The following is a 142,433-nucleotide window of genomic DNA, read 5'->3' as shown; positions in this document are numbered from 1 at the left end:
ACAGAATTTCTTTTTTCTACTCTAGGAAATATACGCTTGTCTACTATAGAAAGAAAGAAAAATATCATTGATTTAGAAACATTTTTATTGAACATAATTACAATAATAATATTCACTGATGCATTTTGTTCTCATCAATATATTTCGATAGAACATCTAATGCTGACCGAAGTTTATTTATATAGAGAATATTTACTTTTCCAGCAAAACATAGTTGCTCCTTCTGCTTAAACTTGCGTAATGATATCGCAGAACTAGCATAAATAATGTCACATTCAAGGTATAGTCTATAACCAGCGGTTATTTCCATAGCCCCATTGGGTCCTCATATATCGCTGCTGGTGCTGCCGTTGTTTACATTAGTAATCTCCAATAGTGTAAAGGCACCACTCATTTTTTTTTTTCACTAATATCCTTGTAAATAAACTATTCTCTTTGAATTAAATTATCTTAATAATATGAATTGTAAAGAAAACTATTCCTTTTATTCAAATCCTAATGACCAATCAAGCTATACTCGTTCCTCTTTGAAAGGTGTAATGATCTGTAGAATAAGACTACCAGAAAATCCCGTTTACTAAGGGTGCGTAGTCACAGTTTATAGCATCAAACATAGTTTATCTGATAGTTCAAATTGCTAGAGCTTCTATATAAATGGTAATTCTTTGCAAATTACCATGCTAGCCCAATTAGTTTAAAATTTACACACTCATCCTTGCCACAGGCGTATGGTTTAAATATATAGATGCCTGACTACTGACTCTAACTACAACCACCAATTAGTTTTGTATAGTTCTCACTCAAAAAAGCCTCTGATACACTGGTCGGTGCTTTATTTAGTAGTTTTCTAATTCTAGTACCTTACTAAAATAAAAAAATAAAATGCACAATTCAATAGGGTCTCCCTGTATATAATTTAGTGGTTCGGTTATTGCTCATTTTAGGACCTGAAGTAGTTATCTAATTTCGGTATCGGAGAATAAATATGAATGACATGATTGTATTTTCCTACAAGAAGTGGTTAAGAAGTGGTTGGATTACAGATTGCAATTTTTTACAAGCTAGGATCAAAAAAGATAATAACCTTCTTTTCTTCCATGCGTATAAGTGTTAAGGTACCAGTCAGTTTAGATATTAAATTTTTAAATTGGCATTTGTATCAAACAGTGCGTGGTAATGAACTGTAAGTAAGGAGCAATTCGGCTCAGTAGTAACTGAAACTCTAAAAATTAGATTTTTGATATCAATAGATACACTTAAAGAATTGAATTTTTATCCTAATTCCAAATATACAAAATCCAATAAGTTTAGTGTTACCCATCGAAACCTACGAGCCTGAGAAAATTTGCCTGATTCTGAAAAAAGGGAAACATTCTAAAAAAAAATCAAGAATTCCTATTGAAAATCACACCATCAGATTCACTGTATCAGAGAAAACTACTGTAGAGCTTTTAAGTTCCTATCTACAAAAAGGTAGAATTTTGTATTTTTTGCCAGTAGAAACATTACGGATGCGTGTTTATTTTTATGTATATTTTGTTCTCCCTAGGGGGTGATAGTGTCAAACCAATGGTCTTAGAATATCAGTAGAGGGCTCATTCAATTGGAAATTCAAAGTTCTAGTGCCCTTTTTGATTGAGAAAAACTAGCTTTTTGAGGGAAACTAGCCCCCTCTCGATTCCCCCTTTTCCCATGATCATTTGATCAAAATTTTGAAATAACCATTTTATTCGGCATAGCTAATAGCTTCAATATCTGTGGCTTTGGGGATAACATGACCCCCCATAGCCCTTGGGGTAAGGGTTGTAATTTAGGAAATTTGCGAATTGTTTACGTATAGTATTTATTGCTGGGAAGTATACAGGTGTTTTTCGGGGGGGGGGGGGATTTTCTGCTGAGGTGTAGTTTATGGGGAGGATTTTCCGTGGCGAGGGAAGTTTCTGAGGATTAAATTTCCAGGGGAAACTTTACGCTGGAGGAATTTGGCAGAATTCCTATACAAATTATTTTAGATTGTCTTACTTTCTCTTTATTAACTCAATTTATACGTGGAAATTTTTTGATGGAAATTGTCCAGTGGGGTCGGAATTGCTTTGAAGATTTTTGTTGGGGAAATTTTCCGCGCAACTATCCATTAAATTTTTGGGACTAAATTTCCATAGAGGAGGAATATCCAGCATGATTAAAAAACGATCAGAAATTAAAGTATTTTTCGAATGAAAGTATTCTAAGAAGAATTTTCGCGCGGATTCGCGCACAAGAAATTTTCCAGAGGCCATTTTCAGCGAAGTAGGAATTGTCCCCGGGGAATTTTCCAGGGGGGAGGTATTGTAGGCATATGTAGAAGAGACTTTCCATCGATTAAATTTTCTGTGATTGGAAAGCCGAATTTCCAGGCATTATTAGAAGAACAATGAAAAATTAAATACAAAAATATTAGTTTTTTTCAACTAAGAGTTAGGAGAAACATTAAAACTTAAAATAGACAGAAATTATTCCGGATATGAGGGGGCTGCGTTCTCTTCAATACTTCGCTCTTTACGCTAAAGTTTGATTTTTTGTCATTGCGGAGAGGGCAGCCCCCTCATATGTGAATTTTGTTTTGCTCGTCTTAAGTTTTAAGTTTATATTTTAATTTCAGTTAAAAAAAACTTTTATATGTGCCGATTTCGTAGATTTTTACTTAAAATAATTAGAGAATAATGATAAAATAAAAGCCTTTATCTGTCCAACATCTCTCAATTCCCTTCCTATCATCTCCTTCTTTTTAAATTTTTCTTGCATATAACACAAAATATATATCACAGCACGTGAATCACTGTGTTGATTCTTGTGAGTGCTGATATTAGTAAGTGAACCTGCACATAGTGCCCGTATTCGACATTGGTTAAAAGCATGCCATCTAACTTACCTTATTGACTTTTCTAAGCACCAAAATTAGCAGTCCTCATCCCCGATTTTAGAAACTTGTAAATTTCTTAGATACCAAAATTAGCGAAGTTCCGGAAACTATACTCTAGAAGAAAACAGAACTGGACGGGGTGCCGAAGACCCGACTCTATGTATACCTTTTTAACATAATAGTATCGCCACATGTTTTTATTAAATAAAAAAAAAGTTTTTATTAATGAAAAGAAATTTTTTTCTAACTGAAAGTAAGGAGCAACACGAAAACTTAAGATAAACAAAAATTATTCTGCATATAAGGGGGGCTGTCCCCAATTCAGTCTCTTGCTCTTCACGTTAATGTGTTTAAGTACTTAAAAAAAGCTGCTATTTTAAAAGTAGGCTAATACTAGATGAGACCAAAATGTTACCTGATAAATCAAAAAATTGTTTTTTCATGGAGTTTAATGCCTTTGTAATAATTAGAATAAAGTTTTTTTTATGCCTAAGTTTTTGAGGCAATTTTAATTGTATATGTTCTAGTGGTAAGTCACGACTGGCACCCGAATATTGGAGCAAAAATGGTGTTTCACCACTTACTGGAGGGGCAGCCTCGCTGGTGCCAAATATTGTAATGGAATGCCCGTGCTTACCACTAACCTTCCGTAAATATAGATTATGTTAATACCCAATTTACGGTATACCCTGCTCCAGGGTATAATCACTTGATCGAACTGTAAATAGCCGAAATCTTGGCCAAGGGTGCTGAACCTGGGTTACGACAATTATTTTTAGCTATCTCCTTAGAAGGTAAACGGACCCCCTGTCGATATAATAAATGACGATATGTCTCGCCACTCTTTTTCTACTACCAATAATATAATCTCAGCCATTCTGTAGGCTGCCAGACTCCGCCTAGGCTATAAAGTCAAAGATTATATGGAAAAATTTCTTAATGTATTCACAATCACGAGTGTATCAGAACTGAAATATAAAATAATAATTTTCCCTCTTGACTGTTCAGCCGAGTCTATAGAGTGGGCGGCATACACATTTTTTCAACCAATCCAAATCCTTACCGGTTACCACCTTACTTCAAATGAATCAACTTTATGTCTCTTCTTCCTCCCCCCTCCCCTGATAATTCGGACCAAACTTGTTATTTGAAAGTAACTTTAGCTATGGTGAGTCACCCGTAAACTGCGCAATTAAAACCTTTTGGTTTGAACGGCCTTTTCTGTTAAAGAAAGAAAAATGGCGCAGCCAATATTAAGAGAAAATTAATAATTGCCACAAAGGGGAAAGGCGATAATTACAGAACCCAAAAGAAAAGAAACAAGGAAGGACATTTATCTGAGAAAGGAACCGAAGGTTTCAACACCTCCCTCCTAAGATAAATTACCGCTACTCCGGTGGATTGGCTGGAAACATGGACATAACAACAATGAAATTAACACATAAAGTTTTCTTTTCTGATTTCTTCTTTTTTCGCTCTCCACTGCAGCTACCCGTTGGCATATGGATCTGTGACTACCATCCGCTTGGGTTAGTTTCATTGCCATTCTGTATCTCTGTCCGAGCCAATCAAAGCTATTGTCGGTACAGCTCCCTTCATCAAACTTGGGATTTCGAAAATCAAAGAATCCACGCGATTTGTGGAGCTTAATCTTGCACAGAATGGTTAAATCGAAAATTTATCACTCTTACAAAATTTACAATTAGGAGATGCGTAGCATAAAATTCTGGCACATTCGATGATGCCCGCCATCATATAAAATTGGCTGCCCTAGCCTCTTAATTTCCATCGGTGGAAACAACACCACATCTCACTTAAAATATAAATTGCCCCTTGGCACAATTTGAAATAATCCAAGGCCGAAAATACACAGGCCTGTGAAAACGATAGGGTTACAGGGAAATCAGCTATGAGTTTCAGCGAATCACTAATCAGTTTTTTCTGTGTTCCCTCCCCTGAGATAATCAAATGAAGAATAGGCGTTGATAGAAACTGAAGATGAAATTTAGATACTAAATTAGATTGACCGGAAAAAATTATCGATTCCCACGAAAAGTAAAAACTATAGATAGGGTTACTGGACAAGGGTTTGGGTGGAATATGAAGTGACTGGCAGAGAGTATCCCTCAAGGACTCCAGATCAAAGAGGCAGAATTTTCGTAACAGGGTCACAACTGGCCAACCAGTTGTCCGTTGAGCGAATCGTCCATCACTCATGGCTCCCCCAAGGGACTCTTCCCCCACAAAAGAAAACAACTCTCCCTTAGAGTTAATAGGACTAATCTCAGATTCCTCCCAAGTTTTTTCAATCCCACCCAACACATAACATCTCCCAACTTTTCCCCACCCCGTTGCAGGTCGTTTAATTACATTTTGTGATCATCTTGTTTTATTCCCCATGGGTCTTGGACCTCTTTGTCTCCCCTAAAAATTAATTTATTTATGGTGGCTAGGCACAGCCCATCTAATTTTTATTTCTTGCCGCTGCCGGCCAAATCTGTAAAATTTGTCTCTTTTCTGCATTTCTTTTTCTTTTTTACTTTTTTCTACTTTTTCAATCGCGTAAAATGAATCATTATTAAATATGAATTGGACTCCAGTGTCCATTATCTTTGACTCCATTTCTTCATTGTAGCTCCGTTTAATATTTTTTTCCTATTTTTACTTTTTCTTTTGTTTTGTAGCAATATTAAATAAATCGTCGCTAAATGAAAATTGAATTTTTAAATTGTAGTTTCGCTTTGTATGTTTTTTCTCTCTCTTTGTTTTCCTTACTTTTACCACAGAAACAAATAACTCATCATTAAATTGGAATTGAATTCGGACATATGATTTTTCATATTGTACTAAAAGTTCTTGAACTTTACAAGGAAAAGCGCGTGCAATATTTTTCGTCTCATTTTTCTCTGGTAGAATCAGTGCTTCATTTTTACAAATATTTTTTGGCATCTCATATTCGTTAAGTGTTTTCAAGTTTTCTATTTTCTGAAAATTTCCCATAAAAGTCATTTTTGCGCTCTTATTTTCAGCATTATGTGGCTTAGGCACTTCTGAAACCCATTTTCCCGGGTTATCAAAATTTTGAACTGCTGTATTAAGCATTTCGTTTTTTTGACAGGGTGACTCGGCCTCCCATTTTGTTTTTTTGGGCCGGTCCACCTTCTCCCCTTGTCAATGTTGTATTTTTTTCCGTTATAGCGTAGTTTTGTAATTTTCCCACTGTTTTGCACTGTTAAAGAAGTCAATTTTAAGGATAGGAGATTTCCGATATCCCTAAAGTCTCCTCCTACTAAAACATCCACTGCTAGAGTAGGTACTAAGCCTACTTTTATCGTTATTCTTTGGACTCTACCGTCGTTCTTTGAAATGTCTATTCTAACCCAGGCAGAGGGGCATGGGTGCTTATTTCCATAATAACATAATGTTGTAATCTAATTTTTATGGTCTATCTCCGTTTTATTAATTAGCTCAGTTCGCATATAAGTTTGGTCACTGCAAGAATGAATTGCCATTTTAACTAATTCCTCATTCAATTTTCTGTATATTTTATGCGACTTTGCAAATGCGGAATTTTTCCCTTTACTATGGGTCATGGCCCAGGCTGTCGTTTTATGTGGTTTTTGGTAATATGTATTGGGGCAGTTTCTCGCAAAATGTCCCGTAGTACCACAGTTTCATTGTTTAAAAAAATAGAGTTGTGAAAAAGTTAAACTTTAGCGTAAAGAGCGAGGCGTTGAGGAGGGGACAGCCTCTTTCATATACGGAATAATTTCTGTTCTTTTTAAGTTTTAACGTCGTTCATTGCTTTCAGTTAAAAAAACTTGTTTTTTTTATTTAATTTTTGAACGTTTTTGAATTAATGCAGGTTTTGATTCTGGCTCACCGTACATGAATAAATTAAAAAAAAAAATTGAATATTAATTTTAGTTTTATTTGGTTAAATGGCTTTCTCGAAACCTGTTTAATTTTATTTAGGAACTTTTTTATTAGTAATAAATATACGTAACTTACGAATTAACTTACGTAACGAACCTCTATATTCTTATATTTTTAATCCGTATTTTAGAGGGTTCGCCCCCTAGTCAGTACCTTGCTCTTTAAGCTAAGGTTCGAATTTTGTTCCAATTCTTTAAAAATGACCTCTTAATCACAAATGCCGTTAATTATAATAAATAGCTCTTATGAAAGTACTAAATAATCTTTGGCTTAAAGAACGAGGTATTGAATAGGGGATGAACCCAATCATATACGTAATGTTTTCTGTCGTTTTAAGCTTTGATGTTGCTCCTTACTTTCAGTTAAAAAACTTGTTTTTTTATATATAATTTCTGATCTTTATTTAAAAAATGCTGGGAAATCCGGCGCCCGTTTCATAGCAATGTCTCTTCTCTCATGAAAACTTCCTTAATGGTAAGATCCTCCCACATAACCCCCGATCCACTCCCCTCCCACCCCCCATTACCAGAAAAAATCCCCTCTGAAAACGTATGTATACTTCCCAATAACCAATACTAGCCTATATGTTAACATTGGGTAAAGCTAATAACTTTCAGCCCTCCCCCTGGAAACTTCGGGGGATTAAGTCATCATAAAAGACATATTTATCATATTTTCAGCCATGCTGAATAAAATAGCTATCTCAAAATTTTGATTGGGTGACTTTAGGGAAAAAATGAGCGTGGGAGGGGCCTAGTTGCCCTCCATTTTTTTCGGTCACTTAAAAAGAGCACTAGAAGTTTTAATTTCCATTCGAATGAGACCTCCCACGATATTCTAGGACCACTGGGTCAATAAGATCACCCCTGGGAAAAAAACAAACAAACAAACAAATAAACGCCCACCCGTGATCTTTCTTCTGGCAAAAAAAGCAAAATTCCACATTTTTGTAGATAGGAGCTTGGAACCTCCGACGTAGGATTCTCTGATACGCTGAATATGATGGTGTGATTTTCATTAAGGTTCTATAATTTTAGGGTGTCTTTCTCCCTTTTTTGAAAATCAGCGAAATTTTCCCAGGCGCGTGACTTTTGATAGGTAGGACTAAATTTGATGAAACTTATATATTTGAAATCAGCATTAAAATTTGATTCTTTTGATGTATCTATTGGTATAAGAAGTTCATTTTCTGCAGTTTTGGTTACCATTGAGTTGGGTCGCTCCTTACTTACAGTTCATTACCACGAACTGTTTGATTCTTTGCGAGTTTCGTTGTCTCGCTTCCTTTCGCTTCAAAACTTTTTTTGGGAGTGCTCGGGAGATAGTTGAAACTTTTCAAAAATGGCTTGTTTTAACCTCTCAAAATCTTTTGAGTAGTGCATCGGTATATGCAATTTGTGTTTTGTGGTTAATAAAGGGATGTATTGCTGTCACCCAGTTTCCTCTTGACCATCCATTTAATTCCGCAGTTTTTTCAAAGCTGTAGAGGTACAAATGTACATCTTCAATCTCTTTCGTTGGTTGAAAGTTTACTGTATGCATTCAATATACTGTGGACGATCCTCGAGGCTCTTGGGAATTTCTCCCTGCTATCATTTCCATTATGTGTTTTCTTTCCTCTCTATCTGCCTCTTCCTTTTTTTCTTTGACATCTCTATCTCTTTCTCTTTTTCCCCATCTTCCTCATCTTTTCGTTCCCTGGCTATTCTATCTCTCTTTCTTTCTTTTCTATCTTCCTCCATTAACTTTAATATATATTGTGTCATACCTACATTGACTACTTTTTTGCGAACCCCAGCTGGAAATTGAGCTTCTACTACCTCTGCTACTCGGCCTACTCTGATTCTCTCTGTCGTTATATCCACTTAATTTGTTTTCTGAGTCTGTTCGTTCTATAATTATATTTTTTCTTTTCCGCAACTCCCCTACATTTTGCACAGCATCTGAAGGGTGAGTTGGTTTTGTTTTACTCGTATTTTCGTATACAAGTAACACTGGGTTTATTTAAAAAAAAAATATATATACATCATCGATTCCCTGAAGCAATGCTTGTGCGGGAGAAAACCCACCTAATAAATAAAAAAAAAAAAAAAAAAAAAAAAAAAAAAAAAAAAAAAACATAATTAGAGCTCAACTTACCGGACTCGAAAACCAACGAACCTCCAAACAACACCCAACAAAATTATAATTATTATAATCATATTCAGCTGCAACTAAACCCTCCTCAAAAACAAAACTTAAGTGGCGTGGAATAATCCATTCAAAATATACACATCAAAACAATGGTTCTTTAGCGACTTACGACAATCCTGCAAACCCCCAACATTCCTCAAATCCTCAGGCAAACTCTCCCAAACTAACGGAACATGGCGAATTGAAAACCTAGACCTAGACGTGACCATAGCTGGTCTTCGCACCAACTGAGAAGATCGTGTCAAATGATCGTGAATAGTAGACGCAAGACGAAATATTCCTGAAAAACATGAAGGTAACTCCGAAGCTAAATACTTAAACATAAACAAAGCATTATAGAATACGCATATTCCTGCTAACGGTAGAATTTTATACTCGCGGTAAAGATGCCTCACCGATACAGATATGTCAATTTGATTACCATAAAGAACTCTAATTGCCATATTCTGTGTTACGCAGAGCGGATGGAGGTGAGTTACGAATGTTTTCGACCAAACCATACAACAGTAAATGAGATATGGGTGAACCATAGAAAAATACAACATTCTCAGAATTTCACACGGAAAAACATACCTAAGTTTACGCATAATACCAATATTACGAGACAATTTGCTGCTAACAGATGCAATATGGTCTTTAAAACTAAGGCTTTCATCAATTATAACACCAAGGTATCTAGTACTAGTAGATCTTACAATAGTATGGTGCCCTACTTCTATCTTATTAATCCATGGATAATGTCCAGTAATTCTACCATAAATCAAAAAATTCGACTTATTATGATTCAGTTTCAATTTATTTACTCACATCCACTTTTCAATCGAAGAAATACCTTGTTTCAATATAGTCATCAACTCATTTTCAGTTCTAGCAGCTACGGTGAAATGGGCATCATCAGCAAAACATGGTAGAATTCCTTTAGTACCGTAAGTATCAAGGTCTAAAGAACAAGACACATTACTTGAAGCTCTACAAAGGTCATTAATATAAACCAAAAACAACAAAGGGCCCAAAACGGAACCCTGGGGTACTCCAATCGAAATATATTCAATTTTAGATGTAACTCCATCCATCACGACACACTGAGTCCTTCCACTAAGAAAACCAACTATCACATTTATTCGTGTATTATTGCCACTGTTTCTATTTCATGTTCTTTCATATTACCGGGTGTACTCCTTCCCGATTGTATTCTTTTTACTCCCATATTTATTTCTTTTATCTGGGCTTCTCTGTCTGGGAATAACTCCTTTTAAATCTGCCGTACATTCTTTTCTCCCTCTACGGTTCGTACCGGATATCGTTCTATTCTTGATCGTGTTTTGAAGTTTCCCCCTTCATCTGATGGTGGTTTTCCTAGGTTATTTCCTGCGGGAGTCACATACAATTGTCAGTCTGAATATGATTCTTGGTTTACCACGGTAGATTTTTCCAAATTCATATCTAATTCTTTGAGCTCTCGTCCTTTTCCTGACTTTCCGTGAATCCTCCGTTTTTCTACAATTATATCATGGTTAAATTAACGTCAATTGCTATTTCAATCTAACTGAATATCTTTTCTCAATGTCACTTCTGGTCTATTCGTGAAAAATTTCTGCGTCTAAATTTGCCAGTTTTCTAATATGCTATTTAGTCGCGGGATATATTGATTCATAAATTTTCTTATTATTGTCTTATTAGGAATGTCCCAACGACTTCTTCGTAATATTATTAATTGTTTCCGTTTTTTTATCCACGAATTTTTTTTATATGTAATCACAGTAGGCTACTCTATAGGCTAAATTAAATAGTCTCTTCGATAACATCGAAATCTTTTACTATCATTCTAACCGATAGGACCTTTGTTGCTGCCACAACTGTTATAGTGACAAGCTACGACTACCACCATATATTGGCGCAAAAATGGTGCTACACCACTTACTGGAGGGGAAGTCTCGCTGGCGCCATGTAATAGAATGCCCGCGCATACTACTACTGTTCCGTAAATATAGAGTATATTAGTACCCAATTTACGGTATACCCTGCTCCAGGGTACGATAGCGTGATCGAGCGGTCAAACGTCCAAACTCTCGGCCAAGAGTGCTAAGCTTGGGTAACCACTAATATTTCTAGCTCCTTGGAGGGTAAACGGAGCCCCTGTCAATATAATGAATGACGGTATGTCTAGCCACTCTTTTACTACTACAAATAATATAATCTCAGCCCTTCTGTAGGCTGCCGGACTCCACCTAGGCTAAAGAGTTAAAAATTATATAGAAAATCTCTTTCTGTATTTACAGTCACGGATGTATCAGAACTGAAATATAAAATAATAATTTTTACCCTCGACTGTTCAGCCGAGTCTGTACAGTGGGCAGCACACACATTTTTCCAACCAATCCGAATTCTTACCGGTTACCACCTTACTTCAAATGAATCAACTTTAAGCCTTTTCTTACACCCCCCCCTGACAATCCGGACCAAACTTGTTATCAGAAAGTAACTTTAGCTATGGTGAGTCACCCGTAAACTGTGCAATTAAAACCTCGTGGTTTTGACGGCCTACACAGTTGAGGAAAGAAAATGGCACAGCCAATATTAAGGGAAAAATAATAATTACCACAAAGGGGAAAGAGGATAATTACAGAACCTAAAAGAAAAGAAACAAGGAAGGACATTTATCTGAAAAAAGAACCGAAGGTTTTACTGATATCATACGAAAAGTTACTGGTATCGCAACTCGTATAATACTATAAAAAAAAACTTTGTAGATTAGTTTGTTGTTGCGAGGCTACGTGCTCAATTTTGAAACCTAAATAAAATTTCTTATTTATTTTACTTGGCTTTTGTGTTTTCTGGAAAGTGCTAGTTTTCTATAATCCTACAAACGTTGTGAAATATCACCAGTTATTTATTTGGACTAGTTTTATAAATATATGTTAGATAGGCTGCAAAGCAATAATTTTTGTTCGTTTTAAGTTTCAACTTCGCTCTTTACTTTCCTCAGAAATGTTTTTTTAAATTAATCTTTGCTCATTTTTAATTTAAAATCATATAGAAGGCATAAAACTATGATTGAAAAACACTCGATATCGATACACCCGATACCAATACACGTGATTCAATACACCCGATACCAATACGGGCGATACGGATACGCCCAACACCAATACGCCCAATACCGCGTACAACCCTTTCTCCACAAACTATGGAGGTTCATATCATCACCAAAAGCATATTTGTTTGACCTTCGAACTATGTTGAACAAAGTGGCAATCTTGTAGTTTTGGTCGGAAAACTTTTGGGGGAGGGTATGGAGAGGAATGAGGGCTAGATGCACTCCAATCTTTTTGGCCACTTAAAAAGGGCACTAGTAATTTGAATTCCCGCTCAAATGAGCTATTAAACATTTCTCTATGATGGTCTGGTAACCTGCTAGCCCTGCTGATTTTGCAACAGCCTGCTGCCGAGCAGACAATTTATAAAACTTAATAAGGGGCTGGAAGGGGTAGTATATCGGAGAGGTTCTTGTAAACCTCCAGTTTAGGGTTATGGATGATAATTACTGCAATGGTACCTTTTATTATTCTTAGCTTTTACACTTAAGAAGTGGCGCTAAAAGATCCGTTTTTAGTGCTATATGGCAGTTATGAATAGTAGAATTTATAAAAAGCACTTAGATATGAGCAATAGCTTTCAAATAAGCCATTAAATATCTCTCTAATAAGTTCTGGTAGCCCACTAGCACCACCTTTTCCACTTGAGACATGGCACCAAAAGGGCCAATTTAAAGTGCCATTTGGTACTTTCAGATGGTGATATTTATAGGAAGAACGTATATATGTGCAATATCTATTATATGAGCTATTAAACATATGTCTAAAACGTTCTGGTAGCCAGCTAGCTCCACCCCTTGAGAATTGGCATTAAAAGTGCCATTTTTAGTGTCGAATTGCACTTCCAGATGGTGGAAGTTATAAAAAGTAAGCAAGTATGATAAATAGCTTTTAAATGAGCCATTGAAAATCCGCTAGCCGTGGAAAAAAAGAAAAGAAAAAAACAACAGGAGACAGATTCGTGCTACCCATGCAAAAAAAAAAACGATTTTCCTTATTGTCCAATGTGGGGGGACTGTAATTTTTGTGAAGGTTTTCGATCATGCTGATTCCAATTCTAAACAAAACATATTATAAATGTTCTTACTTTTTTGACTTCAATAAATAAAAAACTATTAAAACTATAAGGAAAAATATCAGTATAGGAATATTAAACTGACAATCCAAGGTCATTTTTTTTCAATACTGTCTAAATTATGTTCTGGTCTTGGGAAGGCATGGGGGTTATTAGCCCTACTCATGTTAATTTTTGCTCGTTTTGAGTTTGAATTGATTATTTATTGTACTTTCTGTCCGTTTTGGGTTTTATTTATCTATTGATGTTAATTTGTGGTATTTTTGCGATTTGAAAATCATTTGACTTCATTTCTGCTCGTTTTGGGTTTAACTGAGCTCTTTACTTTTCTTTGAAAATCGTATTCTGCGAAATCTTAAATTAATCTCTGCTCGTTTTTTATTGACAAGTCTTGCTATATGTATGTCAGAGAAACGTTTTCTTGACACAAATAGTATTGTTTATTTTTAATTTTATATATCCTCAAGTTAATATGAAAAATGAAACTTAATACAATTCCCAAAAATTCAACCTATTATCTTTAACATCCTGGATACACTTACAGTCTTTTGATCTATTCAAATTGTAAGAGCAGAAGTAATAATAGTAGTAGCTCTATAAGTTTCAACTTAATACCCCCAGTCATACTCGATATATTGTAGAGGTGACTTATTGGCAACCATAGTAGTATATCATAGGCAGCGCGCTAGCGCTACCTAAGTCAAGAACGAAGTGGGCACAATGTGTTTTTTTTGTTTTTTTCTTCATACCTGGGCACTTTGTATCGAATGAATTGTCGTAAAAAGTTCAAAAAGGGCTTATTCGATTGGAAGTTGGAGTGGCTAGTGCCCTTTTTAATAGTCGAAAGTTATTGAAAGGCAACTAGCCCCCCCCCCCCCACGCCCATCATGCCCTCAAACACATCCAATCAAAATTTTGAGATAGCCATTTTGTTCGACGTAGTTGATTTCCAGATAGAAAAGATCTTTTTGAGGAGGAAACTCTCCCACAACCCTCGGGGCAAGGATTTCAAGTTATGCCCTGAGGGCTTATAAGAACAATGTTGGCACAATGTACCCTTTATTATTTTGTTCCTTTAAAGCAGGGCACTTCATATGGATGGGGTCGTCGTAGAGACTTCAAAAGGGCTCATTCGATTGGAAATCGACAGTTCTACGGCCCTTTCTAATAGTCGAAAGTGAGTATAGGGCAACTAGCCCCCCCCCACGCCCATCATTCCCCCAAATACATCCAATCAAAATTTTGAGATAGCCATTTTGTTCGACATAGTTGATTTCCAGATAGAAAAGATCTTTTTGAGGATGAAACTCTACCACAACCCTCGGGGCAAGGATTTCAAGTTATGCCCTGGGGGCATATAAGGTTTTTATAGAAGGCGTTGTCGTAGAAACTTCAAAACAGGCTCATTTGATTGGAAATTCGATGGGCTAGTGCCCTTTTTAATAGTCGAAAGTGATTGGAGGGCAACTAGCACCTCCCCACCCCCACGCCCAACATTCCCCCCAACACATCCAATCAAAATTTTGAGATAGCCATCTTGTTCAGCGAAGTTAATTTCCAGATATAAAATATGTTTTTTGAGATGGACACTCCCCCACAACCCTCAGGGGAAGGGTTTTAAGTTATGCCCTGGGGGTATATAAGGTTTTTATAGAAGGCATTGTCGTAGAAACTTCAAAAATGGCTCATTGGATTGGAAATTCAAAGGGCTGGTCCCCTTTTTAGTAGTCGAAAAAGATTGGAGGACAATTAGCCCCCCCCCCACGCCCATCATTCTCCCAAACACATCCAATCAAAATTCTGAGATAGTCAATTTGTTCAGCGTAGTTGATTTCCCGATGGAAAATATGTTTTTGAGGAGGACACTCTAACACTACCCTCAGGTTATGCCCTGGGGGCATATAAGAACAATGTTGGCACAGTGTACTATATATTGTTTTTCCTCTAGAGAAGGGCACTTCATATGGAAGGGGTCGTCGTAGAAACTTCAAAAGGGGCTCATTCGATTGAAAATCGAGAGTTCTATTGCCGTTTTTCATAGTCGAAAGTGATTGGAGGGCAACAAGCCTCCCCTCCCAACGCCCATCATTCCCCTAAACACATCCAATCAAAATTTTGAGATAGTCATTTTGTTCAGCGTAGTTGATTTCCAGATAGAAAATATGTTTTTGAGAAGGACACTCCCCCACAACCTCAGGGCAAGGGTTTTAATTTATGCCTTGGGGGCATATAAGGTTTTTATCGAAGGCCATGTCGTAGAAACTTTAAAACAGGCTCATTCGATTGGAAATTCGAAGGGCTAGTACCCCTTTTAATAGTCAAAAGTGACTGGAGGGCAACTAGCCCCCCCCCACGCCCATCATTCCCCCGAAACACATCCAATCAAAATTTTGAGATAGCCATTTTGTTCAGAGTATTTGATTTTCAGATAGAAAATATGTTTTTGAGGAGAACACTCCCCCACTACCCTCAGGGCAAGGGTTTTAAGTTATGCCCTGGGGGCATATAAGGTTTTTATAGAAGGCCTTGTCGTAGAAACTTCAAAAAGGATCATTCGATTGGAAATTCAAAGGGCTAGTGCCCTTTTTAATAGTCGAAAGTTATTGGAGGACAAAGAGCCCCCCCCCCCGCCCATCATTTCGCTAAACATATCCAACCAAAATTTTGAGATAGCCATTTTGTTCAGCGTAGTTGATTTCCAGATAGAAAATAATATTTTTGAGGAAGACACTCCCCCACAGCCCTAAGGGCAAGGGTTTTAAGTTATGCCCTGGGGGCATACAAGGCTTTTAAAGAAGGCGTTGTTGTAGAAACTTCTAAAAAAGCTCATTCGATTGGTAATATATTTTTGAGGAGGAAACTCCCCCACAACCTTCAGGGCAAGGATTATGAGTTATGACCCGGAGGCATATAAGGTTTTATTGAAATCTTTGTCGTCGAAACTTGAAAAAGGGCTCATTCAATTTGAAATTCTAAGGAATAGTACCCTTTTTAATAGTCGAAAGGGATTTGAGGGCAACTAGCCCCCCCATGCCCATCATTCCCCCAAACACATCCAGTCAAAATTTCGAGATAGCCATTTTGTTCAGCGTAGTTGATTTCCAGATAGAAAATGTGTTTTTGAGGAGGACACTCTCCCACTATCCACAGGGCAAGGGTTTTAAGTTATACCCTGGGGGCATATAAGATTTTTATAGAAAGATTTGTCATAGAAACTTCAAAAAAGGCTCATTCGATTGGAAATTCAAAGTGCTAGTGCCCTTTTTAATAGTTGAAATTGATTGGAGGGCAACTAGCCCCCCCCCCACACCCATCATTTCCCCAAACATATCCAATCAAAATTTTGATTTTTTTTCTTTTTTTTTCTCCTTTCAAAAGTTGTTGTCTTTGTTGCTATTTTCGAAGAAGTTGTTGCTTTTGTTTGTTATTATTTTTTTTTCTTTAGTATATATATATATATATATATATATATATATATATATATATATATTATATATATATATATATATATATATATATATATATATTCGTAGAAACGGCCATGTCGTAGAAACTTCAAAACTGACTCATTCGATGGGAAATTCGAAGGGCTAGTACAAAGGGCTAGTATCCAATCAAAATTTTTTAGATAGCCATTTTGTTCAGCGTAGTTGATTTCCACACAGAAAATATATTTTTGAGGAGGACACTCCCCCACAGCCCTCAGGGCAAGGGTTTTAAGTTATGCCCTGGGGGCATATTATATTTTTATAGAAGGCTTTTTCGTAAAAACTTCAAAAAAGGCTCATTCGATTGGAAATTCAAAGTGCTAGTGCCCTTTTTAATAGTCGAAAGTGATTGGAGGGTAACTAGCCCCCCCCCCCCTCCCATAATTTCCCCCACATCAAAATTTTTTAGATAGCCATTTTGTTCAGCGTAGTTGATTTCCAAGCAGAAAATATATTTTTGAGGAGGACACTCCACCACAGCCCTCAGGGCAAGGGTTTTAAGTTATGCCCTGGGGGCATATAATATTTTTATAGAAGGCTTTGTCATAGAAACTTCAAAAAAGGCTCATTCGGTTGGAAATTCAAAGTGCTAGTGCCCTTTTTAATAGTCGAAAGTTATTGGAGGGCAACTAGCCCTCCCCCCTTCCACGCCCATCATTCCCCCATAAATATCCATTCAAAGTTAAGAGATAGCCATTGAGCTCTGCTTAGTTAATTTCAAGATAAAAAGTAGATTTTTCAGGAGGACACTCCCCCACAGCCCTCATGGATAAGGGTTTAATCAATACTCTGGGGCATGTATGACTCATATAGAAGGCCATGTCGTAGAAACTTCAAAACTGGCTCATTCGATTTGAAATTCAAAGGGCTAGTGCCCTTTTTAATAGTCGAAAGTGATTGGAGGGCAACTAGCCCCCCCTCCTCAGCCCATCATTCCCCCAAACACATCCAATAAAAATTTTGAGATAGCCGGTTTGTTCAGTGTAGTTGATTTCCAGATAGAAAATATATTTTTGAGGAGGACACTCCCCAACAACCTTCAGGGCAAGGATTATGAGTTATGACCTGGAGGCATATAAGGTTTTTATTGAAATCTTTGTCGTAGAAACTTGAAAAAAGGCTTATTCAATTTGAAATTCTAAGGAATAGTACCCTTTTTAATAGTTGAAAGGGATTGGAGGGCAACTAGCCCCCCCACCCCACACGCCCAACATTCCCCCAAACACAACCAGTCAAAAATTTGAGATAGTCATTTTTTCAGCGTAGTTGATTTCCAGATAGAAAATGTGTTTTTGAGGAGGACACTCTCCCACTACCCTCAGGGCAAGGGTTTTAAGTTATGCCCTGGGGGCATATAAGGTTTTTATTCAAGTCTTTGTCGTAGAAACTTCAAAAAAGGCTCATTCGATTTGAAATTCAAATTGATAGTGCCCTTTTTAATATTCAAAAGTGATTGGAGGGCAACTATCCCCCTCCCCCCCCACGCCCATCATTTCCCCAAATATATCCAATCAAAATTTTTAAATAGCCATTTTGTTCAGCGTAGTTGATTTCCAGATAGAAAATATATTTTTGAGGAGGACACTCCCCACAATCCTCAGGGCAAAGGTTTTAAGTTATGCCCTGGGGGCATATAGGGTTTTTATCAAAGGTCATGTCGTAGAAACTTCAAAACTGACTCATTCGATTGGAAATTCGAAGGGCTAGTACCCTTTTTAATAGTCAAAAGTGACTGGAGAGCAACTAGCCCTCTCCCATGCCCATTATTCCCCCAAACACATCCAAGTAAAATTTTGAGATAGCCATTTTGTTCAGCTTTGTTGATTTCCAGATAGAAAATATGTTTTTGAGGAGGACAGTCTCCCAGTACCCTCAGGGAAAGGGTTTTAAGTTATGCCCTGGGGGCATATAAGGTTTTTATAGAAGGCGTTGTTGTAGAAACTTCAAAAAAGGCTCATTCAATTGGAAATTCAAAGGGCTAGTGCCCTTTTTAATAGTCGAAAGTGTTCGGAGGGAAAATAGCTCCCCCCCCCCCCCAATGCCCATCGTTTCCCCAAACATATCCAATCAAAATTTTGAAATAGCCATTTTGTTCAGCGTAGTTCGTTTCCAGATAGAAAATATATTTTTGGGGAGGACACTCCCCCACAGCCCTCAGGGCAAGGGTTTTCAGTTATGCCCTGGGGGCATACAAGGCTTTTAAAGAAGGCGTTGTCGTAGAAACTTCTAAAAAAGCTCATTCGATTCGAAATTCAAAGGGCTAGTGCCCTATTTAATAGTCGAAAGTGATTGGAGGGCAACTAGCCCCCCCTCCCATCATACCCCCCAACACACCCAGTCAAAATTTTGAGATAGCCGTTTTGTTCAGCGTAGTTGATTTCCAGGCAGAAAATATGTTTTTGAGGAGGACACTCCCCCACAACCCTCAGGGCAAGGATTATGAGTTATGCCCTGGAGGCATATAAGGTTCTTATGAAATCTTTGTCATAGAAACTTGAAAAAGGGCTCATTCTATTTGAAATTCCAAGGGATAGTACCCTTTTTAATAGCCGAAAGTGATTGGAGGGCAACTAGCCCCCCTCCACGCCCATCATTCCTCCAAACACATCCAGTCAAAATTTTTAGATAGCCATTTTGTTCAGTGTAGTTGATTTCAAGATAGAAAATGTGTTTTTGAGGAGGTCACTCTCCCACTACCCTCGAGGCAAGAGTTTTAAGTTATGCCGTGGGGGCATCTAAAGTTTTTATAGAAGGCTTTGTCGTAAAAACCTCAAAAAAGGCTCATTCGATTGGAAATTCAAAGTGCTAGTGCCCTTTTTGATAGTCGAAAGTGATTGGAGGGCAACTAGCCCCCCTTCCCCCCTCCCTTCCACGCCCATCATTTCTCCAAATATATCAAATCAAAATTTTGAGATAGCCCTTTTGTTCAAAGTAGTTGATTTCCAGATAGAAAATATATTTTTGAGGAGGACGCTCCCCCACAGCCCTCAGGGCAAGGGTTTTAAGTTATGCCCTGGGAGCATATAAGGTTTTTAAAGAAGGCGTTGTCGTAGAAACTTCAAAAATGGCTCATTCGATTTGAAATTCAAAGGGCTAGTGCCCTTTTTAACACTCCCCCACAACCGTTAGGGCAAGGATTATGAGTTATGACCTAGAGGCATATAAGGTTTTTATTGAAATCTTTATCGTAAAAATTTGAAAAAGGGCTCAATCAATTTTAAATTCTAAGGAATAGTACCCTTTTTAATAGTCGAAAGGGATTGGAGGGCAACTAGCCGCCCCCCCCCCCTCACGCCCATCAATCCCCCAAACACATCCAGTCAAAATTTTGAGATAGCCATTTTGTTCAGCGTAGTTGATTTCCACATAGAAAATGTTTTTTTGAGGAGGACACTCTCCCACTACCCTCAGGGCAAGGGATTTAAGTTATGCCCTGGGGGCATATAAGGTTTTTATTGAAGGCTTTGCCGTAGAAACTTCAAAAAAGGCTCATTCGATTTTAAATTCAAAGTGCTAGTGCCCTTTTTAGTAGTCGAAAGTGATTGGAGGGCAACTAGCCCCCCCCCCCACGAAAATCATTTCCCCAAACATATCCAATCAAAATTTTTAAATAGCCATTTTGTTCAGCGTAGTTGATTTCCAGATAGAAAATATATTTTTGAGGAGGACACTCCCCCACAATCCTCAGGGCTAGGGTTTGAAGTTATGCCCAGGTGGCAGAGTTCATGTTCAGCTCCCGTGCTGTGAACATCTAACCAAATAAATAGCATTCGTTATCGGATTATATTTGAAGTGTCAAAAAGGATAACTTATTGCACAACCCAAGTATATTTCGTGAGGAATGTAACTGATCGTAATTCCTGACCTAAATTCAGTGTGATGTTATCTTTTAAGATTTTGAAATCTCGTTAATTCAATGCCCTTGAAAACAATTCCTCGGATTAAAAAGCTATAACTCCACTGTGACATCATGGCCTGCTTGATTGGACTGAGTTTTCATTTGGATTGAATTATTTCATTTGGATAATTAGAAGGCGTTTATTGGAAAGTGGGGGGACTTAAAAAAGTCTCCTTGCGGGTAAGTCATTGTTTTGTGACTTTACATTGAGATTTAATTACGCTTGGAACTACGATGGCTGAAAGTGAAAAAATTATTTTGAATCCGTTACTGAATTGTGTAACGAGAGCACTTACAGATGGAATAAAATTGGAGTGTATCGTAAAAGCGTGTGTTGCTTTCTATATTCATGAAGATTTTATAAAGGCAAAGCGAATCCTTCATACTGAGTTGAATATTACGAATCGTCTTGTGACCTACTCTAAAGATGAAGACAATATCATTGAAATATGCAAAATTCTAGTTTCAGCTGCAAAAAATAATGTGAGCATGCCAAAATTTGTCATCTTTAACCCCTGCTCGGTTCCGGTCATCGGAGATGCGGTGAATGCAACAGTTACTGCCAAAATAAATGAGCTCTCTCGGAAGCTTGATAATTTCTTGGCTACCCAGTCCGCTGCAGCCGCCAGTATTTTCACAAGCAGTCGTAGTGCACCTGAAACGTCCAAGCAATGGAATGGGGTCAAATTAAACCAGGCATTATGAACTTGAGATTGGGCTGAAATAGTATTTAAAGGCACTATTGTTAACATAGACACTAGGGTTAGTTAATTGTGGTTATAGATAAGATAAGATATTTATTTTAAAAAATGACTGTCACAAGCCCCGAAGGGCCGAATTCGCATTTCGGGGTCGTATAATAAAAAAGACATAAAAATAGCACAACAAGTAAAAAACTGGCTAAACAATGCCAAAAACAACAATATCAGAAAGACAAAACTATTCATTAGTCTAAAAAAAAAAAAAAAAAAAATCAGGGTTAGGGTTAATGCGTTTAAGTTGCGCAGATTCGAGCTGCAAAAGAGCCGTTAAATTTTTAAAATTAAGAGCATTGGGTTTAGAACGGCACTAGTCCCTCTAATATATAGAGCCTTGCATTATATAGATTACCCTCATATTTCACAAGAACAAGCAGAATTAAAAGATAAAAGACTCTTCAAATTAAGCTTAATGTTGGTAACAGAAGCCCATTCGTAGGCAGCCCTATCTTTACATCACAGTTTGACTGGGTTTTTTTTCTCAGTGCTTCAAGAACGAGTATTTTCCCACAAAAAGAATGTGATAAAAATATTATAGAGCTATTAAAAATTCTTATCTCTAGGTCTATCTTATTAACAATAGCCTTTCAGACGTATAACAGTGTTACCAGCCTTCTTTACATCAGAAACCCAGTTGACTTTATTCTTCTAGACCTGGTTAAGGCTTCTACAAGGTTGCTCATAGACAGCTCAATTTGAAACTTTCAGCAATAGCTATCCACACAGATGTTGTCCAGTGGAGCATGGATTTTTTCTCAAACCACTCTCACCAAGTTCTACTTTTCTTCCTTAACGTTGAGAAACCCTTCTCAAGTCCACATGACGTGGTCAGTGGAGTGCCACAGAGCACATTACAGGTCCCTGATCTGTTTCTTATTTACACAAATCACATGACAAAAGAAACGGAAAATAATTTGACTCCTTAGGCTGTGGATTAAATTTTTTTTGGACATGCTAACAGATGTAGTATTCAATCAGATCTATCCATAATCCATAATCAGATGTAGTCCATACAGGCATGGACTACAGATTGTCTGCTGGAATCTAAGACATCAAAGTACTGTTTTCTCTATTTTGGCATCTCTAATTCCTGTCAATCACACACCATGTTTGACTTCAAATACTGCTGACGACCAGCTCAGATGGAAGGAGCTTAGTTGTTGACACATTATTGAAACTTCTTGAACACTGACAATGTGTGGCTACTTCAGAAAAATTATTCAGTATACCTTCATATTCTTTATATACCTTTATATAATACGTTTATCCGTTCCTAAGATATCGTAATATGCCTTTTTGAAAAACTTGGATGGACATAAAGTCTTTTGATTTAGTTCAACATCCCCAAAAATATGCTCTGAAAGTTCCAACGTACCCTCTTTTTTCCTTGGATATTGCACATACACCCTTTTCACAATCTGGATATGTATTGTACCTTTTGATTCATTTTTACTCCCTCTAGTTTCCCTGAAAGTTGAAACTTAATACCTATGCTGTTCCTGAGATTTTGTATCTATGGTTCTTTGACAACCTGGATGTGCTTAAATCCTTTCGAAAAATTAAATTACCCTCGATTTTGTAGATGGGTGTCATCTGGTATGTGCTGGGAAATGTGTACTATATTTTCCTGTCCCACTATATACCAGAAGACCACCATCTGCAATATCAAGGTTTTTTTCTTCTGAATATTTCACCACAAGATGGCCACATAACATAACCAGATAATTTGGTTTTCATTTGGTACTCCAGGCACTAAATTTTAGTGAACTGAAAAAAAAAAATAAACGAAGAAACTCTAAAGACAAAATATTTGTTGGGGTGTATTTCCCAAACTTTGAGATAGGTTTGCTCAAAAACAGAAATTGTATCATACCAAAATAATTGGTCTAGACAGTTGAACATCAAACTAACCATGCTAGATGAGGCTTACGATTTTTTTTTTTGAGAATGCTATATGGCAGAATGCTAGATGGCATCCCCTTTCACTTCGTTGTGTATTGGTACTATGGTCCGCCAGGTGCGTTGCAGCGAGGGTCATGCAGGCCGCACCAATACGCTTCACGTGCCGCATGCGTCCCGCAGGTTGCTGACCCATGGTACAGATTAAAAATATGATCTTATCTACTAAGTATTGCCAATTAATTAAGCTATAGCTAATTAAACGATAGAGTATTCACACAGGATTCTGATTAATGGATAATTCTTCTGGGCTTGGTCTGTTCTAGTGGGCGTTTATGGGCTGATTTACCTTTTGCTAGCGAATTTATAGACTATGAGTGGCCTCGTCGTAGTAGCATAATATTTGTAGGCATAAATATATAATGAGTCGGAGGTAATAGGCTTGAGACTGTCTGTGAAGGATTCCGACTCTTATTGATAGAAGAGCATCGACAAGTGCTGAAAACAATGTTTAGACCAAGATGGGCAAGGATTGCATAACTCATACTGGAGATCCCAGGGATTTCTTGCTGTTCGGTTATAAGCCAGCTTAAGCGCTTCAGTGTAGACTTGGAAAAATGTGTTGGTCCCCGTCCTGCACTGGTATCTGAGACCATTGCTTATTCTGAGGCCAAAATAATTTCAATGATTTAAAGAATATGAGAATTGGAACTTGGATTGTTACAACGTTAAAAAGTTAACTATTTTATCGAAATTTTGACTGACGAATCCAGACAATTTGAATTGGACTTTTTAGGAGTTCTAGAAACTCAAATCCAACAAAACATGAAGTTAGGTGATATAGAATTTATTTACTCAGCCAGTAAGGATGGGGTACATAGACAGGAACTAGGCAGGGGCGTAGACTAGGCAGGACATAGACTAGGCAGAGGCGTAGTTTGCTATGGGGCAGGGGGGGTCAATTCCCCTCCCAGGCCTTGCTTGCCAAATGGGGCCAAAATTAGTGATAAGGAAAGAGTTAAAGAGATATGGGCAGAACCTTTTGAGATCAAGCTAAACCGATACAGAAGTTGCAGGAAAAGATATAGAGGAAAATGAAAAAGGTTGTGATACCTTGGATGTGAGGGAAGATTTGTTTTGTGAGGAAGAATTAACGACAATACTAAAAGGATTAAAAAACAATAAAGCTCCAGGTGCTGATAGGGTAGTAAATGAGTTTCTTAAATATGGTGGCTTTGAGGTTAGAAACAAGTTACTGAAGATTATGAATATGATTTTTGAAAAAGGGGAATTACCTATCAACAATCGATAATGACATCATTTTTTAACATTCCTGAAAAAGGCTTATGCCAGCTGTGCCTCTCACTTAGACTATCAACTTTCGTGGTTTTTTCTCCAATTAGCCATGGATTGACGGCAGCTTGATTTTAATTCTAAATTTTTGATTTTAGGAAAACTTTAATTAAACCACTGTATGTAGAAGGTTATAAGTGTGAGTTTGTTAATTATCGAGGCATTGGTCTGGTCTCTGTAGGTAGCAAATTACCTAGTAATATGACACTATTTAGACGGAGAGATACTATAGACAGAGTTATAAGAGAAGAACAGTGTGGCTCTAGAGAAAGTGGAGGATGTGTCGACCAAACCTATACTTTTAGGTTAATAAATAAGAAGTGTTGGAGCTATCAAACAGCTTCACTTACCTTGGTAGTATTATTAGTAGAAACGATTGGAGCAGTGAAGATGTTAAAAATAGAATAGCCAAGGCTCAGGTTGTTTTTTCACAGTTAAAAAAAAGTTTGGAAGACTAAGAAGATTAGTCTGCAAGCCTAGATTAGAATTTTGGTAGCTACTGTGAGGACAGTGGTCAAATATGGCTTTGAAGCATGGGCGCTCCGAAAAGCAGATGAAGATTTGCTAGAGCTTTCCCTGAGAAACTGCCTACGGATTGTTCTGGTTACCCGGATGACTCACCGTATTTCAAACAGGCTGCACGAAAAGTGTGGCTCAATCCCGCGTTCTTGGGCTATAATAAAAGAAAGGTTGAGATGGCTAGGCCACGTTTTGCTGATGAAGGATGATAGATTGCCGAAGCTTTTCCTTTTCAGCTAATCATCTAGGACTACACAGAAAGCAGGTTGTCCATGGTTGGGATGGGAGGATATTATAAAGAAAGATTAAAGAAATTGGAACTTCCTGGGAGGGTGTAAAGAGGGAAGCTTTGGATAGATTGGGATGGAGGAAATTGAATTGATGATGAAACAAATTAATTAATTGAACGTTTTATCAGAATTTATGAAACGTATTTGAAGATCAGATTTTCTTGGAAAAAATTATCAATCTTTTCTTGTTTTATTGTGTTTTCTTTGTTCCTTCGGCAAGCATAATCAGGAGATTTTTTTTTATCAGAACAATGGCCTTGTCACTTAAAGGCTACTCCGCTGCAACAAACAAAGCTGTACTGGACAGATATTTGAACTTGTCTCAGCCAGATAACAAAATCTTAGCAACTTATGTTTGGATTGATGGTACCGGAGAATTCATCCGAAATAAGACCAGGACACTTGATTTCCATCCCAAACAAGCATCAGGTAATGTATTTGACAAAAGCATAAGGTAATGTAGTTGGGAGGTGTAAATGCAGAAACAGAAATCCTATTTTACAAATTTGCTATGGAAAGGGAGTTAAGCATCCTTAAGGTCTTCTTCCGAAAATACTTTTTTTCCCTTTTTTTTACTGGGGCTATTGTAGTTTTTATGTAAAATGCCAATAATCATCTGTTTTTATTAAAATGTGCCCTCCTCGTAAAATTAGCCTTCTGGAAAAAAGTCTACGCACTTATGCAAAGTATGTAACAAGAAACTGGGCTATGAATTCAAATAATAACTTTGAAGAAAATTCATATTTGAATATACTAAATACAGTCATTTACAAGATTAAACGAGGGGGGGGGCTGAAAAAAAATGAAAATACACCAAAATAAAGTAAGAGTTTCGTTGTTATTTTTGTTGTTATTTTAGTGTTATTACAGGAGAAAGAGTAAACTAAAATTTTGTTTTAGGCTACTTTAAAAGGGGAATCTTGTGCCAAGATTTTTGGTTTTCGTGCTTACTTTCAGTTAAACGTCATACAGTATTGCCCCGATATAGTCCCATATCAAATACTAAGTTTTTTTTTATTCTGCTGCCTATTATTCTTTTTCTCTACTGTATCGGTAATTGTGCAATGTATCCCCTCTTCTGAACAAAATATTATAATTACAAAATTCTTGCTTCGTTAAGACTATTACTTTCAGAAAATCTATGTTTCTAGCTTTAAAAGTCACTTCCAGTTTAAGTACATACCAGCTCTCTCACCTGTCCTGGGGCATGAATCACAGTATATAAATAATAGACAGTGTGATCGTTCCCTATCTTACCCATTATATAAACCCGGACCGAGGTGCGAGCCGGAGAACGTAAAAACATAAGCGACATTAGATCTTTTCACGGGTAGACGGGTCAGATTTCTCTTGAACGCGAAACCTAGGTTCAACCTTGGAAGACTAAAGTTTAAAGAAACCAATTTTGAATTAATATATTTCAATACATATATGGAAATCGGTAATTAGAAGTGCAATTATATTAATTGGTGTTTTTAGGAATTATAAGTAGATTTCGAAGTCTCAAATTGGTTTCAATGGCATTTTGAGAAAGTTTCTGCCAAAATACGTGGTCCAGGGTAATTGGACCACTGACATATACTAACATTAGTAACTCGCTAATGAAAGAGTGTGTGGAAGGAGCTGTTTGTACTACAGTTTATATAATTAGCAGTATGATCATTCTCTATCTCACTCATTATTAAAACCCGGACCGGGGTGCGAGTGCTCCGGAGAACGTTTTGGCATATATAAACATAAGCGAAGTCAGATCTTTTCACGGGTAGACAAGTCAGATTTCTCTTGGACGCGAAACTTGGCTTCAACGTTGGAACACTAATTTTGAAGAAACTAATTTTAAATTAATTTATTCCAATACATACCTGAAAACCGGTAGTTAGTAGTGTAATGTTATTATTAGATGTTTTTAGGAATTAAAAATAGGTTTCGAAGTCTTCAAGTTGGTTTCAAAGGCATTTTGAGGAAGTTTCTGCCAAAATACGTGTTCCAGGGTAATTGGACCGCTGATGGCAGATCAAATGAGAGGAGCTGTTTGTACGCGCCGATATAAATATAAATATATATATATATATATATATATATATATATATATATATATATATATATATATATATATATATATATATATATATATATATATATATATATATATATATATATATATATATATATATATATATATATATATATATATATATATATATATATATATATATATATGAGAAAGTCAAACTTTTTATTGTTTTAAAAAATAAAGTTGTGAGACAGAGTCAAACTTTAAGCGTAAAGAGCGAGGCGTTGAGGAGGGGACAGCCCCCTTTCATATACGGAATAATTTCTGTTCGTTTTAAGTTTTAATGTCGCTCCTTACTTTCAGTTTAAAAAACTTGTTTTTTTTTATTTAATACGCACCAAGAATGAAGAGCCAGAAATCGTCTGCGGTGAATTTACTGTTAATTGTCTTTATACAGTGGCATGAATATAGAGGATGGCAAGCATACTGGTTTAATTTTTTCTATTTTTGTAGTGTATATATATATATATATATATATATATATATATATATATATATATATATATATATATATATATATATATATATATATATATATATATATATATATATATATATATATATATATATATATATATATATATATATATATATATATATATATATATATATATATATATATATATATATATATATATATATATATATATATATATATATATATATATATATATATATATATATATATATATATATATATATATATATATATATATATATATATATATATATATATATATATATATATATATATATATATATATATATATATATGAAGATTATATTTCAGAACTGCCAATTTGGATATTTGACGGCAGCTCAACTTATCAAGCAGAAGGAAGTAATTCAGATGTATACTTATATCCATGTGCTATGTATAAGGACCCTTTTAATAATGGCGAAAATAAAATTGTCCTATGTGAGACGTATAAATACAACAAAACCCGTACAGGTAGGATATCCTCTGTTCATTTGTTCCCTTTAGTCTTTTTTGTAACTAATTTTGTCTATATATATATATATATATATATATATATATATATATATATATATATATATATATATATATATATATATATATATATATATATATATATTATTATTATTATTTATTTATTTATTTATTTATATATATATATATATATATATATATATATATATATATATATATATATATATATATATATATATATATATATATATATATATATATATATATATATATATATATATATATATAAACGAGTAAAAATTGTACATTTATGTATTTATGGATGTATTTTATCTCGAAAACGGCTCCGTATTGTTTTGTGAAAATTAGTATCTTGGGATATTCTCGCATAAAAAAAACTATCTAGATGGGTCAGAAGTCTTGAAAAATTCTTCAAGAGCCATAATTTGGGTTTTTTACAAATGACATTATGTACTATGTTAGTACATCATATAAACATTATACAGATATAAGCAGATAGACATCATATAAGATAGACATCATCTTATACAGATAGACATCATATAAGCATTTTCTTATACGATATCATGCATAGAATAAATAAGATTTTTAAGTTGTCAACGCATTAGTCATTTATATAATATAATGTCTGTTAAAAGGTCGAAAGAACGAAAATTTGCAGTTGCAGTTACTATAAGTGGTGATTCTTTGGAACCAACACCAGAACTATCAAACGTGATAAGATGTGAAAATCGACAGCCTAAACCGTTAATTGCGGCAATACCAACACGGGCAGCTAAGGCAAAGGCTATTGCTAAATTGTCTGAAGTAATCAAATCCAAAAACATGTCAAAAATGAAAATGAAATGCAAAGACACGGGAGGTTAGAAGATATGCAAAAACGACAATTAGAGCGTTTCAAAAATGAAAATGAAGAGAAAGACACATGCGGTCAGAAGAATTACGACACCGAGCTTGTGGATGAGTCAAAAATAAAAATGAAGAGCAAAAACACGCAGGGTTAGAAGAAAAGTGGTGGCGTATCAAAAATAGAAATGAAGAGAAAAGACATACTCGGTTAGAACACATGTGACACCGAGCATATGAGCCAGTCAAAAATGAAAATGAAGAGCAAATACACACAAGGTGAGAAGAACGGCTTCTAAATGTCAAAAAAGAAAATGAAGAGCAAAGACACACGCGATTAGATGACATACGACTCCGAGAATTTGAGCAAGTCAAAAAGGAAAATGAAGAGCAGACAAACGCGGTTAGAAAACGTGCGACACCGAACATGTGAGCAAGTCAATGAAAATCAACCTTGACAGCGAGAATTGAAGCGTGTCAAAATTGGAAATGATAGCGATGATGATTGGGTCTGGGATTTTGACCTGGTTCAGGTCATCAATGCCTCCTGGATAGCACTGTCGTCCTATCCAGGAGTTCAGATCGGACAGAATCTGTCACTGACTGACCTCGATTATGCGGATGATGTTGGCCTCCTGTCAGAACCCATAGAAGCTCAAAACATGCTTGACAACGTGGTGGCCTGGGCAGACCTGATTGGCTTGAAAGTCAGCACAGAGAAAACGAATTTCATGGCTATTAACCACGACACAGGACCATTCACACTAACTGTCAATCAAGTTCAGCTGGAAAAAGTCAACTGTTTTACATACTTAGGCTCCCAAATATGTATTGACGGATCCTCCGACGCTGATATCCAACAGAGAATACAGAAAGCGCAGACAGTCTTTGCCTCCCTTCGGAACCCCTTATGGAATCGCCGCGAAGTCAGTGTCCGAACGAAAGTTCGAATCTACATGGCACTAGTCCGCACCGTTCTCCTTTACGGATGCGAAACATGGTCGGTAAAAGTACAGCATGAGAATACGCTGAAGGTGTTTGAGCATACCTGTCTGCGAAGAATTCTCAGAATACAGCTGCGTGACCGTATCTCCAGCACGGATATACGTCGAATTTGCAATATTCAGAGAGATGTTGTGATCACTATTAAAGAACGCCGTTTGAAATGGTTGGGCCATGTGTTACGGATGCCGCCGGAATACTTGCCTTGCCAAATACATCTAGTCGAGCCTATTAGCTCCTGGAAGAGACGCCAAGGAGGACAGAGGAAAAACTGGTGGAACCTGGCCAAATCAGACCTTGAACCTATCGGGGGATTCAGAAAGTTCGGACACAGATGGTCAACTCAGTGGCTTACTTTTGCAGAGCAGCTGGCAGAAGATCGCTCAACATGGTCCAAGAAGGTCTCCAAGATCATCGATGCCGGGCGAGGTGGAAACGCCTGATTCCCGCCACAAGTACAAGTAAGTAGCCTACCATACCTGTGTAAAAAAAACAAAGGTTCGGCGATACGTATTTCATAATGACGAAAGACAAGCTGAGGTAAAACGAACCAAACAAATTGAAAACGATAGCCATGATGATTGGGTGTTGGATTTTGACATGGATAAGGCTATCAATTACTATACCTTTGAAAATAAAAAACCTGGACTAGATAAATCGTTAGACGAAAAACAAGTTTTTGTCCCACCACCTGAACAATTCAGTTGTAGTCAGAACCGCAGGAAAAACTTGTACATTATTAGCGTAATTTACGTCACATTCTAGTATTGTACCGCTGGTTAACGCTACGTTGACAAAGTGAATATAGAGGTTATCTAACTGCCTATAGCCAAATAGCTAACGCAATCAAAGCGCGCTACTGTTTTACTTCGAGTTCGTTATTAGACGATTTTTATGATGAGATGATTCGCTTTAAATTGGAATTGTTGGGGGATGATGGGTAACTTGACTAAACGATATATCGATGTCTTCACTGTCTATGTTTGCTATATCTCCGAAAATTTTTTTGCTAAAATTAACTAACTCTTCGCTTTGCCAAAGTTGGTTTTCAGAGTTCAAAGTGTCAACATCAAAATTAGATATTAATTTAATTAGGACATTAGATAATAATTAGATAATTATAAATTAGATAAAAATTAGATAATAATATTAATTAGGACATTAATAATTCAGTATGTTGTAGTGAAGAAAATAAAAATTTCGCAATAGGGAATAGTGACGTATAATCCTGACATATTTGTATTAACATTCATATGTGTCTACTGATCTACTAACCTAATTTCTGAGCAATTATATATATAGTGTGCCAAGCTGTTTTTATGTAACCCTAATTGACAAGCAGAAGAGGGGCAGTAAACCCGTGGCAAATGCCGTTGTACCTGCCGGGAGAGTCTCCCTTAAACTGCGGGGATCAGGTTGAACGGGGGTTGACACTTCCCTCGTTTATTGGGGTTAAACCGGTTTCAAGCACGGGAGAAACTATAATGCTAAATGCCATGTTGAACTATATATCGTGATCAATGGCTGTCGGAATAAAGAAGGAAGTGTTTTTTAAAATGAGCTGTGGAATCTTTTGATAGAGACTCGATTTTAAAGGTAAAAGAACTGTTAACTAAGGAGGCCAAAACTGGTGATCGATTTAAGAAATGTGTGCAAGATGAGGATAATTTAGTGGATATTGCTAAGCTGCTTGCACGATACGGTAAAAACGGATAGAACTCCCCTAGTGCGTTATATTTGATCCCCAAGAAGTACCGGCCAGTGGAGCAGAAGTAGGTGCATGTATTATATCGTCGGTGAATGAAATGCGACGGCAGTTCTCGGGTTTTCTCGAGCGTTACAACCAAGTTCGTCTCCCGTGGCCGCCCGGTAATTCTGTAAGTGACGGAAACCAACCTAATCCAACCCCACATAGACGTTCTCCACTACCCTATTCCGTAGTTCTGAAGAACCCGCCCCCCACTAACACGCCAAAAGAACGAAAACATTTCTTATGAGCATGGCCGGAGAAGACCTATCGGTCGATGAGGTTGAATTAAAAAGAAAGAGATCTGAATGGCGGATTGTTGTTAAAACGAAGGACAAGGCATACAGCATTGCTTATTCTATAATCCAGAAATCACAAAGTGTAGAAGCTAAAGTGAAATTCCCAGTTTTGATAGGCATGATAAAAAACATTCCAACCCCATATGAGGCTGACACGGTGAAAGCCTTCGTTTCAGGTTGCAAAAGGGCAAAGTGGTGTGGTGCTAGCGAACCTTTAAGTTGTACTTTTCTTCCCGTTATCAGCTAGATCTGGCTATGAAAAGCCCAACAAAACTAAATTTTGAAGGTTTTTCGATTGAAAGTTTGTGTGCCTCCCAAGACGGTGCTATAATTGCCAGAAATTTGGTCACGTTTCAGCGGCGTGCTCCACTCCCCAGATTTGTCCATGTTGCGGTGTGCAAGACCATACGTCAAATGCTAGAAACCCATGCACGGAGCCAATTGGATGTGCAACATTTAAGTCGACAAAACATATATGTCAGTCATTCTAATGCCCTGAGATGAAAAAGCAAATCGGAAAACAAAACCGCTTCGATAAACGAACAGAATACTAGGAATATGTCTTGGAATATGAATGGAGGTGTGTCTCACAGAATCCCTGTAATTGAAGAACTAAGTTGGCGTGGCGATATTCTGTGCACCCAAGAACATTTATTGACAAATGATAGCCTCAGCTTACTCAGCTTTTAGGACAATCATAAATTTTATTTTGTACCAGCCAAGTCTCGTCAACGCAGGAGGCCCTCTGGTGGACTAGCGATCATATGTAGTTCTGCCGTTGACTTCGAGAGACTTCATGCATCTGAAAACTTTATGGCTTTAAGTGTTGGAAAAACTGGTGATATTCAATGTCTCTCTTCCTACAAACTACAGCGACGAAGGATCGGATAACCAATTCTCGAAAGCAGTGCAAGCTCTTGCAAAGTGCCTCAAGACTACTATGTTGTCCAAACTGGAATGCGTTATAATCAGACACTACAACTGTAATGTAGTCGACGAATCGTCTGCTCGGTCCCAGCTGATCATAACTACACATGAAAGTCGGTATCGTGGGCTCCCAAAAGACAAAGATTTCACGTTTGTACATACTAGTGGTTCAGTCTCAAATATAGACCATGTCGCATGCACACCAAACGTGAGTGGCCCAGTGAGCGTGCTAATGGGAAGTTATTCCGCCGACCACATCCCAATTGAAGCATGTAATAATGTGCGTATCCCAAAGGTCAAAAGTACTTCACAGTGGTGTGAAATAAAAGATTGATCAAAGGCCGACTTCCCGCTTTATCGGACAGTGTTGGACACGACGCTTCAGAAGATCAGTGTGCTATTTAGTCTACTACAAGCCAACGTGGAAGGGAATATCCAGGAAACTAAAATACAGGTTAATGCCTTCTGTGCTGAAATCAATCACGCACTAGTAACCGTAGAAAATGCTGCTATTCATATTAGGAAAATTCGTAAAGGTACTGAAATCCCAGGGTTCTCAAAGAATCAAGAGCTAATGAAAGCATGTCAGGATGCTAAGTTCTGGTTCTCAATGAGGAGGGAAAGTGGCCGTCCTAAATTCGGTGTGTTGAATTGTCTTCGTGTACACGCAAAACGTAAATTTGAGAAAGCCCTCAAGCAGCACTGCACGAATGTGAAAAATGACTATACAGAGAGAGTAATTAATGATCCAAGTCGTTTATGGAAAGACCGCATTAAAGGTCACCCAAACACGCTTAAGTCCATGCCTAGTAATCCAAATGACTGGCGAGCATACTTTGCGAGCAAATTTAGTGCCCCGAACCCCAGTATAGCTAGACCATATACCGAACAACTTAGATCTGTGCTATCAAACTCGAATTTTCCGGACTTTACCGCATCTGTTTCGGATGCAACTGCAGATGCTTATAGGCTGAAAAAGAACAAATCGCGTGGAGTTGACGGTTTGTGTGCACTTCACCTCGTGAATGGTACTAATTTTTTGTATTAAATGTTAACACTATTGTACCAGATAATATTCGTAATCGGTTTTGTACTCGATATTTTCTGTTCAGGGCAACTTACGCCCATCCTGAAAAAAGGGAGGCCAGCTAACCTATGTTCCTCGTATCGCCCAATTACTGTATCGTCAATTTTATGCAAGCTTCTAGAAATACTTATATTGCCAAATGTTAGACACGGTTGCCAAATGTCGAACCACCAGTTTGGTTTAACGATAGGGCTCGGTTGCGCTGATGCTCTGTTCACCCTTGCTGCTATTTTGTCTGATTCTAAGGCAACGGATGATCCACTAGTTATTGGCTCTTTTGATGTGAGCCGGGCTTTTGACTCGTCGGTGCACGCGCAGATCCTCCTAGAAGCGTACAAACAAGAGCTAAATTTGTTATTTGTCAGAGTATTATATTATATGTACAATAACCTTAGAGCGCAAATAAAATACCCTCAAATCCTGTCGAATCCGCTGTTGTACCGGTCCGTAAAGGAGTCAGGCAAGGTTCAGTTGTGTCTCCGAGTTTGTACAACAATAATGTTCTGCGGGCGCAAGCTACTTATTGTGTTTTAAAAGGAATAGATGTTTCATCCATGACGTAAGTTGACGACTTGCTTAATTTGAACAGGTCCGCTGATCAACTATCGAAGAATTTTGGTGTGTTGAATAGGGAATACAATAACGTAGATTTGTCGTTTAATTTGTCAAAATGTGCCATCTTGTTTTTCAATGGGGAGCAGCGCGAAGAAGAAATCCATTTGGGCGATTCAGTTGTCAAGCCATCTGAGAGTATTACTTACCTTGGTTTAACAATTGGTCGAAGCCTCCCCTCCACCGGGACGCTGCTTATGCGCAACGTAGAAGTGAAAATCCGGATTGTGTACGGGTCAATTATTGGTAATAGACATCGGCTCTGCCGTAAATATCTTGCGTCACTGAATTATGCCATTATCCTTCCCCATGCACCTTTTTGGAAATGCCTGATATCTGCTCAGTGTGCAGAAGTAAGATTTTGTTCTTCCAATTCACAAAGTTCCTTTTGAAGCTTCCACCATGGGCGAGTAACTCCTATATCATGTGTAACTATGGTGTATCCGATCCAACAGTCAGTGTTAACCGTGTCGCCGATAATTTTTTTAAAAACGCTAAGGGAAGAGCCAACCCGTTGCTAGCCATCCTGTGTCAGTAGGTTTGCTAATGTACATCAAATATGTTTGGTGATGTTCCCTAGTGTGACTTTTCTTTTCTTTTTCCTTTGTTATACTCCGTTTTAGTTCAATATGAATTTTCGGGCAATAAATTTACTTACTTACTTAGCAACAAAAATTGTAATTAAAGAGCATTTTGCACAATTTTTTTTCCAAACATTGAATAATATCAAAAGAAGCTTCGATGACAAAAACGCTTACCAGAAATGTCTAGGTTTGAAAATAATCGGGCTCAGCCTCCGGATAAAGAAAAAAAAACTACTGGCTATTCTCAACTAAAAGTAAGGATCTGCATTCAAACCTGCAAACAGAAATTATTATGTGGATGAGGAGGATCACCCCTCCACAATACCTCACTCTTCACGCTAATGTTATTTAGAATGTTCAAAAAATTATCTTATTCTAAGTTAACGAACCTTGTGTTTTACTTGTGGTTCGTAAAGGATTGGGATACAAACTCATACTATAGCATAAAGAGCAAAGTATTTAAGAGAGGGTATCCCCCACACCCCATCACTGAAAATTTCCCAGAGGAAATTCGCCTCCCAAAAAATGTCTGTTTACCTCCCAATAACAAAAGCTACGTGTAAGCAATAGGCAAAAGGCTTTTCTTTTTTGAATTACACGAAAAAAAATTTTTTTTATTGAAAGTAAGGAACGGCATTAAAACTTAAAACGAAAAGAAGTTATTCCGTTCATGGAAGGGGCTGTCCCCTCCTCAACGCCCCGTTCTTTACGCTAAAGTTTGACTCTTTGTCACAACTCTACTTTTTAAAATATTTAATCAAAAAAAACTTTTTGCACAAAATATGTTTTTAAAAAAAAAGTAAAGAACTCCATTAAACCAAAAACGAACAAAAATAGAATCAAATAATCTACCAAGCATACAACTACCACAAATCAGTATTAATAAATAAATGAAACCCAAGACAAACAGAGATTAAAATAAGTCAAACTCAAAACGATCGGAAATTAATCTGAGTAGGGTTCTAAACCCTATGCTTTCTAAAAGCCAGAATATAAATTGTACTTCACTGAAAAAATTCAAATGAATTTACTGAGAAAAAAAATGTGCAGTGTCAGTTTAATATACATAATGCTGATATTTATGCCTTAAAATCTTAATTAATTTTTGATTTCTTAAAGTTATAAAAGTGAAAACATTTAAAATAATTTTTTCAGTAAAGCACAAATTGTATTCTGGCTTTTAGAAATCATAGGGTTTAGAACCCTGCTCAGATTAATTTCTGCTCGTTTTGAGTTTGACTTATTTTAATTCCTGTTTGTTTTGGGTTTCATTTATTTATTAATACTGATTTGTGCTAGTTGTATGCTTGGTGGATTATTTGATTCTATTTTGTTCATTTTTGGCTGAAAGGAGTTCTTTACTTAAAAAAAAAAAAACTTATTTTGTGGAAAAAGTTTTTTTTTAATAATTTCTGTTCTTTTTATATTGACATAGTCTTTTTCATGGATAAAGACTGAGCCTCTTCTTAAGTTAAACAACCATCCATTCCATAAAAACCTTTAATACCCCCTGGGCATAACTTACAACCCTTGCCCCTAGTCTCTGGGGTTTGTTTTCAACCCCCAAAGCCTTGTTATATGATATTTGGACTATTTAGAATAGAATGGCTATCTCAAAATTTCTATAAGAAGCATTTCGGGACAATTTGATGTGTGTGTAGGGGTGAGAGCGTAGCTGCCCTCTGACTACTTTGACTCTTGAAAAGAGCACTAGATCGTCTGATTACCAATTCAACGATCCCTCTTTGAAATTTATATGACTATACTTTCTATTTAACCCCAATATGTCCCAAGGGCAAAACTAACAACCCTTGCCCTGAGAGCTGGGCGGATCTGTTAGCCTCAAAGACATAATTTCCATACCTTTCTGATAGGCTTAACAAAATGGCTATATTGAAATTTTGATTGGAACTGTTTGAGGAAATGATAGGCGTGGAAGGAGACATTTGGCTTTTGATCACTTTCGACTAATAAAAAAGGCACTAGTTCTCTCAATTTCCAGTCAAATGAGCCCTTTTTAAAAATTCCTATAAAAACGTTAAACGCCCCAAAAGCATAACTTACGACCCTTGTCCTGAGGGCTATGGGGGGAGGGTTGTCATCCTCAAAGACATAATTGCTTGACCTTTCAACTACCTTGAACAAAATGGCCATTTCAAAATCTTGATCGGAAATGTTTGGGGAAATGATGGGCGTGGCAATAACCCTCTCAATTTCCAATCGAAAAAGCCCTTTTTTAAGTTTCTAGGACAACACTTTTATATGACATTATATGCCCCCAGGTTATAACTTACAACCTTAGCCCTGAGGGCTTTGGGGGGTTGTCATACTCAAAAACATAATTTCCGGACCATTCAACTACGTTAAACAAAATTGCTATATCAAAATTTTGATCGGAAGTGTTTGAGGTAATAATGGGTATGGGGGGCATTCACATTCCGGTCACTTTTGACTATTAATAAGGGCACTAGCCCTCTCAATCCCCAATAATAAAACCTTATATGCCCCCAGGGCATAACTTACAACCCTTGCCCCGAGGGTTGTGGAGGGGGGTTGGACATCCTCAAAGACCTAATTTCCAGAACTTGGAACTACGTTAAATAAAATGGCCCTCTCAAAATTTTGATTGAATATGTTTGGGGAAATGGTGGGTGTGAGAGGGGGGTTAGTGGCCCTTCAATCATTTTCGACTATTAAAAAGGGTACTAGCCCTTTCAGTTTCCCACCAAATGAACCCTTTCTGAAGTTGCTGCAACAACACTTTCTATAAAAACCTTATATGCCTCCAGGGCATAACTTACAACCCTTACCCTGAGGGCTGTGGGGGGGGGGGTGTAATGTTCATAGATCTAATTTCCAAAACTTTAAACTACGTTGAAAAAATGGCTATCTCAAAATTTTGATTGGATTTGTTTGGGGAAATGGTGGGCGTGAGAGGGAGGTTAGTTGCCCTCCAATTACTTTCAACCATTTAAAAGGGCACTAGCCCTTTGAATTTTCAATCAAATGAGCCCTTTCTTTCAAATTTCTATGACAAAGTCTTCAATAAAAACCTTATATACCCCCAGAGCATAACTTACAACCTTAGCTCTGAGGGCTCTGGAGGGAGTGTCATCCTCAAAGACCTGATTTCGAGAACTTTCAACTACGTTGAACAAAATGGCTATTTGAAAATTTTAATTGGATGTGTTTGGAGAAATGGTGAGCGTTAGAGGGGGTTAGTTATCCTCCAGTCCCTTTCGACTATTAAAAAGGGCACAAGCCCTCTCAATTTCCCATTAAATGAACCCCTTTTGAAGTATCTACCACAACGCTATCTATAAAGACCTTATACGCCCCCAGGGCATAACCTACAACCTCAGTCCTGGGGGTTCTGAGGGCTTTGTCATCCTCAAATACACAACTTCCAGAACTTAAACTACGTTGCCCAAAATAGCTATCTCAAAACATTGATTGAATGTTTTTTGGGGAAATGGTGGGCGTGAAAGACGGGCTAGTTGCTCTCCATCCACTTTTGGCTATTAAAAAGGGCACTAGCCCTTTCAATTTCCAATCAAATGAGCCCTTTTTGTATTTTTTACGACACAACTTTCTATAAAAACCATATATGCCCCCAGGGAATAACTTACAACCCCTACCCTGAAGACTCTGAGTGGAGTGTCATGCTCTTAGATATAATTTCCGAAACTTTCAACGAAATTGAACAAAATGACTATCTGAAAATTTTGATTGGATGTGTAAATAGTGGGCGTGGAAGGGGTGTTAGTTGCCCTCCAGTCACTTTCAACTATTAAAAAGGGCACTAGCCCTTTCGATTTCTAATCAAATGAGCCCTTTCTGAAGTTTCTACGACAACGCTTTCTATAAAAACCTTATATGCCCCCAGGGCATAACTTACAACCCTTGCCCTGAGGGATGTGGGGGGGGGGTTGTCATCCTCAAAGACATAATTTTCAGAACTTTCAATTACGTTGAACAAAATTGCTATCTCAAATTTTGATTGGATGTGTTTGGGGAAAAGGTGGGCGTGAAAGGGGGGTTAGTTGCCCTCCAATCACTTTCGACTATTAAAAAGGGCACTAGCCCTTTGAATTTCCAATCGAATAAGCTCTTTTTGAAGATCCTACAACAACGCTTTCTATCAAAATCTTATTGCTCCCAGGGCATAACTTACAACCCTTGCCCTGAGGGCTGTGGGAGAGTGTCCACCTCAAAAACATATTTTCTATCTGGAAAGCAACTACTCTGAACAAAATGGCTATCTGAAAATTTTGATTGGATGTGTTTTGGGGAAATTGGAAGGGGTGTTAGTAGCCTTCCAATCACTTTCGACTATTTAAAAGGGCACTAGCCACTCCAACTTCCAATTGAAAGAACGCTTTTTGAAGTTTCTACAACAACTTCTTCGATACGAAGTGTCATTGACTAAGACCAAGAAACCAAAAAAAAAAAAAAATACATCGTGCCAACATCGTTCTTTACTTAGGCAGCGCGATTGCACTGCCTATGATGAAAACTTTAGCGTGAGGAGCGAGGCCTTGAGGAGGGGGCAGCCCCTTTCATGTACGGATGAATTTACGTTCGTATTAGGTTTTAATGTCGCTCCTTACTTTCTGTTATAAAAAAAAAACTTGTTTTGTTTAATTTCTGAACGTTTTTCAATTATTGCAGGTTCAGTTTGGCCCACCGTACATAAAATATTAAAAGAAGATTTGCACATTAATTTTGGAAGAATTGTTACGTATATGAAGGGTTGCACCCTCCTCATTACCTTGTCATTTAAACTAAAGCTGTTAGCATTTTTAAAAAAGCTTCCTATTCTAATTAAATGCTCCAGTGTTTCAGCAAACGCAATTAAAAAATTGAGACAAACAGCCAAACCTCACCGTAAAGAGCAAGGTATTAAGGAGAGGGAGACCCTTCATATATTGATGGGAAACCCTCCCCCTTAGGGAAAAGTCATTCGCTAAAATTATATCCAACTTAAAGTCAACCTTCCCCCATCAAATTCCCTCCAGACAGTGCCATCCTTGCTGAGAATCCCCCCTTTCTGCAAAATTACTTACAGACGATTCATTCTGAAAAAGTCTCCTTGGCATTCTTTCATTTGAATAAGATTTTAATCTCTAATCGGTTTCTCGATCATTCCAGAAATGCCCCCTTCTGTGGAAATTATTTCCCAGAAATCAAAACACGCGGAAAATAGCCTCCGGATTATTCCGCCTGAACATCTTCACATGAAAAATTGGCAGAAACCGTATTTTTTTTGCAGATGATCTCGGTGATTTTTTTTTTTTTTTATTGCACTTTCATTTGAAATAGAAATTTAAGTTCTCATTGTTTTTAAAATCATTCCGGTAATCTCCCCCCCCTTGGTGGAAAAGTTTCCACCAGCAAAAAGGCAGCAAAAAGGTTTTTCCAGCAAATATATTTTTGGTTGGGGGAGGGGAGGGGTACAAAAGAAACTTTAAAAACGTATCAAAAATGTGAAAATGATTTCTACTCCCTTATGATTTCTGGGTATGTTTCTTGTCTACGTTGTTATTATGAAAGTAACGCATAACATTAAACTCCAAAATAAGCTGAATTTATTCCGTACAGGAGGCAGAGTGCCCCTTATTTATTCACACCTCCAACTCAAGGTCGCAGAAACTTCGGAGGGTGCTCATTAGATCAGAAACTCAGAGTTTTTTTTTTAATTCCAAAGGGATTGGAGACCAACTAGCTGCGTGGGGTGATATTTTTCAGGTGAGGGGTGGTATTTACCGTGTTTTTTCCGGGGAAGGGTATGTTTTGTGGGGGCTTTTTCTACGGGGTGCATTTTCCAGGGGTAAGGTAAACGCCGGCCACAGAAAAGGGCAAGGAAAGATAAAAGATAGACCGCCAAAATCTTGAGATGCTCAAAACGAGGCATGCTCAATGCTGATAAAAACCCGAAAAGAACAGAAAGGTCTAACTACAAGAAAAAAGGAATTGTAACTAATAAAGTGAAGAAGAGAAGGGAAAAATCAGAATTGCTCGGCAAATAAACTAAAAGTAAGTAAAATCTAACCTGCATTAGGCTGGACTCTTCTTACCTGGATGGGGTTGGAGTAGCTTAAATACAATTGGTTTGTTTTTTTCCTGTGCTGAAGGGGAAATGGGGGTAAATTTATTTTTGGTTTTCTTTAAAAAAATATAGTTTCTAGTTTTCTTATTTCTTCTTGCTCTGTTCTTATTGTTCCATTCTTCTGGTTTCGTATTGCTTTCGCCTTTATTCTTTAGTTGTACTAATATAAACGAATAAATAAATCTTAAAACCAGTTCAGCTGAAGTTGAATATGCAAATAAAACTTAAAGCGAACAAAAATATTTTACTATTGTAGCATAAATGAAACGAAAAACGAACAAAAATTAAATAAATATTCAAAGCAAACAAATATACAAAATGTACTAATATAAATGAATAAATAAATCTTGAAACGAATATGCGAATCAAGATTGAAACGAACAAAAATCACTTCAAACAAGAGGATGGGTACTGCCTTCTTCCCTCACTGTGCAAGTCTAAAACCGACTGCGTCATTGGCGCTTTACTGAAAATGAATTACATTACAAATGTTTTTTAAATGCTTATTACAACATTGAAAATAAAAAGGAAATTACAGTAATATTAAATTTTGAAATAATGGGCTTTTCAGCAGATGATATCACATATCAAATATTTAGTTTAATCATATTTCTTCCCAAAACCGTTCACGACTCACTTAGTTTCACTACAAACAAAAATTTAGCTATTACCTCCTTCCCTAATTGTATAAATCTAAAGCCTACTGCATCATTGGCGCTTCATTGAAAGCGAATTAGTTACATTCAGATGCCTAATGGTGCAGAAATTTTAGCCCACTTCACCACTGCAGGTTTGGGTGGTTCTCCTCCATAAACAATTCCTTTTTTACCCACGAAAAATTCCACCATGGAAAGTTGTTTTCACATAAAAATCATCCCCCCTCCTCTTCAGGGGAATTCTTTCAAGACCATTTCATTCTAGCTGAAAATTTTACCCAGCAAATTTCTTGCGGATGACCTCAGGTGAATTTTTTTTTTAGCGCACTTTCATTTGAAAAAGGAATTTAATTTCTCATTGGTTTAAAAATTATACCGGTAATACCCCCCCCCCTCCCCGCCCTTGGTGTAGAGTTTTCCATCAAAAAGGCAGCAAAAATGTTTTTCCAGCAAACGTATTTTATCGGGGGGAGGGGAGGGGTACAAAAGAAACTTTAAAAACACATCAAAAATGTGTAGTTGATGTCTACTCTCTTAAGATTTCTGGGTATATTTCTTGTCTACGCTGTTATTATGATAGTAAAGAATAACATTAAACTCCAAAATGAGCTGAATTTATTCCGTACAGGAAGGGGATTGCCCTTTCTTGATCCACACCTCCACCTCAAGGTCGCAGAAACTTTAGAGTGTGCTCATTAGATCTGAAATTGAGAGTTTTAGTCCTTTTTTTTAAGTCCAAAGGAATTGACGACCAACCAGCTGCGTGGGGGTGATATTTTCCGGGTGAGGGGTCGGGGTATTTGCCGTGTTTTTTCTGGGATGCGGGTATTTTCTGTGGGGGACTATTTTCGCGGGGTATATTTTCCGGTGGGAAGGTAAACGCCGGCCACAGAAAAAGGACAAGGAAAGATAAAAGATAGACCGCTAACATCTTTAGATGCTCCAAACGAGGCATGCTCAATGCCGATAAAAACCAGAAAAGAACAGAAACGTCTAACAACAAGAAAAAAGGAATTGCAACTAATCGAGTGAAAAAGAGAAGGGAAAAATCAGAATTGCTCGGCATATAAACTAAAATTAATGAAATGAGATATGAGATATACATTTATTAAAAAAGAAAACAAACACTATTCGCCTTTCGCCTGCCAAGAAAGGCAATAAGCTTGAAAGGGTAAGCGAGGTTATCACTCTCAGCTAATTAAAACAACATTCATACCGAGCTACTCAATACACAAGAAACTCATCTGATGAAGGAATAAAAGAAAAAAAGAGAGAAAGAGGAAAAGAGAAGAAGTAGATAGAAAAAAAACCACGGAAACACCTTAAATAGAATGACAACCTGGAGATGGCTTGACATCAAATTCACTCACGAGATAAAAGAAACTTCTTTGCCCGTGACTTGAAAGCCAGAAACTAGGCGCATTTTTCACACGTTTGGGCAATATCTTCCAAACATGGGGACCATAATGGCGAATCACAAAAGATGCCCGAGTGGTGCTCCTAAACTCATGAGTTAAGTTATCAGCTTTTCTTGTATTATGATCATGACGGTCTCTATTAAAAGTAAAAAGATTTTCAAAGACAGGGGTGAGCAGCTGATTCAAATATTTATCCGAGAAAATCGCGACTTGGTAATCTCGAATTTGGGATACATCCATTAAATTATTCTTTTTAAAATGTTCATGAGCAGGAAGCTCATCAGAATCATCAAATTGCGAAAATAATTTTACGGCTCTATTCTGAAGTTTTTGTACTCTTTTGAAACATGTTACAAAATTACTTGCCCATATAGAGCATCTGTAGCTAATATATGGATAAAACATAGAAAAATAAATCATTTTTAGGATCTTTTTTGGGACTAAATTTTTAATTCTTCGCTTCACCCCAAGGCCTCTGCTTAATTTTTCAAGTATTGCACTTGAATGGTTTTTCCACGACAGGTTTTCATCAATTAAAAACCCCAAATACTTCGTTGTTGCTGCTCTCTTTATCACATTTTCTTGAACCGTGATATGGTCATTTCCAGCACTAGACGAAAGTCTAGAAAATATCATGAAAAAAGTTTTAGAAAAGTCTAGGGTTAACATATTTTGCTGAGAAAAAGTTAGAAAACATAGAAACTGCATAATTAATTTTATTATACAAAACATCAAGTGAAGGCGCTCCCAGAAAGAGCAAAGTGTCATATGCAAACAGGATGACACCAGCCTCTGACAGGTAATGTATCACTCGATCAATGAAAATTATGAAAAGTAGGGGTCCCAGGATTGACCCTTGTGGGACCCCGCACTCTATTTTCTTTTTTGAAGATAAAAATGACCCATTCTGAACTACCTGATACCGATTGTGTAGATATGATGAAAACCACTCCAGGCTTCAACCCTTCACCCCATTCGAATCAAGAGCTCGAATAAGCTCTGAGTGATCCACAGTATCGAACGCTTTTTCCATATCCAAAAACACAGCTGCGGGTATGAGACCAGCTTCAAATGCATCACTACTCCAATCAACCAATTTCAAAACTGCTATATTCGTAGATAGCCCTTTTCTGAACCCAAATTGATTCTCCATTAGAATTTTATTATTTTCAATATAATAACTTAACTGGGCATGTACCACTTTCTCATATAACTTAGAGAAAAATGGGAGAATAGATATAGGTCTTCGATTCGATGGGTCATCTTTTTTCCCTCCTTTATGAAGAGGATCCACTCTTGCAATCTTTAGTGCTTCCGTAATTAAAATCTAACCTGCATTAGGCTGGACTGTTTTTACCTGGGTGAGGATGGAGTAGCTTAAATACATTCGTTTTGATTTTTTTTGTGCAGAAGTGGGAATGGGGGTCAATTATTTTTGCTTCTCTTTAAAAAAAAAATATTGTTTATAGTTTTCTTATCTCTTCCTGCACTGTTATTGTTGTTCCGTTCTTCCGGTTTCGTATTGCTTTCGTTTTTATTCTTTTGTTATACTAATATAAACGAATAAATAAATCTTAAAACGAGTTAAGCTGAAATCTAATATGCAAATCAAGCTTAAAACGAACAAAAAGATTTTTCTATTGAAGCATTAGTGAAACCCAAAACGAACAGATATTAAATAAGCAATCAAAACAAACAAACATACAACATGTACTAATATAAATGATTAAACAAATCTTAAAACGAATAAATCTTCAAATAAATATGCGAATCAAAATTGAAACGAACAAAATCAAGAGTATGGGTACTGCCTTCTTCTCTAACTGTATAAGTCTAAAACCTACTGCGTCATTGGTGCTTTGCTGAAAATGAATTAAAATTTTTGGGCCCATTCCCCCACTTTTTATACTTTTTTTGAAGTTTATTTTTAAACATGATAATTTTATTTCAACTCTTTTTACATGACTTAGAATGACATAAAACATACTTAAAGCATAAAAAATTCACATTTAAGCTAGATTTCGTAACGTATGTAGATGTGTGTTGTCTGAAACCTATGATTTGGGTGCTTGGTTTACTATTTTGCACTTTTCTGAGCTAGGTTTCATAGCCTTTCATAGGTGTATGTTGTATGAAACCGATGATTAACTTTAATATTTTTTTTGGGAGGTTCGGGATGATCCAACGCCTCATAGGGTACATTTTTGCATTTTTTTAAATAAGGTTGGGTGTTAGTTTCAAGAAATACAAAAATCCACGTTTCAAATACATATGATTTTATTAATAATATTTGATATTTTAATAGAGTTGGATTTTAGTTTCAAGAAATAAGAACACCCACGTTTAAAATACATGTGATTTTATTAATAATATTTGATTTCTCAATAAAGTTGGGTTTTAGTTTTCAGGAATAAGAACACCAACGTTTAAAATACATGTGATTTTATAAATAATCTTTGATTTTTCAATAAAGTTGGATTTTTAGTTTTCAGAAATAAGAACATCCACGTTTAAAATACATTTGGTTTTATCAATAATATTTTATTTTTAATAAAGTTGGGATTTAGTTTTCAGAAATAAGAACATCCATGTTTAAAATACATCTGATTTTATGAATAATATTTGATTTTTTTTAGTAATTGGGTATATTTTAGCATATTTAAGTTTAATAGAGTTGGGTTTTAATTTTCAGAAATATGAAAATCCCAGTTTAAAATAAATCTGGTTTTATTAATAATATTTGATTTTCTAATAAAGTTGGAACCTCAACCTCCAAGGGTCCAATCTCTCCAACCTCCGAGGGTTCCCCTCCCTCCAACATTTTGGGCCCCTCCCTCCATTTCTTTTTACTTTTTTTTAATTTTTTTTGTACTTTTTTTAAAATAAAAAATTCAAATTTAAGCTATTTATATTTTTTTAACATGATAATTTATTTAACTTTTTTTTACATGTCTTAGACTGACATAAAACATACTTAAAGCATATAAAATTCCCCTTTAAGCTATATTTCTTAACGTCTGTAGATGTATGTTGTCTGAAACCTATGATTTGGGGTGCTTGGTTTACTATTTCGCACTTTTCTGACCTAGGTTTCTTAGCCTGTCGTAGTTGTATGTTGTCTGAAATCTATGATTTGGGATGTTTGGTTTTCTATTTTAGACTTTTCTTAGCTAGGTTTCTTAACCTTTCGTAGGTGTGTGTTGCATGAAACTTATGATTTGGGATGTCTAGTGTGCTATTTTGGACCTTTTTGAGCTAGATTTCCTAGCCTTTCGTAGGTGTATGTTATTGGGATTATGTTGGGATTTTTGGTTTACTATTTCGCATTTTTCTGAGCTAGGTTTCATAGGTGTTCATAGGTGTATGTTGTATGAAACCCATGATTAACTTAAATATTTTTGTGGGGTGGGGGGTGATCCAAGGCCTCATTGGGTACATTTTTCATATTTTTTTATAAAGTTGGGTTTTAGTTTTCAGAAATATGAACATCCCAGTTTAAAATACATCTGATTTTATTAATAATACTTGATTTTTTTTTAATAAAGTTGGGTTTTAGTTTCAAGAAATACGAACATCCACGTGTAGCATACATCTGATTTTATTAATAATATTTGATATTTTAGTAAAGTTGGGTTTTAGTTTTCGGAAAAAAGAAAACCCACGTTTAAAATTCATGTGATTCTATTAATACTATTTGATTTTTTAATAAAGTTGGGTTTTAGTTTTCAGATGTCAGAACACCCACATTTAAAATACATGTGATTATATTAATAGCATTTGATTTCTTTAAGTAAACTTGGGTTTTAGTTTTCAGAAATAAGAACGTCCACGTTTAAAATACATCTGGTTTTATTAATAATATTTGATTTTCTAATAAAGTTGGGACCTCAACCTCCAAGGGTCCCTCTCCCCAACCTCAAAGGGGTCTCCCCTCCAACTTTTAGGGCCCATCCCCCATTTTCTTATACTTTTTTTAAGTTAATTTTTTTAACTTTTTTAATTTTTTTTAACATGATAATTTCATTTCAACTTTTTTTACATGTCTTAGAATGACATAAACATACGTAAAGCATGAAAAATTTACATTTCAGGTTTTTTTTTTAGAATAATAATTTTATTTCAACCTTTTTTTAACATGTCTTAGAATGTCATAAAACATACTTAAAGCATAAGAAATTCACATTCAATCTAGATTTCTTAACGTTTGTAGATGTGTGTTGTCTGAAACCTATGATTTGGGGTGCTTGGTTTACTATTTCGCAAATTTATGACTTAGGTTTCTTAGCCTGTCGTAGGTGTATGATGTCTGAAATCTATGATTTGGGATGTTTGGTTTACTATTTTAGACTTTTCTTACTTAGGCTTCTTAACCTTTCTTAGGCGTGTGATGCATGCAACTTAGGATTCGGGATGTCTAGTATTCTAGCTCAGACTTTTCTGAGCTAGATTTTCTAGCCTTTCGTAGGTGTATGTTTTCTGAAACTTATGATTTGGGATACGAAAATCCACGTTTCAAATACATATGATTTTATTAATAATATTTGATATTTTAATAGAGTTGGAATTTAGTTTCGAGAAATAAGAACACCCACGTTTAAAATAAATGTGATTCTATTAGTAATATTTGATTTTTTAATAAATTCGGGTTTTAGTTTTCAGAAATAAGAACACCCACGTTTAAAATACATGTGATTTTATTAATAATATTTGATTTTTTTAATAAATTTGGGTTTTGGTTCTCAGAAATAAGAACATCCACGTTTAAAACACATCTGGTTTTATTAATAATCCTTGATTTTTAATAAAGTTGGGATTTAGTTTTCAGAAATAAGAACATCCATTTTTAAAATACATCTGTTTTTATTAATAATATTTTATTTTTTTAGTAATTGGGTGTATTTTAGCATATTTATTTTTAATAAAGGTGGGTTTTAATTTTCAGAAATATGAAAATCCCAGTTTAAAATAAATCTGGTTTTATTAATAATATTTGATTTTCTAATAAAGTTGAGACCTCAACCTCCAAGGGTCCCCTCTCTCTAGCCTCCGAGGGGTCTCCCCTCCAACCCTTAAGGCCCATCCCCCCATTTTTGTATATTTTTTTAAGTTAATTTTTTGAACTTTTTAAAATTTTTCTTTAACAAGATAATTTCATTTCAACTTTTTTTACATGTCTTAGAATGACATAAACATACTTAAAGCATAAAAAATTTACATTTCAGCTTTTTATTTTTTTTAGAATGATAATTTTATTTCAACTTTTTTTTAGCATGTGTTAGAATGTCATAAAACATACTATAAGCATAAAAATTCACATTCAATCTATATTTCTTAACGTTTGTAGATGTGTGTTGTCTGAAACCTATGATTTGGGGTGCTTGGTTTACTATTTCGCAAATTTATGACTTAGGTTTCTTAGCCTGTCGTAGGTGTATGATGTCTGAAATCTATGAATTGGGATATTTGGTTTACTATTTTAGACTTTTCTTACCTAGGTTTCTTAACCTTTATTAGATGTGTGATGCATGAAACTTAGGATTTGGGATGTCTAGTTTTCTAGCTCAGACTTTTCTGAGCTAGATTTTCTAGCCTTTCGTAGGTGTATGTTGTCTGAAACTTATGATTTGGGATAATTGGTTTACTATTTAGCACTTTTCTGAGCTAGGTTTCATAGCCGTTCATAAGTGTATGTTGTATGAAACCCATGATTAGCTTTAATCAATTTTTGGGGGGGGGGGGATGATCAAAGACCTCATTAGGTACATTTTTACATATTCTTTAGTAAAGCTGGGTTTTAGTTTTCAGAAATAAGAACACCCCAGTTTAAAATACATCTGATTTTATTAATAACATTTGATTTTTTTTTAATAAAGTTGAGTTTTAGTTTCAAGAAATACAAACATCCACGTTTAAAATACATATGATTTTTTAAATAATATTTGATATTTTAATAAAGTTGGGTTTTAGTTTTCGAAAATAAGAACACCCACGTTTAAAATACAAGTGATTCTATTAATAATATTTTATTTTTGATAAAGTTGGGTTTTAGTTTTCGGAAATAAGAACACCCACGTTTAAAATACAAGTGATTTTAATAATAATATTCGATTTTTTTAAATAAAGTTGGGTTTTAGTTTTCAGAAAAAAGAACATCCATTTTTAAAATCCATGTGATTTTATTCATAATATTTGCTTTTCTAATAAAATTGGGTTTTAGTTTTTAGGAATAAGATTATCTATGTTTAAAATACATCTAGTTCTATTAATAATATTTGATTTATTTTAATAAGTGGGTGCATTTTTGCATATAAAGTTTTTAAAATAAAGTTGGGTCTCAGTTTTCAGAAATATGAACATCAAAGTTAAAAATACATCAGATTTTATTAATAACTATTTATTGTGATTTTTTAATACAGTTGGGTTTTAGTTTCAAGAAATACGAACATCTACGTTTAAAATACATATGATTTTATTAACAATATTGGATATTTTAATAAAGTTGGGTTTTAGTTTTGAGAAATAAGAACACCCACGTTTAAAATACATGTGATTTTATTAATAATATTTGATTTTTTTAAATGTAATTGAGTTTTAGTTTTCTGAAACTTTATTAAAATATAATATTATTAATAAAATTAGATGTATTTTAAACTTGGGTGTTCTTATTTCTGAAAACTAAGACCCAACTTTATTTTTTTTTAAATTCATATTATTAATAAAATCAGATGTATTTTAAACTGGGATGTTCATATTTCTGAAAACTAAAACCCAACTTTATTCAAAAATAGAATATTATTAATAAAATAAGATGTATTTTAAACGTGGGTGTTCTTATTTCTGAAAACTAAAACCCAACCTTATTATAAAATATCAAATATTATTAATAAAATCAGATGTATTTTAAACGTGGATGTTTGTATTTCTGAAAACTAAAACCCAACTTTATTAAAAAAATCAAATATTATTAATAAAATGAGATGTATTTTAAACATGCATGTTCTTATTTCTGAAAAATAAAACCCCACTTTATTAGAAAATCAAATATTATTAATAAAAACAGAGTATTTTGAACATGGATGTTCTTATTTCTGAAAACTAGAGCCCCACTTTATTAGGAAATTAAATATTATTTTTAAAATCACATGTATTTTAAACGTAGGTGTTCTTATTTCTGAAAACTAACACCCAACTTTATTAAAAAATCAAATATCATTCATAAAATCACATGTATTTTAAACGTGGGTGTTCTTATTTCTGAAAACTAAAACTCAACTTTATTAAAAAAAATCAGGTGTTCTTATTTCCGAAAACTAGAACCCAACTTTATTGAAAAATCAAATATTATTAATAAAACCATATTTATTTTAAACGTGGGTGTCCTTATTTCTGAAAACTAAAACCTAACTTTATTCAAAAATAATCAAATATTATTAATAGAATCATATGTATTTTAAACGTGGTTCTTCATATTACCGAAAACTAAAACCCAACTTTATTGTAAAATCAAATATTATTAATAAAATCAGATGTATTTTAAAACGGGGGTGTTCATATTTCTGAAAACTAAAACCCAACTTTATTTTAAATAATCAAGTTTTCTTCATAAAATCACATGTATTTTAAACGTGGGTGTTCTTATTTCTGAAAACTAAAACCCAACTTTATTAAAAAATCAAATAATATTAATAAAATCATATGTATTTTTAACGTGTGTGTTCTTATTTCTGAAAACTAAAACCCAACTTTACTCAAATATAAAATATTATTAATAAAATTATATGTATTTTGAATGTAGATATTCGTATTTCTTGAATCTAAAACCCAACTTTATTAAATAAAAATCAAATGTTATTAATAAAATCATATGTATTTTAAACTAAGAAGCTCATATTTCTGAAAAATAAAACCCAACTTTATTTTTTTAAAATGCAAAAATGTACCCAATTATTAAAAGAAATCAAATATTATAAACAAAATCAGATGTAGTTTGAACATGGATGTTCTTATTTCTGAAAATTTAAACCCAACTTTATTAGAAAATCAAATATTATTAATAAAACCATATGTATTTTAAACGTGGACTTTCTTCTTTCTGAAAACTAAAACCCAACTTTATTTTTTTTAAATCAAATATTATTAATAGAATCACATTTATTTTAAACGTGGGTGTTCTTATTTCTGAAAACTAAAAACCAACTTTATTAAAAAAATCAACTATTATTAATAAAATCATTTGTATTTTAAACGTGGTTGTTCTTATTTCCGAAAACTAAAACCCAACTTTATTAAAATGTCAAATATTATTAATAAAATCATATGTATTTTAAACGTGGATGTTCGTATTTCTTGAAACTAAAACCCAACTTTATTAAAAAAAAAATCAAAGGTTATTAATAAAATCAAATTTATTTTAAACTGGGATGCTCTTATTTCCGAAAACTAAAACCCAACTTTATTAAAAAAATATGCAAAAATGTACCCAATGAGGCCTTGGATCATCCCCCACCTCCCAAAAAAAATATTAAAGTTAATCATGGGTTTCATACAACATATACCTATAAACGGCTATGAAACCTAGCTCAGAAAAGTGCAAAATAGTAAATCAAGCACCCAAATCATAGATTTCAGACAAAATACACCTACGAAAGGCTAGGAAATCTAGCTCAGAAAAGTCCAAAATAGCAAACGAGACATCCCAAATCATAGATTTCAGACAACATACACCTACGAAAGGCTAGGAAATCTAGCTCAAAAAGTCCAAAATAGCAAACTAGACATCCCAAATCATAAATTGCATTTATCACACACCTGCGAAAGGTGAAGAAACCTAGCTAAGAAAAGTCTAAAATAGTAAACCAAACATCCCAAATCATAGATTTCAGACAACATACACCTACGACAGGCTTAAATTCCTAGGTCAGAAAAGAGTGAAATAGTAAACCAAGCACCCCAATTCTAAGGTTTCAGACAACGCACATCTACAAACGTTAAAAAATCTAGTTTAAATGTGAATTTGTTATGCTTTAAGTATGTTTTTTGACATTCTAAGACACGTAAGAAAAAAGTTGAAATAAAATTATCATGTTAAAAAAAATAAAAAGCTTAAATGTGAATTTTTTATGCTTTAAGTATGTTTATGTCATTCTATGAAAAAAAAGTTGAAAAAAAAAGTTGAAATAAAAAAAGTTGAAATAACGATAAATAAAAGTTCAAATAGGGATAAAATCCTTTTAATAGACAGTGATGATAGAAATTCACAAAAATACCAGATATTTCGGTCACATATACAGTGAACGTCATCAGTAGTAAAACTACTGATGTTTTACTACTGATGACGGTCACTGTATATGTGACCGAAATATCTGGTATTTTTGTGAATTTCTATCATCACTGTCTATTAAAAGGATTTTATCCCTATTTGAACTTTTATTTATCGTCATGGAAAGGCAGTGTGGTCTCCGAAATTATCTAAGTTGAAATAAAATTATCATGTTAAAAAATAAATAAAAAAAAGTTCAAAAAATAAACTTGGAAAAAAAAGTATAAGAAAATGGGGGTATGGGATCCAAAAATTGAAGGGGGGACCCCTTTGAGGTTGAGGAGAGGGGACCCTTGGAGGTTGAGATCTCAACTTTATTAGAAAATCAAATATTATTAATAAAACCAGATGTATTTTACACGTGGACGTTCTTATTTCTGAAAACTAAAACCCAACTTTATTTTTTTTTTTAATCAAAGATTATTAATAAAATTACATATATTTTAAACTTGGGTTTCCTTATTTCTGAAAACTAAAACCCAACTTTATTAAAAAATCAAATATCATTCATGAAATCACATCTATTTTAAACGTGGGTGTTCTTATTTCCGAAAACTAAAACTCAACTTTATTTAAAATATCAAATATTATTAATAGAATCACATGTATTTTAAACGTGGGTGTTCTTATTTCCGAATACTAAAACCCACTTTATTAAAAAATCAAACATTATTAGTAAAATCATATGTTTTTTAAACTATGTTGTTCATATGTCTTGAAAATAAACCCAAACTTTATTAAAAAAAAATCAAATATAATAAATTAGATAATATGCGTTTTAACCAGGGATGTTCTTATTTCTGAAAACTAAAACCCAGCTTTAATAAAAAATATGTAAAAATGTACCTAATGAGGTCTTTGATCATCCCCCACCCCCCGAAAATTATTAAAGCTAATCATGGGTTTTCCTACAACATACACCTAACAACGCCTATGAAACCTAGCTCAGAAAAGTGCGAAATAGTAAACGAAGCATCCCAAATCATAGGTTTCAGACAACATACACCTAAAAAAGACTAGGAAATCTGGATCAGAAAAGTCCAAAATAGCAAACTAGACATCCCAAATCATAAGTTTCCTGCAACACACACCTACGAAAGGTTAAGATACCTAGCTAAGAAAACTCTAAAACAATAAACCAAACATCCCAAATCATAGATTTCAGACAACACACACCTACGACAGGCTTATAAACCTAGGTCAGAAAAGTGCGAAATAGTAAACCAAGCACCCCAAATCATAGGTTTCAGACAACACACATCTACAAATGTTGAGAAATCTAGCTTAAATGTGAATTTTTTATGCTTTAAATATGTTTTATGTCATTCTAAGACATGTAAAAAAGTTGTATAAAAAAAAGTATTTCTGAAAACTAAAACCCAACTTTATTAAAAAATAAAATATTATTAACAGAATGACATGTATTTTAAACGTGGTTGTTGTTATTTCTTGAAACTAAAACCTAACTTTATTTTAAAAAAATATACAAAAATGTCCCCAATGAGGCCTTGGATCATATACCGCCTCCCAAAATTTTTTTAAAGTTAATCATGTGTGAAACAACAAACACCTACGAAAGGCTATGAAACTTAGCCCAGAAAAGTGCAAAATAGAAAACCAAGCACCCAAATCATAGGTTTCAGACAACACACATCTACATACGTTAAGAAATCTAGCTTAAATGTGAATTTTTTATGCTTTAAGTATGTTTTATGTCATTCTAAGACCTGTAAAAAAAAGTTGAAATAAAATTATCATGTTAAAAAACTAAACATCAAAAAAAGTATAAAGAATGGGGGATGGGTCCAAAAAGTTGGAGGGAGGGGGACCCTCAGAGGTTGGGGAGAGGGGATTTGGATGTTGAGGTCCTTGGTGGCTATGGTCATTGTTGGTTGTGGTCCTTTATGGTTCAAATCCATGCCCATTTCACTAATCCCATATTGTTTACTTGTCTATTATAGCGACCACAGCTGAGATGTAAAGCTAGGTCAAGTCACATGTCTCAAACTGTTCCACCCCAAATAATCCCCTAAAATGTCAATTAATCTCTGACGTTTCCTTTGTTCTGGCCACTCTTCACAGATACATTTTAAATTCCCATGAAGCCTATTGATTTTTCTGTCATTAATTCTTACACAATCGTAGCTCTATAAGTTCAACATAATTCATGTCTGTATCAATTACACATCATCCTGTCTGGAAATTAAGGATAATATGTTACCAAGGAATGATCACGGGGTGAAATTGTGTCATGCTGAAATTCCAGGGAGTCTGTTGATGTCACTTAGTCCCGTATTTCTAGCTCCCTGATTGGTCTAGAAAGAGGCATGTGATCTTGTACCGGTCGTATTCAATGAGCGTGTGGCTGTGATGTCACTTCGCCCTTGATTGGATACACACCCTCTACTTACTTCTAATTTAAGGTCAATTTGGACGAATTCTTCCTACGTCATCACAAATCTAGATCGTTTTTTACACTGGAAAATTTTATTGTGCTGATTTTAAGAGGAAAACTTGGTGCTGTTTTTTAAAACTCGTATATATATATATATATAGGTTACACTTTGTACGAGATTAAGTGTGCTTCCGTTAAGGTAGGAAGGATAGGTCAGTGGTTGATTCAGTGCGGGGTCATGAGTTAAACAGGGTTGTATCTTGTCTTAGCTTAAATGGATAATTCTGATGAGCTATGACCTAAGGAACACAGCAAAGATTGTGTAAGAACATGGTACCAAATGAAAAAACTCTTCTAGTATTATATTATAAACTTGATTCCAGTATCCTAGATAAAAATACTGGTGAAATGAATGGATTTTTGAGGTTCCTTATTTTCAAATACTTTTACTAATGCGAACTGTTTCGAACTGGTTTTTGCAAGTTAATAGTTTATTGTGTGTCTGGATTCAGCAACAAAAATCTTAATTTATAAGGCTGTTCTAGAATATTTTCTGCTAAACAACAAAAAAAAATTCCCAATTTATTTTTTTTTTACTCTAAAGAAAGAGAATGTAATACCAACATTTTTTGAGAGAAAAATATATTTCAGGGATATTTCAGAAGCGACATTCTATAGTTTATTTTTTTACTTTTGAAATAGTTCCAGACATTTATACCAAGCACATCAAGCAAAAAAAAATACAGGCCAAACCAAACAAAAAAACGTTTCGGTGATTTCCCCTTTTCAAAGCCATTTTCTAATGTAACTTATTTTCTGCAAATTAATTGCTTATTGTATATCTGAATTTAGCATCAAAACTCTTAATTTACAAGCCTGCTCTAGAAAATTTCCTACTATGCCCAAAAAAATTCAAATTTTGCCTGTTTTTTCCTTTTTTTTTGCCTTAAAAATAGAGAATGTGATACCCAAACTTTATAAAACAAAAAGATATTTTGGCTATTCATGCTCAATGCTAAGAAGGTTAGAAGTTACATTTATATTTCTTATTTTACTTCTGAGTGGCTTCATATATGAAATTTATCAAATTTGTTTCAGAAACAAACCATAGGCAATCCTGCCTTGAAGCAATGCAGAAAGCAGCAGATCAACATCCATGGTTTGGCATTGAACAAGAATATGTTATTTTAGATCAAGACAACTATCCATTCGGCTGGCCCAAAAATGGATTCCCTGCTCCACAAGTAAATGTTGCTTTTTAGTCTATACCTGTGTTCACTCACAATCTAGGTCCCAATCTATTTGTAAAATGTTTTCTTTTTTTCCGCATTAGCGGCGCTTTGAATATATCATCTTGAAGCCGCACATGAAGCTGAATTTGTCATTTACTTGGGGAGGGAGAGAGGAACTTTTGATCTAAAATTCTGATATCAAAATGGCTAATACTCCCCTTTTACAACCAGCATTCACATAGTGTGTTTTCATTTTGTTCAATATCCTCTCAATGTTTCTTGAAAGTTGTGACTTGTATGACTAGTGGCACTCTTAAGTGGTTGTAGTCATAAGTAGTCAAAGTCGCATGAAGTCATAGCCACTGTCAGAATTAGTGTCAATCACAGTCGCAATCATAGGTAGTCTTAGCAGACGTCGCAAGTAGTCACAGTACTTGCAAGTAGTCGTAAGAAGTCGCAGTCGTAGTTTCAAACAGTCATATTTGCATGTAGTTATAGATGCAATCATAGTAGTAGTAGCAAAAGTGGTCCTGAAAGGCTTAAGGTAATTGAACCTTTTGACCAGTTTTGACAAACAATTTTTTTTTGTTTCAAGGGCAAGTGGAGAAGGGACTACCTGCCCACCGATTAAATATAGACATCCCGCTGACAATGCCCTGAAAGTATCAAAGTATTATCCTTAGACGTCCCTGGGAAACTACTGACACGCCTTTTTGACTTCTAGCGTGCACAAAGCATGTTCTGGTTCTGTTCAATACGCCTTCGGCATTTTCTGAAAGTAGTCACAAGTACGATTAGTTGCAGGCGCTAGTGGCTGCAGACATTGAAATGAGTATTCCGTGTCTCAGTTGTAAGTAGTTGTAGTCAAAGTCACAAGTAGTGAGAGTTCCTAGTAGTCGCCGTCACAAGTAATTTTAACTGCAGTCTCAAGCAGTCAAAGTTGTAGTCACAGAAGCAGTAGCAGCAGTAGTAAACATTTCAAGTTACCCATTCTTAAGATATTGCTTGTACGCCTTTTTGATAAACTGGAATGTATATAGTATATTTTTATTTAGTTAAATATACTCCTGAACGTTCCTTGAAATTTCACATCAGTACCCATTGTCTTTTCGGACACCCACGATTATATAATCTCCATTCTTCCACTGATAAAACACACGTGTAAAAAATGGGCAAATTGAATAGTTTATGTTCCTAACCACGGAGACTGTGGGGGCTCGACATGCCCAGAGGTATAATTTATAGATATTTTTGACTATTTTGACAAAATCGCCTCTTAAAATTTCCTTGAGTTTGGTGAAAGGGCATCTAAAAAGGACAAGAGGAGGGGGCTGACTTTCCTCCGATCACTCCTTATAAACCACTTCAACATGCCCTGAGCGTTTCAAGTTAAAGTTCTCAGCCACTCCTTAGACATTGCTGTTATGCCCCCTTGACCCCCATCTTGCATAAAGTGTGTTTTGACTTTTTTCAACATCTCCTGAAGGTTTTACCTTAATTCCCTAAGTTTTTTGGACACCCAGGATCAAACATATTCCCTCTTTCCAATAGCAAACCTTATAAATAAATAATGGGTGACTTGCATTAGTTACAGCTTAGAGTATAAGGTTCCTTGTTCCTGTGGCTCTAGGGCATAGTTATTTGACCTTTAGACTATTTTGAGCAAGATGGATAATTCAAAATTTAGATTGAATGTCTTTGGGAAAAGGTAGCTAAAAAGGGCAAGGAAGAGGGACTAGCTGCCCTTCGATTAATTTTCACCATTCTCCTCAACATGCCCTGAAAGTTTCAATTTAACACCCTCCGTTATTCCTTAGATATTGCTGGTATGCCCTTTGAAGACCAAGAGGTACATATCTAATTTCGTTTGACAATCTCCTGAACATTTCTTTAAAATTTGACTTTAATACCCTAAGTCTTTGTGGAGGATATACAATGCACTCTGAAAAAATTACGAAATTAAACAGTTTACCAGAAGAACACTGGGTAACTAAGGCTCAACCCTGCCCGAGTCACGAGGAACAAACTACCTTTGCGGCCTTGTCGATGCATTACGAGGAGATTATTTTCGTGCGGTTTGAGGAATCTCCGGAACACTTCTGTCAAAAAATCAAAAATGAAACAAACGTAATTCAGAGTCTCGGGAGGAGTCCCAATGCAAATTGGAGGAGCTTGGCCATAAATGATAGAAACAGGTAAATATACCGTGAATGAATAAAATGAAGAACTAAAACCAAAAGCTAAAAAATGTTAGAAGAATAGTGAAGGAACTAATTTTGGAAAATACTACTGGGACTTATGAATGTATTTAAAAGAAAAGAAGCAAAGAAATGGGAAGGCTAGCAGAGGATTATGTCAATATTAGTAAATATGCATCAAATACAACACTTACAAAACTGGAGTGGTCGTTCACCCAAAGAAGAAAGTAGATTCTGACAAAAACAAATGGAAGCTGCTTGTTACCAATGTATATCCGCGGGGCATTTTGCCAAAAAGTGCTCCAATAGAGGTGATCAGACAGCCCATCAAACAGCAGCTTTAGTTATGGCCCATAATAACAAAATAATTCATCCGTTTGAGAATCATACAAAGTTCACAGAAAATTAAATGGATAGTTATTAGAAATTGCCATTGATTCTTGTAGCTATCAAGCTTGGTTGTGGACTAGAACAGAGATTTACCATATCGATACAGGTGCAAAAGTATATTATTATGAAGATAAGCCCCTTTGCCTAACAGCTCTTTAAAAAATAGAAATTGCAAAGAAAAATGGTAAAGTTAAAATAAGCCTTGTGCCTACTCTTGCAGTAGGCGTTCTTGTGTGCGACGGGAAAGAACTTTGAAAATTATGAATGTCTCAGTTCTACAAGTGATTTCTATAACAGCGGTGAAGGGTCTGGTATCCTGTAGGTGAGTTTCGGAGACGCAAATGGCTAAGCCATCCTATCTTGATAATGAGACACGTAATATTCAAGTCCAAATTAGAATGGTAAGGAAAATCGTCGTTTTCTATGTAACCTCTTCAGGACTGACAAAGTTCAGACCTTATATTACAAAGTTGATCCACTGAGTATGCCAGACAAGGCTGAACAAAATTTAGGGTGCATACTTTTCCTCAAAAAATCGGAGAAATTAGAGTTCAACTTAAAAACCCAATGTGACGATTTATTTATTTCTTTGACAAAATTAAAGAGAACTAAAAGAGACAAAAGAAGTGGACAACTAAGCTACGATCAAAAATTTCGTATGAGGTTGAAGGTAGTTTTATTAGAGATATATGTAAAGCAAAGCATATATTAAATACGTAATCTAACCTTACCTAGGTACCTGTCTTTGCCCCTTCAACCCCAAAAAACTAAAGTTTAAATATTTTTCACGAAGTGAGCAATACAGTAGGCAGAAGAAACCCGTTTTTCATTAGGATCTTTGAGATTCTATATCTCATTCCATCTTCTTGTGCATTCCCATTTGAATATAGTTTGATTAGATTTAGTGAGAAAGTGGAGAAAAGAGTAGGTGAAAAAGAATTGCAGGAAAGCGAGATAGTTCAAAGAATCTGTTTGCGTTGGTAGACAATAAAATTTCAGGCAAATTTAACTTTTTAGCTCAAAATTGCAAGAGGAGAAAAGAGCTAAAGGAGAAGAAGGAGACCTTTGTATTCTTTAAAAAAAAACCAGAAATGATCGGGAGGTAGACTCGGAAGGACTACTATTTGTCTTAGAAAAATTGGGTTGCGAGAGAAGGGTAGAGAGAGAAGCAAGGATAGGATTTTCTTATATATGCTTGTGAATGCTGCTTATTAAGGAAGGTTTCTTTTGTTGTATAAGAAAACAAGGACGTCATGAAACAGAACATTCTGATTTGTGTTGTGGATTTTTATCTTAATGGAAATTTCATTATTTATGGAGCTTTAGTTGAGGCTTATACGCAGAGGTGCCATGTCGTGACATGAAATTCTCAAGCAGGTTGGCAAAAAAACGAAAAAAAACCCACTAAGAATCCATGTAACAATATTTCTTTCTAAATTTATACCTCTGAAGTTGTTTATAGTCTAATCAAATTACCTTGAATGTTTCACACTTATCAGAGAAAACAATGTTTGGACTATCATTGCGGCTTAGAAGTCGATGCAAACCATTTTTTTAAAATTTTTTTCATTTGACTCTCATATCCATGGCTTGTAGGTCGCAATCTGATCAGAGACAGAATAAATTTGGGCCTATTTTGGGCGTCACAAATCAGTAAAACCTTTTCCCCATAGTTTTTTTCCTTATCCTCTGTCAATATGCCCTGTTAGTCCCAGCCAATCTGGAAAAACAAACTCTATTGGTTTGTTTCGGAACGACAACCAATCCAGCCAAACTAAACCAGCCAATCCAGAACATTTTTGTTTTCATGAATGTCAGTAGGGAGACCATAATGAATATGAAGGGGACTCCATATATGGGCATAGAATACTGACGGAAGCTTACAACATTGCCGGATAAGAAAGGAACTATTTGGTACTTTAAAGCACCTTTTTTAAGGTCGATTTATTTGTTGTTTCTAGGTGTAATGACTCCGGGGCGAAGTTTGCACATGCTTATTAACGGGAACAATGTATTGATCGACTCGAGGGGAAGTGGATTTCTGAGAAATTGATTACATAATCGACTTGGGCGAAAGGAGAAGTAGATCTCTGAGAAATTGATTACATAATCGTCTAGGACAAGAGGGGAAGTGGATTTCTGATAAATTGATTTGCATAATCGACGGTGAATTATTGATTCATGAAAGGTGAATTAAGAAACATTATGGCTTCTTTGATCTTTAGGTCTGAGGGATAAATGGTCTTTAGTGACAGAGATAAATTGATATTCTATTTTTAAATATGGCTTCTTTGATCGTTAGGTCTGAGGGATAAATGGTCTTTAGTGACCGAGATAAATTAATATTCTATCGAAGCCATAATAGTGTAGCTAGGAACACCTATGAGATGAGGAGATTAACGTGGGAAATGGTTTCATGGGAATTTCAAATGTGACAGCACAGGAATGCCAAAACAAAAGAAAAACGCAGAAATTATGTTTAGGGATTATTTTGGTGAAACCGTTTGAGAAATTTTAGGGGATTATTTCGGCGAAACCGTTTTAGACATTTTAGAAGATGATTTAGGCGAAACAGTTTGAGACATTTTAGAAGATGATTTAGAAGATTATTTGGGGTGAAACTCTGTGGTCGTTTCAATACACAAGTTCCATTTGAAATATGTTGTGAGGTCCCCTTCCCCAGACCCAAAGGCCTCCCACCCCAGCCCCAAAGGGCTCTCCAGGCCCCAAAGGCAACCCCGGTGCTCCCAAAGACCCCCGGCACCCCAAAGGGCCCCCAGACACCCCCTGGGCCCCCCCAGGCCCTCCGGGCCCCAAAACACCCCCAAACGCCCCGAACCCCTAAAGGCCCCGAAATTCACCTGAGCCCCCCGGACCCCAAAAGAACCCCGGGCCCCCAAAGGCCCCCCGAGCCCCCAAAGGCCCCCGAGCCCCCAAAGGCCCCCCGAGCCCTGAAAGGCCCCCCTGCGCCCCTAAAGGCCCCCTGGGTTCCCCTAAGAGCCTCCCTCCCAATTTTTTTAATACTTTTTTTGTGCACTTGAGACACAGAAGGGCCCCCAAATTTAAAAAGGCCTTATTATATCTTTTCAGAACAAGTTCCTTTCTTACCGTCCGTCCTAAACCAATTTTACATGTTGAAGTACTCATCTTTTTCACTCCCAACTTTACTTTAAAACTCTTTGAATACCCCAACACCAAGCAATACTTTTCAAAAGGGTTTATTATATCTCTTCAGAACAAGTTCTTTACGTAATGTCATTCCTAAACCCATTTTACAAGTTGAAGTACTTATCTTTTTCACCCACAACTTTACTTTACAACTTTTTGCACACCCCAAAATAAAGCAATACTTTTTAAAAAGCTTTATTATATCTTTTCAGAACAAGTTCTTTATGTAATGTCCTTTCCTAAACCAATTTTACAACTTGAAGTACTCATCCTTTTCGCCACAGCTTTACTTTACGAATTAATGCATACCCCAACATCAAGAATTACTTTTCAAAAAGGCTCTATTATATCTTTTCAGAACAAGTTCTTTACGTAATGTCCTTCCTAAACCAATTTTACAACTTGAAGCACTCATCTTTTTCACCAAAACTTTACTTTACGGCTTTTAGCATACCCCAACGGCTTTTAGCAACATCTTTTTCACCCACAACTTTACTTTACAACTTTTTGCACACCCCAACATCAAGCAATACTTTTCAAAAGGCTTTATTATATCTTTTCAGAACAAGTTCTTTACGTAATGTCCTTTCCTAAACCAATTTTACAACTTGAAGTACTCATCCTTTTCGCCACAACTTTACTTTACGACTTAATGCATACCCCAACATCAAGCAATACTTTTCAAAGGCATTATTATATCTTTTCAGAACAAGTTCTGTACGTAATGTTATTCCTAAACCAATTTTGCAACTTGAAGTACTCATCCTTTTCACCCACAACTTTACTTTACGGCTCTTTGCATACCCCAACACCAAGCAATACTTTCAAAAGGCTTTATTATATCTTTTCAAAACATGTTCTTTACGTAATATCCTCCCTAAACCAATTTTACAACTTGAAGTACTCATCCTTTTCACCCACAACTTCACTTTATGGCTTTGTGAATAAACCAACACCAAGAAATACTTTCAAAGACTTTATTATATCTTTTCGGAACAAGTTCTTTTCTTAATGTCCCTCCTAAACCAATTTTAAAAGTTGAAGTACTCATCCTTTTCACCCATAACTTTACTTTATGGCCTTTTGCACACCCAGACACTAAGCAATACTTTTCAAAAGGCTTTTTTATATCTTTTCAGAACAACTTCTTTACGTAATGTCCCTTCTAAACCAATTTTACAAGTTGAAGTACTCATCCTTTTCACCACAACTTTACCTTACGTCTTTTTTACATACCCCAACATCAAGCAATACTTTTCAAAAGGCTTTATTATATCTTTTCAGAACAAGTTCTTTTCTTAATATCCTTCATAAACCAATTTTACAACTTGAAGTACTCATCTTCTTCACCCACAACTTTACTTGACGGCTTTTTGCATACCCCTACATCAAGCAATACTTTTCCAAATGCTTTATTATATCTTTCCAGGACAAGTGCTTTGCTTAATATTCTTCCTAAACCCATTTTACATGTTGAAGTACTCATCTTTTTCACCCACAACTTTACTTTTCAGTTCCGATTTTTATCAAAGAGATGAAAAAATCAAAAGTTCTGCTCCAGATTTTTCCGTAGAAGATAGGAAAAGTTATACTTTGATCATGAATATTCGTCATGAAGATAAGGAACTCCACTTTAATTCTGAGTTTCCTCGAAGAAGTGCAAAATATTCAAGTGCTCTTCTGAATTTTATTAAAGAAGAGAAAAAAAGTTAGCTCAATTCTGAATTTTACCAATGAAAATGAAAAAGCTTCCATTTCAGTTCTTAATTTCTCAAAGACAAAAAAAATTTAAAGTTCAGTTCTAAATATTTCCGTAGAAGATAGGAAAAGTTATACTATGATTGTGATTTGAAAGTTATACTATGATTTTGATTATTTTCCATGAAGATAAAAGGTGTGACTTTAATTATAAATTTTCTTAAATTCAGTTTCGATTTTTCTCAAAGAGATGAAAAAATTTAAAGTTATGTTCCAAATTTTTCATAGAAGATAGAAAAAGTTATGCTTTGATCATGAATTTTCACCATGAAGATAAGTAGCTCTACTTTAATTCTGTGTTTTCTAAATGAAGTGCAAAATGTTCAACTTCTCTTCTGAATTTTCTTAAAGTAGAGAAAAAAAGTAAGCTCAATTCTGAAATATACCAATGAAAATGAAAAAAGCTTCCATTTCAGTTCTTAATTTCTCAGAGACATAAAAAATTTATAGTTAAGTTCAAAATTTTTCCGTAGAAGATATGAAAAGTTATACTATGATTGTGATTATTTTCCATGAAGATAAAAAGTTTCACTTTAATTCTAAATTAAAAAATTTAAAACCAGCTGTCCTATAAAAACCACAAGAAATTTAAAACCAGCTGTCCTATAAATAGGACAGTGGGCCGTAACGGGTTAAAGAAGAGAAAAAAAGTTAGCTCAATTCTGAAATTTACCAATGAAAATGAAAAAAGCTTCCATTTCAGTTCTTAATTTCTCAGAGACATAAAAAATTTAAAGTTCAGTTCTAAATTTTTCCGTAGAAGATAGGAAAAGTTATACTATGATTGTGATTATTTTCCATGCAGATAAAAAGTTTCACTTTAATTCTAAATTTTCTTAAATTCAGATCCGATTTTTCTCAAAGAGATGAAAAAATTTAAAGTTCTGTTCCAAATTTTTCATAGAAGATAGAAAAAGTTATACTTTGATCGTGAATATTCGGCATGAAGATAAGGAGCTCCACTTTAATTCTGAGTTTTCTCGAAGAAGTGCAAAATGTTCAAGATCTCTTCCGAATTTTCTTAAAGAAGAGGAAACAAGTTAGCTCAATTCTGAATTTTACCAATGAAAATGAAAAAAGCTTCCATTTCAGTTCTTAATTTCTCAAAGACATAAAAAATTTAAAGTTCAGTTCTAAATTTGTCCGTAGAAGATAGGGAAAGTTATACTATGATTGTGATTATTTTCCATGAAGATGAAAAGTTTCACTTTATTTCTAATTTTTCTTAAATTCAGTTCCGATTTGCCTCAAAGAGATAAAAAAATTTAAAGTTCTGTTCCAAATTTTTAATAGAAGATAGAAAAAGTTATACTTTGATCATGAATATTCACCTTGAAGATAAGGAGCTTCACTTTAATTCTGAGTTTTCTCGAAGAATTGCAAAATGTTCAAGTTCTCTTCTGAATTTTCTCAAAGAAGGAAAAAATTTAGCTAAGTTCTAAATTTTACCAATGAAAATGAAAAAAAGCTTCCACTTCAGTTCTTAATTTCTCAAAGACATAAATAATTTAAATTTCAGTTCTAAATTTTTCCGTAGAATATAGGAAAAGTTATACTATGATTGTGATTATTTTCCATGAAGATAAAAAGTTTCACTTTAATTCTAAATTTTCTGAAATTCAGTTCCAATTTTTCTCAATGAGATGAAATAATTTTAATTTCTGTTCCATATTTTTCATAGAAAATATAAAAAGTTATTCTTTGTTTATGAATATTCGCCATGAAGATAAGGAGCTCCATTTTAATTCTGAGTTTTCTCAAAGAAGTGCAAAATGTTCAAGTTTTCTTCTGAATTTTCGTAAAGAAGAGAAAAAGAGTTAGCTCAATTCTGAAATTTACTAATGAAATGGAAAAAAGCTTCCATTTCAGTTCTTAATTTCTCAGAGACATAAAAAATTTAAAGTTCTGTTTTAAATTTTTCCGTAGAAGATAGGAAAAGTTATACTATGATTGTGATTATTTTCCATGAAGATGAAAAGTTTCACTTGAATTCTAAATTTTCTTAAATTGAGTTCCGAATTTTCTCAAAGAGAGGAAAAAATTTAAAGTTCTGTTCCAAATTTTTCATAGAAGATAGGAAAATTTATACTTTGATCGTGAATATTCGTCTTGAAAATAAGGAGCTCCACTTTAATTCTGAGTTTTCTCAAAGAAGTGCAAAATGTTCAAGTTCTCTTCTGAATTTCCTTAAAGAAGAGAAAAAGTTAGCTCAATTCTGAATTTTACCAATGAAAATGAAAAAAAGCTTCCATTTCAATTCTTAATTTCTTAAAGACATAAAAAATTTAAAGTTCTGTTCCATATTTTTAGTAAAAGATAGAAAAAAGTTATACTTTGATCGTGAATATTCACCATGAAGATAAGGAGCTCCACTTTAATTCTGAGTTTTCTCGAAGAAGTGCAAACTGTTCAAGTTCTCTTCTGAATTTCCTTAAAGAAGAGAAAAAAGTTAGCTCAATTCTGAAATTACCAATGAAAACAAAAAAAGCTTAAAAAATTTAAAGTTCTGTTCCAAATGTTTCATAGAAGATAGAAAAAAGTTATACTTTGACCGTGAATATTCACCATGAAGATCAAGAAGTGCAAAATGTTCAAGTGCCATGAAGATAAAAATTTCTACTTTAATTCTAAATTTTCTCAATGAAGTGCAAAGTGTTCAAGTTCTCTTCTAATTTTTCCAAGAAAATAAAAAGGTTCCACTTCAGTTCTGTTTTTTTCATATAAATAAATAAATATTAATAAATAAATCGAAACATTTCTCCATGTTTAAGTTATGTTAGGTTAGCTTATCATGAGCGCTCGTGATAAGCTAACATAACCTAACCTAACTTAAACATGGAGAAATGTTTCTATTTATTTATTAATATTTATTTATACCTAACCTAACCTATAGTTTTGGGGGTTAGATGAACGAGCTTGAAAGATTGTCTTTAATAATAGAACGACGCACTCAAATTCTAATTTAAAAATTTGAGGGGTAAATCCATAAGACAAAGGAGCTAAAATTTAATATAAAATTAGAACAGAACTTTAAATTTTTCATCTCTTTGAGAAAAAACCAGAACTGAAGTGGAACCTTTTTATTTTCTTGGAAAAATTAGAAGAGAACTTGAACATTTTGCAATTCATTGAAAAAATTTAGAATTGAAGTGGAACTTCTTATCTTCATGGTGAATATTCACGATCAAAGTATAACTTTTTTTTATCTTCTATGAAAAATTTGGAACAAAACTTTAAATTTTTTCATCTCTTTGAGAAAAATCGGAACTGAATTTAAGAAAATTTAGAATTAAAGTAAAACTTTTTATCTTCATGGAAAATAATCACAATCATAGCGTAACTTCTCCTATCTTCTACGGAAAAATTTAGAACTGAACTTTAAATTTTTTATGTCTTTGAGAAATTATGAACTGAAGTGGAACCTTTTTTCATTTTCATCGGTAAAATTTCGAATTGAGCTATCTTTTTTCTCTTCTTTAAGAAAATTAAGAAGAGAACTTGAACATTTTGTACTTCTTTGAGACAACTCAGAATTAAAGTGTAGCTCCTTATCTTCATGGCGAATATTCACGATCAAAGTTTAACTTTTTCTATCTTCTATGAAAAATTTAGAACAGAACTATAAATTTTTGTCATCTCTTTGAGAAAAATTGGAACTGAATTTAAGAAAAATTAGAAATAAAGTGAAACTTTTTATCTTCATGGAAAATAATCACAATCAAAGTATAACTTTTCCTATCTTCTACGGAAAAATTTAGAACTGAACTTTAAATTTTTTATGTCCTTGAGAAATTAAGAACTGAAATGGAAGCTGTTTCATTTTCATTGGTAAATTTCAGAATTGAGCTAACTTTTTTTTCTTCTTTAAGAAAATTCAGAAGAGAACTTGAACATTTTGCACTTCTTCGAGAAAACTCAGAATTAAAGTTGACCTCCTTATCTTCATGACGAATATTCACGATCAAAGTATAACTTTTCCTATCTTCTATGAAAAATTTGGAACAGAATTTTAAATTTTTTCATCTCCCTGAGAAAAGTCGGAACTGAATTTAAGAAAATTTAGAATTAAAGTGAAACTTTTTACCTGCATTGAAAATAATCACAATCATAGTATAACTTTTCCTATCTTCTACGGAAAAATTTAGAACTGAACTTTAAATTTTTTATGTCTCTGAGAAATTAAGAACTGAAATGGAAGATTTTTATTTTCATTAGTAAATTTCAGATTTGAGCTAACTTTTTTTCTCTTCTTTAAGAAAATTCAGAAGAGCACTTGAACATTTTGCACTTCTTCGAGAAAACTCAGAATTAAAGTGGAGCTCCCTATCTTCATGGCAAATATTCACGATCAAAGTACAACTTTTTCTATCTTCTATGAAAAATTTGGAACAGAACTTAAAATTTTTCATCTATTTGAGAAAAATTGGAACTGAATTTAAGAATATTTAGAATTAAAGTGAAACTTTTTACCTTCATGGAAAATATTCAGAATCATAGTATGACTTTTCCTATCTTCTATGGAAGAATTTAGAACTGAACTTTAAATTTTTTATGTCTTTGAGAAATTAAGAACTGAAATGGAAGCTTTTTTCATTTTCATTGATAAAATTCAGAATTGAGCTAACTTTTTTTCTCTTCTTTAAGAAAATTCAGAAGAGAACTTGAACATTTTGCACTTCTTCGAGAAGACTCAGAGATAAAGTGAAACTTTTTATCTTCATGGAAAATAATCACAATCATAGCATAATTTTTTCTATCTTCTACGGAAAAATTTGGAACAGAAATTTAAATTTTTTATGTCTTTTAGAAATTAAGAACTGAAATGGAAGCTTTTTCATTTTCATTGGTAAAATTCAGAATTGAGCTAACTTTTTTCTCTTCTTTAATAAAATTCAGAAGAGCACTTGAACATTTTGCACTTCTCCGAGAAAACTCAGAATTAAAGTGGAGTTCCTTATCTTCATGACGAATATTCATGATCAAAGTATAACTTATCCTATTATTTACGGAAAAATTTGGAACAGAACTTTAAATTTTTTCATCTCTTTGAGAAAAATCAGAACTGAAAAGTAAAGTTGTGGGTGAAAAAGATGAGTACTTCAACTTGTAAAACGGGTTTAGGATGGATATTAAGAAAAGAACTTGTTCTGAAAAGATATAATAAAGCCTTTTGAAAAGTATTGCTTGATGTAGGGGTATGCAAGAAGCCGTCAAGTAAAGTTGTGGGTGAAAAAGATGAGTACTTCAAGTTGTAAAATTGGTTTATGAAGGATATTAAGAAAAGAACTTGTTCTGAAAAGATATAATAAAGCCTTTTGAAAAGTATTGTTTGATGTTGGGGTATGTAAAAAGGTCGTAAGGTAAAGTTGTGGTAAAAAGGATGAGTACTTCAACTTGTAAAATTGATTTAGAAGGGACATTACTTCAAGAAGTTGTTCTCAAAAGATATAATAAAGCCTTTTGAAAAATATTGCTTAGTGTTGGGGTGTGCAAAAGGCCATAAAGTAAAGTTGGGGGTGAAAAGGATAAGTACTTCAAGTTGTAAAATTGGTTTAGGAGGGACATTAAGAAAGGAATTTGTTCTGAAAAGATATGAAAAAGGCTTTGAAAGTATTGCTTGGTGTTGTGGTATTCAAAAAGCCATAAAGTAAAGTTTTGGGTGAAAAGGATGAGTACTTCAAGTTGTAAATTTGGTTTAGGGAGGACATTAAGTAAAGAACTTGTTCTGAAAAGATATAATAAATCCTTTTGAAAGTATTGCTTGGTTTTTGGGTATGCAAAAAGCCGTAAAGTAAAGTTGTGGGTGAAAAGAATGAGTACTTCAACTTGTAAAATTGGTTTAGGAGTGACAATACGTAAAGAAATTGTTCTGAAAAGATATAATAAAGCCTTTGAAAAGTATTGCTTGGTGTTGGGGCATACGAAAAGCCGTAAAGTAAAGTAGTGGTGAAAAAGATGAGTGCTTCAAGTTGTAAAATTGGCTTAGGAAGGAAATTACGTAAAGAACTTGTTCTGAAAAGATATAATAGAGCCTATTTGAAAAGTAATGCTTGATGTTGCGGTATGCAAAAAGTCGTAAAGTAAAGTTGTGGCGAAAAGGATGAGTACTTCAAGTTGTAAAATTAGTTTAGGAAAGGACATTACATAAAGAGCTTGTTCTGAAAAGATATAATAAAGCCTTTTGAAAAGTATTGCTTGATGTTGGGGTGTACAAAAAGTCGTAAAGTAAAGTTGTGGGTGAAAAAGATGAGTACTTCAACTTGTAAAATGGGTTTAACAGGGACATTACGTAAAGAACTTGTTCTGAAAAGATATAATAAACCCTTTTGAAAAGTATTGTTTGGTGTTGGGATGGTCAGAAAGTTGTAAAGTAAAGTTGTGTGTGAAAAGGATGAGTACTTCAACTTGTAAAATGGGTTTAAGAGGGATATTAAGAAAGGGATTTGTTCTGAAAAGATATAATAAAGCTTTTTGAAATGTGGGGACCCTTCTGTGTCTCAAGTGTACAAAAAAAGTATTAAGAAATGGGGAGGGGGTTCTTTGGGGGCCCCGGGGGGCATTTAGGGGCACTGGGGGGGTCTTTTGGGGGCTCGGGGGGCCTTTGGGGGCCCGGGGGCTCGGGGGGCTTTGGGGGCCTTTGGGGTTGGGGTAGGGGACCTAACAACATTGTTCAAATGGAACTTGTGTATTATAAAGACCACAGAGTTTCACCCCAAATCATCTTCTAAATCCTCTTCTAAAAGCATCTTGTAAAATGTCTCAAACTGTTTCACATAAATCATCTTCTAAAATGTCTCAAACGGTTTCTCCCAAATAATCCCCTAAAATGTCTCAAACAGTTTCGCCCAAATAATCCCTAAACGAAATTTCTGCGTGTTCCTTTTTTTGGCATCCCTGCGCTGTCACATTTGAAATTCCCATGAAACCATTTCCCACGTTAATCTCCTTGTCTCATAGGTGTTCCTAGCTACACTATTATGGCTTCGACAGAATATTAATTTATCTCGGTCACTAAAGACCATTTATCCCTCAGACCTAAAGATCAAAGAAGCCATAATGTTTCTTAATTCCCCTTTCATGAATCAATAATTCACCGTCGATTATGCAAATCAATTTCTAAGAAATTTAGTTCCCCTCTTGTCCTAGTCAATTATGTAATCAATTTCTCAGAAATCCACTTCCACTCGAGTCGATCAATACATTGTTCCCGTTAATGCGCATGTTCAAACTTCGCCCCGGAGTCATTACACCTATAAACAACAAATAAATCGACCTTGAAAAAGGTACTTTAAAGTACCAAATAGTACCTTTTTTTCGGCAATGGTGTAAGCTTCTGTCAGTATTCTATGCCCATATATGGAGTCCCCTTCATATTCATTATGGCCTCCCTACTAATGTCATACCAGTTTTTATTTACATTCTTCGTAAGTTACAAGCCTTTCAGAGACATAAAAAATTGAGCACACTACAAACGAAGCCAATGTAAGACCAACTTAATGAAAAAGTGGATGTTTCCTCTTCCATGAGGAATTTGTGCAACAGCCACTACTTGCATTAAAATAGTTGCATTTTTTAAGGGTTCATACTATTGTGGTATTGGTGCCAATAAGATATTTGGCAGAGACATTGTTGAAGCGCATTATCGTGCGTGCCTATTCGCTGGCATTAAAATTTGTGGGACCAACGCTGAAGTTATGCCAAGTCAATGGGAATATCAGGTATTTGAAACTAAATTTTTTTTTCCGCCCCTCTCTTTCTTTTGCTGAGCACTTGGGACGGCTTGGTGGAGATCGATGTCAAAGTATTTGTTTTTCTTCTGTTCAATTTTCTTATATTTTTCCTATTTTTTTTTAGTATTTCTTTTCTATTTTTGAAACGTCATGTCTAATTAGAACGTATTTACGTATGCTTAATTTTCGAAAGGTCTTTCATTTGTTTTACCTTGGTTTGGTTCAGTCTTATCTCTTTTTCATTACAGCTTACTTCATAAAGATTTTTTCTTGTTCTATGCTACAAATAAAATAAACTAATTACTTAAAAGAATGTTAAATTATAGTAAATAAAAACCTATTCTTATCTACACTTGTTATAACCAGCAGAAATGGCCGAAAAAATTTCGAGTGCGATTTTTTTCCCCGATCACATGTACAGTGAGTGTCATCAGCAGAAATACTCGGATCAAATCCACAATGACGGTCACTTTACATGTGATCGAAATATCCAGTATATTTTGTAAATGTTATTATCACTGTCTGATAAAAGGATTTATCCCTATTTAAACTTTTATTTATCATCATGGAAAGGCAGTGGGGTCTTCGAAATTACCTACTTAGATAAAAATTTGATCTTACTTTCTTCCTCCTTTCTCCAGTTACTAAATACCAAAGAAGTTACTAAATAGTTACAAATAGTTACTAAAGAAGTTACAAAGAAGTTACTAAATACCAAAATACCAAAGAAGATAATAATAATACACGGTCAACATCTAATAGTACTTTAACTTGGCCGTGAATAATAATTTAAACACTAGAGCCTTTATTCTCAGCATCTCTTCAAATAGTAGATGATGCCTGGCTCCATGGCCGTATCCAGGGGGGCTATGATGCTTGCAACCCCAGCCAGGTTGTCCCTTTTGTAAGTCCCTCCTGAGCATAAATCTTGGATATGGCCCTGTTTGGCTCATTATGCTCTGCTATATTTTACAATAGAAAAGAGCATGTGCAACTCTTAAGAGTGAAAACTGGCTCTAGTGCCCACAAAAACTATCAACGCCATCTAGCGTTTGGTTATACTTGGCTTTTTTTCAAACTGCTTAGCGTGGACTGAGACCAGCAATTATTAATGCCCTAATTTTACCAATTATACTACTTAAATTAATTATTCTTACTTTTACAATGGAAGAAATGCCAAGTGTAGCCAAACGCTCAATGGCGTAGATATTTTTTATAATTTTCTTAGTTCTTCCCTGTTTTCGAGTTGTTTAGTTTAGGTGAAATGGGACCCAAAATAAAGGAGAAGAATCCTGAGCTCAGCTTGGATTTCGTGAAAATAGAAACGAGATGCTCGATGAGAAACTTGCATGATCTTGAAGCTGATAATAATATGTAGCAAATCTTGATACTTATTATAGAAAGTGAGACGTATTTCAGAGTAAATTTTTTGAGCAGCAGAAGGTTTGCGTCACCCACCACCGTCATCGTTGCTATATTTGATACTTTTTAACGTACACAGCTGTTTAGCTTATAGAAATCTATGTCCTATTAAGGTTGGTCCGTGCGAAGGAATCACCGCCGCTGACGATCTTTGGGTATCGAGGTATATTTTACATCGTGTTGCTGAAGATTTTGGAGTAAACATATCTCTCGACTGTAAGCCAATGGCTGGTCCATGGAATGGATCAGCAATGACACCTAATTTTTCAACAAAAGCTATGAGAGACGATAATGGTATTTTGTGAGTATTTTTTTCTTTTGAGCTCTTGCTCTAAGGTCTAAGATATTGGGATTTGTGTTTCCATTATTGACGTTTTGTTTTTGTTTCAATTCATGTTCTTTGTTTTAGTATTTCCATTATTATTGCATTGACTCAAGTCATTTTCCATCTGCACATTTAGCTGATAAATGTTAAACTTGTCAAGAAAAATTTTATAAGAAAACCCTCTTGACAACCTATTTGGACATACTGCGTTTCGATTTATTTCAATACAGTTACAATATTGCCCAACATTTTCGCCTTAATACCCATAGGTTTATTAGTTGTAGTAGTAGCACCAGTAAGTATAGCAGTAGCAGTAGGAGCACAGTTAATAGTAGTAGTCTAAGCTTTAATAGCAGTAGTTGTAGGAGTATAATCGTTAGTATTATGATGCAAATATTGTCATTTGGTTAGTTCAACATCCTCCACAACAAGCGTGGTAAGTTTTAATTTCACGCATAAAACTGTTCCAAGATATTGCTTTTATGCCCTTTTGACAACCTGCATACGGATGGCAGGTTGTCATCCGTACAACAGAATTATTCTATGAAAATTTCACCTTCATACCTTCTTTGGTTGTGGATTTTGAGCTAAACAGAAGACACTGTGTGTATTCATTTAATGCTGCTTCTACTGTTACTGTAACTAACGACACTAATGGCATTAAGTTGAAACTTCTAGTGAACGTTTAGGAGGCATTTCAATTAAATGAAAAATATTTATGCATGTAGGTATTAAAAGGGTATATACTACCACTAGAAAGTCATTCAATCGAGGAAAGTCAACTTAAATGTTGAGAAACTGCTTCTAGGTATAGCCACGACCTCTGAACATGAAAAAGAGTAGTGCATGAAAGCCGCATGTCTTAGTCGTTAAATCCTGTACTCTTCGTTGATTTTGAATAATACTTTTCCCACTGCTCTCAATAAAGTTGCTGATGCATGGAGTGTAGCATTTATATGATAGGCCAAGAGGATAAAAAAATTCAATATTCTTCGCTGTTTGAAAGATGCATAGCCAATGGCCTGTCTTCAAAGTCGATGGACTGCTATTAACAATGATTAGGGTATTGTTAACACTTGGAATTTTTCAATGAAGTCCGATGGTATGCAATAGGACTTGTACTGGGACATGTATGGATCCATACTAAATACGCTGATTATTTGGTTTGTGTTCATGGTGCTAGGTCTAGTAGAACACTGCCGTCGGATGTGATTTCCCAATAGGTTTCAAATTGACTCAATGATATTAGCGTGATACTCTCAGTCAAAGCATCGGCTTATTTGAACTCTAAACGTACATTCTCTGTTCGTATTAGATTCTTATCCTAGGCCTCAAACATGTTCCAAATGATAACACTATGATTTTTTGAAATCATTGAATCGGCTTTTCCATTTTCGAACAACTGGGAATCGTAATATAGGGATTGCATGGTCAACTCATACCGAGTTCTATAGGATTTTTTGTTAAATGATAGAGTGTACAGCGGAATACCATTCACTTTGCACACAAGGCTAGATAGACCGAAAAAATTAAAATCATGGGGGATGCAGTCCAGGATCCAACGGAACTGCCACTCTTCACAAAGGTCAAAGCGAGTTTTGATGGGATTTCTCCATTGATAAATAATGAATCGGTATAACTACGAGACCCGGTGGCAATATGACGTTGATTGGTGATCGTATTGGGGACAAGAAGTTTAATGTTGTTGCCATGGCTCTTAGCTTTTTCACTGCCAATGCAACAGAGCTCATAACCTGTTGTTTTCGGACATGAAGAATTGCCGATGTGATAATGACATTTGCATCGGGTGCTGCAGGAAGTGTTTTTATCAAAATGAAATTCGATGGGGCTAGTTGCAACTTTATGTCAATCTTGACATTGGGGGGTATCCATTGGGATATTTTGAATATCTTAGGATTTAATTTTCCAACTAAATGATACTCCTGGGTCACTGCAGTAGTCAACTCACCGTCAAGTATCAACACCTGATCTGATCGATATTCATAGCTCAATGACTGTCCTCTCAACTCCTTATATGCCTTTGGTGTCATCATCATAAATTGTATGTAGCTTGCATAGTTGGATAAATTATTGCTAGTGCTCACCAATGTTCCATTAATAAATATATTAATTTGTTTGAACAGGTTGTGTAGAATACAGTTTTCGTAGGATAGACCATCGGCAGCAGCTGGAGTTGTATTATCTGACTTTTTATTCACCGCAACATTTAAATCAATAAATGATGATGACAAATCAATGAAATAGTTTTCATCGGAAAATATCTGAAAGTGTATATTTTCCGAGAGGGGTTGCTGGGGGTGAAATTGTTCATAGTATTCATACTTGACACTGACATTTACATTTTCAGCATTGAACAGATTCAATGAGGAACTGATTAATGGATGTGATTCCTTGTGGGGGAGATAGGTAGTCATAAGAGAAAAAATCTTTCTTTGGTCTAACCATATTTTCCTTCTACATCTTTTCTGCGTCATCTTATTCATCGAAGTCCTTATTGATGTCTTTCACTTCCCACCTGGGTAGAGACTGATGAGCTAATGATACCTAAACATCCTTTTCAATCCCTTATCATTTTTTTGAGATTTTAATTTCTCAACAACGGCTGTTAGTGAAGATATAATATTTTCCTTAACACTATCGATGAAATTGTTACCCGACCCCCAGTCCTGTAGTGTTGAGGCAGCAAAATATGATGCAGCAGGTACAAGATATTTTCTGGCAAGGGGTAGTGCAGAGCAGAATAGCCTAGCAAACCAGCTACCAAGACCAAAGCCAGACATTGTAGCGCGCCCATTGTAGTAGGCCAATCCATGATCTATTTGACGTGGACTCAGAGCACCAACATAGCAATTGATATCAGGACAGACAAATGGAATTCTTCTATTGTTCATTTTAGGTTGTGCTGGTGGTGTCGCCGACGATGGGTCGAAAATGACATGTAATCACTTCTAAACCTTTTGTTATTGCTAGAAGATCACCCAATTCACTTTTTAGTGTTAACTGACAGAGTTCCAAATATGAAGTGTTTACAGGAACATACTGAAGATGCTTTATATTATAGTGATGAACAAGTTCATTGGTTGTTTTTCGTTCACAAACACGTAGGAGGGGGACAGTTGAATTACCAACTCTCGATGTTTTCACAAAGCATACATACATAAATATGCAAGACTCCAAGGTAAAACCAGGTGGATAATCAGTAAAAATGACATGATCGATCCCTCGAACAGTGCCAGAATTTTTCCCATTGATCATTTTATGTTTAAAGCCAAGAACATCTCTCAAATTATCATTGAGATGAATTATTTCAGCGTCAACAGATGAGGTAATGTAAATCTTATCTTATTCCATTGAATAATTAAAATGGAATGTACTATTCCTACGATATGAGATTTTTCTATTGATTGTACGACACAAATCGGTCATACTATCATATTCTATATATTTCAATTTAACATGCGGATATCACTAGATTTAAGTGCTTCAACCCATTCGTACTCGACAAAGAGTGACCAATCAAATGGTATAACTTTTATATCGTACACACGATCCTTTCTCAGAATTTCATAGGTATTTTTGAAAATACAGTCGACAAGAGCCACTTCATACTTTTCGTCATCAAATTCAATGGCGGGGGAGAGTTTCGTCCAAAAATTACTTGTTTTATTCAAGTCATTGTAGAGGGGATCGGAAACGTTGGACATAAATGTTACATAGAAATCATTGGGCATTGTCAATATCTTCAATACCGATCCAAGAATCAAAATCAGAGTTATATCCTAGCCACCGAACAAGTAGCTGTTTCTTACCCCTGCGAATACGAGTCTTTAATATCTTTTCAATTTGATAAATTTCACTATTATTTTTAACTTTTTGTAGTTCATGGTCATAAAAGCCGCCGACAATCTCTTTATCTTTGGTATCGCGCAATCGATAAGTTATGGGTTTAGTGTCTAGGTTTTTGTCCACTTTAAAAAAATCTGTGGACCACAAGTAATTGCCCTCTTCAAAAACATTAGTTGTTCTATTAATTCGAACAGTATCACCAACATTGAATTTATTTTTCTTCTTGACAATTGTTTCATTGGAATACTGTTTAAGAAAAGTGTCAATTGTATCATGATCAGAATGATGAACTTCCGTTGGTGTTGAGTTGGACAATGATCGATGAGGTCGTTGATTATAAATCAACATGATTTTATCTAAATCATGAATAAAGGCAGATGTATTTTTCAATGTACAATATCTTGAAATTAATAGTCAAATATTTCTTATCAATCGTTCGGCCAGTGCAGCCTCTATAGGACTATGACGATGATAGAGCAGTTTATTATATTTCATTAGTACTTTTGCAACATGGGGATTAACAAATTCACTAACGCGATTTGTTTGAATTTTTTTATACGAATCCTGTTCGAGAATACCTTCAATGGCCTGAGCTACTTAAACGCCTCTCTTTGACTGAAATGAAATGGTATATGCATAACGACTGTAAAAACTGATTTCAAGTATATTGAGCTTTACCGTATGTTCTGACGTCTCTGAAACTCATCTATAGTTTTAAGTGATATGCTTGCATTATATGCAGGGGGAAAAAGGCTTTAGTTTTTCGATAATGATTAGCACGAAGCCTCTGATTTCTATGCAGAGTGTAACTTGTTTCATTTTGTAGATAGTCTTGTACAGTTTTAGTATGAACACGAGTGACTTTGGAAAGAGTGGTGGGGAACTTAAACTTCCCGCTTCACCAATATTTTCATAAACACGTTTCAGAACTTCAACCATTTTGAACGTAATCACGTAGCATAATGTCCGCTGCCCTTTGGTATACTAGTGCCTGATGGGGGTGGTGACGTTGACTTTATACGTCTTCGCTATTGTCTGGCTATCAGCGGTATGCTCCTCCTCATTGTCAAATCAATTTTTTTACTAGGTGTGCTAGTTTTTTCCAAGATTGATTTAAAATATTTTTCTTCTTCTTGTTCATATTTTAATGGTGTTGACGATGAGTGTGCATGTTCATTTAATTTTTTTAGAATTTGCCTATTGCTAATAAGGGTTTTGGGAAAGTTTAATGTATTTAGAAAGTTGTATAAATGACCGTCAAATGATAATAGTCCTTCACGATTTGTAACCATGTCGTATATTTAATCACGTAGATTATAGCTCTTGCCCTGAATTATAATCCCTTTCCCATTGCTCTCAACTTGAATATGATCTTGACCACTTTCCATGAGATATGCTATAAGTCGTTTACTTTGTTCACGATATGAGTGCGGCATTAGATTTCCAATGCTCGACACTATTGAATCCAAGTCCTCCTTCTTTAATTGTGTTCCACCAGCGATAGCAGAAGAAGAATCTTGAGGAGATGATTCTTTTTTGTGATCAATACAACTGACCTTCGCACGATAAGGCTTATGCTTGTCCACTCGGAAAAGTGCATCTTGAAGTGAAAGCAGTTTTTTATCATCCTCAATATTCTCGTTGTCAATGAATTTACTCAGATTGTCCTCAAAGTGTTCCACGGGTGAGAGAGCGAGTTCTATTGGAGTCAATTTATAGGGTTTAGCCATCTAGAGAAAACTGTTTACAAGTCCTGCAATTATTGGCAGTAAAAGTGTGAAAAAGCTACCTCCCGCTTGAAGAAGACGTTTCCTTTTAAAATTCTTTCCTTTCTTTTTAGAGGAGAATGTACGTACAATGGAACGATGTTGCTTCACCTGTTGCTTAACTACTTCTGGCAATTGAACATTACCCTCGGTCAAATTTAAACAAAGTTCAGATATTAGATTAATGAAATCATTGTCAATACCATATTTGAGTATTGCTTTTCTAAGCTGAGGTTTTGAAGTGCTTAGAACTGAAAACAAGTGCCTATTTTCATGTAGTTTCTTCAGTTTCATGATGGCAACTAATAGCATTTCTTACTGCTCACGGGGAGATATACTGTAATTTCATTGTCAAAAATATCTGTGACAACACGCAGATCCTCGGGTGTATTTTGATTTACATCCAATAGGACGTAGCCGTAGGGTTTATTAGTTGCCTGATTGTACATTGAAAGTAGAAAAGTAGAAAGTAGGCAGTTGAACATTGCCCTCGCTCAAATTTAAGCAAATTTCAGATATTAGATTAATGAAATCAATGTCAATACCATGTTTGAGTATGGTTTTTCTAAGTGGGGGTTTTGAAGTGCTTAGAACGGAAAAAAATGTCTATTTTCATGTAGTTTCTTCAGTTTCATGATGGCAACTAATAGCATTTCTTACTGCTCACGGGGAGATATACTGTAATTTCAGTGTCAAAAATATCTGTGACTACACGCAGATCCTCGGGTGTATTTTGATTTACATCCAATAGGACGTAGCCGTAGGGTTTATTAGTTGCCTGATTGTACATTGAAAGTAGAAATTTAGGTGCACCGGGGTATATTTGTTTATTGAGGGTTATTAGTGAGCTAGAATGACGAACAACTCTGTGGATGATATAGTAGGTGCAGTTCAATGCAATTGTTCACATACATTTGCTCTGATGAAAGAGGTTGTGTAGAACTAGAGTAACAGAAATCTGTTCATGATGAAAGCGAAGAGTGAACAGTTGTAGCATTTCCTTGGACCGTTGTTCAGTGGATTCATCTAAATCGTCAATAATCAGCCAAGAGTTTGGTTCAATAATTTTGAAAATATCAAGTCCCTGAATGAATTGTATCTGCACCAACCCTGATATGGGAATTGCTTTTATTTTATCGTATGACTCCTTCCAAATACTTTAACAATAGTAGATTTTTTTCGGCTTTTCCACAAACATTTTATCGCAATTTTTAATTATTTTAGTTAAGAGTGTTGTTTTGCCTGACATTGATGGACTGCAGAGAAACGATCTGAATGGTGTTTTAAATTGATACATGTTCCATTCAACAGTTCACCTATAACTAACTGTAGACTATAGATGTATAATGACTAAATAATTTCCCTATTAATACTAGTCCGTTCAAGAATAATGAGAAGAACAAAATCAATAAAGAATCATATTTTCTTTCATTATACATAAAAGTAATAACACCTTATGAATAATACATTGAACATCATAATAGCACATTAAACAAGAAAAATACACTTTTTTTTAATTTATTTATAATAAAAAATACAACATTTATTTTACATAATTACTAGAAAAAACACTTTAATAAATACACTTTTTTTTAAATTTATTTATAAAAAATACAACATTCATTAAAATATACACACTGCAAATAATATCACATTTTTTTATTTACAACATTTTTATTTTGAAATGGGGTTCCCCCTGGGGGGACGGCCCTTGCTGTGGCCAAAGGCCGAGGTCGGCCACTGCGGTGGCCAGGAAGCGCCACGGGGCGGCCGAGAACTGCCGCGGGGCCCGTTGTGGCAGGCCGGGGTGGGGGGAGGCATTAAATAATTTTAAAGAGTGGAATTTATGAAGAAGAAGAAACTGCTCTGCCTTGCACACATACACACACACATATTGAAAATTGTTTGTGATAAAAAGAGAAAAAAAAATTTAAAACACCCAACACCTACCACCCAAATACCCACCTTGTAATATTAACGAATTTAAGTTAATTTTTGTAGACCGAGTTGTTTTCTGTACTCTACACATTCAACTCGGTCTGAGATTAAAAAATGACCGTGTGGTAGTACCTTCAAACCATCCTCAAGTACATAGACTTTGTCCGATATGGCCGACATGGCGGTTTTCTCAACTCTAACTGTGTAGTTTTTAAATTGTAAAGAGCGAATCGCTATGATTTTCGCTCTTGGGACTAAACTACTTTCCATACAGTTTCAATAAACACTCATATCGAAATTATTTTTTACAAAGTGTGTAGGTACCCCCTTGAAAATTTGTTTTATATCCTTGTTGTGCGTTTCCACACAGTATACCTTCGGCCCAGGAAACACACCACTGGATATCAGATCGCAACCCGTTTCAGATTTTAATACTTGATTTGGGGCCTGGCCTTTCACTAGCTCTGGATATAGGGATTCATTCCAATAGATGTAGTCCATTCACGAGCTAGTGCAATCGCTCTGCTCATAATTATTCGACAAATATTACCATTAGGCTGCTGCCAGGTGGACGTTAGCTTTCTTAATATTCACCTTAGCTTTTCCCTCCATTGTTCATTTTACCTCGCTGTCATTATAATATGATTACAGCATGAGTTTTTTAGATAAAGCCGTAATTACAGACTCATTTCCAATATTTTTATTTAAAATAATGTTTTTTTTCTTACGATGTAGGAGCACCATATCAGAGTCTATGATTGTGAACAATGTGAAGTTTTGGATCCGCAATGATTCGAGCACAATCTTTGGGATTGATTACAATGTCACATCGAGTTCTGTTTCGTACGCTTTCGCAATTTTTACCGAAGGCTGAGTTCAAAATGAGTTTATAGACTTCTTTTTCAACCTTCGTTTTCGCTTGTGAACGCTTACTGACAAAGGTGTCAATAAACGTTTTCATGTAAGGCTTTTGATCAAATTGGAGGGCTCTATGAATCTTTGTGACCTTGAAACCATTGGATACCATCCATTTCAATAATACGTGATGAACAACGATATTCTGTTTCGGGTTGAGGTCGGCAATTAGTTTTTGCTTTGAAGGTACCCAGTGCATACTCTTATCCTCTACTAAAGATAAATTGTAGGGGCTCAGAGAGTCCCTACCCACCGGTATATTTATGCACGGAAAAACAAAGTCTTTTACCGAGTCATGGATTTCAATGGGTACTTCACCGTCAATTTCAAAAAACCATCCCTGTGTCCCATTCTCCTCAGTGCTAGCAATGTCGGGGAAATTCAAAGCACATGAATGGTTAAGCCATTTATAATTGCCACACGGCAAACAGTAGTGAGACATTGCCGATGGGTAAAGGGAATTCATATAAAAAAAACTGCGTCTAACTTTTCATCGGTGTGCTGTCCGGTCGGATCAGTTTTTATGATACGGTCCCCGTGAAAAACATACCAGCCCCTCATTGATCTCTCTACAAACAGATGCTGATCCACATCGGTGATCCTACCTATTTCTTCTTTGCTGATTTTAAGTATCAAGTCCATCACCAGAAGAGAAGTGGAAAAATAATACCCTAAATCCAACCCAAATTACCCATAGATTTTATCCGTATTTTTGCACACAATGTCCAGAAGAGTAAGTACGTCACTGGCCAAGTATAGTTTAAAATAATCCCACCCATTTTTACATCCAACCTTTGCCCAAACCTTCTTAACAAATTAATAATCGCTAGTGGTACACCCACTCTCAGTAAAAGAATTGTAAAAAGCTTCAATGGGCGGTAATGACACCTCATCTAGCCTCGAGGCAGAGTTGTAATAATCATATACAAATATGCTCTTACACGTTAATAAATCATACATTTCATCATCGGGGAAGCGCTGTTTAAGGAGGGGGAAGCTATCAAAATCGACACTTTTCTGTACCTGAATCAATTGACTTATGGATTTGGGGAAGAAGCTGAAAGAGTCTAAAAAACTGATTTTATTCAGGCACGTGTTACCCTTTTCAACGGTTTTCGATAGTAATTCTAGCAGCAGTAGCTTTTCCGATGATTTGGGTATGATATTATGAGAACAAGAACAATCTATCCATGGGTCATTTACAACTACCCCCTTGGTAATGCGGGCCAACGCCGGTAAAATAAACTTTAAGTCGTAATTGGAATTGTGTATAAAAACCGGTACGAAATATTACTATATAAGGTTTAAATTGCACGACTGATGTGCAACCCCTCTAAACTTACTCCCCCTGGATGTAATTTCCTGCCACAAATGATCATGGTCGATCACCTTCCTCCTCACCCCAGTCCCAACACCATCATCAAATTCTCCCTTGCAAACCCAGCATATTTTAGGATTTTTAATGGCCAATCTGTCATTGGTGATAGGACCATAGGACAGTTTGTGTAAAGAAGGTGCGAAATTGAACCATTCACTGTTTTAATTAGACTGACCAATGCCGAGTGCATGCAGTCGTTGCCGCCCAACGACTCAACTACATCCAGCACTTGCATGGTATTACTGGACTCTCGTTGTGCATGAGTGTGAGACCCCTATGGCTTCGTGTATTTCAAAATGATTTGGATTTGACGAATGGTATACGTCTGTGAGTTTCGCTTTGCAGTCTAAAGCGATCTTATTGCTCTGCAGGAGCGTGTTCTGGAAATTCTTAAAACGTAAGACCGTTCTATCTCCACTTACCGTTTCCACAGCCTGGTATCCATGACGTTTACAGTGTTTCATATGATGTTTTAACTTTAAATCAGTCCAAAATCGGGACAGGCATGTTGGACAATAGTGACGTGCACTCTGTTTCTTACCTCCCCCCAAATCCTACTGATATATGTAATTGGATTAAAATGTCCAATTGAATCTGGGTCTGTAGGTGGTTTTTATAGAATCCAAACCGAATGCCCTACTGAATCAATTGCCCGAACTCTCACTGGAAATAATAAACCCTTCTTATCAGAACGTTGAACCTTCTTATGTTCTATTTCATATGGCAACACCGTGACACCAATCTTTAAATGTGCTTTAGCCCGCTATAAAATATGTATTTTTTTTAATGTCACGGGAAATTGACCATTTAAACAATTAAAATCTACTATTGGAAACTTTGACCCCTCCATACCATTAACTGCTAATTCATCCAACTTTTTCTTAGAGGCATTATCGCGCAGAGGTCTATAGGCGCCGGTCAAAAATGCATACTTGAAACACTGTAACCTCGCATCAAAACAGATTCGTTGTATCCCCCTACATCCCTCTAAATCTGAATGATATTTTAGAACTATAGAACCCTGTCACTCCCTACCACCTCTTAAAATAAAATCCTTTTTTAAATCTACAAATTAACCTTTAAACTCTCAATAAATAAAACCACTGACCCGCTACCACCCTCTTTATAATTATCCATTTTAGTTTAATGCTATTAACCCAATCTAAAAAAAACCTCCTCATAATTTGATAAATGCGGGCGAATTGCCAACATCTCTGTGTGCAAGTATTTTGAATACAGCTCGCTCGCATTTTCATTTAAAAAAATATTTTTAGTGCAATTGATGATTTTAAACTGACCCCTACCCCCCACACCCCCATCTGTTGTTCAACAAGGGATCGAATCTTGTTAACATATGAATGGGTAACGTCTAGGGGATATGTTATCATATCCCCTGACACTAAAGAGTTAAAGGGGTCCCCGAATTTGGCACAGTAGACTTTTGTGTGGTGCAAGGCAGAGTTGGAACGAAACAAATCTAGCAGTGAGGATACTTGTGATGATGTTCTATCATTACTAGTACTACTACTGGTATCATTAACAAGAATGCTGGGGGTGGCATAGAATCGTCAATAGCACCATCCCCAGTATGTTCATTTGCATTGGTTGGACGTGGCATGAAATCGCCCAGGTTACTTAATATGTCTTCCAGGGTGTTTGGGGATAGCTGATCAAGCCAGCTTGTATTATCTTGTGACGGAATTTCTTTATGAGGACCCGTTTTAGATGCAATAGTATTACTACTAACATCACCTAAATGCTCTCTCATAAATCTGTATGTCCATTCCGGGTCCTCCACCATGTCTATGTCACAAGTTAGATCATCTAGGCTGGCCATGTCCCCAAAACAATCATTTAGAGAACACCTATGCCATTCCATATTATCAATAACTAGAGTAAGCTCATCCCTAAACTCCGTTGGTGGTGATACAATGATTGGTTCAAGTCCACTAAAAATAGGTGCTTCATGACTTGATGGTGATGGTGGAGCTAATTCATTAATCTATAGAAAAAAGGGTTTATTTTCCATGTGAAATATACAATATTTTATAAAGTTAAAAAGACTATGTCAATTTTTCACCTCACCCTCAAAACTTAATTCCCCCTCCCAGTATTATATTGAGTAAATACTCGCCCCCCCCACCCCCCTCACCCAATATAAATTAGTCAAATATAGCTTGATCAATTTTATATTTCACCATTTTTTATGATATTATTTTAACTAAAAATATTTGAGCAGAAGAAAGTCTGATACATGTTCACTAGTTGCTATAACACACACACACACAACACAACACAACGTTTGACTAATAGCAACAAAATATAATAGAAAAAAAATTTGTCGAGGGGTTAGCTTTAGCTCAGTAAGAAGTGGTAACCTATTTTCCCAATGAACCATTTCGTTATAGTACCACTGGCGTGTTTACCGGGTACTAAATAAGTACCAAAAGTCATGTAGCAAAGTTATGGTTTTCTTCCCCACCCCTCTTTTCTACAACACCCCTTTATAAAGTTAAAAGACTACCAATTTTTCACCCCACCATCAAAACTTAATTTCCCCTCCTAGCTTTATATTGATTAAATACCTCCCCCCCACCCCCCTCACCCAATATAAAGTAGTCAAATATAGCTTGATCAATTTTATATTTCAACATTTTTTAGGAAATTATTTTAACTGAAAATATTTGAGCAGAAAAAAGTCTGATACATATTCACTAGTTGCTATGACACACACACACAAAACAACACAACGTTTGGATAATAGCAATAAAATACATTTAAAAAAATATCTGTTGAGGGGTTAGCATTAGCTCAGTAAGAAGTGGTAAACTATTTTTCCAATGAACCATTTCGTTATAGTACCACTCGCGTGTTTACCGGGTACTAAATAAGTACCAAAAGTCATGTAGCAAAGTTATGCTTTTCTTCCCCACCCACCTTTTCGAAAACATCTCTTTATAAAGTTAAAATACTACCAATTTTTCACCCCACTCTCAAAACTTAATCCCCCCTCCTAGCATTATATTGAGTAAATACTCACCCCCCCCTCAAACAATATAAAGTAGTCAAATATAGCTTGATCAACTTTATATTTCACACTGAAAGTATTTTTTTTTACTTTGCTACATGTATGCCATCTCTGAACCGAATGTAAAAGTTAAATGATATGCAAGTTGTTTAAAAAGGAATTTGCAAATCGAAATTGTGACTGTGCTATAAAGTTGAAAACTACCTAATAAATGTAGCTTACCGTGGAAGTTAGAGGTAGCTAGGTAGAAACTATTCGTGGTGCGAAATGGATCACGCTATCCCTCCTCAAGTTCATGCTTCCGTGCTTGTCCGTGTCAATAGTGCCAGTCTCGCCATCGAGCTTTGGTCGCTTTTGTTCAGGAAGACTTTGACCATCAACCCCCTTGAATAAAAATTAATTTTCAGCTTTTCACTAGCAATATTGGACTAAATCAACCTAAAACACATTGAAAAAAAAGAACGTTATTTCAACATATGATAAAAGAAAAAAAAGAAAAAATTTTAACTATTGGTTACGTTTTATAGTTATTCAGAATATTCAATGTGGCGTTGCACCCCTCCTACCTCTCCAAAGCCCACACCAAATACAATAACGATAATGTTTGTATTTAAAGGAGAAGTATTGTTCAATTATAGTCTTAAAAACGAGATATTTCTGTAAGGTACATAAGAAACATTTAGAGCCAAATAGCCTATACCTGTATGGAATGCCATAAAACTTATTTTTAAATAAGATACATGAAAAAATAAATACAATTTTGATTATTTACTTTATCTATTATTTATCCAGAATATTAATGATGGGGATTGCACCCTTCCCACCACCCCAAAGCCCACTCCAAATACATTAATGATATTGTTACTATTTAAAGGAGACATATTGTTCAATTATAGTCTTAAAAACGAGATATTTCTGTAAAGCACACAAGAAAAATTTAGAGTCAAATAGCCTATACCTGTATGGAATGCCATAAAACACATTTTTAAATACGATGCATGAAAAAAAAAAAAATACAATTTTGATTATTTACTTCATCTATATTTATTCAGAATATTAATGGTGGGGTTGCACCCCTCCCACAACCCCAAAGCCCACTCCAGATACATTAACGATATTGTTTGTATTTAAAGGAGATGTATTGTTCAATTATAGTCTTAAAAACGAGATATTTCTGTAAGGTACATAAGAAACATTTAGAGCCAAATAGCCTATACCTGTATGGAATGCCATAAAACACATTTTTAAATACGATACATGAAAAAAAAATTTGATTATTTACTTCATCTATTATTTATTCAGAATTATAATGGTGGGTAGCGCCCCCACCTCTCCCAAAAACCAAAGCCCACTCAACACATTAAAACACTTACACTAAGTTATTAGATTAAATGCCCCCCTCCCCGTGAGATGTACCTCCAATTATAACCCGAGAAGACCTAATGGCTTTTACATATTAGAACGGATTTAAAGGGATGGTTTGCGTCAGATAATTACAGGAGCTAGCTTTTCAGTGCGAAACCCAGATGATAGATAAAAATCACGAATAAAAATCAGAATGGTTTTAAAGAGAGGGTTTGTGTCATGTAATTACAGGAGTTCGCTTTCTGTGCGAAACCCAGATGATAGATAGTTAATTGGTATCTACAGGGGAAAAAAAGGATTATGTTTTTATGATAATTCAAGAATAATGTACATTTACTTACCATCATAATTCTTTTGTTGTTCTCCATTAGAAAAACTAATAAATTTAACAATAAATGGTTATCATTTCAAGTTGTTTTTTTCAACTGATCTAGAAAAACTAATTCCATCTTGATTTATATCGAAAAAACACGAGTATAAGCCCTCCAGCTGTAAACCAGTATTTCTAGAATGAGACCATCCTTTGAATACGCAATATAAGGAATTTCGAATATTGAACCAGGAAAGAAAAAAAAAACAGGTTATGATGATGGATGAACGAACTTGCTACAGCACATATCCTTTAAACCAGTCTGATTGCATTATATAATCTCAACCATAGTTTTAAAACATGTTTGATCGCTTTATAGGTCCATAATATAAAGGGATTGGTCGCTTTATACGACCTGTCTTTCAATCGATAGGATCATTATTACTTATAGAACACTATAACTTCCAATTTCAAATCAAATAAGCACCATTTGATGTTTATATGACCGTCCTTCACTTTTGACGCTTAAAAAGGAATTAGAGCTTACAATGTTCAACCAAATGAGCTTCTTATAAAGTTAAACAACCATCCCATCCTTAAAAACCTTAAATACCCCCTGGGCATAACTTACAACCCTTGCCTGTAATCTCTGGGGTTTGTTTCAACCCAAGAAGCCTTGTTATGCAATATTTAGACTATTTTGAATAGAATGGCTATCTCAAAATTTATATTAGATACATTTTGGGACAATACCACGTGGGTGGTGGGGGGACGGGAGGGTAGCTGCCTCTCATCACTTTGACTCTTAAAAAAACCACTAGAGCGTCTGATTACCAATCCAATGAGTCCCCTCCAAAGTTTATATGACCACGCTTTCTATAAAACCTTATATACCCCCAGAGCATAACTTAGAACCCTTACCCTGAGGGATGGGGAATTTGTTATCCTATAAGAAATATTTTCCAGACATTTCAAATACATTGAATAAAATGGCTATCTTAAAACTTTGATTGGAAGTGTTTGGGGAAATAATGGGCTTGGAGGGGAGTGATTCTCCGTTTGTTTACTTTCGGCTATTGAAAAGGGCAATACCCCTTTCAATTTCCAATCGAATGAACCCTTTTTGAAGTTTTTACGAAAACGCTTTCTATAAGAACCTTATATACCCCCAGGGTATAACTTGTAACCTTAGCCCTGATAGCTATGGGGGGGGGGGGCTTGTCATACTCAAAGATATAATTTCTGGACCGTTCAATTACGTTCAACAAAATGGCTATATTAAAATGTTGATTGGAAATGTTTGGAGAAATTACGGGCACGGGGGAGGGGGGGCATTCACCTTCCCATAGCTTTTATCTAGGCTAAATAGTCAAAAGGAATATTTCAAAATTTTGATTGGATGTGTTTAGGGAGATGGAGGGCGTGAGAGGGGGGTTAGTTCCCTCCATTCACTTTCGACTATTGAAAAGGATCTTAGAACTTTCAATTTCCTACCGAATGAGTACTTTTTGAAGTTTCTACGACAACTTTTTCGATACGAAGTGCCTGGTCTAGAACAAAAACCAAAAATAATACATTTTGCCAACATCATTCTTTACTTAGGCAGCGCTATTGCGCTGCCTATTATTAACAAATGATTCGGGGCTCTCAACTGACCTTTACACTTAAGCCCCATTTACAATGAAATCTTACTGCTTGGATACAAGTATCGATGAACAGATACGTATCTTGACATCGTTCAATTAGAATGGATACAAAAGAAAGTAGTCCGAGTATGAAACGACAAACTGGTAGCCTGTTTAACTTTTTTCAGGGCAACAAAAGAGAAATGGGATGTTTTTTTGTTTTTTTTTGGGGTGCTTGGTATTAACCAAAACTAGTATAGAGACATTTGTTTTGGGTAGGGTATTTATTTTTGCAAAATTGCGAATAATGTTCTTTTTTTCAATGTGAATTAAGTCTACAAAGATAAATGAATCTATTGATAAATCTTCAAAATGGTGACAATTTAATACAAATATTAGTGGATTAAACATTAAAATAAAAAAAGGTAATCAACAAAAAGTAAAGAGTGTTTTTAAAGTTCAGGGTGAGCAGAATTTGTCTTTTAGAAGAATAATACCTTAAAACCAACAAAATTACTATGAATAAAACCCAAACCAAACAGTCTTTACACCAACATATTTAACGTCAAAATATTTTATGTAAAAAAAAAGTCAAAAATATTTTTACCGAAATTATCGCAAATAAGTGTTCCTTCACCGCATCCCTTAGACCTTTGCCCTCTAAAGACTAGAGTAGGCTATCATTTGTACTTTACTGATAACTATACCGTACTGACAACAAAACCTTATTTTCTTTCCTTTAAGTTTAAGCACTATTTTGAGCTTTTGACATTTATAAAACGAAAAACGGTTCTAACGTATTTAAATACAATTCTTTGACATGTTCTGGAGGATCTACATCGTACTTTTAGCCCCTGAGATAAAGAAAATTGTATAAAAATGTAGACAAAGATTTACAGTTTGACCTACAAGCATCTTTGTGTCTAAAGTACCCCGAGTTCATTCACTACCTTAACATCAAGGTGGGCCAAGTTACTTCATCAATTACCCTCTGCCGCACTCTACTTCCTGCTTTGAGAAATAAAATTAAAAAAATTTAAAATTAAATAAAATACAAAAAATTTAAGTAAAAATAAAAATTTAGGTTTTGGATCAACATTAGGTGTAGAAGGCTGGGATATAAACAGAGGTCTCTGCAGCTCTCCCTCTTCTGCTCTGAAAAAGCAGAAAAGAAATTGAGGTTTTGGGTCAAAATTAGGGGTAGAAGGCTGGAATATAAACAGAGGTCTCTGCAGCTCTCCATATTCTGCTCTGAAAAAGCAGAAAAAAAATTGAGGTTTTGGGTCAAAATTAGGGGTAGAAGGCTGGGATATAAACAGAGGTCTCTGCAGCTCTCCATCTTCTGCTCTGAAAAAGCATAAAAAAAAATTGAGGTTTTGGGTCAAAATTAGGGGTAGAAGGCTGGAATATAAACAGAGGTCTCTGCAGCTCTCCATCTTTTGCTCTGAAAAAGCAGAAAAAAAATAGAGGTTTTGGGTCAAAATTAGGGGTAGAAGGCTGGGATATAAACAGAGGTATCTGCAACTCTCCATCTTCTGCTCTGAAAAAGAAGAAAGAAAATTGAGGTTTTGGGTAAAAATTAGGGGTAGAAGGCTGGGATATAAACAGAGGTCTCTGCAGCTCTCCATCTTCTGCTCTGAAAAAGCAGAAAAAAAATTGAGGTTTTGGGTCAAAATTAGGGGTAGAAGGCTGGGATATAAACAGAGGTCTCTGCAGCTCTCCATCTTCTGCTCTGAAAAATCAGAAAAAAAATTGAGGTTTTGGGTCAAAATTAGGGGTAGAAGGCTGGGATATAAACAGAGGTATCTGCAACTCTCCATCTTCTGCTCTGAAAAAGCAGAAACAAAATTGAGGTTTTGGGTAAAAATTAGGGGTAGAAGGCTGGAATATAAACAGAGGTATCTGCAACTCTCCATCTTCTGCTCTGAAAAATAAGAAAGAAAATTGAGGTTTTGGGTAAAAATTAGGGGTAGAAAGCTGGGATATAAACAGAGGTCTCTGCAGCTCTCCATCTTCTGCTCTGAAAAAGGAAAAAAAAAATTGAGGTTTTGGGTCAAAATTAGGGGTAGAAGGCTGGGATATAAACAGAGGTCTCTGCAGCTCTCCATCTTCTTCTCTGAAAAAGCAGAAAAAAAATTTAGGTTTTGGGTCAAAAATAGGGGTAGCAGGCTGGGATATAAACAAAGGTCTCTGCAGCTCTCCATCTTCTGCTCTGAAAAAGCAGAAAAAAAATTGAGGTTTTGGGTCAAAATTAGGGGTAGAAGGCTGGGATATAAACAGAGGTCTCTGCAGCTCTCCATCTTCTGCTCTGAAAAAGCAGAAAAACATTTGAGGTTTTGGGTCGAAATTAGGGGTAGAAGGCTGGGATATAAACAGAGGTAGAAGGCTGGGATATAAACAGAGGTATCTGCAACTCTCCATATTCTGCTCTGAAAAAGCAAAAAGAAAATCGAGGTTTTGGGTAAAAATTAGGGGTAGAAGGCTGGGATATAAACAGAGGTATCTGCAGCTCTCCATCTTCTGCTCTGAAAAATAAGAAAAAAAAGTGAGGTTTTGGGTCTAAATTAGGGGTAGAAGGCTGGGATATAAACAGAGGTATCTGCAACTCTCCATCTTCTGCTCTGAAAAAGAAGAAAAATAAAAATTGAGGTTTTGGGTAAAAATTAGGGGTAGAAGGCTGGGATATAAACAGAGGTCTCTGCAGCTCTCCATCTTCTGCTCTGAAAAAGCAGAAAAAAAAAATTGAGTCTTTGTATTAAAATTAACTTCTTAAAATGTCGGGGCTTTGTCCAGCTGGCTATAAGCAGGTACATGGCTAGAATTTTATTCTTGATTCTCCATTTTAATTAGTGATTTTTGGAAAATCCTCATATGCCAACTTTGATGGTTATATACGATATTGGGTCTTTGGTACCCAGTCCGATCACTGAGAGAATCTAAAATTAGAATAGCAGCTTACTAGTTGTGGTCCCATAAGAAAATCAGTAAATAGAACAGACGGCATGATACTATTGTCATGTTCATAAGGTATTGGTATTAGTTTGCAATAAGTACGGAGAAATGGGACCCCTGTGAAAATTTTCCTCAGTTAAACTACCATTCAGCCAAAAAAAATTTACGAAGTTACATTTTTAGTTTTCGGAGGAGGGGAGAGGGAGTTGAGATATTACATTTTTTTAAAAATTTTCACCAGTATTCTTCCATCTATTTTACCTATGTATCAAAAAATAATGTATCAAAATGTATCTAATGTATCTAATGTATCAAAAAATAAAGAATATATTTATACTTAAACCAAAAAAATAAAATAAAACACCCAATAATTGGGTGTTTTATTTGTTACAAAATAAAACACCAAAAACGTTTGAGTCAGCTGTTGCAGAACATGTTTATAGTTTTCCTCATCACAGTATTTTATTTGATCAAACAAAATAGTAGATACGTCTGTAGGACTTTTACAAAGCTTCAGGGAAACTTTAGAAATAAAAAAGATAATATATGGGGGTATTAGTGTCAATAGAGATAAAGGGGAATTTTGGATCAATTCAATTTATAACATTGAATTAAAAAGCAGGTAAGATATTCAACCAGTACTGATTTTAAAAATAGTTCTGAAACGAAAGATAACCTTGCGAACAAAGGTCAGAAGGGGTTAAATGTTGGGAAAAGTAAACGAACTGCAGCTAAACTTGCAAGCTAACGAATCCGTTCAATCTATAATTCAAAAATTGGTTAATGAACTTGTGAGATTTAATTAGGGGTTATGGGCCGAGGGTTAGCTGACCTTTATTGTTTTGGCTTAAGTATAAATATATTCTTCATTTTTTTTTTTTTCAATTTACATACTGTGAGAAGGCGAGTTGAATTATTATAGACATTCGATTTTGTTTATACGCCAGTACATGGAAGTGTATATTTAATATGTGAGTTTTGTTTCCTATTTATTTGTATTTTTTCTTTTGTTTTTTTTTCTTTCTCTTTATGCGTTTAGTATGTTTCATTTTGATGTAAGTTAAGTTTTAAAAAAAAATATTTTTGTTTCATTTTCTCTTTTTTTTCGTTGAGAAAGGCTCCCGGACGTGGGGCCAAAATATTTGGAGTATGTTTGTTTAATTAAATGTTTATTTTATTGTATTTCTGCTTTATAAAAATTAAAACCTTTTTTTCTTGCTTAATTTTTCGTAAATGGAAAAGCAATGTGGTCTAGGAAATTATTTAGTTCTGACAGTTCTTATTAGGATTCAATTTTCCTGGACCTAAAAAAAACAAGCTGCTGCCCCGACTACCCAAAGGGCAGTAGTAAGTATCTATTTAATTTGCTTACACATATAGGAATCTCCATGTTATTTGCTTACACATATAGGAAAAACATTTCCAGATCATGTACTTATGGATTTGCTTGCCTTATGTTCCTTGGTGTCTTTCCAGAGCATGTACTTATGGATTTGGGTGGATTATGTTCCCTCCCATGCTATTCTAGGAGCTTATGTTCCTTTCTATGCTATTAAAAGGGCTTATGTTCCCTCCCATGCTATTTTAAGGGCTTATGTTCCCTTCCATGCTATTCTATGTTCCCTCCCATGTTATTCTAAGGGTTTATGTTCCCTTCCATTCTATTCTATAGCGCTATGTTCCTTCCATTGTTATTCTATGGGACCTCTAGACGTGATTAAACACGTTATGAAACTATGTGTTATTTGCTTATGTCCCGTTGGTACCATTCCAAACGAGCGAGGATTCCCCTCCTGTTCCTAAATATTGCAAAAAAGATAGCAGTATGAACGGGGATTCCCCCCACAAATTTGTTTCAACTCCAAGTTTTCCAACCAGAGTGTTTTTTTTTCGAGCTGACACCTGTTTTTTAGGCAGCCAATCAGAGAACTGCTTACATATGATTTTCCCTTTGCATAACAATTCGTCATTGAAATTTCGTATAAAATGTTCATGCACTACAATTTAATTTCCATTATATTTTAACATATCGAGCATAGTACACTGCATATTATTAACTTTGAAAACAATGGATATTTCATTTGTCAATGTGAGTATAGTTTACTGAATTTCTTAGATAAAAATCATGTATTTCCAGATAAAAAGCATTTACCAGTAAATTCAAATTTCAGGGGGACTTATCCCCCCTCCCCCCACCCCCAACAATAAAAAAAACCCATTCAATGGTATACTCGTTAGAAAACGCAAAGTACGCTTTTTTCTTCTATGTAAACAAAAACCACCCCCACCCTGCTCTGTAGAAATAGTTATTTAGTTAAAAAAAAAATGTCCTTTTTTCCAGTTATCAAAAATCTTTTTATGATATAAATATAAGCTTCTGTGTTACAAGAAATGGTCACTTTCGGAGAACAGGCTTCGCATGCTCATTTTATCACAGAGATTAAAACCATATGTGTTTATAATTACAGAAGAGGGTCCCTTTTTGGAACCAAAATTTCAAACGTGTCGTATCTGAAAACAAAAGCTTGGTGATTAAGACGGGATTTGTCTAATTCTAGCTGGAAACTCAGAATTGATAGGGGGCAAGATAAAAAAGGGGTAATTAGTGATTGGATAATTTTTTAACGTGAAATCTCTGAATAAAATATTTTTGGAGAAATTATTTAAAAGGTATAGTTTATTTATTCTAAAGATAATGACATAGGCCTCAACAGAAAATCATTTTAATACTTTTCCACAGGGGGATTTCCACTAGGTATGTTAAGATTCAAGCTAATTCTTGTAGGCTACCTTTCAAAATAGCTTTACGGGGGGGGGGGCGGGAGATACACACTACACTCGGCTCATAAATTTGACATCGTGTCTGAGCTTTTTCTGAAAGACTTTAGACTACTGTAATTATTTAAAAGGTATAGTTTATTTATTCTAAAGATATTGACTTAGGCCTCAACGTCAAATCATTTTAATACTTTTCCCCAGGGGGATTTCCACTAGGTATGTTAAGATTCAAGCTAATTCTTGTAGGCTACCTTTTAAAATAGCTTTACGGGGTTTGAGGGTGTCGACTTATTCTGTTTTTTTTTTGTTTTTTTTTTGTTTACTTGGTGGTCATTCAAAAAGCGAGGATTTTTGTTAAATAAGTAATTCTTGTACCTTTTAAAATAGCTTTACGGGGTTTGAGAGACTCTGAAAACAACTTCAACCGTGGCCCACCCCCCTCCCCGCGATCAGAAATTAAATTAAAAAAAAAAGCTTCTGTAACTGAAAGTAAGGAGCAACATCAAAACTTAAAAACGGACAGAAAATAGAGGCTGTTTCCAAAAGATTTAGGATTCATTAACTTTAGTGCTGCCAGTCAAATACTATGGGTTTGAGAAAATTGTCTGATTATCGAAAAATGAAGAAACACCTTCCAAAAGTCGAAAGGAATGGGATTGTCTTGAGGGGGGAATTTTCCATAGAAGAGGTGGAGGGTATTTTTACATGAAAACAACTTCAACCTTGCCCCGCCCCCCGCGATCAGAGAGTAAATTATAAAAAAAGTTTCTTCAACTGAAAGTAAGGAGCAACATCAAAACTTAAAAACGGACAGAAAATAGAGGCTGTTTCCAAAAGATTTAGGATTCATTAACTTTAGTGTTGCCAGTCAAAAGCTATGGGTTTGAGAAAATTGTCTGGTTATCGAAAAATGAAGAAACACCTTCCAAAAGTTGACAGGAGTGGGATTGTCTTGAGGGGGGAATTTTTCATAGAAGAGGTGGAGGGTATTTTTACATGAAAACAACTTCAACCGTGCCCAGCCCCCCACGAACAGAAATTAAATTATAAAAAAAAGTTTCTTCAACTGAAAGTAAGGAGCAACATCAAAACTTAAAAACGAACACAAAATAGAGGCTGTTTCCAAAAGATTTAGGATTCATTAACTTTAGTTTTGCCAGTCAAAAGCTATGAGTTTGAGAAAATTGCTTGATTATCGAAAAATGAAGAAACACCATCCAAAAGTCGACAGAAATGGGATTGTCTTGAGGGGGGGGGGGAATTTTCCATAGAAGAGGTGGAGGGTATTTTTACGTGAAAACAACTTCAACCGTGCCTAGCCCCCCGCGATCAGAAATTAAATTATAAAATAAGTTTCTTCAACTGAAAGTAAGGAGCAACGTCAAAACTTAAAAACGGACAGAAAATAGAGGCTGTTTCCAAAAGATTTAGGATTCATTAACTTTAGTGTTGCCAGTCAAAAGCTATGGGTCTGAGAAAATTGTCTGATTATCGAAAAATGAAGAAACACCTTCCAAAAGTCGACAGGAATGGGATTGTCTTGAGGAGAGAATTTTCCATAGAAGAGGTGGAGGGTATTTTTACGTAAAAACAACTTCAACCGTGCCCAGCCCCCCGCGATCAGAAATTAAATTAAAAAAAAAAAAATTTCAACTGAAAGTAAGGAGCGACATCAAAACTTAAAAACGGACAGAAAATAGAGGCTGTTTCTAAGAGATTTAGGATTCATTAACTTTAGTGTTGCCAGTCAAAAGCTATGAATTTGAGAAAATTGCCTGATTATTGAAAAATGAAGAAACACCTTCCAAAAGTCGACAGGAATGGGATTGTCTTGAGATTATCGAAAAATGAAGAAACACCTTCCAAAAGTCGACAGGAATGGGATTGTCTTGAGGGGGGGATCAAACCTTAAAAACGGACAGAAAATAGAGGCTATTTACAAAAGATTTAGGATTCATTAACTTTAGTGTTGCCAGTCAAAAGCTATTGGTTTGAGAAAATTGCCTGATTATCGAAAAATGAAGAAACACCTTCCAAAAGTCGACAGGAATGGGATTGTCTTGAGGGGGGAATTAGTTTTAACAAGAAATGTCTGAAAAGTATTTTTTGGGTAATGGCGCGATGACTTTTCATCGGTCAGAGATGCAACAATGGTACTGTTTTTTAATAGCATGGAAAAGAACGACTATTGAATGCCTCGCTCTTTAAGTTAAGAGGTGAAATCAAGACCAAAGAACGACTATTTAACACAGAGACAACACACATACAGAGACAACACACACATAGTGACGACACACGCACAGAGACGACACACACACACACAGAGACGACACACACACAGAGACGACACACACACACACAGAAGACACACACACACACAGAGACGACACACACAAAGAGACGACACACACAGAGACGACACACATAGAGACGACACACACACAGAGACACCACACACACAGATACGAAACACACAAAGAGACGACAAACACACAGAGTCCACTCACACACATAGAGGACAAACACACAGAGACGACATACACAAAGAGACTAATCACACACAGAGAGGACAAACATACAGAAACGACACACACACACAGAGACAGAAAGAGACGAATCACACACAGAGAGGACAAACACACAGAAACGACACATAGAGACAACATCCACACAGAGACGACACACACACTCAGAGACGACACACACACAGAGACGACACACTCAAAGTGACGACTTACACATAGAGACGACACACACACAGAGAGAGGACAAACACACAGAAACGACACACACACACAGAGACGACACACACATAGATACAACACAGACACAGAGACGACACCCACAGAGACGACAACACATAGAGAGACGACACGCACACAGAGACGACAACACATAGAGAGACGACACGCACACAGAGACGACAAACACACAGAGACAACACACACACAGATACGAAACACCCACAGAGACGACACATGCACGGAGACGACACACACACACACACACACACAGAGTCCACTCACACAAAGAGAGGACAAACACACAGAGACGACAGACACAAAGAGACGAATCCCACACTGAGAGGACAAACACACAGAAACGATGCATAGAGACGACACATGCACAGAGACGACAGATACACAGCACACACACAGAGTCACACACACACACAAAGAGACAGACACACAGAGACGACACACACAGAAATACGACACAACACAACACATAGAGAGACGACACACACACACAGAGACGCACAATAAAACACACACACAGAGACACAAACACAGAGACACACACAGATACGAAACAAACATAGAGACGACACACACATAGAGACAACACACACACAGAGACAACATCCACACAGAGACGACAAACACACAGAAACGACAGACACAAACACAACACAGAGACGACACACAAATAACACAACACAGACACAGAGACGACACACACACACAGAGACGACAACACATAGAGAGACGACAGGCACACAGAGACAACAAACACACAGAGACAACACACACACAGATACGAAACACTCACAGAGACGACACATGCATAGAAACGACACACACACAGAGTCCACTCACACACACAGAGAGGACAAACACACAGAGACGACAGACACAAAGATACGAATCACACACAGACAGGACAAACACACAGAAACGACACACACACACACACAGAGACGACACACACATAGAGATGACACACACACAGAGACAACAACACATAGAGAGACGACACGCACACAGAGACGACAAACACACAGAGACAACACACACACACAGATAAAAAACAAACACAGAGACAACACATGCACAGAGACGACACACGAACAGAGTCCACTCACACACAGAGAGGAAAACACACAGAGACGACAGACACAAAGAGACGAATCACAAACAGAGAGGACATACACACAGAAACGACACATAGAAACGACACATGCACAGAGACGATACACACACACACAGAGTCAACACACACAGAGAGACGAGACACACACACAGAAATGACAAACACACATATAGCACGACACAAACAAAGACACGACACACACACACAGATACGACACACACTTAGAGAAGAAAAAAAAATAGAGACAACACACACACAGATACAACATCCACACAGAGACGACACACACACACAGAGACGACAAACACACAGAGACGACACACTCAAAGTGACGACTTACACATAGAGACGACACACACACACAGACGACAAACACACAGAAACGACAAACACACACACACAGACGACACACACATAGAGACAACACAGACACAGAGACGACACACAGACACAGAGACGACAACACATAGAGAAACGACACGCACACAGAGACGACAAACACACAGAGACAACACACACACACAGACACGAAACACCCACAGAGACGACACATGCACAGAGACGACACACACACACACAGAGTCCACTCACACACAGAGAGGACAAACACACAGAGACGACAGACACAAAGAGACGAATCACACACAGAGAGAACAAACACACAGAAACGACACATAGAGACGACACAAGCACAGAGACGATACACACACACAGAGACAACACACAAATAGAGACTAGACACGCACACAGATATGACAAACAAACATATAGACGACACACACAAAGAGACGTCACACACACACAGATACGGAACACATATAGAGATGACACACACATAGAGACAACACACACACACAGAGACAGCATCCACACAGAGACGACACACACACACAGAGACGACAAAAACACACAGAGACGACACACTCAAAGTGACGACTTACACATAGAGACGACACACACACAGACACGACAAACACACAGAGTCAACACACATATAGAGACGACACGCACACAGAGACAACAAACAAAAACAGACAACACACACACAGAGACTAACAACACACAGAGACGACACATGCACAGAGAGGACAAACACACAGAAACGAAACACACTCACAGAGATGACACACACATAGAGACAACACAGACACAGAGACGACACACGCACAGAGAGGACAAACACACAGAAACGACACACACACACACACAGAGACGACACACACATAGAGACAAAACATACACAGAGACGACAGACACACAGAGACAAAACACACACGGATACGACACAAACACAGAGGCGACACACACACACACAGAGAGACGAACAATAATACAGAGAATAAACACAAACAGAGACGACATACCCACAGAGATGACACACACATTGAGACGACACACGTACATACACGACACACAAACAGAGTCATAGTGAAAGAGATATCCAAAAAGTTGGGTTGATCTAGGTTCACTTAGAGTGGCGTGCCACTCTAAGTGAACCTAGATCAACCCAACTTTTTGGATATCTCTTTCACTATGACTCTGTTTGTGTGTCGTGTCTGTGCGTGTGTCGTCTCTATGTGTGTGTCATCTCTTTGGGTGTGTCGTCTCTGTTTTTGTGTCTTCTCTGTATGTTGATTTGTCTCTGTGTGTGTGTTTGTCGCCTCTGTGTATGTGTCGTCTCTGTGTGTGTTTCGTCTCTGTGTGTCTGTCATCTCTGTGTCTGTGTTGTCTCTATGTGTGTTTCGTCTCTGTGTGTGTGTGTGTCGTTTCTGTGTGTTTGTCCTCTCTGTGTGTGTGTCGTCTCTGTGTCTGTGTTGTCTCTATGTGTGTGTCGTCTCTGTGTGTGTGTGTCATTTCTGTGTGTTTGTACTCTCTGTGGGTGTGTCGTCTCTTTGTGTGTTTCGTATCTGTGTGTGTGTTGTCTTTGTGTGTTTGTCATCTCTGTGTGCTTGTCGTCTCTCTATGTGTGTTGTTTCTGTGTGTTTGTCGTCTCTGTGTGTGTGTCGTCTCTATGTGTTAGTCGTCACTTTGTGTGTGTCGTCTCTGTGTGTGTGTGTCGTCTCTTTGTGTGTGTGTCGTCTCTGTGTCGATGTTGTCTGTCTGTTTGTGTGTTGTCTCTATGTGTGTGTCGTCTCTACGTGTGTTTCGTCTCTGTGTGTGTGTGAAGTCTATTTGTGTGTGTTATCTCTATGTGTGTTTGTAAGTTATTTGTTTAGGTATCTTTTCTCTGTGTTTGTGGCTAGTCTCTTTTCATGTGTCGTCTCAATGTGTATTTTCTTTGTGTTTGTTCTCTCTGTGTGTGATTAGTCTCTTTGTGTCTGTCATCTCTGTGTGTTTGTCCTCTCTATGTGTGAGTGGACTCTGTGTGTGTGTGTCGTCTCTGTGCATGTGTCATCTCTGTGGTTGTTTCGTATCTGTGTGTGTGTTGTCTCTGTGTGTTTGTCGTCTCTGTTTGCGTGTCGTCTCTCTAAGTATTGTCGTCTCTCTGTCTGTGTGTCGTCTCTGTGTCTGTGTTGTCTCTATGTGTGTGTCGTCTCTGTGTGTGTGTGTGTCGTTTCTGTGTGTTTGTCGTCTGTGTGTGTGTGTGTCGTCTCTATGTGTAAGTCGTCACTTTGAGTGTGTCGTCTCTCTGTGTGTGTCGTCTCTGTATGTGTGTGTCTTCTCTGTTTGGATGTTGTCTCTGAGTGTGTGTTGTCTCTGTGTGTGTGTCGTCTCTATGTGTTTTTCCTATCTCTGCGCGTTCGACGTCTCTTTGTTTGCGTCATCTCTATGTGTGTTTGTCGTTTTTCTGTCTATGTATCATCTCTTCACATATGTTGTGTCTGTTTGTGTTTTTCAAGTCTGAGAAGGTTTAGTCTACATTTGTTTTTTCTAGATGGGTGTCCTATCTGGACTCGATTCGTCGCTTTGTGTGTGTCGTCTCTGTGTGTTTCTCCTCTGTGTGTGTGAGTGGACTCTGTGTGTGTGTGTCGTCTCTGTGCATGTGTCGTCTCTGTGGGTGTTTCATATCTGTGTGTGTGTTGTCTCTAAGTGTTTGTCGTCTCTGTGTGCGTGTCATCTCTCTATGTGTTGTCGTCTCTGTGTGTGTGTCATCTCTATGTGTGTCGTCTCTGTGTGTGTGTGTCGTTTCTGTGTGTTTATCCTCTCTGTGTGTGATTCGTCTCTTTGTGTCTGTCGTCTCTGTGTGTTTGTCCTCTTTGTGTGTGTGAGTGGACTCTGTGTGTGTGTCGTTTCTGTGCATGTTTCGTCTCTGTGAGTGTTTCGTATCTGTGTGTGTGTTGTCTCTGTGTGTTTGTCGTCTCTGTGTACATGTCGTCTCTCTATGTGTTGTCGTCTCTGTGTGTGTGTCGTCTCTGTGTCTGTGTTGTCTCTATGTGTGTGTCGTCTATGTGTGTGTGTGTCATTTCTGTGTGTTTGTCATCTCTATGTGTGTGTCGTCTCTATGTGTAAGTCGTCTCTGTGTCTGTGTCGTCTCTGTGTGTTTGTGTCGTTTCTGTGTGGATGTTGTCTCTGTGTGTGTGTTGTCTCTATGTGTGTGACGTCTCTATTTGTGTTTCGTATCTGTGTGTGTGTGTGTGTGACGTGTCTGTGTGTGTGTCGTCTCTATGTGTGTTTGTCATTTCTGTGTGTGTTGACTCTGTGTGTGTGTATCGTCTCTGTACATGTGTCGTCTCTATGCGTCGTTTCTGTGTGTTTGTCCTCTCTGTGTGTGATTCGTCTCTTTGTGTCTGTCGTCTCTGTGTGGTTGTCCTCTCTGTGTGTGAGTGGACTCTGTGTGTGTGTGTGTCGTCTCTGTGCATGTGTCGTCTCTGTGGGTGTTTCGTATCTGTGTGTGAGTTGTCTCTGTGTGAATGTCGTCTCTGTGTCCGTGTCGTCTCTCTATGGTTTGTCGTCTCTGTGTGCGTGTCGTCTTTCTATGTGTTGTCGTCTCTGTGTGTGTGTCGTCTCTGTGTCTGTGTTGTCTCTATGTGTGTGTCATCTCTGTGTGTGTTTGTCGTCTATGTATGCTGTTCGTCTCTGTGTGTGTGTCATACCTATATGCAAGTCATCTCATATTGTTTTCCGTATCTGTGTGTGTGTCGAGTGTGAGTATTGTTTTCGTCTCTGTGTGGATGTATTGTCTGTGTGTGTGTTGTCTTAATTTGTGTGTCGTCTCTAAGTGTGAGTCGTCTATGTGTGTGTGTGACTTCCCTTTGTGTGTGTCGTCTCTATGTGTGTTTGTCATTTCTGTGTGTGTATCTCGTCTCTCTGTGTGTGTTGACTCTGTGTGCGTGTGTATCGTCTCTGTGCATGTGTCGTCTCTATGTGTCGTTTATGTGTGTTTGTCCTCTCTGTGTGTGATGTGATTCGTCTCTTTGTGTCTGTCGTCTCTATGTTTTGTCCTCTCTGTGTGTGAGTGGACTCTGTGTGTGTGTGTGTGTCGTCTCTGTGCATGTGTCGTCTCTGTGTGTGTTTCATATCTGTGTGACTGTTGTCTCTGTGTGTTTGTCGTCTCTGTATGAATGTCGTCTCTATGTGTGTTTCGTATCTGTGTGTGTGTGTGTCGTCTCTGTGTGTGTGTGTCGTCTCTGTCTGGATATTGTCTCTGTGTGTGTGTTTTCTCTATGTGTGTGTCGTCTCTATGTGCGTTTCGTATCTGTGCGTGTGTGACGTCTCTATGTGTGTTTGTCATTTCTGTGTGTGTGTCTCGTCTCTTTGTGTGTGTTGACTCTGTGTGTGTGTGTATCGTGTCTGTGCATGTGTCGTCTCTATGTGTCGTTTCTGTGTGTTTGTCCTCTCTGTGTGTGAGTCGTCTCTTTCTGTCTGTGTGTGTGTGTTTAGTTTCTGTGTTTTTGTCCTCTCTGTGTGTGATTAGTCTCTTTGTGTCTGTCGTCTCTGTGTGTTTGTCCTCTCTGTGTGTGAGTGGACTCTGTGTGTGTGTCGTCTCTTTGTTTGTTTCGTATCTGTGTGTGTGTTGTCTCTGTGTGTGTGTCGTCTCTGTTTGTCTGTCGTCGCTATGTGTGTCGTCTCTGTGTGTATCGTCTCTATGTGTGTTTCGTCTCTATGTGTGTGTGTCTCATCTGTGTGTGTGTGTCGTCTCTGTGTGTGTGTCGCCTCTGTGTGTGTGTGTGTGTCGTCTTTGTGCATGTGTCGTCACTATGTGTGTGTCGTCTCTGTATGTGTGTTGTCTCTGTGTTCAATAGTCATTCTTTGGTCTTGATTTCACCTCTTAACTTAAACAGCGAGGCATTCAATAGTCGTTCTTTTCCATGCTATTAAAAAACAGTACCATTGTTGCATCTCTGACCGATGAAAAGTCATCGTGTCATCCCCCAAAAAATGCTTTTCAGACATTTCTTGTTAAAACTAATTCCCCCCTCAAGACAATCCCATTCCTGTCGACTTTTGGAAGGTGTTTCTTAATATTTCGATAATCAGGCAATTTTCTCAAACCCATAGCTTTTGACTGGCAACACTAGACTTAATGAATCCTAAATCTTTTTGGGAAATAGCCTCTATTTTCTGTCCGTGTTTAAGTTTTGATCCCCCCCCCCTCAAGACAATCCCATTCCTGTCGACTTTTGGAAGGTGTTTTTTCATTTTTCGATAATCTCAAGACAATCCCATTCTTGTCGACTTTTGGAAGGTGTTTCTTCATTTTTCGATAATCAGGCAATTTTCTCAAATTCATAGCTTTTGACTGGCAACACTAAAGTTAATGAATCCTAATTCTTTTGGAAACAGACTCTTTTTTCTGTCTGTTTATAAGTTTCGATGTTGCCCCTTACTTTCAGTTGAAGAAACTTTTTTTATAATTCAATATCCGATCACGGGAGGCTGGGCATGGTTGAAGTTGTTTTCACGTAAAAATACCCTCCACCTCCTCCATGGAAAATTCCCCCCTCAAGACAATCCCATTCCTGTCGACTTTTGGAAGGTGTTTCTTCATTTTTCGATAATCGGACAATTTTCTTAAACCCATAGCTTTTGACTGGCACCACTAAAGTTAATGAATCCTAAATCTTTTGGAAACAGCCTCAATTTCTGTCCGTTTTTAAGTTTGGACGTTGCTCCTTACTTTCAGTTGAAGAAACTTTTTTTATAATTTAATTTCTGATCGCGGGGGGCTGGGCACGGTTGAAGTTGTTTTCACGTAAAAATACCCTCCACCTCTTCTATGGAAAATTCCCCCCCTCAAGACAATCCCATTCCTGTCGACTTTTGGAAGGTGTTTATTCATTTTTCGATAATCAGGCAATTTTCTCAAACTCATAGCTTTTGACTGGCAACACTAAAGTTAATGAATCCTAAATCTTTTGGAAACAGCCTCTATTTTCTGTAGGTTTTTAAGTTTTGATGTTGCTCCTTACTTTCAGTAGAAGAAACTTTTTTTTTATAATTTAATTTCTGATGGCGGGGGGCTGGGCACGGTTGAAGTTATTTTCACGTAAAAATACCCTCCACCTCTTCTATGAAAAATTCCCCCCTCAAGACAATCCCATTCCTGTCAACTTTTGGAAGGTATTTCTTCATTTTTCGATAATCAGACAATTTTCTCAAACTCATAGCTTTTGACTGGCAACACTAAAGTTAATGAATCCTAACTCTTTTCGAAACAGCCTCTATTTTCTGTCCGTTTTTAAGTTTTGATGTTGCTCCTTACTTTCAGTTGAAGAAACTTTTTTTTATACTTTAATTTCTGATCGCGGGGGGATGGGCACGGTTGAAGTTGTTTTCGTGTAAAAATACCCTCCAGCTCTTCTATGGAAAATTCCCACCTCAAGACAATCCCATTCCTGTCGACTTTTGGAAGGTGTTTCTTCATTTTTCGATAACCAGACAATTTTCTCAAACCCATAGCTTGTGACTGGCAGCACTAAAGTTAATGAATCCTAAATCTTTTGGAAACAGCCTCTATTTTCTGTCCGTTTTTAAGTTTTAATGTTGCTCCTTACTTTCAGTTGAAGAAACTTTTTTTTTATAATTTAATTTCTGATCGGGGGGGGGGGTTGGGCGGGCTACGGTTGAAGTGGTTTTCAGAGTCTCTCAAACCCCGTAAAGCTATTTTAAAAGGTACGAGAATTACTTATTTAACAAAAATCATAGCTTTTTGAATGACCACAAAGTAAACAAAAAAAAATACACAGAATAAGACGACACCCTCAAACCCCGTAAAGCTATTTTAAAAGGTAGCCTACAAGAATTAGCTTGAATCTTAACATACCTAGTTGAAATCCCCCTGTGGAAAAGTATTAAAATGATTTGCTGTTGAGGCCTAAGTCATTATCTTTAGAATAAATAAACTATACCTTTTAAATAATTTCTCCAAAAATATTTTATTCAGAGATTTCACGTTAAAAAATTATGCAATCACTAATTACCCCTTTTTTGATCTTGCCCCCTATCAATTCTGAGTTTCCGGTCAGAATTAGACAAAGCCCGTCTTAATCACCAAGCTTTTGTTTTCAGATACGACACGTTTGAAATTTTGGTTCTAAAAAAGGACCCTTTTCTGTAATTATAAGCACATATGGTTTTAATCTCTGTGATAAAATGAGCATGCGATGCCTGTTCTCCAAAAGTGACCGTTTTTTGTAACACAGAAGCTTCTATTTAGATCAGAAAAAGATTTTTGATAACTGGAAAAAAGGGCATTTTTTTGAACGAAATAACTATTTCTACAGAGCAGGGTGGGGGTGGTTTTTGTTTACATAGAGGAAAAAAGCGTACTTTGCGTTTTCTAACGAGTATACTTCTGTATGGGTTTTTTATTGTTGGGGGTGGGGGGCTAAGTCCCCCTGAAATTTGAATATACTGGTAAATGCTTTTTATCTGGAAATACATGCTTTTTATCTAAGAAATTCAGTAAACTATACTCACATTGACAAATAAAATATCGATTGTTTTCAAAGTTAATAATATGCAGTGTACTATGCTCGATATGTTAAAACATAATGGAAATTAAATTGTAGTGCAAGAACATTTTATACGAAATTTCAATGACGAATTGTTATGCAAAGGGAAAATCATATGTAAGCAGTTATCTGATTGGCTGCCTAAACAACTGGTGTCAGCTCGAAAAAAAAAACAATCTGGTTGAAAAACTTGGAGTTGAAACAAATTTGTTGGGGGAATCCCCGTTCATACTGTTATCTTTTTTGCAATATTTAGGAACAGGCGGGGAATCCTCGCTCGTTTGGAATGGTACCAACGGGACATAAGCAAATAACACATAGTTTCATAACGTACTTAATCACGTGTAGAGGTCCCATAGAATAACAATGGAAGGAACATAGCGCTATAGAATAGCATGGAAGGGAACATTAATCCTTATAATAGCATAGGAGGGAAAATAGAATAGCATGGAAGAGAACATAAGCCCTTAAAATAGCATGAGAGGGAACGTAAACCCTTATAATAGTATGGGAAGGAACATAAGCTCCTAGAATAGCATGGGAGGGAACATAATCCACCCAAATCCATAAGTACATGCTCTGGAAAGACACCAAGGAACATAAGGCAAGCAAATCCATAAGTACATGATCTAGAAATGTTTTTCCTATATGTGTAAGCAAATAACATGGAGATTCCTATATGTGTAAGCAAATTAAATAGATACTTACTACTAAGGGCTCAACTAACCAAGAACTGACTTTAGTTTTTGATTTTAAGCATCGGTGTGAAAATTATAATTATCATGTTTCTGTTTACGATATTCCTCTGATCATTTTAGACCACCCGCAAAATAATCTCTGAGTAATCACAAGTCTAAATTGACACAAGTCACAATCACAAGTCAAATTAATACATTGATGATAGCATTCAGGCTGCGCATTAGTGCTGCATAAATAAAAGGTGATGTGGGCACAACGACTTTTTTTTGTTTTTTTATTTTTTGTATAGACCAGGGCACTTCGTATGGAAGTTGTCGTAGGAACTTCAAAAGGGGCTAATTTGATTTGACATTGAAAGGGCTAATGCCCTTTTAATAGTTGAAAGTGATTGGAGGGCAACTTTTTGTTCTTAAAGCTTAATCTTATTAAATTTTAATGTTCTAATTAAACAACCCTTGTGTTTCGGGAGTCGTTCTTAAAGAATTGGGACAAAATTCAAACTTTAGCGTGAAGAGTGAGGCGTTGAGAAGGGGAGAATCCTTCTCATATGCGTAATAATTTCTGTTCATTTTAAGCTTCAGTGTTGTCCCTTACTCTCAGTTGAAAAAACTTTTTTTTTTATTTAATTTATGATCGTTTTTTAAATAATGCCGGGAAATATTGCTCCACCTCCATGGAAAAATCACCCCCTGCCCACGGAAATATCCTCTACAATTCAATCCCGGTAAAAATTTACCCAGGAAAATTACCTTAACATCTCCACGCGTAAAATTGAATTGGCAAAGACAAAGCAAGACGCATAAAAAGGATTTTGTATAGGAATTCTGGCCAATTCCCCCAGTGTAAACTTTCCCCTGAAAAGTTCACCCCCGGGAAGCGTCTTTTACAGTGGAGAATTCTCCCTGTGGAAAATCCCCCCAGTAGATATCTCCCCCCTCCCCCCGTCCGAAAATGTAAGCATACTTCCCAATAATTAATATTATACGCAAACAACGGACAAATTTTATAACAAAATACCTATCCCCAGGGACTGTGGGGAGTCATGTTGTCTCCAAAGGCATAGTTATTAGGCCTCTCAACTAGACTGAACAAAATGGATATCTAAAAATTTTGATACAGCAATTTTAGGAAGAAAACGGGCGTGGAGGAGGCCTAGCTGCCCTCCAATATTTTTGGTCACTTAAAAAGGGCGCTAGAACCTTTAATTTCCGTTCGAATGAGCCATCACCCAGTATTATAGGATTCCATTTCGATAAAATCACCCCTAGGAAAAACTAAAAAAAAACTAACAAACTAATAAACACACATCGGTGATATTCCTTCTGAAAAAAACAACACAAAATTCTAAATTTTTGGAGATAGGAGCTTGAAATGTCTACAGTAGGATTCTCTCATACACTGAATCTGATCGTATGATTTTCATTAAGATTCTTTGACTTTTAGGGGGTGTTTTCTCCCTTTTCGAAAATCAGTCAAATTTTCTCAGGCTCAGAGTCTTTGAAGAATAACACAAATTTAATGAAATTTATATATTTAGAATTAGCATAATAATTACATTTTCTACATACATCTATTGATATTAAAAATTTGTTTTTTAGAGTTTCGGTCACTATTGAACCGCATCGCTCCTTACTTACAGTTCGTTACCACGAAATATGTTTGATGCAGCTGTATTAGCTGTAATGATACAGTTGTAAGGATACAGTTGTAGTCTATCATCCATCCGTCCTTCCTAGGGCAGAACTGAGGTCATATAAGTATATATTTATTCGTTGGTATATGTTTTGATGGCAAAAATTTATTTTGAATCAACAGCTTCAAAGCTTTGAGTACATTTTTCACCAGAGAAACGGAATTTTGCTCTATTATATTCTAAAGCTAAAATTTAATTTACATATTACAAATTTTATGTATATATAATAGGATTTTATATATATATATATATATATATATATATATATATATATATATATATATATATATATATATATATATATATATATATATATATATATATATATATATATATATATATATATATATATATATATATATATATATATATATATATATATATATATATATATATATATATATATAACATAATATATTACCAAGTATTCACTTCAATCGATATAATTTGGCTACAGCTATAACAAGGTATGTCAATAGACTTTTGCTGCGTATAATTTTTCCAAAGCAAAATTAAATTCATATTTTGAAGTATTACATCCAGGGTTGCCACCATGTTCAGTTCCTAAATTACTACAATTGCCCAAATTTGCGTGCTACACAGCAATTGTCAGTGCTATAGGCAAGAATTTAGCTGTAATAGTGCTAAAATATACTGTAATAGTGTTAAAACAGCACATTCGTGCTATGGCCTTGATGCCTGTTGATGGCAGGAATTCTAAAGGCTACTGTCCTCTTGGGCTCAAGGGTATAGCTACCATTTTTAGTTTTTTTTTAATTTATTTATGTGTTTCATAGCATCTTTTATTACAGAGAAATTGAAAGAGCTATTGAAAAACTATCACGTCATCATCTAAGACATATACGAGTATATGATCTTAATGAAGGAAAAGACAACGAAAGGAGGCTTATGGGTGTACTTGAAAGTTCAGACATTCACCATTTTTCAGCAGGTGAGAAACTGTTAAATTGTTGAGTTTCTTTCGTGAGTGACAGAATTTTACTAGCATTAGCTAGAACATTTGGTATTTTGATAGAACTCAATTTAATGAAATTGAAAAACAGACCCATCAATTTAACCAAGTATACTTTGAATCTTGTGCTTTACTCCATTGACTAATAGGATAAAATTTGGACAGACAAAAAGCTGAACAAAAAGAAAAAAACAGGATCTTCACTAAGGATCAGAAAATGTCATGAGTAACCTGCAGAAAATGAAATACTAACTTATAAGCATCTCAATAGTCATTCACCAGCTATGATATCGATAGCTTTTAGCATGCAAAATGACATTAAATGTAGGTTTCACTTCCTTCCATCCTCAAATTTTCTCACGGCAGATGTGCAACTTTGTCAAATAATAAGATTTTGAAAATTTGAAAATAGAAAATTGAATTATTTTCAAGAAAATGGAAACAATTTCTCCATCAGGATTTTTCATCAAAACAAGCTTCATTTTCTATGTTTAGGATAGTTTGTGGGCTGGGGGGAAGAGTACACAAAAAGGGGACGTAATCTTTTGTTATAGCACCATTTAAAATGTATTCATGTGTCGTTTACTCGCCACTAGAACAAAAAGAGAGGCCATTTTGGATTGCTAATTTTATTTTATTTTTTATGGTTAAAATTGCATATGTGAGAGTTCACCCCTACCCCTCTGATGGTCTTAGACATAGTCCTAGACTGTACGCAAAATTAACACAAAATAAAAATATTATTTGGGTATGAGGTTCCTCATTATATGCTCCTTTTTAACATTACAGTCATTACCCTTACCATGCACCCTCTCCCACTGATGGACACGTATATAACCTTAATAATATATTTGTTTGTTGTTCTTTCTGTGTTTTGATCCGTTGTAAAAAGAGGTTACCCTGTGTAGACTTCATATGTACTGTTATGCGTATAACGGAAAATATCCAAGGTCTTAACAATGATTTTAGAGACATTAACAGTAATTCTAAGAACAGTCAGGTACAGTCCCCGCATAAATATTAAACAGTAGCAAAAATTTAGTTAAGAAATAGGACACATCACAGCGTGTTGTTGGCATTCAATCAGATCCATAGCGTAGGCGGAATCATGAAGAAAGGTGTGCGACTGATGTGCTCCAAAAACTTTAATGGAGAGTATAGGAGTTTTTGCTACTGTTTAATATTTATGCTGTGGGTACAGTGTATGTTTTCTTATATTCCCATAAATTGATTTTCGTAATGAATTCTTACCATCAAGATTGATAAAAATATTCATGCCCATTCCTGAAAAAGCACCAAATGACGATTCTCCTTGCTTGAAAGTTTATTTTTCAAAACATATTTTAAAACTTTGGTCACATTTTAAAAATTGTGCTTGATGGAGAATCTGGCTTAGAAAAAATTATAACTAAATCTAAAAATATAAACGCACAATTTCATGGAGAAGAATTCGCAAAACTAAAATCCAAGTTTGTAGAATATCGGTTTATGAGAGCTTCAATGAAATTGGCAATGTCGGTTTTTTCTTTTAAGAATGTAAATAGTGATCTTCAGAATCATTGGACGACATTGCAGGATTGAGAATCTTTCTCTAAAGGTGATTTTAAAATAATCCTTGAGAAAATAGCTTATAAAATGAGCTTAAAATCTAGTTCTCAAAAAAAATATTATACAACTTTGTGGGAAAAGATATACTCGTTTAAAAGCAATATATAAGTCAGCACAATCCCGGTATGGGAGACCTTTAAAATATGTGGTAATACCCTTCTTTTTTTAATGTGGATTACCGTCCTCATAGTCATGGGATAAAAATATCAAAAACCTTAGTGTAAAACTATTTTAACTTATCTTTGTTTTAGTTTTTGAGGTATGCTTTTACCTGTTATTTTACAGGAGTTGCAGACAGGGGCTGCAGCATAAGAATTCCACGAAGTGTAGCTGAAGAACGAAAAGGCTACTTAGAAGATCGAAGACCTGCTTCTAATGCAGACCCATATCAAGTTACAGAGGTTTTAGTGCGCACTGTATGTTTGGATGAATGAATATTCACAACAACGAGTTACAATATTGTTAATAGCAGTATATAATGAGTTTATAGTTTTATTTCATTTTAGCAATATTAGTAATATATTAATTGTGGTCAACTTGTGTACATAGTGTACTAGGTATACTGAAACTGTTTTTGCTTATCCCCTATTATTGTTGATCTTCTCTACCTTTCATGGTTGCAGCAAAAGCTGTAACCTAGTAAAGAGGAGACAATGGCTCATAGTAAAAAAAACTTTAACAAGACGTTTTGGAAAAAAAAGCTGTTTAATGTAGAAATTACCATTTATATCTGATTAACAAATGATAACCATCATTTCGATTAATTTTAATAATATAATTTTTGCTGTGAAAACACCTTTAAAGTAATTACAGAGAAGGGCTGCGAAACCCTTGAATGTGATGTTGGATCAAAATTAAAAGTGAAACATCAGTGTTATTTGAAGACCACACTGCATTTCTATGACGACCAAATAAAAATTCAAATAGGGATACGTCCTTTTAATAGACAGTGAAAAACAGATAATATTTTTTTTTGACATTTTGACCACATACATCAGGGTTCATCATCAGTATATAAATTAAAGTACTGCAATTAAAAAAAATTAAATTTATACATAATAAAATACTTACTTCCAGGTCACAAATAATTTCCAGCTCATTGGCTGAGAGGGGTCATTAACAGGTTTTATTTTAATTGTAATAATTTAGTTTACTTACATGCTTACTTTCGGTGGGAACCAGAAGAAGAACTGTCCTGCTCTGCATCAATAGACATTAGAATTACGTCCGACGACCACTTCGACCTGTCGGTTACAGCTTCTCCAGCGATCTTCAGCCAGTTTCTGTCCCATCTCCTACCACGCCTACGGAAGCCTCCCCACGGCTCAAGGTCCTCCTTGAATCTTTGCGAAATATTTTCCATCTATACACCCCGATGTCGTCTCCAGGATAGCACTTTCTCGCAAATAAGGACGTTTGTACATATCGCACCTTCGGGTCGGTGCATGCTGTGGCCGAGAAGTTTGAGACGGTGTGTTTTGATGATAGAGGATAGCTCTTCAGTCTGGCCGCAGCTGCTTCTTACTTCGCTATTACAAATTTTAGACCATCTGCTAATTCTTAGAATATAGCGAAGGCAGCGATGATTTAACGCGTCCAGAGCTCTAGCTTCTATAGCCTATAGAGACCATGTCTCGCAGGCGTGCAATAGCACAGCTCGCACGGATGCTATATAGACTCTGACTTTGGTCTTTTTCTAGATCTCACGGCTGGCTCATAGCTTCTTTTTCAGACTTGTAAAGACTTCTCAAGCCCTTAATTTCCGGGCAGAAATGTATCTACCATCCCCACCATCGGGTGTTAAAATGAACCCGAAGTATTTGAATTTGTCGAAGTTTTCAATTGGTTTGTTGTCCACTATGATTCGATATGGAGCAGAATAGTTGACAGCAATCACTACAGTCTTTGAACTGTCTATAGTAAACCTAAAACGCTTCGAAGTCTTGGAGACATGATCAATCATGTCTTGTAAGCTATCGACTGTGGTTTCCAACAAGGTAACATCGTCTGCAAAATCCAAGTCTGTCAGGAATTGAAGATTGCCATCTAGTCGACCATAGACAACTCCCTTGTGGTTGAACAGGACACTATCCATTATCCAGTCTATTACGTAGTTGGATCATTTGGACGATAGGGGTCATCCCTGCTTGACACCAGACTTGACTGTCAACTTAGTAGTATTGTTACCCGAGATGCGAACACGGGTCTCAGTATCCATGTATCCACTACGGAGTATGTCCATGAGGTTCTGTGGCACTCCATCTTCAGCTGTAATCCCCAATAATTCTTCTCTGACCCTTTCTCTCTCCCCTTTTTGTAGACTAGAACGAGGACTGATAATTTCCAGTCTTTTGGGATAGCCTTTGTTGTCCAGACCTGTAGAAATAGGTTCATTCGGTAGCATGATAGGATGGTGAAGACTTTTACATTTCCAAGGGAACTCCATCCTCTGCTGGTGTCTTGTTGCTTTTCGTGCACATAATCACTCTTAGTACTTCTGCAATGCTCGGTGGGTCCAGACTTATATTGTAAAGTTCCTTAGCAGTATCCGAGAAAAGAGGCAGATCACATGAGGCTTTGACGGGGCTCAGTAGCTCAGAGAAGGGTTCTGATCAGCGTTCCAATTGTCCTTCTTCAGATTAGAAGATTTCTTGGACTTGTCTTTCAGCGTGTTAACTGTAGAATGGGGCTTTTCCTGTTGCTTATTGCACCAGTTCAAACATTTTCTTGCTATTATGATGTTTGGGCGCATGCTCGAGATCATTGAACACCAGGACCTGGTTGAACTTCGCTGGAGTAGGGATGCCAGGACTGTTTTGAAAGATTTTGCATTTTAGCTTTATTGGTCGCATGTTGTTGTGAATCTTTCTTCTTTATATATTTTGTTTTGCTTGGGACTGCCCTGGGACATAGGGCTGAAATATTCCTTCAAATTATCTTCACTGTCTTACGAAAAGAATTTCCTATTGTTCTTCTTGTTTTTGATGTTTGTAATGGAAAGGCAGTGTGGTCTTCGTCGTAACTTTTGTAAGCAACAAAAGACATTGTATCACAGTAAAGTTGTGCTGGGCGGTGCCAAATCTGTACCACAAAGATATGTCAAAGTAAAGTGGCGCCATATCTAGCGCCTGTTTACGCCAGCAAACACCAAATCCCAGAGATTGGAATTCTAAGAGAGCCAAGAGATTCTCCAGTGTCTTAAATCCTGAACAAGAGATTCTTACCCTTCTTTTTGCATCTTAACAAATCCTAGCAAAGTGGTACTTTCTGCCATGCTGTGCCACAAAATGTCAATTTTCCCTAAAGACGCTCAAAATACAAGGGAATACATGTTATAATAAAGCCGATTCACTTTCATAATATAAAAACACCTAGTGTCAGCAGTGACAGGTTTCTTCTTTGGCATGTGAAAGAGGAAACCTTTTTGGCATGTGCTAAAAAACATCTAATTTTCCGAGGAGGTGTAATAATTTCTAAAAATGTACGATTTGGTGAATATTCTGAGATTTTGATGAGTTCTTCCATAATTTTACATTAATCGTATTGAATTTGCTGGATTTGGAGGAGTTTTAAAAAAAAATCGCATCCAACATTTTATGCTTAACGAGAAAAATCCTAGGGTGGGGTAAAATATTTTTTTACCACAATGGTCACGTGTAACGGTCAAAGACCCAAGGGAGACAAAAAATTCCCAAAACTTTAAACACTAAAATATGCACAAATTTCAAAAGTAGCAAATGCCCTGCATAAAAAGCACAAAAAAGTCTTTCACAATCCTTTTCCAACTTGTTCGATCTAATCCAGGCCTTGAATCCCAACTGACCTTTTTTTTTTACTACCCTCTAATAATTTTCCTGATATCGTTGGTCTTAAATTTGACCATCCTCACAATAGCTATCTTACCAAAAAAGCAAGCTGGTCAAAAGTGAATATGCAATTAAAGGGCTAAACTATTAGACAAACAATTAAATATTATAAATAAAAACCTCATAATTTACCTTAAAAAATCGAAAGAGGATATTACGGGGAGCAAAACTGAGTAAATTTTGAAGAAGAGTGACTTTTGAGGGAAGGAATATAGCAAGTGATTTCGCCTCAAAAACTGTTAAAAATAAATCTTATTAAAGGGTTGAGTCTTTATTGAAGAAACATTAATAAAAAGGAATTTCCAAGTTTCATTATAAAAAAGATTATATTAAATCTGAAGAGAAGAGAGATAGAGAGGGGGGAGGGGTCAACTTAAGGTTGTAGTGTAACTCCAAAATATATCGGGAGTACAGCCACTCTCAAAGATAGGTATTTTTGCCAAAAAAAGACAGGTCAAAACTAACTTTGCAGTAAAGGCACTAAACTATTTCACATAAGATAAAATAATATAAATAATGTAATATAGTATAATATAATATATTATATATATATATACACATATATATATATATATATATATATATATATATATATATATATATATATATATATATATATATATATATATATATATATATATATATATATATATATATATATATATATATATATATATATATATATATATATATATATATATATATATATATATATATATATATATATATATATATATATATATATATATATATATATATATATATATATATATATATATATATATATATATATATATATATATATATATATATATATATATATATATATATATATATATATATATATATATATATATATATATATATATATATATATATATATATATATATATATATGATATTAAATTATGGAAAGAATCCCTTCAGGTCAGAGCCTCCTTTCGGCCATCTGCAACAAAAACAGTTTCGAATTGTACAGGATATTGCGAAACTACGGCAACGATCAAATAATTTGCAAGCAGGGTATCACAGCAGGAAGATTTCGAATTCATTATAAGGGAGCTTGGGTTCCTAAACCCTGATAGTGCAGGTGGGCATCATTGGACAATATTAAACTTGGACTGATGCATATAGGTAGGAGAGTGTAGGTATCTATTGTTTTCAAATTTCTTTACCATTGATATTCTGCCTCTATAAGAGGGACATAATACATTGGTTTCTTGACTGGGAAAAATAAACCAATGATTTACTGATTTTTTCTATTAATTAATTAAAAAGTCTTTTTCAACAAAATAATTTTTTTTTTAAATAAATAACTCCATTAAACCAAAATGAACAAAAATAGAATCAAATAATCTACCAAGAATTTTACAACCACAAAATCAGTATCAATAACTAAATGAAACCCAAAACAAACAGAAGTTAAAATAAATAAGTGTCAAACTCAAAACGAGCAGAAATTGATATGAGTAGGGTTCTAAGCCCCAAGCTTTCTAAACGCCAAAATATAATTCGTATTTTAGTAAAAAAAAATTCAAATCAATTAACTGAAAAAATCTGCATTGTCAGTTTAATATACATGTGCTGATATTTATTCCTTAAAATCTTAATTGATTTATGAATTCTTAAAGTTAGAAGAGCGAAAACATTTAAAAGATTTTTTTCAGTAAAGTACAAATTATATTTTGGCTATTAGAACCCTACTCATACAGGCTTGGGGTTTAGAACCCTACTCATATTAATTTCTGCTAGTTTCAATCAACTTAATAAGTGATGATATATATTAATTGATATCAAAATTCCGTTTCAACCTTATCGGTTATTATTGACCCTTGTAGCTCTATTGGAGTTCTGATTAGATATTAGAAGTAGAAATTAAAATAATTAGACCATTCCCTGAGTAGATACCCCCCCTTACTCTCAACCGAATTCAATCACAAACTACAATCGATTTAATCTATCTATTTATTTTACAAATCCTATTATAAAAAGCACGAAGTCCTATTTTTTTTTCAATGATTTAAATTTAAACAGCCAACTTGTGGATATAAAGATCAGTTTAAATGAATGAATTTGTTTAAAACCGTAAGGCCATCCATATATAACCCATCTATTATTCGCCCAGTTCACCAGTTTACTATCTACTACCAGCAGCTGAAGATCCATTAAGAATTCATGAGTTTGTCAGGAGCTCAAAAGCATAAATAGACAGCATTGAAGAAAGAAAAAGAAGCAGAAAATCAAGTTTCTCTGAACAGATGGATTAAGAAGCAAAAGCCAAGTGAACCAGCCCGGCAAGTAAGTAACCTACAGTATTTATGTTTTATTAAGTCGTTTCTTTTTTTTCGAGATCTGGTGGACCAAAGTTACTATTATGAACCGCGCTGGGTAGTTTATATGGTGTTAAACTATGGCTTTTCTGACAAAGTCGGCAGTCATCTCATTTCTGGCTGGGTAGGCTACTGTTACAATGCCGACAGGCGATATGAAGCCACATTCGATAAACTACAATGCCGACTGGTGATATGAAGCAGCATTCGATTTGCTGTAGTCACGCTTCACGTTTCGCCATTTGGTCCAAAATTATGAATCTGTTTGGCGTTCACATTATCAGTAATTCTTCAAGCTTAATGGGAGAACGTCGCAAAAAGAACGCAAATAACCCCACAACGCAGCAGAACGTAACTGAACTACAGCAAATCGAACGCACCTTTAGCTTATTTATGATCTGTCATGACACCCGGATAATTCATATAAGAGTAGGGATCTAGATATTACCCCGACTGATACATAATATATGCATGTTTTTTGGTCTGTTATTTGATGTTTTTTTCATGGTTCTGTTTTGTTTGATGGTTGTTTGATGTTTTTTATGGTTATATTGTTGTTTGATGGTTATTTGATGTTTTTTCATGGTTATATTGTTGTTTGATGGTTATTTGATGTTTTTTCATGTTCTTTTTCTTGATGGTTGATGATTTGATGGGTTTTTTTCATGTTCTGTTCTATTTGATGGTTATTTGATATTGTTTCTGTTCTGTGTGTTGATGGTTATATGATGTTGTTTCTGTTCTGTTTGTTGATGTTTTTTTCATGGTTTCTGGTTATTAGTCAATCTGTTTGTTGTTTTCTTTGATGTAGACATAAGTACAACAACAATTGCTGGATGTTTCTTGGATGTAGACATAAGTCCGATAAAAATTGCTGGATGTTTCTTGGATGTCAACATAAGTTCAACAACAATTGCTGGATTATTGATCCTCTAACGGGACAGGATAACGTGTCTCTTTGTAGGCCAATCAGGGGATGTTTCTAAATGTATTGATCCATCAACGGGACAGGATCACGTGTCTCTTTCTAGGTCAATCAGGGAGTTACGTAAGGTTTCACTTACATCATAACTCGCCGTTGAGATTTTGTTTATAATGGACATGCGTTGAGGTTTAATTATCATACAGTCTCAAGGCATCTTGGAGAGAACATCTGATATTGATAACATGGAAGTTTTAGCTACATCGATTAATAATGTGAGTTCTGTTTAGTAAATTTTCCTATGTTTTTCCAAATAAAACACTTTTTGTAGTCCCCCTCCAACATTTTCAATTTCAGGTATACCCCCCCCCCTATACAAAAAAATCTCCACTATGCGATGTTTATAGTCGTTAAAAAGCGTAAAATAAACTCATTTTTACCATGTAACTACCCCCCCCCCCCTCACCGTTAACGATTTTAATTCTTTCATTGGAAATAATTCCTTTTTCGAAAATAGGTGACTTTTTCCCCCGTCTGCATTTTCAATGTACCTTTCTGTATCCTAGCAAAAGTGACAACTTACATCCGTCAACTCTTAGATATTAATATACCGATTCCCACTATGACATTAAGCCGCTAACTTGACTTAAACATTTCCGTAAAGATTTAAATAGGGGTAATTATTGCATCCCGTCAAATGCACATCCTGTGTAACACAATTACAATAGTCGGATCGAGCTTAATATCTGAATAACCAAGAAAAATGGTTTCACAAAAAAAGATGCTTTTTCTAGTAAAATTAAAAACATATTTATCTACAGTAAATCCTTTGAATTGCAAGGGGTGCGGGTGTTAGTTACAATAAATAGTTTCATATAGTATTTGTTTTCCATTTCGAGTACTCAGTGTTTATATGGGGGGTTAAGAAAAAGACACATAGCTACTATGAGAAGGTTTATTGAAGCGCAGGTCATTTTAAATTATATAAACCTTTGACCCTAGAGGAATAATGTACAAATATATGCGTTGCATCTCTATGGCATGTATTTAAATTTTTTTCTAAATGGTAAAAATAGGATTTCTATGCTTTTCGGGTTTATTTCCAACATGGAGTGTATTTAAATTTTTCTCTAAAGGGTTAAAATAGGAGCTACTGACTGTCGCGGTAAATTTCTCGCAAATGTTACTTTTTGCTTCGCTGAAAAGGGAGGGAAGGGGCTTCTTGGGACAATAGCAGATGCTTTCTAGACATAATTATGCCTTACAATAAATTCTGCAGAAGAGGGGTACTAATTTTTTCTTCTGTAAAAGGGGAATCGATATTTTACACAAAAATTTTTATTCTTTTTAAGGACGATTCTGACATATGTACTCCTCCAACTGGAAAGAGAGCTAGGGTTAATGATAAAACCCCTGCGAAGGCGTCAGTTGTGCAGTATGGCCACTGGCCGAGGCCCTCCAGGCAAGCGATGCATGCACAAAATCCACACATTCAACCTGCCACGCTGCCCGCCATAGTCCAATCCGAACATGCACCAATGCAGCCTGGCAGAAAATTAAAGAAAGAGTGAAGGGCTGCTCATACGATGGTGAACCCCGCTGGCTCATCTGTGCAAGCCAGTGACATTGCTGCCGCAGCTACACAAGATTGTACGGTTGCCCCCTATCAAACATTACCGGGACCTTCACAACCAATGCAAGGTGAGAATAATGTGGCCCCTACATCCCCCCACATGCAAGCTGTAGACCTAAATGTAAGTTTCTATATTTTTATTTCTCGCTAAAGATTTTTTCTCCCAAAGGAAATATAACGTTATCCCTTTGAATTGTTTAATTATTGCATGCATTCAGCCTGCTGAATTCTCTTGAAATAGGTTAGCGAAGCCAAAAAAGGCACTATATTCAGGTCATAATTTCCAATAGTAAGTAGCAAAATTCTTTGCAATATTGTTTCTAAAGTAAAAACTGCTTTATTAACGAATGTTTCATCTTGCCTCCACAGATATCATAAAAGCAAATTTCTATCAGAATGAGTTGTGTATCATGACAGGAGATGGCCTGAAAGGGATAGACTATCCATTTCAAACCAAGTAAAGACCCTGGATTTTTTTTTTCAAAGCAGATAAAGAGTATTAATATGAAATTTTGGGCGGGTTGTTTGAATAAAATCAAAACCTACTATGAGCATGTATATTTTCAAAAGGGTGACATAGCAATATCTCAAGGGGGCTTAGATCATTAAGTTGAACCTTTCAGGGAAAGTTGTAGTAAATTTTGAACTAGCCAGAGAGCAATGTGTGTATACTATTAATATTACCACTACAATTACTGTAACTATGACGCTAAACGTATTAAGGTAAAACTTTTAGGGAATGTTTAGGGGGAGTTTCAATTAAACGAAAACACTATGTGCATACAGATAGTGATACTGCTACTACTACTACTAAGCGTGTTTTTAAGCACATGTGTAAATAATAATCCAATTTTAAAAATAGGGTGTTATAGACACTTTGTAAATAATTTATTTTCTTTTATAGACTGCATTGGTTCCATATTCTCTGTCTCCCCCCTCATCAGTTGAAGAAGAAACAAGTCAAGAGCTCATTGAAGGGGCAATGGAGTTTCATGACATTCAGAACAATGAAATATTGACTATCAACGATAACGAATGGCATGATATCGCTAACTCTGTTGAAGTACCTTATGATACTGATAATTTATTAACTAATTATTTCAATGTAGATAATAGCACAGTTAAGCAAGGTAATGTAAGTAGTTCTGAGAGGGACTTACCATTGCTAAGTCAAAATAGATTGCAAATTTTATATGATTTTGCCAATGAGTTAACTGAGAACCCTCCTCCCACTGATTTAATCGACATAGTTCAACTTCAAACAAATGAAATGACTCCAATAGATTTACATAGCCCTATTATTGAACAAAGTTGGGGTGGAAGGGGTGATAATATACAAGAGGGGAAGGGTAAAAATACACAATTTATAATACTACCAGAATTCTATCAAACAAATTCAATATTAAATACAATAGTTGTTAGTACTGCAATTTTTGGGGATCCCTTTAATTCACTTATGGGGGGAGGGGGGAATTTTATATTTGACCCTATAGATATTGTTCATGTATATGTAGAAAAAATTTGTGCACTGTTAGAAAACCAGATTCAGTTGTGGGGGGGGGGGGGTAGGGACTCTATTAAGGTTTCAATTGTTTTAAAGATATTTTATTATGAAACAGTTTTTATGCGGTGGATAGACCACATTATTACGCATCCCGAAAATGATAATGAGAATGGTAGTGGTTCCGTAGTTTTATTTATTGAAAATTTAAGCGTTAATAATTGTAAATTTAAAAAAGATTTTATTTTAGGAGGGGGCATGGGGAGAGGGCTATAATTTTAAAATATAATCCAGATTTCAAGGGTAGTCAGGGCGTTCAACGAATCTGTTTTGAAACAGGTCAAAAATGTTTCATGTACGCTTTGCTAATATCAGCATTCGAACCTCTAGCAGATGTTGCTATAAAGAAAAATTTAGAATACTGGGCTGTACAAAGAAAGGAGGGATCTGATTTTCCCCCTGTAAATTTCTCTTGTTTAGAAGGAAAATTTCCAGTAACACTAAGGTCAATTGAAATTTTCGAACGGGCCAATGCCCATTTAAATATTGGCCTTACTGTGATCCAATATGAAACTGAATTTGAGGATGGAACACTTTCTAATAAAAAGAGGGTGTTGTTCCCAGTAAGGGGCCCGTCAATTGAATTGATGAAGCGCTGGGTTTGGTTGTTGTACAAACCAACTAGTAAACCCGATGCAATTGGCTATTTCAACCCAATTACAGATATCAGTAGAGTTCTGTGGGAGGGTAAAAAGGGGCGGGGATGTTCGTTTCTACTGTCCAACATGCCTGTCCCAAGTTCGTAGTGACTTCTACTTCTAATATCTAATCAGAACTCCAATAGAGCTACAAGGGTCAATAATAACCGATAAGCTTGAAACGGAAGTTTGATATCAATGAATATATATCATCACTTATTAAATTGATTGAAACTAGCTAGAAATTAATATGAGTAGGGTTCTAAACCCCAAGCTTTCTAATAGCCAAAATATAATTTGTACTTTACTGAAAAAAATCTTTTAAATGTTTTCACTCTTCTAACTTTAAGAATTCATAAATCAATTAAGATTTTAAGGAATAAATATCAGGACATGTATATTAAACAGACAATGCAGATTTTTTCAGTTAATTGATTTGAATTTTTTTAGTAAAATACGAATTATATTTTGGCGTTTAGAAAGCTTGGGGCGTAGAACCCTACTCATATCAATTTCTGCTTGTTTTGAGTTTGACTCTTATTTATTTTAATTTCTGTTTGTTTTGGGTTTCATTTAGTTATTGATACTGATTTTGTGGTAGTAAGATTCTTGGTAGATTATTTGATTCTATTTTTGTTCATTTTGGTTTAATGGAGTTATTTATTTTTTTAAAAAAAATTATTTTGTTGAAAAAGACTTTTTAATTAATTAATACAAAAAATCAGTAAATCATTGGTTTATTTTTCCCAGTCAAGAAACCAATGTATTATGTCCCTCTTATAGAGGCAGAATATCAATGGTAAAGAAATTTGAAAACAATAGATACCTACACTCTCCTACCTATATGCATCAGTCCAAGTTTAATATTGTCCAAGTGCCCACCTGCATACAGGTTTAGGAACAGCTCCCTTATAATGAATTCGAAATCTTCCTGCTGTGATACCCTGCTTGCAAATTATTTGATCGTTGCCGTAGTTTCGCAATATCCTGTACAATTCGAAACTGTTTTTGTTGCATATGGCCCAAAGGAGGCTCTGACCTGAAGGGATTCTTTCCATAATTTAAATTAAATTATTCTCTACATTTGAATGAGGATTTTCTTAAAGAACCAATTGCCTTACCAAATGACTAATGAATTTTCGGCTTTTATTATTTATCCTCTGCTTTTATTATACTAATATTTTCGATATAATAGTCTGCAACTCAAATAGATACTACTCAAATAATAGTTTATTTTGCTCACTATTGCAATCGCTGTATTTTAAGATAAAAAAAACTTTTCACTCACAGCGGGGATCTACCAGGGGGTTCCTCCAATCCTGTTTTTTTTTTGGGGGGGGGGGGCAAATATTATTCAATCTGTTAAATAAAATCTGGTATTTTTTGTTCTTTTAATATGAATATCTATTGGTAGTAGTCAGATCAGGGGCGTAGCTTCAGCATTTTTACTGAGGGGGGAGAGGGGTCCACATCCAGATAGTCAAGGAGCATAGGCTATATAAAATTTTTCTCCAAATTATGGGGTGCAACTGCTCCCCCTACCCCCCCCCCCCATAACGACGCCCCTGAGTTAGATTAAAACAAAATCATAGGCAGTGCAATAGCGCTTTCTAAGTAAAGAGTGATGTGATGTGGGCAAAACACTTTGTTTTTGTTTTTTAGACTCGAGCACTACGTATGGAATGAGTTATCGTAGAAACTTCAAAAGGGGCTCAATCAATTGGAAATTGAGAAGGATCATGCTCCTTTTAATAGTCAAAAGTGATTGGAGGGCAACCAGCCCCCCCCCCTCCCCCATACATCCATCATTTTCCGAAAGACATCCAATCACAATTTTGAGATAGTCATTTTATTCAGAGTAGTTGAAAGGTTTGGAAACTGTGTTTCTGTGGATTACAGCCCCCCCCCTCAGCCCCCCGGCCAGGGATTGTAAGATACGCCCTAGGGGGTATATGAGGTTCTTATAGAAAGAGTGGTTGTGTAAATTTGGGAGGGGGCTCATTGGACTAGTAATCAGAGGTTCTAGTGCTCTTTTTAAGATTCAAAACGATCAGAGGGCAGCTACCCCCCATCCTCGTTTTTAGGTTTTAAACCAGGGTACTTCAAATAGAAGGAGTTGTCGTAGAAAATTCGAAAGGGGCTCATTCGATTGAAAATTGCAAAATCCAGTGCCCTCTTTAATTGTCAAAAGTGATTGGAGGGTAACCAGTCCCCTCTCCCCTACGGCCATAATTTCCCAAAACACATCCAAACAAAATTTTGGGATAGTCATTTTGTTCAGAGTAGCTGAAAGGTTCGGAGACTTTGTTTTTGAGGAAGACAACCCCCCCCCCCCACACGCCTCATGGTAAGAGTTGTAAATTATACCCTGCGGGCATATAAAGTTTTATATAAATAGTGGTTGTACAAAACTGGGAGGGGGCTCATGGGACAGGTAATCAGAAGTTCTAGTGCCCTTTTAAGAGTCGAAGTCATTGGAGGGCAGCTACCCCCTTTTTTATGATTTGAGACCAAGTTACTTCGTATAGAAGGAGTTGTTGTAGAAACTTTGAAAGGGGTTCATTCAATTATAAAATGCAACGTCTAGTGCCCTTTTCAATAGTCAAAAGTGATTGGAGAGCCACTAGCCAATCTACGCCTGTCATTTCCCCAAGCATATCCAATCAAAATTTTGAGATAGCCATTTTGTTTTGCGTAGTTGAAAGGTCCAGTAATTATATCTTTGAAGATGACAACCCCACAGCCCTCTGGGCAAGGGTTGCAAGCTATGCCACGGGGGTATATAAGGCTCTTATGGAACATAATTTGCACCTTACCGAAAAAAAATTACATGGATTTTCAGTTTAATATACATATACTGATATTTATTCCTTAAAGTTTTAAAAATATTTTATTTATTAAAGTAAAAAAGTGACAAAATTTAAATAGTATTTTTTTTAAGCAAAGTTTAAGTTTTTTTCTGGAATAAGAACGCATGGCGTTTGTCAGAAATACTCAAGTTAAGTTTGGCTCGGTTTTGAGTTTGACTCGGTTATTTATTGTAATTTCTGTTTGTTTCTGTTTGTTTGTTTCTCTTTAATTTTCTTTGACAATTTTGTTTTGTGTAAAAAGTTTTTTTTAATTAATTTCATAGAATGTATGAGCTTATCTGTATACTATGCATTTTCGACGTCCAAACACAATGCGACCACTGTTTTTTCCCTTTTGCTAAAACAAAAATGTTTGCCCTATTTTTGAGGTAAATCATTTCACACCATTTAGAGGGAACAACAGTGTTACTTTGATCAGTTTTAAACTTTTAGTATAAATTCTAAGGGACAAAAGGATCCTACTACATGAAACAATTATTTTAAGACTTGGTCCCCTCAAAAACGGGGTCCAAAAAGGGCAAAGTTTGTGTGGGTTATTTCGACACCCGTATCCTTATGTCTTTGACTAAAGAGGATTTTGATCCAAAAAGTAAAAAAAGTAACAAAATGTTTAAATGTTTTTTCTGAAAAGGAAAAAAGCACAAATCAATTTAAAAAACCACAAATCAAATGTTCCCAATATCTATTGCTACTACTACTAACAATTCACCACAGACAAGCCACTTGAGGCCAATACGATTGCGCACGCTCCTCCTCCATCTAAATATATCCAAGGCCTACCTCTTTACAACCTCCCAGGAAGTTTCATTTTCTCTTAAATCTTTTCTTACGACATCCTCTCACCCCCAACCGAGGACAACCTGCCTTTAGTTTTGCCCTAGATGGTTGGCCGAAAAGGACAATCTTTGGCAATCTGTCATCCTTCATCCGCAGAACGTTCCCTAGCCATCTCAACTTTTTTCTAATTATAGCCCTAGAAAGTGGGATTGAACAAAACTTCCCATTGGTCACACTAATCAAAATAACAATTGGAGCATGGATATCATTTAGGATGAGAGTCACAAGTCTCTTCAAGACAGGTATTACAGTCCTTAATTTTTACAGCATATCCTTTATGCAATTTACACGGATTGCATAATTTATACTTTTCATTATAGTCATCAACTGCAGTACAGTTCTTACATGATGACCACCTACCCAATGTATATAAGCATAGTGAAGATGCTTATGTGAACATGTATGATACATTTTTTTCGAATTTGTCCTTGTCATTGCCAAAAAGAAAGTGACTCACAATGAATAAAAAGAACAATGTTTTATAGGAGGAGGAGGAGGATTAATGAACTGTCGTCACAAAAACTTATTTCTCATTGTTTTAAAGAATGAATTTCTAGGTAGTGGTTAAAAGCTGAATCACAACGTCATTTTGTTTCGTTTCAATTAATACATCAATAAATTGAGTAAATGCATTTGGTTCACAACGCATAAGCTTCATACAATAGTCCAAAGATGGGGAATCAGTTCCCATTATACTGTTAAGCATTTCTAGAGAGTGTATTTTTCACTGAAGAGATAATTCCAGAAAGTCATAATCTAAAATTAAACATTTTTACAATTTTACTAGATTCCGCAAGATTTTCTGTTTCTCAAATCCAATCATTTTCGTTTTTTGATACTCTCACTACCAACTATAGACTAAAATAACAATTGCCAGTTTGTACTTTGTGCACACTCTCAATGTCTGTTGGTAACCGCGCTAGAGAGAGAGGAGTAAACGATCATCTAGAGTATCTAATCAAAACAAATCGTAATAAAAAGATAACACATTTTTATTGACAGAATTTAATTTTTTCACTCTCTTCACGCTAGGTGAGCCAATATATTTTCCTCAATGTGGTTCATGATGGCATTCAACCCATGTTGTAATCGTGATGTATAGATTATATCATCACGATTATATTATCACTTTTGCGGAAAAGCATAATTGTCCATCTGACTTAAATCTACTCCATGATATAACGTATCTGCCGAACATCTCATCCCATTCAAATGTTAGTCGGGAATTCTTTGTAATTTTAACTGCTATATTGGGGGCCCTTTTCTTCACAACATCACTGTCAGCTCCTTCAAGGTGTAATAGTGCAAAACTACTCATTTTCAAAATATTTGATTGTTTTTTTCCAATTTGAAACAATTTACACTAATTAAATTCAATTTATTGACTGAGATACTAACTCTATCAGATTTTTTTATCGACGCTCAATGCCAGAGTAAAAGCGTCAACGGATATGATCATGCAACAATGAAGAATCATGCCTAACATTATAACATCTATATCAGCCTAAAAAACTATTAAAATAAAAATCCATTTATATATACAATAAAACATCCATACAAAAAAATACACATGGAATAAAACACCAACCATACAACAAGACAAATAGTCAATCGTATAGTGACACGCATAATCAACCATATATCAATAAAAAAAACACCCCTACAATAAAAATCATACAACCATACAATAAAACATCAAATATAACACCAATAAAATGAAGAATAAAAATCCTTATACATAAAACTTCCATACAATGAAACATTAAATAAAACACCAATACAATAAACAATAAAACATCCATACACACAAAACATTTTTGTTATCTGTATTATACCTTTCATTGACACAGTAATGTACTACCTACCCGCTAACTTAGATTGACACAGTAATGTACCACCTGCCCCGTACCTATCATTGACACAGTAATGTTATATCTGCCCCGTACCTATCATTAATATAACACTACTGATATTGTCATCCCAAGACCTATCCTCAGGGGCTGCTTGGGTCATGTTTAATCTAAAGGTATAGATTTGGAACCTTTCAAGTATGCTAAACGAAATGGCTACCTCCAACTTTTGATCGAACCATTTTGGGGTAAAAAGGACGTGAGAGGGGGCTAGTAGCCGTCTGATCCATTCTGCCAAATAAAAGGGATACCAGAAATTCTAATTTTCGTTTAAATGAGCCCTCTCCCGATATTCTAGAACTGTTGGTTCGATATGATCATCTTGGGAAAAAAAATGAAATTAACATGCATCCGTGATTTTTTTTTCTTTCAAATAATACAAAATTCAATACTTTCGCAGATAAGGGCTTGAAACCTCTACAGTCTCTGATACATCGAATTTAATGGCTTGATTTCAATTAAAATTATTGGTACTTATGTACTATCTGTAACACACGCGGTAAGTGAAGTTTGGTTATTGCTGGTGAAATAAAGCAAAATAGGATAAAAATATAATATACAAACAAATTGTGACTATATATTTGCACGTTAGGGGGAGGGTTAAAGCATAGCATATATTAAATACGTAACCTAACCCAGCATAGGAACCTTTTCCCCCCTAAACCACAAAAAAGTTAGTTTAAATATTGGAATCCAAATCTTTATTGAAAAAGACCCGTTTGACTAGTTTCTTAAGCATCTTCCATATATAATATGGCCTATGTGTTACAGATAGTACGTAAGAACCAAATTCTTTCACTTTTATTGGGTGTTTCCTCCCTCTTTCAAAAATCAAGCAAAGCACCACAGTTTCTTAGCCTTTAATGGTTAAAACTAAGCTGTAGTGTAAGTGTTGCTCTTCAATCACTTTCGACTATTAACAGTGCACTAGCCATTTCAATTTTCAATCGAATGAGCCCTTTTTGAAGTTTCTACAACATTGCTTTCTATAAGAACCTTATATGCCCTCTCCAATCACTGTTTTGTTTGGAGAATTGCAAAAATGCAAAAATGTTCTTGCAAAATTGCAAAAATGTTCTGTACATCATATAATACAACATTTGCTCATATTGAAGTTTTGTCTTCATATTTATTTTGTTTTTTGAACAACATAATGTTTTTTCAAAGGCTATCAGTTCTAAATTAAATTTTCTTCTGTTAAAACCTTTCAAAGTGGACTGAATGCAAGGGTGCCATTTCAGCAAAACCTTAGGGTGGGCCAGCAATCGACATGGACCCCGAAGTAGGTGAAGTTCAAAAAACAGCCGTTTCGGAACCTTCCACTTGTCCGAACCTATAACTTGACGAAAGCCGAACCTCTGTAAAAACTCGCGCTGTGAATAAAGTATATTCTGTAGCCGAATTCTTCCGCTCGCTGCTCACAGTAAATACTTTAGTCCAAGTCGGAGTCACGCTCTGGCTATGACGATGCAAAACTTTGCTCGATCAAGTATATTTACAAAATCAAACAATACAACAAAATTTTGAAACAGATCAGCGAACACTCAAGGCAACAAGGGGAAACGTTGTTGTTTCACCTTCGCAAAGTCGTCCACAAGCTGGTCGAAATCCAAGTTTTTGACTAAATCCTTTTCTGCAAAGATCAAAAGCAGATGACTAAGGCAATCGTCTCCTTTGGTCGAGCACAGATAGTTCTTCACTATTTCCAGCCCAGAAAACAAGCGTTCCTTGCTGGCTGTCGTGACAGGAGGCGTGGCAGCAATATGAAGAACTTTGATAATTTCTGAATAGGCCACTAGAAGTGTCTGGATATTGTCCGTGACCTCCATGAATTTATTCGGATTTGCCTCCACCTCGAGCAAAAACCGTTTGGAAATACCAGCTTGGGCCTCAAGAAGAATCTGGTCAATGTCCATTTAGAATAAAGTTCAGAGAATTGCTTGAGGAGCCCTGCATCCATGAACTTCGTAGAGATGGGGTCCAGAGCCTCGAATGTACTGAGCACTGGAAGGTTATCTGTAAACCATGTAAATTTCGCAATTAGACGATCTACAGTCTCCAGGTATTCTCTTTTCATTTCTTCCGCTAGAATTGGAGCTCTATTATCGGATTCAACAAAGTTTCTTCCTAACGTCGAAGTGTTCATGAATTCTTTCAGATGTTTGGTAATCTTTTGGGTTCTTCTAGGTCGTTCCTTCTGACTCACAGAGGAGGATCCGGTCGCGCGTCCATTCACGCCAGGTACTTCAATTTCAAGACCTTCGCAAAGTCGTCAACAAGCTGGTTGAAATCCAAGTTTTTGACTAAACCTTCTCTGCAAAGATAAAAATCAGGTAGCTAAGACGATTGTCTTCTGTGGTCATCCGCAGATAGTTCTCCACTATTTCCAGCCCAGAAAACAAGCGTTCATTGCTGGCTGTCTTGACAGGATATTTTAGATAATTTCTGAATAGGCCACTGGAAGTGTCTGGATTTTTATCGATTACGTCCATGAGTTTCTTCGGCTTTGCCTCCTCCTCGAGCAAAAACCGCTTGGCAATACCAGTTTGGGCCTCAAGAAGAATCTGGTAAATGTCCATTTCAGAATTAAGTTCAGAGAATTCCTTGAGGAGCCCAGCATCCATGAACTTGGTAGAGCTGGGGTCCAGAGCTTCGAATGTACTGAGCACTGGAAGGTTATCTGTAAACTGTCTGTTGAATTTCACAATCAGACGATCTACAGTCTAATGGTATTCTCTTTTCATTTCTTCCGCTAGATTTGGAGCTCTATTGTCGGATTCAATAAAGTTTTTTCCTAACGTCGAAGTGTTCATGAATTCTTTCAGGTGTTTGGTAATATTTTGGATTCTTCTAGGTCAGTCCTTCTGACTCGCAGAGGAGGGTCCGGTCGCGCGTCCATTCACGTCAGGTACTTCAATTTCAAGACCTTCAGAAAACTCTTTTGACTTCTCCAAAAGCGAAGCAAATGAAGTACAAGAGTGCAGTTCAGCTATTTCCTTGCTTGTGCTTCAATCAAGTTGCGGGACCAAGATAATACCAGATCAACTGCCTGAAGCTGCTCAGAAAGTGAGTTTGTCGTCCTCAGAATTGCTTCCATATAGAGCAACTGGAATATCACTGTGAAAGATTCCATTTTTCTCTGGAGCCCAGCTGCTTCTGCTTCACTATCAGATCCCTCGCTGACGGAAGACAGTACAGCCAGAATAGATTCATATCGGAGTCTTATCTTCAATATTGATCAATACCAATATGACCATCTTGTCGCCTTACTCCTTTCTAATTCCAGGACTGGCCGTTGAGTAGCCTTTTGGGACTCGGCAAAAACCTGATGTCTGGTGTTGCTGTTGGAAATGAAAATGTACAGATTTTGGACTAACGAAAAAAATAAGCCAACACTTCTAAAACCTTCAATACAGTTTGTAAAAACCAAATTTAGTCTATTTGCATGGCAATGAATTTATATTGCTTGTGGCGCTTTCACTCTCAGTCACGCTTGAACACCAGAGAAGGGCCCGCTCGTCACGCTTGCTCCGTCATAGCACTGAGCAACACAATAGTTCCAGTCCAGACCAAGTTTCACCACTGTGCCGTGAATGAAGCTGGCTAAACTCTCAGCATCTAGGCTTTTCATATGGTAGCATACTATTGGTCTTTCTCGTATTTTCCCTCATCAAAGTACCTCAGAAGAATGGCGAGCTGTTCCTTCTTCGAATTATCTTTTGTCTCGTCAACAAGAACAGCAAAGTATTTGGCACGCTTAACTTCTTGCACTGTCATAGACCAAAGCCTAGATCCGATCACTGAAATTAGATCGTTCTGGTAGTCGTGGGACGTACAGTGCCGTATCGTTTTTGTAGCTTGTTAAAAAGCATGGGAGGATACTCAGCGAGAAGATTGCAAGTTTCGACAAAATATCCTTTGTTTGCCGAAGATTCTGTTTCATCTCGGCCACCAAAGTATGTACCCAGTCACCCCAGTAGGGCCGTTACTTTCAGTGAAGCCTTCACGTGTTCCCTGTTTTCATTCGTCTCCTTATTCCTGTCTTTTGACAAAACAGATGCGATGGGTTGCATCTCCTTGGCTTGTATATCTTTGAACTTCGTCCACGAAACTGCACTGTCCATGTGGCGGTCACTTTTCGCATACTCTTCTAGAACGCTTGAGATGTCCTTCCATCTTCTAACACCGGTCTCGATGAAAGGCCTTTCCCCGCATCTCTGTCCACAAAAGGTCAACGTACCGCCAAAGTGTCTGCAGTAGAAACAGAAAACTGAATTTTCCGTAACTGAGTACTCAAGCCAAGGATGCTTTCCATAATACAAATATTAAATGACCGCCTTAGCTTGCCGTTTGCTGAAACCTGAGCAGGGTACCGTAGCAGCTGTGATTGACATGGATGGTTGTGGGAAGATAAATAAATATCAGCAGGACCACTTGAACGATGGTGCTCGTCATCTCGAGTCGTATCTCGTCCAGATTGTGCCTCTTGAGCAGTGACAGGGGTAGTGTCTCTTTGAGTCGTTTCGTTTTCTACTAGCTTTTTCTGACCAAGAACCACGTCCTTCGAAGGGCCCAAAGCGATGGCAATGGATTGCTCGGGTGCTGAGTCAGGCACCTGAAAGATATACCCAAAGGTTAAAGCCACTCTTGTACTTTGAAGCACTTTGAACTCATTTTCAACATTTAAACAGTTTTCTTTAGTATGTTAAGTCCAAACTGCGTATAGTCTCTAAATCCTAAGATTATAAGATTATTTCCTTCTTTGCAAGGATGTTTCAGAGGTTAATTTTATTTTATATACATTAATTTTAAAGAAAGCATTAAAACTACAGCAGTAGTATGTCGTAGTGGCAGATTCCATAATTTCCCGGTGCTTCGCGCCAGAAAATACTGTCTCAGATATTCACTTAATTCTTGTGTCAACAAATAAAAACAAACAAACAATTATATCTAAACAATATCTATATAAATAACTTTCGTTAATGTAATAACTTAGACCTTTTGCAAACACAATATAAATTTTTAAGCGTGTTTGTGTCTCAGAAAATGGTATTAAGAGCCAAATATAAGGAATAATACACTGTTTAATGATAAATCTCTAAAAATTTTGGGGCTTCGCGGCAGAAAATGCTATATCTGCCTGAAGATCGGTACTGAATGAGAAAGGCATTTACGTTCTATCGGCACATTATAGACCTTTAACCTCCCTGGAAATCGGCTAGTTACGTAACTGCTTATTATACTTAGGTATCTAGAGTCAAGTTGAGACTGCCCCTGCCGAAACGAAATAGAATATACGCTACTCTACAGGGGAAACTAATCAACAATTCTATCTAAAAATTCTTAAAGGAATGTTCAGAGTAAATGATTGTCATATTTAGATAAAGTACTGAATTCTGAACTGACTGGCATATTTTTCTCGTATATAACTCAACAGTGTTCTATGGTCCAAACTAACGAGATTGCAAACAGACATACTATTGGACAACACATTTGTGGGTAATTTGGTGGTAGTGCCCAATGTTTTAGCTACGCTTTGATCATTGATAGTCTTTAAGATATAGTAAGTGAAATATATGTAAACAGGTAGTAATTATTTAGATCTATACAAAGGTATTGTTTAGTCTAGATCTTGCTAGATGTCTTTCTTGATTTTTTTTTTCATGGAGCTTAGAGTTTCCAGTCTTACTAGTTTCCCATTCTCTTGGCCAACATCTATCTGCCAACTAAATTGCTATATGTGATGATATTCCACACATTCCACATGTAGCCCTGCAAGGGCTTTCCTTTACCCTAATGAAATTTCATTCCCACAGTGACCATTAGTAATTTTAGACTATTTTATGATTTTGTTGCCAAATTGTTATTTATTTGTTATTTTTTCCCAAATTTGTTGATTTAGTGCATTGATTTGGTTCCTGTTAATAGCCAACTTTGGTCGTGATTTAACGTGTTTATTTGGCTAATAATTTTGTAAAATCAGGCTAATTTAAGCTTTTGTAAAGACAAAAAAAAGTATGACAAAGAAAACTCCAAGGGAAAAAGATACTTCGTAGTGCCAAATTAAACATTTCTGCTGTTTCGTGGCATACTGACATTTACTTTTAGTCACTCATTTACTGACATTTACTTTTAGTCGCTTAAAAGACGGATAGATGAAGAAATACTAGGAAAAAACCGTAATGAATTGGGGAATATGAGTATTAAATAAATAGTGTTAATTCTGACTTTGTTTAGTTTCTTTACCTGCGTCATTGCTGCCATTTTTTTCTAAATAATTGTGTTAATTTGTTATGAAGACATGCTATGGCCTCTAGGCTTTTTTCTATCTCGTATTTGAGTGGAAAACTGCACCTCAAACTTTGTGGAAGATAAATTTTCTTGCATGTAACACCAAAATATATCAAAAGTCAAGTTTCTTAGTATTCCACCCCTCGCAAGAAAGGGCCGTTTTTATTTTTTGAATCAGCATGGCTGATTTAGAGGGGGAGGCTAATTTTTGTCCCAGCCCCATTCTGTCGTGGTATGTTTATCATTTTCAACTCATGGTGCCCGGACTAGTAGCAGTTTCCGCTTTCGGCACAGCAGTTCAGAGAAATAGCGCTAGAACTCCTCCATGGTGTGACAATTTGATCCTTATCTACCCGTAAAGTCAATAATAGAAACTTCGGGTTTAATGCAATAGCAACCCAAATCGCAAAAAGCCTTTGCAGTAGTCCTTGTAAGTAGGGATCTAGGTATTACTGCGACTGATACATAATTTATGCATGTTTTTGTCTGTTATTTGATGTTTTTTTTCATGGTTATATTGTTGTTTGATGGTCATTTGATGTTTTTTTTTCATGTTCTGTTTATTGATGGTTGATGATTTGATGTTTTTTTTCATGTTCTGTTCTATTTGATGGTTATTTGATATTGTTTCTTTTCCGTTTGTTGATGGTTATATAATGTTGTTTCTGGTCTGTTTGTTGACGTTTTTTTTCATGGTTTCTGGTTATTGGTCAATTTTGTTGTTATTTTCTTGGAAGTAGACATAAGTCCAACCAAAATTGCCGGATGTTTCTTGGATATAGACATAAGTCCAACAAAAATTGCTGGATGTTTCTTGGATGTAGACATTTTCATGGTTATATGATGGTTTCTGTTCTGGTTTTTGGATGGTTGTTTGATGATTATGAGTGTTGGTCAATTTATTTATTGTTTTCCTGGATTTATACATAAGTCCAACAACAATTGCTGGATGTTTCTTGGATGTAGACATAAGTCCAACACTCAATTGCTGGATAATAAATAATCTAACGGAACAGGATATCGTGTCTCTTTCTAGGCCAATCTAAGTGTATTGATCCACTAACGGGACAGGATTGCAGTGAATATAAGGAAGGATTTTTGCTATAGTTGTTATTAGTGTGAGAATAGAATTCAAGGAGAGAGAACAGTTTGACTTTACTCCTTAAGATATATTTGTAATAATGAGTGGAATGTTTACACTATTAGAAGTTGATAGTGGAGATGGTAGCAGTGATTCAAGAGCACCAAACATTGCAGTGGAAATCAAGAGAGGATCACGGCTTTGTCTGGAATGGGATGAAATATAGGCAAGATATGTGACATCTTTGAGCAAATTTAAAATGGAGGAACAATTATGTTTCGCTGCAAAAGTTGAAATAGCGCATGTGAATAGAGTTCAAAGTGCTTTAAATGCAATAGTGAAGCATATCGAGGATAATAAGCTGTATGGCTAATTGTACATGTGTAATATATATTATTGTTGTAATTATATCATAAAATTGTTCCGAAATCGAAAATGTCCCCTTTTTTGCTAGAATATTCTTGAAGTAGAACGAATCATGGTAAGTCCAGAGTCAGCAGTGAGAGTAATAGGATTGAAAAATGAATAAATTTGAAAAAGAGAGAATTAGATCGAATCTTGTGATTATGGAAAAAGATTTGATTCTGGATGACTATTTTCTAGAGTTATCCCTTTAACGGAAGATATTCTCACAGGGTATACTTGACAATATAATGAAAACTGATTTTCTCCAAATGAACTATTGTATGAAACTTTAACGACATGAATCAAATATTTTTACTCAGTTCTTTGATATATTAATTGAAACAAATCAGAACAATATCGTGGAAATACTTTTAGAAATATTGCAATAGATTCAATATAGATGGCTCCCCTTTTAAAATAGGTAACGACACCAAGTTTCTCCTCTCCCACTTCCCCCCTCTGAATTTAACGAACGAGGATCAGTTTCGTTTTAGCTGTGAGAGAGTTGACATCGGAAACCAAAAAAATGTTCTATACATGTCCACTATGCATATACACTCTTGGCAATTGGTCATCATGTAAGAATTGTACAATTATTGATGACTATGATGAAAAGTTAAAATTATGCGATCCTTGTAAATTACATAGAGGACATGCAGTACAAATTAAAGGATGTAATTCATGTCTTGAAGAGATTTGTGACTCTCACCCTAGAGGACATCTATGCTCCAATTGTCACTATGACGAATGTGATCAGTGCGAAAATACTTATCCTGGTATGATTGGAAAGAACCCCAAACGTGATTTTAGTTTATTTCTATGAGATTGGTATCGTCGTGGATTTAAATTATTTTGGGAGGAAGAATCAGGTCTACGATTCAACTGTTAGGGTAACAAGACAATTTGGTTTCTAAGTCATCGTTGTGATGACACTGCCTATTATGACTATAAATCTAGTGATTTTTATTTGGCAGTTACCGAATGTGATTCACCATTTGAAAATGATATTGCTTCAAAAAGACAAATTGAAACACGTGAATTTCACAATATGAATGCAAATAGTATCATTGACTATACAAAGAGATACGAAAACAGTGAAGTTACATTATACTGTAGAAAATGTGACCCTGACTTTGCAGCCAATACAGATCAATATACAGTGAATTCAAATGATCTACCATTATTAGTGGTTCACGACAGTTGCCTGTACACTGAAGAAGAAGAAATCTAAAGTGAAGAATAAAGATATTGCTATTGTGTATATACATTTCTTTATTAATAAACAAATTCACATACATTTTTTAAGCACTTTACTCGTAGAACACTAAGATCAATATTATACAGGTCTAAGAGGATATTTTCAACCATAAAGTCGTTCAGACGTGGATTGTCTACATAAATGTTGAGAAACTGCTTGTAAATATAGCCACGACAGCGAAACACGAAATATAGTAGTGCATGAAAGCCAAGAGTCTCAGTCGTCTGATCCTGCCCTCTCTTCCGATTTTGAATACTAGCTTTCCCACTGTTCTCAACATAGTTGCTGATGTGTGGAGTGTAGAATGTATAGGGTAGGCCGAGAGGATCAAAAAATTGAATCGTCTTTATTGCTTGAAAGATGCACAACCAATGGCCAGTAATCACAGTCGACGGACTGCTATTAACAATGATTAAGGTATTGTTTGCACATTAAATGTTTCCAGGAAAGTCCGAGGGCACACAATAGGATCTGTATTTGGACATGTAGGGGGTCCATATTAAATACATTGATTATTTGACGGGTGTTCATGGTGCAAGGTCCAGTAGAACACTGCCTTCAGGAGTGATTTCCCAATAGGTTTCAAATTGATTTAGAGAGATTAGTGCAATACTCTCAGCTAATGGGTCGGTAAATATACACTGTAAACGCAAACTCCCTGTTCGTACTATACTCATATCCTGGGTGCCAGACAAATCCAATCCAAAGATACCATATGTTTTAGCAAACATTTCTTCGGTTGTACCATTTTCAAATAGTCGTGAATCATGATCTAGGGTTTGCATGGTCAAATCATACAATGTCCTATAGGATTTATCAAAAGATAGATTGTGGAATGGGATTCCATTTACTTTGCAGGCAAGAGATGAAAGCCCAAACATTTCAAATTTATGTGGGCATCCGGTCCACGATCCTATTGCACTAACGCTTTTTACAAAAGCCAAGGCTAATTTTGACGGAATTTCACCATTGATAAAGGATGAGTCGGAGAAGGTACGTGAGCCTGTGGCAATGTGACGTTGATTGCTGATTGTATGAGGAACAAGTAGTTCAATATTATTTCCACTGGCTCTCAGTTTTTCCACTGCCAAAGCAACAGAGCTCATAATCTGCTGTTTGTGTACATGTAGTGTTGCTGAGGTGAAGGAGAGAGTTACATCTGGATTGGCAGCAAGTTCGTTTCGTAAAATGAAATTGGATGGAGCAAGTGTCAATTTTAAATCCACTTTAATATTGGGTGGTAGCCATTGGGGTATCTTAAATATTTCATGATATATTTTTCCAACAAGATGTAATTAACTAGTTGTAGCATTTTTAAGTGCATCTGTACTATCAGTATTAGTAATATATTCAAATATCCATTGGAGGTGCCTCTCAATTCCTTGTATGACTTGGGTGTCATCAGCATGAATTGTATATAGCTTGTATAATTTGAGAGATTGTTGCTTGTACTCACCAGTGTGCCATTTATGTAGACACTGATTTGACAAAATAAATTATGTAATATACAATTTTCATAGGATATTCCATCGGCAAGAATTGGTAATGTATTATCGAATTTCCGGAATTTCATTCGTAAATCTATAAATGTTGAAGACATGTCCATAAAGTATTCATCATTGGAATAAATTTGAAAATGGATATTATCGGAGAGGGGTTGCCGTGGATAAAATTGTTCATAGTGTCCATGTTTTACACTCACATCAACATTTTCTGCATTGAATAAATTTAAAGATGAAGTGATTGAAGTTTGGGAAACCTTATGCGGTAGATATGACATCTTAGGAAAAGAAATCTAGTTTCGATCTAACAATTCTCTTCCTGGGGCTTCTTCTTCTGTTTACTGTGCGTGTCGTCTTTTTCTTTCTTTTCTTTGACAAGGGTGATGTCTTTCGCTTCTGACCTGAGTAGAGACTGATGAGTGGTGAACTGTTTCTCGACCTTTTTAAACATTTTCCATTCTGATGACCATCTCCACTATCAACTTCTAATAGTGTAAACATTCCACTTATTATTACAAATATATCTTAAGGAGTAAAGTCAAACTGTTCTCACTCCTTGAATTCTATTCTCGCACTAATAACAACTATAGCAAAAATCCTTCCTTATATTCACTGCAATCCTGTCCCGTTAGCGGATCAATACACTTAGATTGGCCTAGAAAGAGACACGTGATCCTGTTCCGTTAGATTATTTATTATCCAGCAATTGAGTGTTGGACTTATGTCTACATCCAAGAAACATCCAGCAATTGTTGTTGGACTTATGTATAAATCCAGGAAAACAATAAATAAATTGACCAACACTCATAATCATCAAACAACCATCCAAAAACCAGAACAGAAACCATCATATAACCATGAAAATGTCTACATCCAAGAAACATCCAGCAATTTTTGTTGGACTTATGTCTATATCCAAGAAACATCCGGCAATTTTGGTTGGACTTATGTCTACTTCCAAGAAAATAACAACAAAATTGACCAATAACCAGAAACCATGAAAAAAAACGTCAACAAACAGAACAGAAACAACATTATATAACCATCAATAAACGGAACAGAAACAATATCAAATAACCATCAAATAGAACAGAACATGAAAAAAAACATCAAATCATCAACCATCAATAAACAGAACATGAAAAAAAACATCAAATGACCATCAAACAACAATATAACCATGAAAAAAAATATCAAATAACAGACAAAAACATGCATAAATTATGTATCAGTCGGAGTAATACCTAGATCCCTACTTACAAGGACTACTGCAAAGGCTTTTTGCGATTTGGGTTGCAATTGCATTAAACCCGAAGTTTCTATTATTGACTTTACGGGTAGATAAGGATCAAATTGTCACACCATGGAGGAGTTCTAGCGCTATTTCTCTGAACTGTTGTGCCGAAAGCGGAAACTGCTACTAGTCCGGGCACCATGAGTTGAAAATGATAAACATACCACGACGGAATGGGGCTGGGAAAAAAATTAGCCTCCCCCTCTAAATCAGCCATGCTGATTCAAAAAATAAAAACGGCCCTTTCTTGCGAGGGGTGGAACACTATGAAACTTGACATTTTGATATATTTTGGTGTTACATGCAAGAAAATTCATCTTCCACAAAGTTTGAGGTGCAGTTTTCCACTCAAATACGAGATAGAAAAAAGCCTAGAGGCCATAGCATGTCTTCATAACAAATTAACACAATTATTTATAAAAAAAATTATTTAGGCAGCAATGACGCAGGTAAAGAAACTAAACAAAGTCAGAATTAACACTATTTGTTTAATACTCACATTTCCAAACTCATAACTGATTTTCCTAGTATCTCTTCATCTATCCGTCTTTTAAGAGACTAAAAGTAAATGTCAGTATGCCACGAAGCAGCAGAATTTTTTAATTTAGCCCCACGAAGTATCTTTTTCCAACGGAGTTTTCTTTGTCATACTTTTTTTTTGTTTACAAAAGCTTAAATTAGCCTGATTTTACAAAATTATTAGCCAAATAAACACGTTAAATCACGACCAAAGTTGGCTATTAACAGGAACCAAATCAATACACTAAATCACCAAATTGGGAAAAAAATAACAAATAAATAACAATTTGGTAACAAAATAAAAAAATAATCAAAAATTACTAATGGTCACTGTGGGAATGATATTTCATTAGGGTAAAGGAAAGCCCTCGCAGGACTACATGTTGAATTTGTGGAATATCATCACATATAGCAATTTAGTTGGCAGATAGATGTTGGCCAAGAGAATGGGAAACTAGTAAGACTGGAAACTCTAAGCTTCATGAAAAAAAAAATCAAGAAAGACATCTAGCAAGATCTAGACTAAACAATACCTTTGTATAGATCTAAATAATTACTACCTGTTTACATATATTTCACTTACTATATCTTAAAGACTATCAATGATCAAAGCTTAGATAAAACATTCGGCACTACCACCAAATTACCCTCAATTATATTGTCCAATATTATATCTGCTCGCAATTTGGTTAATTTGAATATAGGACCATGATGAGATAGCTACGAAATAAACATACCATTCAATTTAGAATTCAATACTGTATCTAAATATAACAATCATTTCCTCTAGAAATTCCTTTAAGAAATTGAAGATAAAGTTGCAGATTAGTTTCCCCTATAAAGTAGGGTATATTCCATTTCGTTTTGGGAGGGGCGATCTCGACTTGACTCTAGAAACCTAAGTATAATAAGCAGTTACTTAACGAGCCAATTTCTTGGAAGGTTAAAGGTATATAATATGCCGATAGAACGTAAATTCCTTTCTCATTCAGTAGCGATCTTCAGACAGACATAGCATTTTCTGCCGCGAGACCCTGAAAATTTTAGAAATTTGTCATTAAACAGTGCATTATCCCTTATATCTGCCTCTTAATGCCGTTTTCTGTGAAGCAAACACCCTTAAACATTCATATTGTGTTTGCAAAGGGTCTAAGTTATTACATTAACGAGAGTTAT

The 142,433-nt window shown here is 35.8% G+C and overlaps 2 protein-coding genes and 1 pseudogene across 2 annotated transcripts; 2 read left to right on the top strand and 1 right to left on the bottom strand.

The window, feature by feature from the left end:
• Positions 1-20,746: 20,746 nt before the first annotated feature.
• Positions 20,747-112,876, top strand: LOC148943370 (glutamine synthetase-like). The gene is made up of 8 exons (XM_089101616.1): positions 20,747-20,767; positions 25,654-25,835; positions 28,271-28,432; positions 56,553-56,698; positions 71,778-71,918; positions 73,466-73,653; positions 110,572-110,711; positions 112,626-112,876. The coding sequence occupies exons 2-8, from the start codon at positions 25,658-25,660 to the stop codon at positions 112,772-112,774; spliced, it is 1,104 nt and encodes a 367-aa protein (XP_088957742.1). The 5' UTR covers positions 20,747-20,767; positions 25,654-25,657; the 3' UTR covers positions 112,775-112,876.
• On the top strand, positions 32,102-33,871 carry LOC148943371 (uncharacterized; annotated as a pseudogene).
• A 1,211-nt stretch (positions 112,877-114,087) lies between the features above and the next one.
• On the bottom strand, positions 114,088-114,435 carry LOC148943369 (uncharacterized). The gene has a single exon (XM_089101110.1). It carries the CDS (start codon positions 114,433-114,435, stop codon positions 114,088-114,090), a length of 348 nt encoding a protein of 115 aa, XP_088957236.1.
• Between the last annotated feature and the right edge of the window lie 27,998 nt (positions 114,436-142,433).

This window comes from Artemia sp. Qi Xiang Cuo, chromosome 15 (assembly GCF_049724085.1).
Source record: "Artemia sp. Qi Xiang Cuo chromosome 15, ASM4972408v1, whole genome shotgun sequence".
NCBI lineage: Eukaryota > Metazoa > Arthropoda > Branchiopoda > Anostraca > Artemiidae > Artemia > Artemia sp. Qi Xiang Cuo.
This window is presented reverse-complemented; position numbering and strand designations above follow the sequence as displayed.

Bases quoted from the DNA above. Each gene is read 5' to 3' on its own strand.
- LOC148943370 (XM_089101616.1), top strand. From the start codon at position 25,658: ATGGCCTTGTCACTTAAAGGCTACTCCGCTGCAACAAACAAAGCTGTA. The intron at 25,836-28,270 runs GTAATGTATTTG...ATTATATTTCAG, and splicing joins CCATCCCAAACAAGCATCAG to AACTGCCAATTTGGATATTT. The intron at 110,712-112,625 runs GTGAGAAACTGT...GTTATTTTACAG, and splicing joins CATTCACCATTTTTCAGCAG to GAGTTGCAGACAGGGGCTGC.
- LOC148943369 (XM_089101110.1), bottom strand. From the start codon at position 114,435: ATGGATAGTGTCCTGTTCAACCACAAGGGAGTTGTCTATGGTCGACTA.